Raw genomic sequence first — 144,179 nt, 5'->3', positions numbered from 1 at the left:
CAAAGCTAACTAGTTCCATTAAGCCTTGTGTTTGTTTGTCAATTAAGTGTTATTATTATTGCACTCGAAACTTTTAACTCTTGTTTCTCTCTCCACAGATGCTGCCAGGCCTGCTGAGTTTTTTTACCCCCAGCACTTTCTGTATGTTTTTTATTTATTTATTTCAGATCTCCAGCATCTGAAGTATTTTGCTGCCCATCCCTAATTGCCCTTGAGAAGGTGGTGGTTGGTGGTGGATGGTGGGTGGATGGTGGTGGGTGGTGGTGAGCCGCCTTCTTGAACCGCTGCTGTCCATGATTAATTTCCTGGACACCGCTGTGATCGAATATGGAAGAAGAAAAATAATCATCGGGGCATTTAAAAAAAAACATTTTTCCCCAATTTGTTTGAAGACATTTGTTTATTGATTTAAATAAGTGTTGGACATGAGGACCTCTGCCTTAGAAAGATGCCTTGGACTCTGCCTCAAACACTCCTTGCAGCAAAGCACTCCAATTATTTGACTGGTCTGGGTGGTTGGAGGAAGAAGATCATGTGATGTGGATTCCAGGAATATATCCAACCAAAGTTAGCAACTCAAGCCAGGGGGAAATTTAAAACTAATCCCACTGCCTCACACCCACACAACCTTCCTCTAGTTTCAAATATTTTATCCCATTTTCCCTTAGAAAGATGCCTTGGCCTCTACCTCATGCACCCCTTACAGCAAAACACTCCAACCAACTCTGAATAAATGCAATTCTCCTGACTCCTCTCCTCACTTTCAGTAACAGTTTCAAATTGATGACCCACCCCCACTCCCTCATTCTTAACAATAAAGACGTGTTCAAAAGCATTTGAGATTGAATATAACTCTTGAAAATTATAAATATAATTTTTGTCAACGCAAAAGCACAACAGTCAAAGGAAGGATTGTATTTATATAGCGCTTTTCACAAACACCAGAAGTCACAAAGCACTGAGCAGCCAACGAAGCACTTTTGAAGTGTAGACACTGCTGTCATGTATAAAACACCATAGCCAATTTATACTCACAAACAACAATGGGAATGGCCAGATAATCTGTTTTCATGATGCTGATTGAGGGATGTATATTGGTCAGGGCAGATTCCCCTGCTCCTGAAATAATACAATGAGATCTTTTACATCCATCTGCAAGGTCAGATGTGGTCTTAGTTTTACATCTCATCTGAGCAGCACAATGCAGTATCAGCTTTGATTTTTGCACTCAAGCCCTGACATGGGACTTGAACCCAGAGGCAAGAGTGCTACCAACTCAGCCACAGCTGACACTTAGGAATGAAAACATTGTGGCATCATATCACCTATCCTGTTTCTTCCATCTTTTTAACCATACAGTCAGTAATAGGACTTAGTAATTAGTCTGTGGTCTGTTTAATTTTTTTCACCACCATATAGCAGGATATGAAAATGTACTTTTTTTTTGGTAAACTAAGTGTCTGACATGGGCAAAAATCCATTCCTGTACTTCAGAGTCTCCAAAACAAGTTAAAGATACAACATTTCTGAATGCCCAATAGCCTACCACTTCCCATAATCAAATGCCCAACTTGCTGAAAATAACATTTAAGGGATCTTGTTCCTTTGGGTGAAGATGCCCATGTTCATCCTCTGGTTTATTGTGCACAGTTCCAGTGGGTACATAAGGCCCATTTGCACCCGGATGGTTCTGCTGCAAATAGGACAGGGTACCACAGAAGATTGAGTTTTGGACGAGTTTCTGGTTCAGGATTTTATTTCCTCTTCTTGCGTTTTCTCTCTGCCTCTGATATGCGCTTGCTTTCGAAGGAGGTGCACCGTTTTTTATTTGGTTGGGCCAGGTGCAGTCATCCTGGGTGGAATCTCCTCGGACTCAAAGTCAATAATCAATATTCCTAAGTGAAGCCTTCAGAGTGTCCTTGTTGCCCTTTCTTTGACCATCATGAGGGCACATCCCGGACTCAAGCTCTCCATAGAAGATTCATTTTGGTAAGCAAGTGTCACAAGACTACATGACTAACTCAACTCAACAGTTGTAACTGTCTCAATGTAATGTGGACGCTTGGCATGCCAGCTCAGGTGAGCACCTCGGTGTCTGGTATTTTGTCCTGCCATCTGATCTTCAGAAGCTTCCAAAGGCAGCCCAAGTGAAAGCGATTGAGCTTCTTGGCATGACACTGGTACAATCCAAGTCTCACATGTGTAGAGCAGAGTGGGCAAGACTATTGCTCTACAGACTTTCGGTTTGGTAGGCAGACTTATTACTCTTCTTTCCATGACTAATGTTCGAAGTCTGTCGAAGGCTACACATGCTTTGGCAGTTCTTGCACGTGTCTGATCATCAGTATGGACAGCTCAAGAGAGTGTGCTGCTGAAATAAGTGAACTTATCCACTGCTGACAGGTGGTCATGGACTGAAACCTTGGGCTTGAGATAGGGCTCTCCTGGGAGTGTACTGGGAAGTTACTTCAGTATTCTTTGCGCTAATCATAAAGCTAAAGTTGTCGCAGGCATTGGAGAACACGTCCATGCTACATTGCATGTCCACCTTGGAACTGGCAGCTAGTGCATGGTCATTGGCAATCAGAAAATCACCAAGTATGTCCTTGGTGTCTTTGGTCCTTGCCAGGCATCATCTCAGATTGTCGTCCATGCGATATTTGATTTTGGTGCCAGGATCACCATCATGGAGGGCATCAGAGAGAACTTGCTGAAGAGGGTTAGCACTTGCATGCAGCCTGGTTTAACTCCATTAGTTACCAGGAGTGGGTCAGAAGGCTCACCATCACCTGGGACAGGCATAAGCATGCTGCCATGGCACTGTCAAACCATTTTGATGGCTTCCCAGGGTAACTGAATTTCTCCATCACCAGGGAGGATTCCCCTGCTCTTAGGAAGAGAGGAACATAGAACTCAGGAGCAGGAGGAGACTATTTGGTCCTTCGAGCCTGCACCACCATCTTCTTTGAAATAGTGTCATGGGATCTTGTCATGGGTGGGGGGGGGGGTGCGCAGTGGGGGAAAGGGAGGGTGTCAATCCACTATAGACTGTAGTTGGAGGGATAAAAAATATAGGAAAAGATACAAAGCCAAAGGATAGAGTGGACCAATAATCCATGGAAGGATTTGAAGATGAGGATTTTAAACTTAATGTGTTGGGGGACCACAAGCCAAGACTTGCTTGACTCAGTCATCAGAATCTACCATAGAGAATCAACTCAGTTCTGTGCCCCATCATCAAACCCACCTCACCCACCCTCCTGGAAGAATAGGCAATGGTTGTTCATTAGACACTGACAAGTGAAGGTTTAAGCCCATTCTAGTTGGGCAATGGAGGGCTGGTTAGCTAAGTTAGCTAGATGGCTAGTGTGTGCTTGAGTATAATGCTAACAGTGGAGGTTCAATTCCTGCTCTTGCTGAGGGAGACTTGGGACTTGCTTCCTTACTGCTCCTGAGAGTGGAAGGCAATGGCAACCACTGACAAAAGGAAACAGTCAGGATGAAGCATCAGCAGACAATGAACAAAAGACCTGCCCTTTGGGCTGAGCTGACATGACATGGGCCATACTGGGAACTCCCCTCCACCCCATCTGTCAACATGATGAGCAATGAAACTCACTATAGAACATGTGAGTCCATTGCCATCATTCTCCTGACCACAGGCATGGAAACACTACCTACCAGTCTAGAGGTGTAGGGATTCAGCAAAGATTACTTGCCTTTTTGTAACCCAAAATCACCATAAACCATTTAAATATATATAGACATTCACTAAGAGTCTGGAAAGGGAAATTGATAAGTACTTCAAGAGGAAACCAATGCAGGGATATGGGCAAGCATTGGTAGGTGGAACTAACTGTATTGCTCTTCAGAAAAAGCTGGTGCAGACTCAATACGCTGTTGGCCTATTTCTGTGCAGTATGATTCTGATAACTGTTTACATATTAGATAATGATGGATTCTTCCATCACTTTGAAAGATGAGTGTTCAGCAAGGAGATCAATTGTTCACTGTTTACATTGGTGTCATCTCACATGTAGAACACAAGACATTAAGACACAGGAGTAGGCCATTAGGCCCATTGAGTCTGCTCTGCCATTCAATGAGATCATGGCTGATTTGATGATCCTCAGCTCCACTTTCCTGCCTTCTCCCCATAACCCTTAATTCCCTTCCTAATTAAAAACTTATCTCTGCCTTGAATATACTTAACGACCCAACTTCTACAGCCCTCTGTGGTAATGAATTCCACCGATTAACTATCCTCTGAGAAGAAATTCCTCCTCATCTCCATTTTAAATGGCCATACAGAATTGAGCATTGCTGAAAAAAGAGATATGCTATCAAAGCTTTGCGTCTTGCACGCATCAGGGTAGCTCCCAAGAATTTTTCAACAGTAGCAGGGCAACAACAATTTTTATTGTGAGATTGAGTGCTGATTAGTTGGCAAGTGAACTCTGATTGGTGGAGGCAGTGTCAGGGGGAATGCAGCATATAAGAGTTAACTGCCCAGCTTTGTTCAAATTCAAACTGGGCAGGTCGACTCTGATAGGTCAAGGCATTGCCCTGGGGAATGACTGTTCCCTAAGCTTTTGTTTAGTTGAGAAAAGGGACAATGTGTGGATATGTCCCTTTTGGCTTCTAGCATGCATAAGTGAGCCACACTACAAACTGACTGATAGTCTTAAATTGGTTTTCAGTGCAATTCTTAGCACAATCAGGATTGTTTAGCAGGTATGACAGCATCTGCGGAGAGCAATACAGTTAACATTTCGAGTCCGTATGACTCTTCATCCAGTTCTGATGAAGCCATACGGACTTGAAACATTAACTGTATTCCTCTCCACAGATGCTATCAGACCTGCTGAGTTTTTCCAGCTATTTTTATTTTTGTTTCAGATTTGCAGCATCTGCAATATTTTGCTTTTGTTTAGCAGGTGTTGTCCAATTGCAGAATCACATCTAATGTTGTACACTACGTTTTCAGTTTTGAAAGCACCGGCTGGTTGGGTATGTTCAGCACTTCGCCTGTTGTGAACAGCCAAAGGGATGTGCTGTTTGGTATGATCTGTCAATTGTTGTGATGTACAGCCTAGATACCTAGCATCACACTGACATTTAAATTCATATCTCCCATTACTCATTTGTGTGATTGGAGGAACATCTTTTTGGCTTGACAGCAGCATCCTGTCAGTGGAGAATGCTACTCTTGTTGCTACTGCAAAGCAACAGTGTGCAATGGCTGGCTTCACATATTACTCAAAGTTTTGAGACACCTTACCTTTCTAGAGTAATCGGAGGTAGATTGGGCACTTTTCAGGACTGAAAGTGGCAGCCTTCGGCCCATTCATGAGTATGCACGATATACAGTGAACAATGATCTGATTCGAGTAGCCATTATCCCACAGGATGGCTCTATTTCAGCATTGAGCTCGCATGGTGAGCAAATGGCTCGGGCCCCATTTAGGGTCTTGCCAATATGGCCAATCTTATAGAGTTTGGAACTGTAGGAATCCCAACACGTACATTGACTAGTGAAAGTAGGCTTGTGGTAGACAGTAGCAGAGAACCCAGTGGCAGATTTCTCAACTAGCACATCAAGGAAAAGGAGCTTATTTGACTGCTCCATTCGAAAGGTGAATTTGAACACAAGATGAAGGTGGGGAAAGTGAAGGCATCAGAATGGATGGGATCGATACGTGGGAAAACAACATGGGAGGTATGAATGGAAGATAGGATGCCATAGGAATAAGGTGTGAGATGGGCATGATATGAGAAGGATGAAAGGAATGGGATAGGTACAGTATGAGAGGGATGGCATAGGAAGAATTGAGTGGCATGGGATGAGGATTTAAAGAAATGTTACACGAAAGATACTAATTTCACCACAATTGTTTTGCAGGTTTCTACTAATTTATACCTACTGAAGGCAGTTTTGTAGATTTCTTTCCAGAAATTTGAAGCTGGTCAGCAAGTTATTACTTTAGTTTAACTTCTGGTTAGAAATATACTTGCTGAGTGAATATCTATAATGCATATTTCCAGGCTAACAATATTTTAATGAGGGATGAGAGGGTGGGGTGAAGGGAATGAATCATGTCTGGTCAGGTAGATAACTTAAGATGATTTTTAAATCCACGTTAGTGATTGTATTGTTGTTCAGCTGTTTTTTTCTCCCTCAGGTATCCAGTTGTCCCATCAGGGGTCATGCAAACAAGGCTCTCAAAGCTTGGCGTTGTCCCAAAAAGGACTAAATAGCTGATTTTAGAAAAACAGCATTAGGATTTTGAACCCAATGATGCAAAAAAGCCATATTGCACCATGAAAGGTACTTTTTTTGATAATCCTTTATTTTAGTTCACATTTCAAAACCAGGTCAGTGCAACTTTTGCATGCATCAAGGTTATTTAGATGATTTCATCAGTACATGAGTGACAAGTAGGGAATGCTATTACCTGATTTTACATCTAAATTTCAATGTATAGTCACTGATTCATGCCAAGTATCACTGTGGAAAAACTCAAGGACTTTGAAATATCTTTGTCGTTTCAGAACCTGGATTATAATTGTAAATTTTTCAATCCAGTGAAATCCTATATTTGCTTTGGCTTTTACTATTTCAAATTAATATAAACTTGATTTGTAACATAATATGAAGGTTCAAGTGTTATTTGCTCAATAGTGCAAGAGATCTTGTATATGTTTAAATACTTTACCATACCCTTATACAGGATAACTTCCACAGGAAACCTTATGCATCCTATGAGCTTCATAAGCAATTTCTCATTCATCATGAGTTAGGCCATTTTTCAGCTCATAGGATGCATAAGGTTTCCTGTGGAAGTTATCCTGTATAAGGGTATGGTAAAGTATTTAAACATATCCAAAAGTGTAAAACTGTTAATATATACTGTAAGTTTCAGATTATAAGTGATGCAAGGCTATTTATAAAAACTGCAAATTGCTATGAACATAAATGAAACAAAATGTGAGGTTGATTTCCAACTGTTTTCTAAAAACCCCAAATTTGAAATTTTGTACTTAATTGTTTTATACTTCAATATTCTATTGGTACCCTAAAACTGGACTTCTAAGATGTTTCAATTGCAATAATGTTCCATTAATAAAATGAGAGGGGCAAGAACTTAGAAACAATAACTCTCACCACCAATCATGTTTCTAGAGGTCAGACACATGTCCATGCTGGGATCTGTAGTCTGTTTATGCCTTGACAAATGGTCTTGGGTCTGGGAAGCCCGATGAACTCAAGGTTCTGACATCAGCAGAGGGCAGATGGACAATACTGACACTCTAAAAGTTTAATCATTTTGTTATGGCTGTTACCAGTGTTTCACTGCCAATGAGGTTGATCATTCACAGAGCATGCCAAAACTGGGAGCTGAAGGCCTACTGCCCTAGTTATTCTCTTCATCTAATAGGGGTAGGCCTGGGAACTTGCATGAACTCAAGGCTCAGCCTTCTCACACAAGCACAGGTGGAAAACGTGACATTTTAAAAAGAAAAAACTGCAGAACTGATGCAAACCTAGGGGGTCTCAGAAAAATTACATTCCAGAAATTTGCAATACCATACAGCCAATTCTTCTACTTAGAACAAAGCATTTATGCAGATTACTTATTTATAGGATTATGCTACATTTCTTGTAGTTGTAAATTTTAAGTTGTAAGAAAATGTCAAAATAGTGACTGGAACCAACGTTAAGATAAGAAACTGGAGCAGAGGACTATGTGGCCCATCGAGCCTGCTCCATCATTCAATATGATCATGGCTGATCTTCAGCTTCAACTCCACTTTCCTGCCTGCTCCTCTTTTCTCTTGAGTCACCAAAAATCTGTCTATCTCAGCCTTAAATATTTCCAATGATGAGGCATCCGCAACCCTCTGGAATAGAGAATTCCAAAGGTTTACACCCCTTTGAGCGAAGAAAGTTCTCACCTCATCCTAAATGGTTGCCTCCTTATCCTGAGATTGTGTCCCCCGTGTTCTAAATTCCCCAGCCAGGGGGAATAACCTCTCACTGTATATCCTGTCAAGCCCCTTCAAAATCTTGTATGTTTCAATGAGATCATCACTCATTGTTCTAAACTCCAGAGAATACAGATCCAATTTATTCAACTTCTCGTCATAGAACAACTCTCTTATCCCAGGGACCAATCCAGTGAACCTTCACTGTATTGCCTCCAATACAAGTATATTCTTCCTTAAATACGGAGACCAAAGCTGCATATAGTTTTCCAGGTATGGTCTCACCAAAGCCATGTACAATTGTGGCAACTGCTTTATTCTTGTCCTCCAATCCCCCCACAATAAAAGTCAAGATGCCATTTGCCTTCCTAATTGCTTGCCGTGCCTGCATGCTTTGTCTTCCTTGTATGAATACATCCAAGACATTCTGAACAACAACATTTACAAATTTCACACCTTTTAAAAAATATTTTCTATTCTTACGACCAAAGTGAATAACCTCACACTTCCCCATATTATGCTCCATCTGCCTTGTTGCCCCTCAATGTCCAAATCTCTTTGCAACCCGTGTCCTCCTCAAAACTCGCATTCCCAACTAGCTTTGTATCATCAGCAAGCTTAAGAGGTGACAGAGAATAACGTATCTAAGTCAGTAATAAAGATTGTAAATAGCCAAGGCCCCAGCATTAATCCTTATATACACCACCAGCCACAGTCTGCCAAGTTGAAAATGCCCCATTTATCCCAATCTTTGTTTCCTGTCCATTAACCAATCCTCTATCCGTGTTAATATATTACCCAAAACTCCATGAGCCCTTGCCTCTTGTATCAATTGCTTTTCAAAATATAAGTATACTACATCTACTGGTTCCCCTTTATCTACCCTACTAGTCACATCCTCAATAAACTTGTCTAATATGGTTTCCCTTTCATAAAACCATGTAGACTTTGTCTGATCATGCTATTATTAAGTGCATCAACCATCTCTTCACTGATATTATCAACTAAATCTGTTTTTGATTCATTCACATACAACTTAATTGGGTCTCATTGATAAGTAATAATTTCAACATTCACGAGTTTTTTTCCCCCCTCTGTCTGAACAAGTGATACTCTCAACTGACTCTTTTAGGTGTGATGAGTTTTTAAAGCATGACATATAATAAAAGCACAACTTAAACACAATGCACAGAGAGGTGCAGCACATTAGCTTTACTATGATTCCCCTCTACAAAAGGTATAGCAAGGGAAAGTTACTGGTCTGGTTTCTCACATAATCTAGTGATGAGTTACACAGCTGTAATAATGCAGAGTCTGACAAGCATTTCTTGCCCTTTGCACCATAATGGATGGGGTGTAAAATGGAAAACAAAAGTAGCTTTTCAAAAAGGAAATATCTCTTTGTAAAGATAGTTGGAAACAGCAAATGGAAATAACTGACCCAAATTATAAATTGTCCACACTCAAATATCTTAGGATAGAATCCTGCTTTTTAAAGTATCACTTTTTCCCTCTTTGCAATGGTGCTCTAACTGCAATTACACAACATAAATTCAATCCTATATCTTACGGTCTACTGCTGGTGGAAGGGAATGCATGATCATAGCAACAGATATGATGTTTTGACAAAATAGCTTGTCAGTATTGAATGTTTAGCTTGTGTGTATTAGGAACAGTACACATTTGTTAATTGTGACTGTGAACTGCTCCTGAAAAACATACAAGATGCATATTAAGGCAAAGTTCAATTAATATGCATCAGGGCATGAAAAAATATATGTGCGCTTATCAGTTATATCGAAAGGGGGATCAAACATTCATACCATTATTATAGGCTTATTGTTGATCTAGAGGTCAATGATGCAATTGCCAATTGTTTCATTATACTTTAGGTGGGGTGATAGGATTATTTTTTATGGTGTATTTTCTGTTTACAATTATTTGAATAAACCATTTTTGGTCTGATTCAGTCTTATTACACTATTTACAAATTTGTCCTTCGACAATAACAGAATTTTCTGGAAGAATACAATTTAAAAGCCAAAACATTTTTAAACTTGTATAGAACCTTGTTTAAACCACTCTTGTGCAATTCTGGTCTCATATTAATAAGGATATAGAGGTATTGGAGAAAGGGCAAAAGATTTACAAGCATACCAGAACGAAAAACTATAAACATCAGAAAGGACCCAGTAAACTAGGACTCCTCTCTGGAAAAGAAAGGGCTGAAGAGTACCCCAAAACATCTTTAAAATGATGAAGGGATTTAATGGAGAAGAAATGTTTCCACTTGTAGGAGAATCCAGAACAAGGGGTCCCAAACATGAGTCACTAATAAATTCAACATGGAATTCAGGAGAAACTTCTTTTATCCAGAGTAGTTAGCGTATGGAACTTTCTGCCACCTGGAGCAGTTGAGGCAAATAGCACAGATGCAATTAAGCAAAGCTAAATAAATACACAAGGGAGAAATAAATAAAGTTATGCTGGTATGGTCAGGTGAAGTAGCCTGGGAGGACACACACATGCAAGATAAACACTTAAATATGCTAGTTAGGCCAAGGTATATTTATACATTATCTGGTGCCATGTGATACTCTGCAGTAGCCAATGTACAGATAAAGGGTTCTCTTACAATCCTTGAGTTTTGCTTTCATTTACCTGTAATTTGAGCTGTTTCATACAGGACGCATGGTCCACTTATGCAAGTCACTGATGCTGCTGAACCAGAGAAAAAGCCCGAAAGCTAGGTTTTAATTAGAAACTATTGAGATTATTAGCCTGAAAGCTTCTTAGTAGTAAACTAGATAAAGGACTCCGAAATTACACTCATCTCCAGTTGACACATACAAGAAATAGTTATCTACCTTCTTTTATTAATTAAAATTAATTATGTATTACAAGGTCATTAGAGTTCAAATGACCACAGTACCACAATATGAACAAAGGCAGCTACAAGTAAACTGATAGTGCTGCTCTTCATGAAGCTAGCAAGCACAAAATTTGAAAAATAAGCATACTATATTTAAGAGTGAATATTGTGCTGTAAATGTGTAAGACAGACATAACCAAACTTCATCAACTCTTACAAAACATTTAGTACTGTGCAATGGCTTTATAAAACATAGAATTGAGAAAAAGTTTGAAGATATTGAACATTTTATTATAGCTCAAGATTGATAAATTCACTTACAAATGTTACACATCAGGTTGAAAGCTATCTTTCAGTACTCAAAATGGCACTTTTTTTTAAGACATTTAGCAAATTATAAGGGATAATTATTAAACATTCTATCCCATGTTTTGGAACAAAGTCAAACTGTTCTATCTGCCTGTTTCAAAGGTGAAAGCCAAAATTGCGATGCTGTTGTTATACAATTTGGGTCTGCTGCAGATGCTCTTGAATTTCATGGCACTCCCATAAGTGGTTGCCAGTGCAGATTCCCTCACTGCTGGACTAAAATGGTGGTTTAGATTAAGTGCACAAATCTTGAGGAATTTCACTGGTTGAGTCATAGTATTCTCACCTGAAAGTTGACAACTAATATCACTTACACACTTCAAAACTACTTAATTTGCTGTGAAGCCCTTTAGGGTGTCCTTATGTAACGAAAGGTGCTATGTAAATACAAACTCTTTCAGACTTATCTATATGGGAGTTAATTCTCACTGTTGTGCAGCTACTTGTATAACATAACCCAAGAACATAAGACTCCTTCTATGATAGAACAGGCCAAACATTTGGTGATGCAAGTCATTAAACTACTTTATTTTACACAAGATGAGCATAGTGTAATAATTATTATAGCACCAGTTTTATTAATAAAGGTTTGATTGAAATAAATGTAAACAAGTTAGGTTTCCCCGCAAGTCACAAAAATTCTGTTCTGCATTCTTGTCACAGCTCAGGGTTGAATCTACTGTCCTTTGCCCAAAAGGGTGCTCTTAAAAAATATTCTTCAAAGATTGAAGTTCTTCTTATCTAAATAAGAAGTGTTCACCCTCCCAAATACCTAGATGAGCTAATAAATTACCTTTCAACTTAGGGGCTTTTCTCCAAACTGAGAAAAGTTTTGCTTCTAAAAATTATTGAATGTAACTTTCAAATCCTTGCAGTCAGAATATCCTTGGATATTAGTCAAAATCTCCTTTGAAAAAAACATTACATAGCACCTTTCACAACCAGAGGACATCAAACTTTACTAGCAAAAAAACGTAATCACTATTGAAATGGAGACAGCACAGCCACTTCGCATACAGCAATGTGACAATAATCAGATAATATTTTTGTGATGTTAAGGAATAATGATGCTGAGGAATAAATATTGGCCAGGGCACTTGGGTAAACCCCTCGACCAAACACTCCCTTGAAGAAGTGTCACAGGATATTTGCCATCCGAAGCCTTTGTTTTAATACTTCACCCAAATGATAGCACCTCAGACGATGCAGCACTCACTTAATATCACTGGAGTGCCAGCTTTGATTTTCATGCTCAGGTCCTGGACTGGGACTTGAATCCACAAGCTTCAGACTCAAGAAGCCAGACTGCTCCTGGCCAATGATCCCACTACCTTGAACTTGTGTATTGGTGAATGAACGTAAAACGTATCTATATATTAATCTTCACTAAAGATCTTTCACCTTCAGAGTTTTGGCATCATTTAAATTTCTGTTGCAATATCTTTCTTCATAAATTCATATGTACACTTACACAATGAGCATGCCCACCCAACTATCATTTGAGTTTATTACTTACCCCAGGTGTAATTTTACAGCCCCTTCTGTTGGCTGGATTTTCCAGTCCGCCGAGGTCAGACTTCTGAACGGCTCGCCGAATTTTACGGCCCTGCACCTCCCCCCCCCCACCCCGCGACTTCTCTCGTCAGTTGACAAGGTTCTGTGTAAGTATCCAGGAAAAGTAAAAATATGTGGAAACGGAGGTAACCTTGTGCCGTGGTTTAGTAATTAATTGGACGGTAGGTGACAGAATACAGGAATAAAGGAAACGTGTTGTGAATGGCAGAATGTTACAAAGTGTTTCCGCAGGGATCTGTACTGGGGGCCTCCGATTTTTAACCGTATATACACTGATGATGAGGATGAAAGCAGAGTTATAAATCCAAGTTTACATGCAACACGAAGTTGGAGGCACAATTACGCGGTGTATACTGGAAATACTCAGGAGGTCAGGCAGCATCTGTGGAGAGAGTTAACATTCCAGGTCAAAGATCTTTTGTCAAAACTGCAAGTTGGAAATTTAGTTTTTAAACAAATAGACTAGGCAGGTTAGGTGGGGGGGGGGGGCAGGGGAAGAACAAAAGGAAAAGTCTCTGACACGATGGGAAACAAGACTGATAAATGAGCTGTGAATGACAACAGCAGGACCGTTACCAGCATCATCCCATCAAAAAGGGAGCAGTTATAATCTGTTGCTAAAATCAAAGCTGAGTCCAAAAGGTTGTGAAATGCCTGATTGAAAGATGAGATGCTTCCCCTGATCTTCAATGATCGTGTTGCAGGCGAATGAGAAAAAGATCAGAGCATGAGTGGAATTGGAAATTAAAATAGCAAGTGACTGGAAGCTCACTGTCACACTTGGGAATGAATGGAGGCGTTCAGCAAAGCGACCACCAAATCTTGTGTTTGGTCTCCCCAGTGAAAAGGTCACAAGCAGCAAATACAGTACACTAAAATTGAAAGAAGTAAATCGCTGTTTCATCTGGAAGGTACGATTCTTGCCCTGGTCGTAAACAGCAAATTTCCTAAAGTGGCCATTAATGAAGGCACCATCTTTTCAAAAGAAAAAGGAAGGAAAGTTAGAAAATTAACAATTATTAACTCTAATGGACCTATGAAAACTAATCCTGGATGACCAAAGCATGACCAATCTTACCCAAAGCAAACAGCACAAGAGTTTTCTTCCTCTTGCTCTCCTGTCCCCAACTTCACCCTTGCAAGTTATATTCGAAACATAAAAATTACATGTTTCATGATTGAATTTAAACTAGTTACAGCAGGCGTTTAGTTTACTGATTCTTTTTTGGCATTCTCACCCCCTCTAATCGACATTTTCCTTTCTGTCATGTGTTCATGTACCCATCAAGTTTTTTTCCCCACAATAAAAACACTAAATTGGAAGCTGTTTTTAGTTGAAGGTCTTAGTATCTTCCCAAACCCATAAATCTTGTACATGCTTGCAATCTGAGCATGAGCAGGTGCACAATTTCCTAGTTTGCTGCTGAGCATTTTGAGACATGCTGTTTTGATGCTAATTTACACATCTGTGACAGCTTTCATGTTTGAACTCCGTTTTTTCTCAAAATTGTTCTGTGCTTTTGAAAATTATGACAATTCAAGTAAACCACTAAATTAAAACTAGTTCACTTACTTTTAATTTCATAAAGCTGTCAAGCTGAAAGACTCCAGTGGTTTACATTTACGGTTCAAAAACAAATCATGTTTGTTCATTCATTCTGGAATTGAAAATAGCAGTGATGCAAGGTGTTTTTGTATAGCAATGCAAACCCTTATGTTCTTCTTTGGATTTTATCCAAAAAACATAATCTTATCTCTGGTGAAAGTTTTTTGATACATTTTCTGGGAGTGTTTCTGAGGAGGAAATAGTTGAGACAAATAGCATAGACGCATTCAAAGTGAAGCTAGAAGAACACAAGACAGGAGGGAAGAGAATATATTGATAGGGTTAGATGAGAGGGGTGCGAGGAAGCTTGTATGAAACATTTAGAGGTTGGAGGCTACAAGCTCTAGCCCTGAATCCAACATGGAAATTCATTTTAAAGAGCTGTGTGTTCATTTCCAATTTGATGGGGAAGAGATATGGCAAATTAAATCTGTTTAAGGAAGAGAGATTTTTTTTGGAACCAATCACAAGAATGGAAATAAATTAACCTGAGAATAGAAATTTACCAAACTGAGTTCTAACCCTAGTCTGCCAGACCCTTTGCACTCACCCACCTCAGAAAATCATCAATGACTAAACTCCATTCCTCAGATCTTCCAAGTTCACACTGGCAAAATACAGGACTTTCTCCCCAAAATGCCACCACTCTCTCCACCCCTACCAGTGCTGCCAAATCTCAGGACTTGACCCACTATCAAAACGTATGACTTACTCCTCTTTAGTGTCGCTAAGCATCAGGTACCCATCTCCAACTGACAGTTGGCTAAGTATCTTCAAAATATGATTTTGAAAAGCCCATTTTCTCCATGAATTGATTTCATTTTCACAAAAAATGCTAGTAATGGTGTAATATTAAGTTTTGTGTACAGCAGGCAGTGTGCTTATAATTTTGTGCCTGGTTGATTTTAGTGGTGAAGTTTAAATTTCCCACTTGGTTATCTTTTCAGTTCTCCTAGATTCGCAGATAGATGGCACTATTTTCCACAAAATCATCCTCTTTCACACTGATCACCTACAATGCTAGCCTGCAGCCCCAGACTAATCCCTATCCAACCCAGCCACCTGCAGCTTCAAAAGGTTAAACAGCTACTTGTTGGCCTACAAACATTTCCTCTGATATTAAATACAAAGCGGCCCTCCTCTTCACACCAGCAGCAATTGTACACACAGTACTTCATGGTGATGACATCTAATAAAAATGGCCACTAAAAAGCCGTGTTAACAAAACTGAATATCACTTTAATGTCTGTCATCTTCAAGACAGCTTATTTCCTTCAGAGTTAATTGCACATTGTCCAGCAATATTTTAACACTAAATAAATTTGAGCATTGTGGTTCACATTCTTCTCTCTCATTGCTGATTGGCAATTGCCCTTACAGCGGCAACCAGGGATTTTGACAAAAGTCACAATTGCATATCATAGAGCCTCAGGGGCCACAGCTAACATTTAAATCAATGTTCTCATTTATCTGCAAGTACTTATGCTTGCTGTGTTCAGATGCCAATTTATCTACAAATGACAGCCCTTTCAAAGGTCCCGAATTCAAAAAGGTCAAACCAGCAAGTGAACATGAGAACGAAGGCCTGTGTTTGAAGGCCTTTTGTCAGGGCTTAGAGACTGCAATTTGAACACTCATTTCCTACTAATGGAGAATGCTCAGCCAACTGCTCATTAAGTTCAAACTGCTTACAAACCACAAATCATCAATCCCCTTATTAACTGAGCTCGTCTAATATGGTTGATTAAAAGTGTGGGGAGATCCAGCACCTCTGGAATCAATCTACAGCAGATGTGTGTGTAGATTGTGTGTCTTGGGAACACAACTATCTTTTGTATTAGAATGAAAGAAATATGCACTGGAATGGAAGAGCAATGTTTAGTTATAAAACATTGTTATAATAGTAATGAAATATTTCATCACTATGCAGTTCAGAAATTAGGTTATACTGTAGAGGTATTGATACTTGTGACTTTCAATTTTCTTCACAGAAAACAAGCCACTGCATGAAACCTCATTTAGGAATTTTTTCATGCCAGTCTCAAGACAGCCAACTTCACTTGTGCAAGGTTCACAAATGAAAATCAAATTTGGCAAAACTGAGTTACTGGTACCCAAAGAAAACATACCACTGCCGTGAAATTGGGGCACAATGGAACTCAGTATCCACAGCTATCTGTCCATATTTGGGGCACCTCACCATACTTTGCTTAAAAAAATTGTATTTCTTGACCTGTTTACAATGCTAACTGCCACTTAACCAGCTCTTTCACCTACAGTGGAGAAACTAGTTTAATAAATCAGAATGGTTGAAAATCAGCTGAAATCATCAGGATTAAACATCCCCACTTTTGAACTCTTAACAGTGGGGAGTGTGCAAGTATCAAATGCTGTGACTAAAAATGATGGCCTCTTGCATCAATTTTTGAAACAATCATTGGCCTTTCCCAGGCAACTTTTGCAAATATGTCAGCTCCAGCAATTTTCCCTATGACTACTTTTGTACGATAAGTTTATAATGGAATATCTAGTTTGACTATCCGTTCAATGGATAGGGATAACCTCCTGGAAACATACAACTCAAAATTTAACAGATGTAACGAGTTATATTCTGCAATTAATCTCAGGGTTCAGTGTTCAAAAGCGTATACGTTATCTGAACCAAGAGATTATATATCAGGCTAACTCACTACTAGGTATCCATTCTAGATGTATGTGCTCCATTTCCTGGCAATCAATTGCTGATTATCACTCAAACTTGCAGTAATCACGTCACAATTGTTAATCCTTCAGTGTTGACGTCATCACGCATCAACTACATGGAGCATAAAGGCCATCACCATCCATGACACCTGCAAAAAAAGTCCCAAAACAGAATAAAACCACAGTATTATATACTAAAGTACCCATACTGGGACAATTCAAAGGCAAAAATCTCTAACTGAAGCCAATTATAAACCCTTCATTAAGATTACTGCATTATAATCACTGCCAGTTGTTCATTATTGACCTCATTTCCCATCTCCCAATTGTTCCATACTCACTTAATTGTGCCTCATGTCTAACAAATAAAGCATCTCCACCCGCAAAGATTTTTAATGGTGAACTCTATTTAGATAAAGCTAAAAGGTTCAAAACCCCCAAGGAGACTACTCGCTGATTTTATTTAAGCTACCATAAGGAATTAAATAAAGGACTTTTACTCCATCAGCTAAGTGCTAGGGCTGGAGAAACTATTAACCCACTGAAACAATCCCTTTATCACTGACATTTCAGATAATGGGGAAATGTTACACTGTAGTAAATAACAATCCCTAAATTAAGGCCCATGATTCTCTCCAATATGACTTAGAAACACAAAACAAAATTGCTTTAATAATTAGTTGTTCTTGCTCTGGAAACTTTCTACCCAAACACTAATTGTAGATCATCCTGAGTATGAATTGATTTAAGATCACATGGTGATTTTTTTTGTTCCACCCCACACTAAAGAATGGTGCCTTCCCACTGGTCAACAGGTCAGGAATGAGGGAACATTGATACAAGATTAAAAAGTCTGGCACATGTTAGGCATTTTTTTTTTACATGGTCTGTGAAATGCAGAAGCCATATTAAACTTTAAGAACAGAAGTGGTAGAACGTCAATACAGTTAAAAAATAATAAAGGGATATGGAAACTGCACACATGGGGTCAGGAATAGTTTGCGTAGAGCATAAGCACACAAATAGGCCAAAATCCCATAATTCCCCAGTATGGAAACAATATTGCCACAAAGACTAGTAACACTGCTGCCACCTAATACTAACTAGGAATAGGAAAGTGGAATGGAGGGCAACATTTCAAAGAGCAGAAGAATGGGGCCGGTGTTAATTTGGCAATAATGGACTTAAGAGATCACAAGTCCATTTCCCAGATGTTCACAATGCAGTAACACAAAAGTGCAGGATTTTAGATGCTTTACAGCAAGAATTTGAGTAAAGCAGTTGGGAAAGTTAATTCCTCAACTTCCATTCTAGGACAAGATTCCATGTACTTACATTCTAATTGCAAGTGTGTGGAATGCTTCAGGCAATCGTTAAGAGTTGAGACACTATCACTTCATAAGGGATGAGACAGTGGTCAGGTATTAAGTGGATGGTATATGCTAAGGAACTGAGTGAGGTACTTAGATTGCTAACTTTGCTGATATACAGTTGGTTGCAATAAATTTGAGTTCAACAGAATACATTCCAATACCTCATCTAAATGATTATATTCCAATGATCTACATTCATGATAATGTCCATTTTTCTGAGAATCATTTACTGTATGGACTTTTTCCACTAGATTGAACTACAATCCACTCTCCATGTCCAATACAGGAGATGCAGTAAATTTTCCATAAGTAGCAAAAGCAAAATATTGCAGATGCTTGACAATCTGGTATAGAGACTCATTTTGTGATTTGAATTTGAAGCATCGTTACATGCATCCCAAAAACCCCACAATTTTGAGTTAGTTATAGGAATCTACTCCCTATCATTATGATTTTGTTGCACCTGAGTCATATGGAGTCATATAATCTTGACAAAATCACTAAGATACCATCCATTACAACATGACCAAGAGCCCTTGCTGTTTGCATCACTGAGTCACTAGTTGTGCAAGGGTACAATGAGAGATCAGGAGTTAGGTCAGCAGACATCCTATAAACATAGAAATGCCCTCTTGCAATCAACTAGACATTAAGATTTTTACAGCACAGATAAATGCAGAGTCAAAAATTCACAAACATTTACTTTAAGCCAGCTAACTTTCCATCAGGTGACATGTTGGATTACTAATGTAACATTATCTAGCGTTTCCACAATTGAAGAGCAGCAGTGAAACCTAAAATTTATCTATGCTATGAAGTTCTAACTAGAGGGTGCCACCACCATAAACGGGAAAAATGAGAAATTAACCCTTCAGCACTTTAGATCATTAATGGGACATTGCATACCTAGGCTGTGCGATTTCATGTGAATTTTTGATTCCCAACCAATTGTGTGTATTCATTCAGGTCAGCATTTATTGCCCATCCCTAAGTGGCCTTGGGAAGGGGGGTGGTGAGCTGGATCTTGAAGCTAAATTAAACAGCAACCTTGTTGCTTGAGAAGTGGTGTAGCATAGCCCAGTTCTATTACTTGACTTTAAATTGGCACTTATTTTTGGTTATTACCAACCAGCTAGGTGAAACTGTTTATGCAGAACGCTAATTATAATTGCTTTGTGCATTGTCATGGATAAGTGTATGGCACAGGATGGAAACTTGTTTATAAATCATCTATTCTATTCACTTACCATAATATTGAGACTGCCAAAATCTGCTATGGAAATTAAATCACAGTTGGCAGGGATCAATGTGCAAACGTATTGTTTCAAACAGCAATGAAAGACCAAGATGCAGAGCAGAAGTTGTGAAGATACTGATCTCTAATAAGGAAATAATGTGCCGTTTTGCAATATTTGACATGGGAAATATGTAGATCAGCCAAGGTAGAAAATACTCCATTGCAATGAAATGTGAAAAAAAAACAGCAAAGGGTTTGTTGATCCTTTATTAAAATTCACAACATTCTTCGTCTCACTGTGTTTAGTCATTACACTCATCAGGTACGTGTTATCTAATGTCTCAGGGAGTGTTGGAAAAAATAGAAATGTATGCACTGCTGAACATATAAAGTATATCAAATGACGCTAATCACAAGATGTCTCTACACTACTTCTAGTGCGTGCTTTAGGAGCAACTACTGGCAACACCATGCTCTACTTTCCCTTCCTTTTTAAATGGAAAAAACCATTCCCTGGAGCAAAAAAATGAAAGCCCAACCCAGATGAATTCTAAAACTGTCATTCCTGTCTTTAGTTTTGGAAATCAACATCCATTTAGCAACAGATCTGTTTGTGAAAGTGGGAAATCTTGTGTCATGTTCTCATATACTTGGGGTAAACAGCATTTGTTTTTTTTTTGACTAAAGAGTAACAAATTAGCTGTGGAATTATACAACATTAATGTGAATTATCTTGATTTGTTCTGCTGTTAAATGTTCTACTTCAATTCTGTCGCTAACTAAAACGTCAGCCAGGAAACCACTGGTAAGACGCCAGCATGACAAAAGTTAAGACCAATACATCACCCTTGTTATTTACCTAACAAAAAATGATAGGAATTTGCAAAAGCAACATGGCAATGCAACTTGCAAATGAATGGGAATATATAAAATGCATATCATTCAGCATTTTGTTGTGAACAGTCTTAGGATTATTTAAGATTCCTGAAAATTATACAAAATGGAAGCCAAACACCTGTTCACAAAATCACAAACTCAAACATACAATTAGAAAAGAATTTATTGTAAAATGGAGGTTAAACATTTAAGCTATGAGTAGAAAGTAAGTCTTTTGGGCCAAAAATTAATCAATTTTATCTATTCCCTTAATTTTAGTATGCACAGCCAATTCAGACTTAATTTTTAACAAAATATCCCTTAATCATATTTACAAAAAGTTAAGATATCACCCTCCTTAAATTGTTACCAAATCCTGAATGCCGAATCCATCCAAGGAGATTGCTCCAGCGTACCTCTCCCGGTCCTGGCTTCACTCCGTTTACGAAAAAAAAAGGCAAAAAAAAGCCAATCCCACGGGGATCCATTGGACTCCAACTGACAAAAATCAAAGGGACAATATTTTGGAATAACCAATTGTGGGTACGGGGTAACAAAAAACAAAAAAGAGAACACAACAAAACAAAAACAAAAATAAAAAATCCACAAATACACGGTTTGATTGGGGCAGGAATCCACTCCTACAGCTCCTGGTAATATGATCCCGCTCCATGAATCCATGTTATGATCCTCCCTATCCTATCCTCACAATGAATTGAATCCATAGATCCAGCTCCAAGGATTGGGATCCAATGAGCCCTCTCCAATCCAAACCTTTAATAACCAGCAAAACCAAAAAAGGAGGCAAACGTTAGATACAACAAACAACAAAGCTTATATGGGGTGGGACAGTTATAGCTATCATCTGGCCAATATTTACAGATGTTTTGACAGATGAACAGCATAAACTGCATTCACACCCCCACAGTCAATGTGAACGTTGTTACATATTTTAACAAGAAACTTTATTCCACAATACCATTAAAAAATGACAACTTACTATTGTAGTTAAGTATTCACTAACCCAACATCATAGTAGTCCACTAATGGGCACACATGATAGAAGCCATACATTCAGCATACTTAACTACATTAAAGTATGTCCATAGATACTGCTTAGTTTATTTAGGATGTACATGAAAGAACAAGATGTTGGACTAGTGGATATCAATTTAAGCCCTGATAGTATTACTACTCACGTACTTCAGTTAGCACAAAATTTACTGGTGCAGTATTTACTTTCAATGACACCTTCATTTCTAGTTACCATGTGAAATCTAGTAATCGAGTTGTACTGTACATGTAATTCACCACTTAACTGCATTACAAACTAGATTGATGAATTTTTGATCCAGGTAACCAAACTGCTGAAAGACAGCCATTTTACTTTTTAATTCTTTAAGTTTTTTTAAAGTTTTAATCAATAGGACTTCTGTTCAAAATGGTGAAAACCAATGCCAGACTAGTCACACGGAACATGCAAGCTCAGCAGTATTGATGCCGCACAGAACTTCGTAACCCGGCACAGTAACACCATAGCTCATGGATTATACAACCATCTGTACAAGAGAAGCACAACTTCAATACTGCCAAGTTTAATTGTGACAATAGCACTTGGAGTCATACCATTGCCTCCATAAATGATCAGATTCCTCCTCCTCCTCCAATTAGACACGATTTGACATTCCTAATATGACTGAAATGAGCTCCACAATCCTTTAATCCAAAGAATGCTTAATCCATCCTCAGTTGAGATATGTCTATAGGAAAATACATGAAAAGGTAAGATAAGGTACAACACAAGGTTTTCACAAAAATGTTCACAACAGTCCTATCTACATAGCCTCCTACAATTCTCACATTAGGATTTATTCAATTGAAATCAACTATGAACGTTAACAAATTACTGCAACAGTTTACTGTTAATCAAAATCATGTTGACACCATTTTGAAAGCTTCCCAGACTCCAAACCTACTCTGTCTATACAATTATCAGACTTCAGTAATGACATAGGAGGGAATGTTAACAACGAAGAGAAGCAAACTTCTTTAATGGATTTCAATTTAAATTGTGTACTAAACTTGAATAAAACAAGTTAACGTGGATTTAAAAATAAAGAATCCGTTCTATTTAGGGAAAAGAGTGGTGGTGCACTACAAGGAATTCCATCAATGAATTTACGATCTAGCTACGCGAGCGTGATCTGCTATGACGGGGCGAGTAGCGGGGAGATCCTCTGCTTCGTCTGGGAGAGTAACTACGGCTTCTGCTGCGACTTCGGCTACGGCTTCTGGTTCGACTGCGGCTACGTGAACGAGATCTTCCATAGCTTGGACTTCTTGGACCATCAACTTTCACACGGATATATGCTGTTTCTCCCTATTGAATACGTGAAGAGAAATGTTCACTACTTTCAAACGTTATTCAGGAAAGCCACTGAGTAAGGCTAATACTACGTCAAGTTTCTTTTCTGCTGAAAGATTACCTCCTTAGGTTATTCAATGGCAAACTTTCAACCAAAATAGGCTCTTTCAATAAACAGCATATTGAAGATTTTTGGATTATTACAAGTCAGAAACTGTGGTTTAACTGTAAAATTCCAATACAGTATATTAACCCTTACAGTTAAAAATTTAAATGGACCGTTATCCACCCTTCAGATAAGGTCTTATGGTATTAGCCATTTACAGGAACCAATTTGCTTGAGCTATTCCTTTCTGTCAATTTCTTGACCACTGTCTTACCTGAAGCTCCAAATGAATAGTTAAGTTATGGCTCTTAGTCATCATCTCTAAGGTTTTCAGAATTAGGTCACATACCTCGTGAGATCGGAATTTTGTGTTATCCAGTTTTCGCACTGCATAGCTCATATCTTCTTTGCGAACAAACTCCACGACACCAGTTCCATCACGGAAAACATCAGCGTAACATACATCACCTGCTTCCCGCATGTGATCTTTCAAATCCTGCCAACTACCACTTGGAGGGAGCCCTGAAAAAAAATAATTATTAATAAGAACTTCAAGCCGCTAGGCAAAAATCGAAGTGTAAAGTAACCACGCACTTATTGCCTCACCTGAAACTACCACTCTATATTCAGAGCGCCTAGAGGGGGGCCCGTATCTTCCTCGGGGGGTCTGCCCGCCGCCTCCGCCACCGCCACCCCCTCTTCCAGTCCCCCGCCCACTCCTTGGAAATTCAACACGCAGACGGTAACCATCGTAATCGTAACCATCTCGACCGTATACAGCATCCTCTGCATCTCTGAAAAGCACAATAATATTAGAAATCCACGTGGTGCTTCAGGGAGCGGGTAGTGGTGATTTGAACCATTTCAAGTTGAGGGCAAGAATATTCCCAATATTGAAAATGTGAAACCTCGCAAAACAGGTTCCGCTATTAAGACGACCTTTATACACGTAGTGAAACCGAATTAGGGCTGCCATGTGTTGTATAACGTGTTCTGAGCTAGTCGAGGATCACAGCGACCGAAATACAAGATGCCAACAAATTGAACCCGCCCGCTGTCTCCGAACTGATGCAATTAAGAGTTTTTCCCCAAAAAAACATGCGCTGCTGCTCTGCTCTCCTGCTTACACGGATCTGCAGCAAAAACCCGCCAAACAAAGGGCTTGCGTGGCGTCCTTTGCTTCTGCAGCAAAATGGCGAACACATATAGATGCCTTCAATTCCATGCATAGGATCAGCTTGTAAATTCAAAAGAACTAAAAAAAAACACGACTGCACACGCCGCGAATTAAATTACACTGCACTGAAGCTGCGGTTGTTTAAACACTCCAAAAGCCTACCCCGAAATCCCAGACTTCCTACAACAATTAGATCGATTTCTCGCCCAAATCAGCCAGCGTGCAAGAGTAGGCAACGAACTTCTTAAAAAAATAATCTACAGTCCCCCCCAAAACTTACTTTAGATGCAATTCGCCACCTAAAAAAACCCCCAAATTTAAGCTGCACAAAAAGCAAGTCGCCAAAATTCAGCTGCACAAAAAGCAAGTCGCCAAAATTCAGCTGCACAAAAAGCAAGTCGCCAAAATTCAGCTGCACAAAAAGCAAGTCGCCAAAATTCAGCTGCACAAAAAGCAAGTCGCCAAAATTCAGCTGCACAAAAAGCAAGTCGCCAAAATTCAGCTGCACAAAAAGCAAGTCCCCAAAATTCAGCTGCACAAAAAGCAAGTCCCCAAAATTCAGCTGCACAAAAAGCAAGTCCCCAAAATTCAGCTGCACAAAAAGCAAGTCCCCAAAATTCAGCTGCACAAAAAGCAAGTCCCCAAAATTAAGTTGCACCAAAAGCAAAACGTTGCACCAGAAGCAAGTCCCCAAAAGTAAAAAGTTGCACCAAAAGCAATACCCCGCAAAAATTAAAAGTTGCACCAAAAGCAATCCCCCCCAAAAATTAAGTTGCACCAAAAGCAATCCCCCCCCAAAAATTAAGTTGCACCAAAAGCAATCCCCCCCAAAAATTAAGTTGCACCAAAAGCAATCCCCCCCAAAAATTAGAAGTTGCACCAAAAGCAATCCCACAAATTAAAAGTTGCACCAAAAGCATTCCCCCCCCAAAATTAAAAGTTGCACCAAAAGCAATCCCCCAAAATTAAAAAAGTTGCACCAAAAGGAATCCCCCAAAATTAAAAAAAGTTGCACCCAAAGGAATCCCCCAAAATTAAAAAAAGTTGCACCAAAAGGAATCCCCCAAAATTAAAAAAAGGTTGCACCAGAAACAATCCTCCCCCCCCCCCAAAAAAAAAGTTGCACCAAAGGCGAACTCCCCAAAATTAAAAACTCGCACCCAAAGCAATCCTCTCAAAATTTAAGGGGGGGGGGGGGGGGGGGGGCAAAAAAATAAGTTACAAAGGCAATCCTCCCAAAATTAAAAAAGTTGCACCAAAAGCAATGCTCCTTCAGAGAGAGGGGGGGGGGGGGAGCTGCACCCAATGCAATCTCAGCTCCACGCGGTACAAAGTGTGTGTGTGTGTGTGAGTGAAGCCTATGCAGGGGGAGGGGGGGGGGCAGATAAAGTGAGCCATGTCTTGTCTGTACCTCGGGTCTTCGAACTCGACGAAGGCGAACGGCGGGCCTCCGCGGCGGTTCTTCAGGTCGATGTCCCTGATGCTGCCGTACTTGTAGAAGACGTCCTCAATGTCCTTGGTGCGGATGTCGGGCGGCAGGTTCCCCACGTAGATCCGACAGTCGTTGTTGCCCGCCGGGCCCCGGATCACGCCGCTGTGGTTCTGCATCCCGTTCCCCTCCAGCCCGACGGTTGGTGCGACCCGGAGAAGAAGAAAAATAATAACCGAGGGGAGATGGTGGTGGTGGCGGCGGCGGCGGGGGGAGGTGGTGGAGGAGGGGGGAGATGGGGAGTTTGTTGGGGGGTCTGGGAGCAGGAGGGGGGAGAGGGTTTAGGGAGAGATTGGCGCGACTTTGGAGAGGGGGGGTGAAAAAAAACGCGAACGATTTTATTTTAAATAAAACAGGACTTTTTAAAAAAAGATTTTTTTTTTAAAAAAAAAACGCGGTTAGATCAATTATCTGAAGGGAGTACTCCGAGTCTGGTCAGCGAACAGCCTTCCACCCGTTTCCGAGAGCAGATTAAAATGGCGCCTGCTTCCCTCGCCTCATTCCAGGGAGGCCAACGGCACAAAGTAGTGCCGGCCACCGCGGATGACTTCACTGCCGACGAAAAGAGTTCCCCGCTTCCAGCCACTTTTTTTTTTCCCCCTCGACGCCGGAACCGGTTGCTTTCCCCTCCCGAAAGCGGCCCGAGGTCAATGTTCGTCTTCCGCCTCCGCCCTTTGACAATTCACCGACCCGACGCCGCCGCTCCCGTTGGGTGCCTTTACGTCAGCACGGGCCGGCGGAACGAGACGCCGGCTTCCGGGAGGCAATGCGGCGCTGACGTCACGGGGATTCGCGCGCTCCCGGCCCCTTTGCGCTTTTTTTTTAATGGTCTCTCTCTCTCTCTCTCTCTTTCCTCCCCCTCCTCTCCCCTCCCCCACTTCATGCTGTCTACCCGCTTACTCACTGGGCAGAGTGAAATTGAGCTAACAGTCGACGCTTGAAATGGCCCATGAGGCGCTGTGCTAAGTTTCCAAAGTGTACAATCCAGGCTGGATGTTTCCAGCAACATTTAATTTCGAACTAGGCAGAGCAGGAGCTGTCCAAAGTGAAAGCAATGCCACTCAAGAGTGAGATGTGTTCCCCAAACAAGTGAAACAGATCAAATTTGGGTTATTTTTTGTTTTAAACCCAACATAAGTACCTTTAAGTTTTTTTTTATAAGTACCTTTCAGTTGGCACTTGCTATCTTTAGTTTTTTGCACCAGCACTTTGCCAGGATTGAACAGTGTTTGCCAAACATTGCCAGGAGATGGTATTTTTTTGAGCAAGATTTTCACGTGCGATCAAAATGGGGCACCTTTGTCAAGTTTGGTCGCATTTTGTGAAGCCGCTTTGTTTCAGATGCTGAACGTTAAATCGTGTCAATCCTCAGCAATGTTTCCACGACTGCAGATCCTACTTCTGGGCAAGATACTGAAGGGCTGTAGCCACTCATTGGAGCTGTACCCCAGCGTGCCTTTTTGGTCAAACGATAAGACTCCCACTGACTTCCCCCAGCGCCATCAACAGAGAAACAAATGCACAAGTGCCCCTTCGTTGGAAGGCACGGCTAATATAATCCAAACAGACAGGGCAGAATTTTCCATTCTGGGACTAAGTCCCGTGGTGGGAGCGGGAATGGGGAGTGCTTCCCACCACGGAGGCCAGTGGGAGTTCGCACCATATTGCGTGATGCTGGCCTCATTGATTATGCAGTGGGGGCTTTTCCTGATGTTTTGCACAACCTGGTGGTCTGGATGGCTCCGGGCACCTTATTTAAAAGGCGCCTAGACATCAACTGACCTGCCATTGAAGATAGAAGATGGACCTCCTGGAAGTCCCTGAAGCTTGAAGATCACAGAACCACATTTTGTTACATTGTAGGAGAAGGCCATTCAGCCCATCATGTCTACACCGGCTCTCTGAGCATTTTAACTTAGTGCCAATCTCCTGCCTTTTCCCCGTAACCCTGCACATTGTTTCTATTTAAATAATCATCCAACACCCTCTTGAATGCCTCAGTTGAACCTGCCTCCACCACATTTCCAGGCAGTGCATTCCAACCCTTAACTACTCACTGTGTGAATAAGCTTTTTCTCACCTTCAAAAGAAGCATTTGCTTCTTTTGCAAAACACTTTAAGACTGTGCCCTTGGTTCTCAATCTGTTTATGAGTAGGAACAGTTTCTCTTTATCTACTCTGTAGACCCATCATGATTTTGAAAACTTCTATCAATCTCCTCTTAGCCTTCTCCTCTCCAAGGAAAACAGTCCCAACTTCTCCAATCTTTCCTCATAACTGAAGTGTCTCATCCCTGGAACCATTCTCGTAAACCTCTTCTGCACTCTCTACAATGCGTTCACATCCTTCCTATAGTGTGGTGCCCAGAACTGTACACAACACTCCAGCTGAGGTTTAACCAGTGTCTTATATAAGTTCGTCAAAACCTCCCTGCTCTTATACTCTATGCCCCTATTAATGAAGGCTAGAATACTGTATGCTTTAGAAACAGCTCTCTCTACCTGTCCTGCCATCTTTAATGACTTATGAACATATAGCCAGGTCTCTCTGCTCCTGCGCACCCTTTAGAATAGTATCCTTTATTTTATACTGTCTCTCCATATTCTTTGTACCAAAGTGTATCACCTCACACTTCTCCACATTGAGCTTCATCCGTCACCTATCTGCCCACTCCACCAATATGTCAATGTCCTTTTGAAGTTCTACACTGTCCTCCTCACAGTTTACAATTCTCCCAACTTTTGTGTCGTCCGCAAACTTTGAAATTGAAATTGTCCCCTGCACACCAAGATCTAGATCACTTAGATATATCAGAAAAAGCAAGGGTCCCAATACTGACCCTGGGGAACTCCACTACAAAACTTCTTCCAGCCTGAACAATACTCATTAACCATTAGTCTCTGTTTCCTATCCCTCAGCCAGCTTTGTATCCACGTTGTCCCTTTTATTCCATGACCTATAACTTTCCTCGCAAGTCTGTTGTGTGGCATGGTATCGAACATCTTTTGGAAGTCCATATACACCATATCAACGGCCTTGCCCTCATCAACAATCTCTGTTACCTGGTAGATGCCCCATCCACCCACTGCTGCATGTTCCAGGGTCCACAGTCGCTGAAGGCCTCCATCCCGATCTCTGCCCCAGGCCTTCTTCAGGTAAGTCCTAACATCTCCACACCACGTTGGTCCAGACATGTTTTGGACTGGCGTGATATCTCGCTGGAGGCGCAGTCAATCGGGTGGTGGTTGGTGGGGGGGCAGTGTCATGATTCCAGTTAGGCTTTCATCTGCATCCCAACTGCAAAACAGTTTCACACCAGCCTCTGGCAGGAATGGCGACCCGCCATGGTGGGCAGGAGCGTAAGTTCTCGCCGTCACTTTACACCGGCGGAAACCAAGTTCTCAGCTCCTGCTGCATTGTTCCCCCCCCCCAGCCTGCCATTAAACCCAGCACAGGGGAGACTGGAAAATTCTGCCTAAAGTCTAATTTGAACAAAACCAAAAGGAAGCAGGAAGCAGTCTAAATCACAATATTTTTATCCCTGTATATTGGGCATGCTATTCCCTGCAGTGCCCGCCTGTTGTAAAAGGCCCCAGGCTCCCTCCAATGCCAGTGGGCACAGACAAGGCTGCAGAAGAGAGGCAGGCAGCCACTCAACCCTCTCCACTGGATTCACCTGTACACCAAACACATGAGTAGAGAGGAAAGTTGGAAACCTAGCTGGACTTCAAGTGCAATCAGGGTTGAACTTGCATATACTGTTCTCCATGGTTAATAGCCTGTTGAAAACCAGCATGTAGAGTCACATGTAAAGAATGGACACAACCAAAGTCCCGCAGTTCCAACAGTAATAAGTCAATACCTTCAGGTGAGGAGAGGGTAAACTCCTTGGAGTTGCTTACTGCCGAATGCTATGGCTTGTTTTTGTGATAAGGACAGTAATGGCGTTTTTAACTTGGCAGAGTAAAGTTTGGAAATGATACAGGCTGATAGGATATATACATTAGAACATGGTATTCATTTGGATGGGAGGTCTTGTGGTGCAATGGTAATGTCCCTACCTCTGGTCCAGAAGCTCTGGGTTCAAGCCCTACTCCAGGACTTGATGGCCCAGGAAGGTGAGTTCATAATGTGGCCACACAGGTTGATTATCAACCTGGAAATCCTTCTAATAGGCTTGATGGCAGGAGGTAAGAGTGGGAGAGTTTCTTGGTCAGCCAATACTGTAGAAGGTAATGGCAAACCACTGCTGTACTTTGCCAAACATAATCATGGACAAATCCAATGGAAGTCCATGGTCACCAATGCCCTCTTAGGGCCTGGTACCTGAAAGAAGAGGAGGATTTGCATGGACTAGTGGTCACTGGTGGTCCTCAGCAAATGCAGCTCCATGTGACAAAGGGCATCTGTTCATAGCCTGACCATCTGTGAGTTGTTGATTGAGATAAGTGTTGATGCTGTTCACTCTTATTACTTCCATGCACTGCAGCAAATGAGAGGTCTCTGTTAAAATGGAAAGATCATAGAGCTATTAGTCATATTATTATATCCATCTCTTCCAGTGGGAATATGCCAGGTCTCCACTGCTAACCATGGCATTATTAGAATCAGGAGCTGTGTACTGGGAAATCACAGCTGCAGACACATATCCTTTCATTCCATGGCACAGTATGTTTGGACATTCTTCAGAGCGGCCCTCAACAAAAAGGTCATCAGTAACACTGCATAAATACAATGTTAAACTGAAAAGTTAACAGTGGTGTATAACTGGTACAATAATACCAGATAATGAGTGACAGCAAATTACAGAAAAAGAAAATCATATATAACCACTATTCACTACAAATCTTGGGATTATCCCAATATGTTAATGCTGGAGAGTTCACAGCTGTCATGTACTGCTTGTATTGCTTACGAGCTGCTACTGCTACTGCTACGTGTACCCAGCACCATCTGTCAGCCATTCATTTTTCTTTTTGTCGAGTGAGAAGGAGTGAACAGGGCAAGTAGGGAAACAAAACACACCACCCCTGGTCTTAATTACTGAAGTGATGACAGTATTTTATTTTTCATGGGGTGGTGGTGCTTTTTTGACATTTAGAGTCATAGAGGTCTACAGCACAGAAAAAGGCCCTTCAGCCCATCGAGTCTGTGCCGGTCAAACCTAACTATTCTAATCCCATTTTCCACACTAGGCTCATGGCTTTGTATGCCATGGCATCGCAAGTGCACATCCAAATACTTCTTAAATGTTATGAGGGTATCCACCTCTACCACCCTTTCAGGCAGTGAGTTCCATTTAAGGGGTCTTGCACACTAAACAAAACTTTTACATGAAGTAGTATCTCATAAATCAAAAAATAATGCTTTCAGTCACTAGTTTTCTCGATACTCTTCTTTAAAAAAAAATCTTTCATGGGATGTAGGTGTCACTGGCAAGGCCAGCATTTGTTGCCTATCCTATTTGCCCTAACTACTGCGTGGTTTGCCAGGACATTTCAGAGGGGAGTTAAGAGCCAACGACATTGCTGTGGTTCAGGAGTCACATGTAGGCCAGACCAGGTAAGGATGGCAGATTTCCTTCCCTAAAGGACATGTGAACCAGATGGTTTTTTACAACAATCGATGATTGTTTCATGGTCACCATTACTGAGACTAGCTTTCAATTCCACATTAATTGAATTGAATCTAAATTCCACCAGCTGCTGTGGTGGGATTTGAACTTGTGTCCCCAGAGCATTGGCCTGGGCCTCTGGATTATTCGTCCACTGACATTACCGCCTCCCCGTTCCTTCCTGAATTCTTTATTATCACTCTGTTAGCTCTCTTACCCAATCTGTCTCCCAAGATCCACACTGACCTTCACCAGTGTATACCTCGATACATCAACCGTCACACTCCAACTGAGAAAGGAATCTCAATAGTTTCCATGCCTTGTTTCACTCAATCCAAAATAACACGATTACTCCACTCCCTTACAACATATCCATAAGCTCAGCCTGACAGAACTTGCTGAACCTACTTAGTAATAATTATTTTTAAAAATATTGATCACAGTTTTTTTAAGAATCAGGAATTGGTGACGGAGAACAAAAGCAGCACTTGTATTGATTCTGATACAACTCTAATGTATTTGATGCACTTGACAAATGTGACTCCTGTGCTATTATGTTACTGTTCGTCTGTTTCCTCCTCCCTTTCAATGTGTACTGCCAGCAGCCAGTCAGGCTTAGCAAGCAAGCAAAAGTGTGTGGGTGTAGGGGATCTTTCCAACCTGGCCGGTTTTGTCCAGAGCTGCTGCTAGTGTGATTTGGCTCTCTTCATGATTATCTGCTTATGTTCTACTTACGTGGAAGATGAGCAGAGAGCACATAAGTACTTACAGGTGTCAAAGTGAGTTACTAGGGAAACATGCCAGTAAATTGAAGCCTATCCCATTGGTAGTCAGCAAGGTGGAAGTGTAGCTTCAGAGACAGTATTCAGAGGGTTTAAGAGGTGATATGTGGAGCAAGTGCTTTGCAAACTATATGGCTAATGTGGCAGCATGCTGTGTGGGTTGATGGAGCGATGTGAACATAGTATAAATGATCCCTTACTTTCAGTAGCTTTTTTTCACCTTTTTTGCCTTCCATCTTTTAGCCAGTCCTGGAGAATGTCTTTTCTCACGGGCTTCCATTAGTAATTCACAAAAGACACAGGGCGGAATTTAATGCCCCCCAGGGAGGCGGGACGGTCATGTCTTTTCAGGCCGGATCATGCCGGGTGAAAATCCCATCGCCATCCACCTCCCTCCGATTTTGTCCGGGGTGGGAAGGCTCAGGGATGGCCTTCCTGCCTGGAGCCCAGTTAAGACCAACTTAAAGACCTCATCCAACTGCCATTTAATTAACACTGGGCAGGGCCATGCCACGCAGGTCTACTGCCAGCAAAATTCTGGTGGGTGGGGCTGGTAGGGGGATCCCTCCTTGTTGGGCCTGACATTGGCAGCACTGCTGGAAATGGACGGACCCAGAGTAAGAAACCCCTGGACTTTTTAAATTGACCCCCCCCCTGTCTCCCCTTGCTGGGGCCTCCCTGCCTAGACCAGTGAATGTGCCCCACTCACCTTTTTCCTGGGGCTCCAGGGTCAGTCAATGGTATAGGTCACATGGCAGTATTGGTCACTGGTTGGTTGGCCACTCTGGGAGGCAGGATACCCTCCGTTTAACGGCATTTTTGGGTTGAATTCCCCCTCACATGATTCGGGAAGCCCTGCGCTGACCATGTTGTCGCACAATTAGCATTATCTCATCGGGCCTCCAGGAACTGGCCGCTGCCATTTCCAGTCAACAAGCCCTCCCCGACCGGAACCATTAAATCCTTCCCACGGTACTTATTCGATTGACTACCCTCTGCTCCAAAGATTGCCACTTTTCCCCAGGTTGACGTGATGCAAACAAACCTCCAGACACTGCTTAATGAACGGGACCATTCTGAAAGTTCCTTCAGCCATGTTGTGCAGTAATACTTAACTCCTAATGTTTTTAAAAGCCGCATCCCTTTAAGTGCAGCAGCCCTTTAACAGCTCCTGTAGTTCTACCACGCCAACTCATAGCCCACCCAGCTGAGAAAATACTCTCTGTGCATGTGTACAACATACAGGGAGAATGTGCAGATTATTTAAATGAGCGATCCCGCAGATGTCACTCTAGTTGTTATTTGGTGCAGGCCATTGTTTGGTTGCTGGGTACCAGTTCTTGTCTAAGTGGAAATTCTTCGGATCTGTGCCAAAGACAGTGACAGGCTATTCAATAATTGGGAACACTACAGCCAAGTCCAATTCTCTCTTTATCCAGTGTCAAATAAACACACTTTCCCGCTGGGGTGATGATAGTAATCAGGACCAGGAACATTGCTTGACATTTTTTTTCCGATTCCTTTCCTCGTGAATCTTGATGCCAACTGTCAAACCCCTACCATCACCACAGTTGAGGTCAGCACAAACTGGAGATCGAAGCTGAAGCTTCCTGCTCCAAGTGACTCAGTCCCATCCCATAATGGACTCAAATTAGCATACATTACAGAATCTAAATAATCAACCTATATATCTCATTAAAAATTTTACATCTACACACGCTCCCTGTCTGCACAACTTGGCTTCCCATTGTCATGTTTTTGCCAGAAATTACATGTCAACTTTTTTTTTTGTCAATTTAAATTCCTACGTCCACATTTACAAGGGCCTGACCTTCACGCTCCCCCCTGCCAGCAGGCTTTTAGGCAGGGGGGAAGCGTGAACTTGAAGAAACGGGGTTCCCGTCCGACCCAATCTCACAGCGATTTTAAGTTGGGGCGGGTCAGGCCTCAGATGGGTCAGCTGCCCTTGCCCCCATTTGAAGTGGCCACTTAAGGACCGTTTCCCACTCAGCCTCAATTTTTAGGCTGGCGGGAGGATTTACCTGGCGTGGCGGGGGGGAGCCCGAAAATGAACAGGTTTAGGCTTCGGGTGGGAAGGGAGGGGGCGGGCCTCCAACAGAAGCCCCCTTCTAACTTTGGGTGCCCCCCCCCCCACATCTTAAGGTCCGGTGGCCGCTAGACCTCCTCCCCTCCCAGCCTCTCCCCCAACACCCCAATCGCACCTCCCCCCCCCGCCCCCCAAGTGCCTCCCCACCCTGGGACCCCCAAAACTGATGTCCAACTCGGGACTTTGGCTCTGACATGTCGCTGCAGGGGTTAGAGAGCTGCCGGCCAATCTGATTGGCTGGCAGCTCTCTTAGGTGAGGCGTCCTCTCAAGTAAGTGGCAGAAGTCCGGCCTGCAGAGCCCACTGACACTCATTCGAGCGCGAAATGGCTGCGGGGCAGTCAGAGTTGCCCGGGATGTGTTCCCCGCCGACTCTTCGGATGGCGTGAAGGGGAAACCCCACCGTCCGAGATATTTAGGCCAATGGGTTTTTTCTCCTGTAAAACTCATCAGTGGACAATTTCTGGGTGTACAACCTCTGAAGAAGAGCCATATGGACTCGAACCGTTAACTCTGTTTCTCTCTCCACGGATGCTGTCAGGCCTGCTGACTTTTTCCCAGCATTTCGTGTTTTTATTTCAGGTTTCCAGCATCCACAGTATTTTGCTTTTACCTTCGTGTGAACTGTTTCTGGGTATTGCTATCTCACAAATTGCTTTCTGTTCATGATTCACTGAGCACAATGCAGTTTACTTGACTGGTACCCCCCCCACCCCACCCCCCACCCCTGCCATCAGCCTCAGTGTCTGCTCCTTCCACGACTGGCACATTGCAGCAGTTGGTGCAATTCACAGAGTGCGCCCACAGGCAAAACCACTGAGGACATAGCAACAGCATCTCCCTCCCTTGAAAGCTCTATTACTGAGAAGTGCAAAACCAATAACATTGTGGGAACATTACCACCTCCAAGATAACTTCCTGTCGTCATAATGTTTGAGTAACGTCTTTAAGTCAACTTTCCTATTAATATTTCATATGGAGCCCCAACTCTCACCTGATTCCTGCTATGTGAGTAATGTGGGCCATGTCGCAAGTGATTTACTAATATATTCTAATTGTTTGAGATCGTAATAGCCATCCCATGCCATATCATTTGCCTACTGAACAATTTGGAAGCTTATAAATAGATGTCAATCAATGGTTAATTCAGCAAATGCTGATTGCAGTGTTCAGAGCATAATAATACAAAAGTTACCCTGTGTTAGAATAATGTCTTCAGGCTTTTTATTCAGCAATCAGAACCTTGTCTAGATTGCTTCTGTAACAACTGGAGTCAAAAGTTCACCACTGCCACCCCACAATTGCAGTCATTATTCACGCATTATCAGCCACACATTATTCAAATATGTTTTATTTAAAACAATACTGACTTCTAATTCAAAAGCAATTGGGCTGTTTCGGGATGTTCCGAGCAAGTGCAAGACGCTTGAGCTGAAGGTGACGACGTGTTTCGGTGGGCGGGACTCGCGCCTGGAAATGGGCGGGTGACCGACTCCCGCCGCCGCCGTCAATCATCCGCCGTGTCATACGGCAACCACCCGACTGATGGCTCCACAGGCTGGGTCCACATCACTCGATTGTCACTCCCCCGAGCTGCCCGGTGGCCGAATTTGCAGACCGTGACCCAGGGGGAGGTCATGGGCACTGATTTTAAGGGGGTACCTGGCACGGGATAGTGCCAGGCGCCCCGGGCATTCACTGCAATTGAAAGCAAGAAGGAAGTTGGTGAATTTTGCAAGATTGATAAGCGTTGGCTGAATCAAGTTTCATTAAACTTAATAGCGTTTCAAATTCTGCAGCGTCAGAATGAAGTGCTTTTGGCAGGGAACACACGTGACCATGTGTCCTGATCACCTGCATAATGTTAAGATCTGAACATTGAGCAGCTGGATTATTATAAGTATTCCTCCAAGGGGAGAGAGAGGGTAGAAGATCCTGAATCGGCCCATGTTTCTTTCGATGATGACTCCCTCTGAGCCCCCCCTCCAGGCTGTGACCACCAGGCGTGAGGTTCTGATGCCAGGGGATGGGAAGAGGAGATCTTCTGCCATGAACCGAGCTGCCTGGATGGAGGTGGCCACAGAGGTCAGCAGCACTGGTGTGGTGACAGGAACCTGGAGGCAATGCTGAAAGAGGCTAAATGACCTTTTGAGATCTGCGAGGGTGAGTAAGTCTGTGCTCTGTCTATCAGTGTGCATGGAAGTACAGAGAAGGCTCGATAGGGCTCAAGCCTCGTCTGTACCTCAGATGCCCGAGGCAGCATTATGCACCAACGACACTGTTCTTGGACCCGATGCCTCTGTGGAGGTGTTGCTGTGGTTCCAGGGGGTGTTGGCCTTAGAGTCGAGGAAGGTTAGGTACACAACGTATTGGTTGCCAATCATTGTGTGGGCTATGCATTCCTCACAGATCTTGGATGCGTGTTGAAATGAATGCATCTGAGATTAAACATCATAGCAATGGAACAGCGGGCCTGCAAAGCCCAGGAGAGGAAAGCTGACTATCCTCATGCTGCTGGAGAAGGAGGTTCTGCTGTTGTCCTCCACGCAATGGAACCAGTCAATCGGCAGAGGCGAAATTGGAAGAAGGCCTTGGGATGGTGAGATTGCAAGGGGCTTTATCCAAACTTGAGGCAGAGGTGGGGAGAAGACTGGAGATGGTGAATGATGCCTGGCATAGTTACATGAATTGTAAATTTGTGATTTATACAGTCAAAGGCTGGAACGCTTCCTGGTGGAAACCTGTTAACTTGTTATAAGTGGTTTAATGGTTGCAAGGTGTCATATCTCATCATCCTTATAGTGCAATGGTGTTTAATCTTGTGTCCTTGCACACTGCATGAAGGCTGTGAAAAGCCAATTACCCCCCTTCCTTCTGTGTCTCCTGCACAGGTGAACCATTGTCTGCTGATCCCGCCAGCCCTAAGGGACTGACACTAGCCTCCAAGGGGGAAGAGGAAGACTCAGAGATACAGGATCACATCTTCTCCCTGCACCAAGCACCAGCACAGATATTGGCACCTCAACAGGATTAGCGCATTAGAACGAGGGCAGGCACAACCTGGTAAGGGCGCTTCACATTTGCCCGTGCAGCTGCCAGAGAGTGTGGAGGAGCAGGCCTCGGGCAGTCGGAGGAGTGTCCAAGGTGATCTAGAGACTGAGTCTGAGTTGGATGATGAGACTCTGGAGTCGTTTGTGAGGTAGCAGTTGCTGGATGTCCAGCATGAGGTTCATGGAGATGTGGTGAATATACCAGACGGGTTGCATGCTCTTGCCCAGACTGTGGAGATGTTCATCCAGGCCATGTGCAGTGCAATTACCCACTCTTCAGAGCGCCAAGCTTCCTCCATGGAGATTGTCCTGGAGGGGCAAACCCACCGTAGTGCAGAAGCAACTGTGGGGATGTGCTCTGACCTGCACACCATTGCCCTGGCTCTGAGCTCAGGGACCCAGAGCTAGGGTGACAGAGAGACCGGGAGGCTGGATGCAGCTCCTGGGGCCTCACAGGAAGACAGGGAGGCCCAATTGTCCCCCATGACAGAGGATGAGCAACACATGCCACCATCTGGAAGCACCTCTCAGGGCACTTCTGGTGGGGGCAGCCTCTCCTTCGCCCCAATGCCATTGGCACAGCCCACCTCGATTCCCGTGGCAACTGCAGGAGTCTCCAAATGTGGTGGGGCCCTCAAGGCCTCAACCGCACAGAGGATGCCTGCCAAAATTATCCAGGGCAAGGAGGCAAGCAGATCAGCAGCCTCTTTCCAGTGCAGCAGCAAGCGAGGGGGAGGGGACATACGCTACAATGCAGCACACAGAAAAAAATTAAGAACAATCCACAGTAATCACAAACAGCGTCACATGGGTGCGTTCCGAACATCTTTTCAGTAGATGGGCCATTGCCCATTTGTTAATAAACCTTCTTTCATTATCTCTAATTGACTTATGGAATGCCTGGAGAAAAGATTCATGCATTTTCATTAGTGGACGTTGGTCAAGATGCAACAATGCCTAAGGTATTGAGACGGTGAGTGTGCTGACAGGACTTTCTCAATGATATCACAGTGTAGAAGGAATAACGTTGAGACACAGGCAGTACACGCATCTCTGAGGTCAAGAATGCTTGACCTACTGGAACCTCTGCATTATTAAGGCCTCCCGTGTGTCATGTCCACCCATGCGCTCCTATGCAGGCCATTGCACCTCTCCGTTGGGATGTTCCCTCACCTCCACATTGACCCCATCATCAGAGGAATGACCGCTATCTTGCATCTGCTCTTTCTCCAGTTCATCCCCTCTCAGAATTATGAGGTTGTGCAGAGCGCAGCACACAATGACCATCAGTGAAACTGTGGATGGTGCATACTGCAGTGCTCCTCCTGACCTATCCAGGCATCGGTAGCTCATCTTTAGCAGCCCTATTGTCTAATTCTTGATGGTCCTGGTGGTGCTGTGGCTATCATTATAGCTCCTCTCTCTGCGTCTGTTCTAGGGGCCCTCACTGGCGTCATGAGCTATTTCTTTAAAGGATAGCCCTGGTCACCCAGAAGCCAACCATCCTGGGCATAAGGTCTATTAAACATGTCTGTCACCTGGGAGTTCTGGCTGCTACCTGAGTACCTAGTGCACACGGTGCATAATTCTTTGATCGTGGTCACACACCAACTGGAAATTTAAAGAGCGAAAGCCCTTCCTGTTGTTGGAGCCTTTATGGTGACCCTGAGGAAACCTATGATCACTGAAAAGCCTCTGGCTCGTTCAAGTGTACTGTGGTGGTCCATGGAAAATGCAATGTACTGACCTGTCCTTCAGAACATTGCATCAGTAAAGAGTAATGCAGTGGCAGGCAGCAGGCTGTGTAATGTCACTCTGAGGTCTCAACAAGTTGCCTGAAAGGTTGCAGTCACAAAGAAATTCAGCACTACAGTGACCTTGATGGCTACTGGCATTGGATGACCACTGGAGAGCCTGAGTCTGGTCCGGCACTGTGTCTCAGACATTTGAAGGTAACTCATTCTCTGCCTTTATACTCGATTGTGCACCTCCGTTGCTGCAGCATCCTGCCTTCAGCAGCTCCTTGCTCTGGCACAGGTCTGTCATCCTCATGCACCACCAGTGCATCCTGCCCCTGACCATCTCTCCTTCTCCCTCTCCTCCTCCTCCTCACTGGAAGATGTGTCTCCGATGGAGACCGCTACCCCTATGTTCTTACAACCAAGCAGGCTGAGGTGCAGATGTGGCGTGAGCTACACTTTTGTTCAGGCTCATTCAAGCCTTAAAACAGCAAAGATATACCCTGGAATCACAAGCTTCCACTAGCGAATGCTAACAGCAGCCGGAACTGCTGAGGTCAAACAGAGGACCCCAGCCGCTGACTTTTCACCTGTCCTTATAATCATTCAGTGCAAAAAGCGAGATCCCCTAACCTGACCTGCTGCACACTCGCTCTCTAAACGTTTTATTGCTCCCTACACGCATTATTCCAGTCAATTGCACCTTTATTTAGCTTAACAGTCCAATTTCAATCAATTTGAACAAGGTGGGCGGGCTCCCGATTTCTAGGGCGGGCCACCGTTACAGTATTATTGTGATCCAGCGTTATAGTGTCGGGAACGCAGCGCAGTGTCATTGTGCCTAATAATACGTCAGCGCTGGCACGGCACAGACCTTTTTTTTAATTGCATATTATTCAGCCTATTATCTCAATTAAATCCCTCTTTTTCAAAAAAAAATGTAGAAAGATAATGTGCATCGCAATATTGATTTTTGCCGGGATTGGGGTATTAAAGAGTTATGGGACTAAGACAGGTAAATGGCGTTAAGCTGACACAAACCATGATCTAATTGAATGATGAAACAGACTCAAGAGGCTCAATGTCCCATGCATGTTCCTGCTCCTATGAAGGGAGAAGATTGCTCCCATTTTGTGGGAGAAGAATCCCAGAGTAACATTTAATTGTTGTCGCAGTGATTATATGTGCCTGCTTTGTAATGGCATTTTTAAAACATTTCTTTGTGAATTGCATTCTGTGTTTACAGAAGAAAAACACTTGTTTAAAAACTAATGATAAGCCTGTTAGAACCATAATAAATGTACATTTAGAATCTAAATAATATTTTCTAATTGTTTATGACCATAATGGACATCATACGTTTAAAAATTTGGACAATGTGCTCCAATTTTTTTTCAAGTACTAATAATCATCCAGTTACAGCACTTTGCTGAAAATTACTTTTTAAAAATTCTATCTAAGAAAACAAATTCTATTTAAGAATCCTATATATGTTTATTTATTGGGTACCATTCTATCAGTAACATTTGCAGGAGTATAATCTTTTTAATATTTGTCTTTTTATGGGGCAAATATATTGCTTTGTAATATAAAACTCCATGCAAGACAGCAAATGACCGAATAACACACTGTCATTAACAATCTGCTCAAATGCGTTAAGCATCTGCCTAACACATAAATTCACAGTAATGCTATCACAAAGAGAAACCTAATGGTATCTCATCAGCGCTGTCATGCATCACAGATCTACAAATAATTATCTGCGCCACAGTGTTATATAGGGTAACAAGCAGCAAGGTGAAAGTTAAGGGGAGCCTCTTTACGGGGTAGACCCTGCCTTTGAGCTAGTTAAACCTTTTACAAATACAACGAATTACATTACTCTTAATATATGTACCTGCAGGCCACCTGTGCTACTGGGACCAGCTAGATAAAGCATAATGGTCTTTTCCAGTCCTGTATGTTCCCATGTAGCCTAAAAAAGCAACACATACGCTGTTGTTCTGTTAAATAAAAGCAAAATACTGTGGATGCTGGAAATCTGAAATAAAAACAGAAAATGCTGAAAAAGCACAGCAGCAGCTGTGGAGAGAGAAACAGAGTTAATGTTTCGTGTCCGTATGACTTTTCTTCACTTATTCTGCAATATACTTTGACAAAGTGTGTACATTCTGATAGAATTCAATAATAACTAAATAAAGTTATTTCTAAAAATAGGTTACAACAAGAACCCAAGCATGGAGTAAAACTATTTAAGGCCTCGATGACACAGCTTCCGGTGTCATCTAAGGATACCTCAATTCTGTTACAGTCATCCTGCGATGTTATAATTCAATGATAATACTCAGAAGCATTTACTTCCACTTTGTGTATGTCATGCTGGATGTACTAGCCACACTGCTGTGAGAGAGAGAAAGGTTGAGAGAAAGGTGTCTCATAAAATTTCCCGAAGGGTCCCCTAGAGCTTTGTAAGGGAACTTATCCTCTCCGCAGATGCTGTCAGACCTGCTGAGTTTTTCCAGCTATTTTTGTTTTTGTTTCAGATTTCCAGCATCCGCAGTATTTTGCTTTTATCTTAGTGTTTAATTGACTGCCACTCCTCTTCCAGGAATGCCTACCTTGAAGAAGTACTGCTCTTCTCTCCGACAGGATTTCCATTTGTCTCTTTTGCCCTGTTCACCTTCATTGCTTTCCATTTCTCTCTTGGTGTTTGACAAGGTGTTTACAAAAACTCGCTTTCACAGCCATATTTCCTTCCTCAGTGACTGTCTCCGTCTCTGACTTATCAATATCACCACCGTCAACACCCCTTTGTCCTTTTGTCTATGACATCTTTGGCAATCTCTTCTTTGCCTCCACCTATCACTGGCCCTCTATCCAGCTCTACCTGTCCCACCCCCCTCTACCAGCTTATATTTCACCTCATTTCTCTCTTTCCTTAGTTCTGATGAAGAGTCATACGGACTCAAAACATCAACTGTGTTCCTCTCCACAGATGCTGTCAGACCTGCTGAGTTTTTCCAGCTATTTTTGTTTTTGTTTCAGATTTCCAGCATCCGCAGTATTTTGCTTTTATCCTGTAAACTGTCTGAGGATGCCCATACAACATGGAGGTCAGCTGCTAAACTGAGCTTTGGCAAATAAATAGTTAATAATTAAAGAGGTTCTCTGGATTATTACATGACTCATGAGCAAATTAGCATCGGGTAAATCAGATTAGAGAGTTAAATGCATGGCTTAAAGGTTGGTGTGGGAAAGATAGGTTTCAATTCATGGGACACTGGCACCAGGACTGGGGAAAGTGGGAGCTGTACTGTTGGGACAGTCTTCAACTGAAACTTGCTGGGACCAGTGTTTTGGCGCGTCATGGCGGGATTCAAACCTAGGTCCTGAGAGTATTGCCCTGCGTCTCTGGATTACTAGCCCAACAATACCACTATGCCACTGCCTCCCCCTGTTACATACAGTCCTTTTGTTTTTCTGCATAGTATTTTCTTTATTCATTCATGGAATGGGGGGCGTCGCTGGCTAGGCCAGCATTTATTGCCAATCCCTAACTGCCCTTGAGAACTGGGTGGCTTGCTAAGCCATTTCAGAGGCCATGGCAGTGGAGGGTGTGCAGAGGAGATTCACCAGGATGTTGCCTGGGATGAAACATTTAAGTTATGAAGAGAGGTTGAATAGACTTGGGTTGTTCTTGTTGGAGCAGAGAAGACTGAGGGGCGACCTGATCGAGGCATACAAGATTATGAGGGGCATGCACAGGGTGGATAGGGAGCAGCTGTTCCCCTTAGTTGAAGGGTCAGTCACGAGGGGACATAAGTTCAAGGTGAGGGGCAGGAGGTTTAGAGGGGATGTGAGGAAAAACCTTTTTACCCAGAGGGTGGTGATGGCCTGGAATGCGCTGCCTGGGAGAGTGGTGGAGGCGGGTTGTCTCACATCCTTTAAAAAGTACTTAGATGAGCACTTGGCACATCATAACATTCAAGGCTATGGGCCAAGTGCTGGTCATTGGGATTAGGTAGGTAGGTCAGGTGTTTCTCACGTGTCAGTGCAGACTCGATGGACCAAAGGGCCTCTTCTGCACCCTGTGATTCTGTGATATAACTAGGGCGGTAGAGAGGGCTTTAAACTAAATAGTGGGGGCAAGGGATCATGTTTGGGAAGATGTGATAAATTAAATAGCGAAGACAAGGCAAAACAGCAAGTTAGTAATAAGGGAAAGAATGATCAGAGTGTGGCAGGAAGGGACAAAGTGTACAAACCTAAAAGTGCACCAGCAGATAAGGCTAGAGGTTACAAAAAAAGTAAAAAGACAGAACTAAAGGCTCTGTATCTGAATGCATGTAGCATTCGTAACAAAACAGATGAATTGACAGCACAAATAGAAATAATTATGTATGATATGATAGCCATTGCAAAGACTGGGACCTGATTATTCAAGGGTACATGACATTCAGGAAGGACAGGAGGCTAGGACAAGGTGGAGGCGTAGCTCTGTTAATTTCAAGTGACATTGGTATAATAGAGAGACGACCTTAGTTCTGGAGATCAAGACGTAGAATCAGTTTGGGTAGAGAGGAGAAATACTAAAGGTAAGAAGTCATTTGTGGCAGTGGCTTATAGGCCCCTTAACAGTAACCACGCTGTAGGACAGGGTATACAGGGGGAAATAATGGGGGCTTGTGAGAAAGGCACGGCAATAATCATGAGTGATTTTAATCCACATATAAATTGGACAAATCAAATTGACAAAGGTAGCCTGGATGATGAGCTCATAGAGTGTTTCCAGGACAGTTTCTTAAAGCAGCATATTTTAGCACCAACCAGAGAGTAGGCTACACTAGGTCTGGTAATATGTAATGAGACAGGATTAATTAATGTCCTCACAGTGAAGGCGCCTCTAGATAGCAATGATCGTAATAGGATGGAATTTCACATTCAGTTTGAGGGAGAGAGCAATGGATCTAAAACTAGTGTTTTAAACTTAAATAAGGGCAATTATGAGGGCATGAAATATAAACTGGCTAAAGAGAACTTGGAAATTAGTTAAGGGATAGGTCAGTGGAGATGCAGTAGCAGAGATTTAAGGAGATATTTCAGACTGCTCAGAAAAGATACAGTCCAGTGAGAAAGAAAGACTCTAGGGGAAGGACACACCATCGTGACTAACTGAAGAAGTTAAAGATAATATCAAATTGAAAGAAAAAGTTTATAATTCCGTAAAGATGAGTGGCAGTTAAGAAGATTGGGCAGAATGTAAAGAACAGCAAAAAATGACTAAAAGATTAATAAGGAGGGAGAAATTAGAGTATGAGAGAAAGCTAGCTAGAAATATAAAAATAGACAGTAGGGGTTTCCACAGGTATTTTAAAAAGGAAAAGAGTAAGTAAACTGAGAATGGGGAATTAATGATGGAAAATAAGAAATTAGCTGATGAATTGAACAGATATTTTGTCTGTCTTCACAATTGAGGATACAAGTAACATTTCAGAAATAATTATGAATCAGGAGGTGAAAGGGAGGGAGGAACTTAAAACAATTACAATCACTAGGGAAAGGGGACTGAGAAAATCATTAGGACTAAAAGCTGACAAGTCCCCAGGTCCTGATGGACCTCATCCTAGGGTCTTAAAAAACGGCTGCTGAGATAGTCGGCTCGTTGGTTTAATTTTACAGAATTCCCTAGATTCTGGAAAGGTCCCATCAGATTGGAAAATAGTGGCCGGAATTCTCCCATCCCGCCTGTGGCACGTGGGAACGGAGAATCCAGCGGGAGGCAAAAAGTAGGAAACCCGCTGTCGTAAAAACAGGTCACAATTCTCCCAACGGTGTTTCCGCGGTGGGTTGGTTACCCCGCCAACTAGCGGCATGAACGCCATTTGCATTCATTAGCATGTCATGAATGCTCATTAAAACAGCTGCTTGCCGTAATCCCGCCATGCCTTCTAATCTTCCTGGCGGGAAATTACGTTGGCGTCAAACTCATTTGTAAAGGGGTGGCGTGCACAAGTCGGACATCATTTCACTGGTAACTTCGAGGTGAGTGGGACATACTTGCACTGGTCTTGTTGCGATGAACCCCACTCTGCTGGGGCTGTAGGGTCAGACTGCTCCTTCTCTTTGCTTTCGTTGTCCCGAGGAACACCCCTGTGCTGTGGCACTCATGCAGGCCTCCACGTTCTGGAACTAGGACTTCAACTGAGGTTGTGCTATGAGGCGAGGGTCGGGTTGACGAACATGATGGGGGCAACTAGAAAGGACGGCTGTGGAATGGCAGTCAAGGGAAGGGCGAACATGAGGGGAGCAACAGGGAGGGAAGGCTGGGGAATGACAGTGAGAGGGAAAGGCAAACAGGATGGGGGCAATGGGGAGGGAAGGCTGGGGAATGACAGTGAGAGGGAAAGGCAAACAGGATGGGGGCAATGGGGAGGGAAGGCTGGGGAATGACAGTGAGAGGGAAAGGCAAACAGGATGGGGGCAATGGGGAGGGAAGGCTGGGGAATGACAGTGAGAGGGAAAGGCAAACAGGATGGGGGCAATGGGGAGGGAAGGCTGGGGAATGACAGTGAGAGGGAAAGGCAAACAGGATGGGGGCAACGGGGAGGGAAGACTGGGGAATGACAGTAAGAGGGAAGGCCGAACACGAAGGGGGCCTTTCCGGGGGTTGCCCTCTAACCTCTTGTTGCTGCCGGAGTGAACAGGTGTCTGCTTAGAAAGAAAGAAGCAAGATCTCCTTGCAATGAAAGCCACTTAAAGCCAATGGCTTTGTTAGCACTTTTAAAGGGCTACTCAGAGCTCAGTGGCTTCACATCACAGTTGCTTCATCTCAAGGATAACACATAGGAATGTAGAATTTGGGAATGCAGGCAATAGTGAGGGAGACACAGCAGTATCAAATATGGCATTTCATCAATGAAGGCCTGTCATGTGTTTACCGGATGTGACACTCCTAACTGGCCAAAGGGCATCCACTCATTGACCACGAGGAACTGATTGGTCATTAATATGCCACATCAGACATTGGAGTACAGAGCTAGGTTGGGTAAATCACCTCACTTAAACTTTAGCATCCCATGCAGGGCTCAACACATTACATATCTGTGGTGCCATCTTGGTCACCTCGATGTCTGTGCTGGTGTCTCAGGGACAAGATGGCATCAGCCAGCATGTAAGTAGGGCAGGAAAAGCGATGAACCCTTACAGTCTCCAAACGTGTCATCTTCTGAGCTTCGCTTTCTTGCCCCTTGAATCATTAATGTCTTCAATGTTTCCATTCAAAGAGAAGGCAAAAGCAGATATGGATCCAGGGCTCAATGCTGCCTGCGTCAGGGTCCAAATGCAATGGAGGAGGCGAAGGAGAGAGTGAGTAGACTCCACACGCAGCTCCAGCAGGAGGGACATGGTCAAGAGAAGCCACAGCATGAACAGGAGGGTCAGGGAGAGAGACCAGGACAACGGGGGTGATTCGCCAGACCTAGGGTATACCGTCCAAGAGTTTCCTATTTACAAATGAGTGAGAGACAATGCCGTGCACATCTGCGAGATCTTGTCCTGAGATCTGGTACATCACATATGCCACATCCTACGTGAAGACGTGGGTGAGATGCGTGTGTGGTGAGCCTTCCCCAGAAGGGCCAGAGGGAAGGAGTGTGAGCAACATGACAGATGGGATGGTAGTGATGTGAACGTCTCGGTGAGAGAATGAGTGTTGATATGTGTCCCCCACTAATGGTTGCGTGAAACCCCTGAAGGGAGTAGCCATTTGAATGCATGATGCCATGATGAGAGTTTGATATTGGAGGGTGTTGAATGATGATTTACCCCGGCAGAGCGGATGAGATCATTCATCCTCTTCCTGCACTGGGTGGCACTTTGGGCGTGGGTGTCAGCCGTGCTGACCTGCTCCACTACGGTGCCCCAGGGCTGAGAGGTGAGGTCGCACTGCTTCCTGCAGCCATCCATGGGGTAGAGCATGTGCCGTTGTTCCTGCATCCCTCTGACCAAGGCCTGGTGGGTGAAGCAGGGTGCAGACTTCATCCTGAGGCTCTCAGCCTTTCTCTTAGGGGGTTGCAGACATCTCTGGTGGGCTGGGGAGATTGAGATTGCGTGTTGGGCTGGCATTTAAATATGGCACCTGGATCTTCAAGCCCACCAGCTGACGGTGGGCGGAAGAATCAGCTCCTGACCCGCCAGGTGATTGGGAGCGAAACGTGCCTCTGCATAATTAACAAGGCTCCTAGCGCAGAATCGGGCAGCAGGCTGGGCGCAGCCAAAACTGTCCACCATCGCACTTAGTTTCATTTTGGGAGAGTTCTGCGCAGTGAATGTGACCCCTCTATTCAAGAAAGGAAGGATACTGGAATCAGGAAACTAGAGGCTTCTGTTTTTGTTTTGGATTTCCAGCATCCGCAGTTTTTTGTTTTTATCTCTGTGTTTAATTGACTGCCACTCCTCTTCAAGAAATGCCTACCTTGAAGAAGTTTTGTTCTACTCTCCGTCAGGATTTTCGAATCTCTCTTCCCAGCTTATATTTCACCCCTTTCCTATTTTTACTTAGTTCTGTTGAAGGGTCATGAGGACTCGAAACGTCAACTGTGCTCTTCTCCGCCGATGCTGCCAGACCTGCTGAGTTTTTCCAGGTATTTCTGTTTCTGTTTTTGTTTTGGATTTCCAGCATCCGCAGTCTTTTATTTTTACAACTAGAGGCTAGTTAGCTTAACATCTGAAATAGGGAAATTGCTGGAATCTATTATTAAGGAGGTTATAGTGGGGCACCAAGAAAATCTCAATGCAATCAAGCGGAATCAACATGATTTTTTGAAAGGGAAATCATGTTTGACTAATTTATTGGCTTTCTTTGAGGAAGTAACAAGCAACATACAAGGCATTTGACAAGGTGTCACATCAAAGGTTACTATGCAACATGTGAGCTCGTGGTGTAGGGCATAAGATACTAGCATGGATAGAGGATTGGTTAGCTAACAGGAAGCAGAGAGTAGGGATGAATGGGTCTTTTTTGGGTTGGCAAGATGCAACTATTTACAATTTATATCAACGAATGAAGGGACCAAATATATGCTTGCTAAATTTGCTGATGACACAAAGATAGGTAGGAAAGTAAGTTGTGAAGAGGATATAAGGAAGCTGCAAAGGGACATAGACAGGTTAAGTGAGTGGGCAAACATTTGGCAGATGGAGTATAATGTGGGAAAATGTGAATTTGTCCACTTTGGCAGGAAGAATAGAAAAACAGCATGGGAAGAATTTTCCGGTTGGCGAGCAGGGGCGGGGCCCGCTCGCCGACGCATAAAATGACGCGCGGTGATGTCAGGCGGGCGTCCTGATGTCACCGCGTGTCATTTAGATTTTCAGTTCGGCGGGCGCACAGCCAAGTCGGCTGCACCCCCGCCAAACTCTCAAAGGCCGATTAAAAACTAATTAAAACAGTTAAATGAGCTGCCTGTCCAAACCTTAAGGTTGGCGGGCGGGTGAATAGGCCAGGCGGCCTTTGCATTTTTCATGAAACCTCATCCACAGGCGGGATGAGGTTTTATGAAGTGTTTTAAAATTCAGTAAAAGTTATTAAAAAGATTCTTTGACATGTCCCAGCTCATGTGACACTGTCACATGAGGGGACATGTTTTAAAAGTTTTTTTTCCTTTATTTAAATTTTAAAACCGTAAACTGATCTCCCTGAGGCACATGCTCGAAAGAGTGCAGGCCCCGACTCAGGGATTTCCCTCCCCCGACTGCACAGGGAGCGCTCAGTGCTTCCGGGCGAGCGTCACGCTGAGTGGCCCTTAATTGGCCCGCCCATGTAAAATGGCGGTGCGGACCTGATCGGGGGCGCTGATCGGGTTCGTGCTCGCTCCTGCCCGCCACCACACAACGATGGAGGGAAAGTTCAGCCCCATATTTTTTGAATGCGGAGAGATTACAGAACTCTGAGATAGAGGGATCTGAGTGCCCTGGTACATGAATTACAAAAAGTCAGTATGCAGATACAATGAATGATTAGGAAGGCAAATGAAATGTTGTTGTTTATTACAAGGGGAATGGAATATAAAAGTAGGGATGTGTTTGCTACAGTTGCATAGGACATTGGTGCAACCACATCTAGAGTACTGTGCACAGTTTTGGTCTCCTTATTTAAGAAAAGATATAAATACATTAGAAGTAGTTCACAGAAAGTTCACTCGACTGATACCTAGGATGGCGGGGTTATCTTGCGAGGAAAGATTGGACAGGCTGAGCCTGTATCCATTGGAATTTAGAAGATTGACAGATGATCTTATTGAAACATATAAGATCCTGAGGGGACTTGACAGGGTGGATGCTGAAAGGATTGTCCCCTTGTGGTACAGACTAGAACGAGGGAACACAGTTTAAAAATAAAGGGCCACCCGCATAAGATGGAGTTGAGAAGAATTTTTTCCTCTCAGAGGGTTGTGAGTCTTTGGAACTCTCTTTCCCAAAGAGCGGTGGAGACAGGGTCAATGAAAATTTTTAAGACAGAGATAGATAGATAGATTCTTGACTAACAAATGAGTCAAAGGTTATCAGGAGCAGGCGGGATGTGGAGTTGAGACCATGATCAGATTAGCCATGATCTTATTGAATGGCGGAGCAGACTCAAAGGGCTGAATGGCCTGCACCTGCTCCTAATTCATATGTTTGTATGTATTACAGGCTTTTTCGCAATTAAGTAGTAAAGTCAATATGCTTGGGATAGGACTAGGGAAGAAGCTCTTATTAAGTCAGAAATAGGTCACAACCTTTCATATTTGGGAGGTTAGGAGAAGGGGGTTGTAACAATGGAGCCAACCTGTTTATTTTCATACTTCAGTCCTGACTTGGCAATGATCGATAGAAAAAAGGGCGAGCCAGACTGATACATGGGTCACTCATAAGCAGGGCATTTCTTTGTCTTTACTAGGAGTAATAAGAACATAAGAATATAAGAAATAGGAACAGGAGTAGACCATTCATCCTCTTGAGCCTGCTCCGCCGTTCAATAAGATCATGGCTGATCTTGTGTTTCGAATTCCACATTCCCATTTCCCCTCAATAACCTTCAATTCCCTTGCCTAACAAGAACCTAACTCCCTCTGCCCTGAAAATATTCAATGACCCCCACCTCCACCACCTCCTGAAGTCTCCTAGGCTGTTTGTTAATCAGAAGAATACTTTTATTTCTTCTATAATCTTGGATAAGAACTTTTATCCAACAGGTGAAAGAGATATTATTACCACCAGGGCATAATAAGGACAGATTATCAGAGGTTAGATGCTAAATTGTTGTTACACCAACTGGTAACAGATAGGGCTGAGTGTTATGTATTTAATTGTGACTAGTCTGAGATTGAGAAAGGTGAGAGGCAAGCCAGCTCAAATATTGTCACTTGTGCATAAGGTGGTTTCAGTCAGAACCGAAGAACCTAGTAAGAAATATATCCTTGTTCTAAAGGAATTCAGCAAATCAGCACACCAGCAGCCAACGCCTGTATTGAGGAAAGGATAGAGATTGATGTTCATGATGTTGAGATCATGTATGTTCTGAGTGTTATTAATCACACACTTAGGCTTGAGAAAGGTTGTCTGTTACCTTGTCAACAGTCTAAGGAATTACTTTTAAAGTAATCTCCTAAATAGATTGTGGTTACCACTATAGTTAATGCTCAGCGCAAGTTAATGCTCATTTATTGATTTTGTTAACAACTTGCATTTAAATAGTGCCTTTAGTGTAATAAAATGCCCCAAGATACTTCATAGAAATTGTAATCATTCAAATTTTGATGACAGTGTCAAAGAGGAGCAACTAGAACAGGTGACCAAAAGCTTGTTTTTGACCAGAAGCAGCATTTCACTTGCACTTCCCTCAATTTAGTCTACTGCATTCGTTGCTCCCAATGCGGTTTCCTCTACATTGGAGAGACCAAACGCAGACTGGGTGACCACTTTGCAGAACACCTTTGGTCTGTCCGCAAGCATAACCCAGACCTCCCTGTTGCTTGCCATTTCAACACTCCACCCTGCTCTCATGCCCACATGTCCGTCCTTGGCTTGCTGCATTGTTCCAGTGAAGCTCAACGCAAACTGGAGGAATAGCACCTCATCTTCCAACTAGGTACTTTACAGCCTTCCGGACTGAATATTGAGTTCAACAATTTTAGATCATGAACTCTTTCCTCCATCCCCACCCCCTTTCTGATTCTGCCCCCCCCCCTTTTTTTCCAATAATTTATATAGATTTTTCTTTTCCCACCTACTTCCATTGTTTTTAAATGTATTTCCATCCATTGTTTTATCTCTACCTTTTAGTCTTTTTTGATTCCTTCACCCCATCCCACCCCCACTAGGGCTATCTGTATCTTGCTTGTCCTGCTTTCTACCCTTAATTAGCACATTCCTCAGATAATATCACCACCTTCAACACCTCTTTGTCCTTTTGTCTGTGACATCTTTTGGTTATCTCCACCTATCACTGGCCCTCTTTCCAGCTCCACTTGTCCCACCCCCCCTCAAACCAGTTTATATTTCACCTCTCTTCTATTTTTACTTAGTTCTGTTAAAGGGTCATTCGGACTCGAAACGTTAACTGTGCTCCTCTCCGCAGATGCTGCCAGACCTGCTGAGTTTTTCCAGGTATTTTTGTTTTTGTTTTGGATTTCCAGCATCCGCAGTTTTTTGCTTTTATATTTGACCAAAAGTTTGGTTCAATCGGTAAGTTTTAAGCAGTCTTAACAAAAGCAAATTGCATTTTATAAGTAACTCTATCAAGTATTGATTAGCTTCTAAATGGCTATGTCATTTTGATTACATTCAGCAATGTCTATTAAACATTTGTATATCTGAGTTTAAGTTGTAATTTGGACCAATAAATTGTGTTTAGTGCATGTCTCGTCTGTCTTCTGGCTTGATGATTTGGCAAGAAACTCAGCAGCTCGAGGTTTATTTCAATCTAAGCTGGTTCACATGAGACGGTTCAGAAACTCATTCTGGACTGATGCTGGGAGGTGAAGCCCCAGACCCAAACCCCAATCAATTTGTCTGGTTCCTTAGCGTATAGTTGTCAGGATACTGAAACCCAGATTGCTTCCAACAGCCTTTTCTTTCCGATTTTCTCTCCTTCTCTCCTGAAAAGAAGAGAGAACAAGAAGAAATAACTTGCATTTATATCAATCTTTTAGTACTACCCCCCCCCCCCCCCCCCCCCCCCCCCAAGGATGTCCTATTTACAACCAATGAAGTATCCTCACTGCTGCATTATTGGGCAAGGTACTGACTCAGATAGGTGCATTTCTGGATATATTGAACACCTCTAGAATTCCATCCAACCGGGTGTTCTTCATTTGCGAATCTGAACAGATTGCCTGAATTTCATTTTTGTGTTGGAGCTAACAGCCTTAGTACATTAATGCACAGTGTTTATGTTTTACTAGTGACTGAGCATTTGCTGATTTTGTTCAGGTTCCTATAATTCCTTTGGGGTGTAATCTAGTGTCTTGTGACCTGGGCGTCCACAGACCCTTCCCAGAGGGACCACAAAGCAGTCGAGCTGTACCCATGTGAACGGAGGCTGAAGGCGGGCTTGGTGTGCAATGGAAGGTGGGAGCTGAGTTTGGCTGCTTCTTGTGCCATACAGAGTGGCCTGACTATCTCACCTCAGAGCAAGGCACACGAGGGCTGAGAGCAACAGGAAGATTGCTTTTCACAGTTACCAAGGCTGGTGTTGGGCACCAGGTGAGTTCAGACTTGTTTAAGAGAAGGAAGTTCTTTTCTACTTAAGCTCAAAGACCGAGCAGAAATACATGTTTGCCCAGGTATTGTATAGTATTACAATTTAGATGGGGCATCATTGATCACTAATTCATTTAAAGAGGGTCCCTCAAAGAAAAAGGTTTGGGAACCACTGATCTAGTTTAATGGATGTTAATTTTTGAGCCTGTTGTTAAGCTTCTTTGGTTTTTAAGCTCTAATCTAAACAAAATGTAGATCAGCCCACACTACACTAATGACACTAAATTTAAAGGTGATGTTAAGGCACCAGAAAGAGTCAGCACAGATTAAAGCTGTATAGATCTTTGGTCAGACCACACATTCAGTACTGTTTCCAGTTTTGAATTCTGAAACACAAGGGAAATTGTTCGGAGAAGATCCACGAAGGGAATCATAGAATGGTAATAGCACAGAAGGAGGCCTTTTGGCCCTTCACGTCTGTATCAGCTCTCTGCGAGCAACTCAGCCAGTTCCACTCCCCTGCCCTTTCCCCACAGCCTTGCGAATTTTTTCTTTTTAAATAATTATCCAATTCCCATTTGAAAGCCATGATTGAATCTGCCTCCAACACACTGGACTGTGACAAGTTACCTCAGCTGGGGCAGGGTGCACTATAATTGACATTGCTACCCCCAGGCATTCTTGGGCTGCGGGGGCGGGGGGCGGCTGGTGTTGTGGAGGGGGAGAATCAGCCAGGATCCCCTCTTGTTGGCTAGCCAGTGATGCCGTACTGCAAAGTGCACATTTGTGGACTTGATAAGGCTTGATTGTGATGCCTTCATTTTAAACAGCTTGTAATGCCATCACTTAAGGCTGCGCAAGACAAATAGCCAGTCGGACAATGATACTGCAGTGCTGCCATTGCCTGAACGATACCTGAGAACATCAATTAATGCCTGCAAGAGGAAAAGGAGAAAATGCACTGTCTTGTTTGAAAGATAGGAAGAACACCTGTGTGTTATTTTTGTTGCAATAACAGGCAGAACATGTGACAATGTTCTGCCCACATAACAACATGTTTGTACATTGTATGACACGTTGCACCAAAGTCTTTGTGCAAAGACAATGGGCTGGACTTCACGGAGGGGCTGTATTGCTCACTCCAAACCCCAGCCCACCCCCTACCCTTTGCAAGAGTCAGCAGACAGCTGACGCACCTGGAAGAAGCCATAGGCGATAAGGCACGAACGGTGGGCTAAACGCTCAGAGAGTGGGACTTCTGCCCCTCAGTGGGAGGAAGCCCTGCCCTCGAGAGCTGCCGGCCAACCTGACTGGCTGGCAGAGCTAGCAGCTCCATCAGCACCAGAACTCAGTAGTGGGCACTGCTGGGGCCTCCAAGGAGGCCCACTGATGAAGAGGACATGGATCCCGGAGAGAGGTAAATCGGGATATTGGATGGGGAGGGATCAGAGATTCCAGGGAGGGGACCAAGGTGTCGGGTGAGCGGGTTATCATCATGGGGATGTCCCCGATGCGCACAGGGCATCCCCCCCGCCAGCCAAAGGATGTAACCTTTCATTCAAGATCATATACACTTCAGTCAAGGCACCCCCCCAAAAAGATGTAACACTTCCTTCCTGCCTTTTAAGCAGGTTCCTTAAAAAAATGGTCTCATCACTCCCATCCGCATGCCCACGCCAAATGTTTTACAGTGTGGATAGCGTATTATTCTGGTCAATTGGCTGAGGGTAACAATTGATGGTTAGCTGTTTATCTAAAAATGGCGGGCGGGCGAACGATTTCAGCTCCCGCCTACACCTATCGTACAAACATGAACATATAAAATAGGAGCAGAAGTAGGCCATTCGGCCCTCAAGCCTGCTTCGCCATTCGATCATGGCTGATATGTTTGCGTTTCAAATTCCTCATTCCCATCTACCCCCGATTACCTTTGATTCCCTTGCCTAACAAGAATCTATCTACCTCTGCTTTAAAAATATTCAATGACCCCCGTCTCCCCTGAGGCAGAGGGTTCCAAAGTCGCACAACCCTCTGAGAGAAAAAATTTCTCATCTCTGTCCTAAAAGGGCGACCCCTAATTTTAAAACAGTGCCCCCTAGTTCTGGACTCACCCACAAGAGGAAACGTCCTTTCCACATCCACCTCATCAAGATCATTCAGGATCTTATATACTTCAATCAAGTCATCCCTCACTCTTCTAAACTCCAGTAGAAACAAGCCCAGTCTGTCCAACCTTCCCTCATAAGACAACCCGCTCATTCCAGGTATCAATCTAGTAAACTTCCTCTGAACCACCTCCAATGCATTTACATCCTTCCTTGAATAAGGAGACCAAAACCGCACACAATCGTGTTATGGAGGACAGCTTGGGGGTGGGCAGGAAGTGGTGCGTTGCCCAGCCCTCATATTTTACATGCCTAACCCTGCCCAGTGTTGGGGGTGGTGGTGGGGGGCGGGGAGACAATAAAATCCAGCCCATCATCCCTTTAATATAGTCATTTCTCAACTGGTGCATCCATTTCTTTGAACTTATTAATTCCTGCAAACTCATCCCAGTCATCTTGGTCAGAAGTTGGTGAAATTCAGATTGTAGTAATGCGAGTCCCTTCTGACACCAAGCCGTTTGATGTAAGCAGTATAATATCTTTTATAGTATATACTACTACACATTGCAAGTAGGCCATAATTACTGAGCATATCCAGAATAGACACTGGGGAGTTTTACCTGTGTTCCGGCCAACATTTATCCCTCAACCAATTTCCTAAAGCACATTATCTGCTTACTTAATCTGTTGTTGTTGTTGTTGTTTGTGGGAACTTCCCTGTGCACAAATTGGCTGCTGCATTTCTTACTTTATAACAGTGACTACACTTCACATGTGCTTAGTTCATTGTAAAGTGTTTTGGGATGTCCTGAGGTCCTGAAAAGTGCTGGATAAATGCAAGTCTTTTCTTTTCTCTTTAGGACTATGCCTGTTTTGCCATCATTCATCCAGGGATTCAGTAATGCGTTTTCACAGACGGGACGGAGTGCATCACATATGGCAGATGTTCTTAATCTGTCCTTCTTTTAATGTGTTACAAGTGGAGATTGGATGTGCTGTTTCACAGAAGGCTTCCCAGTTATCATTTTTAGAACATTTCTTTCTCAGGCTCTTTTTGCTACATTTGTATTTCCTGAATATGCTAGTTAAGATTGCATGTCTGCAGGAGAACATTTTCCCAAAGCCTGCTCTAATAATGTAACGTATAGGCTCCACCAATGGCTCAGCAAGTTTACAAATGACAGACTAGAAAGGCCCCAGTTATGTCAGCTGATCTCAGCAGGGGTGACAGGAGAGGCAATTGGCCTCAGCTTCTTTGGGTTAGGGAGAGGGGACGATCAGCCACAACTCTTGTTCCTAATTGTAGTTACCCTCCTGGTCGCTTCCTGTTGGAATTATATATGCATGGACAAGAAGTCAAAACAGATGGACCTCAGCCATAATGACCACATCATAGAACAAACAGCCTGCTGAACTTTAATGTCGAAGTCCATAGATGAAGAGAGGTGACTGTTAAAAAGTATTGAGGCTTCCTATGGAATCAGGATTCAACACATTCAGGAGGAGGGGAGTGAAGCTAAAAGTAAAATAATTTTAATAATAATCTAAAAAAGTTTTTTAAAATTAAGATAATTTAAAAAGAAACCACTGTTAAATTTAAAGTTGCTCCTCCTGAATTTTTACAATTTTTTGCCTGGGTTTCAAGATAAGATAACAATTTTTGATAAGTGTGTACATACAACGCAGTGTCAGTCAGTGGATACTTTTCTTATTCCCCTATTCAATAAATTGGAATAAATCCAATTTTAATTAGTACAGTGAATGACATCCGAAGTTAGTGAAAAGGTCATTAAACTGGGTAAACCTTTAAAAGCTATTGCCCATTTCTAATTGCCCTTAAGAAGGTGGTGGGGAACCACTGTCTTGAATACAACTGAGTGACTTGTTAGGTTATTGCAGAGGACAGTTAAGAGTCAACCACAGTTACTGTGGGGATGACAGGTTTCCTCCCCTATAGGACAATAGCGAACAGATAGGTTTTTATGAAAATCCTGTCATGTCATGGTCGCCACTACTGATACTAGCTTTTTATGAAAGATTTATTTAATTCATTCCACTTAAATTCCCCTAGATATCTAATTGCAATTTGAAAAAAAGATTCCAAACAAGCGCAATTGCAGCAAAACGTAAAGGGGAGGGGCCAGTATAATGGGAGGCGATGCATTTGGGAAGAGGAACTTGCAACCCAAATTCAACCACCTTTTAGGTTGCATACTTGTTTTGTGCGTGTCTCTGGGTGCCTATACCTGGGAAATTCAAGGCCACATTATGTCTTCAATACACCCAGAGCATTGTAGAACTCTTTCTCTGAGAAATGAATTTTCGGCTGATGTTACAGACACAACACAGTGGCCTTGAGAGTTTCTGGATATTGAAACACTTTCTGTTATGCATTTTCCATTTCAACTAGTTCATGCATGATCAGGTGAGCTCACAGCATGCTTAAAGACAGTAAAAAGCTCCCATTGCTATGCCACAATAGTGTGCCAATCTCAGAACAGTGGCTCGACCTGCATCTGTCTGACAAGTTTTCCTCGTTCACACCAGCTAGCCACCCTGTGGCTTAACATAGGGTCAGGTTTGGAGCAGTTGATGCCATGTCTTTGTCTGATAGGAACTGCATTGAAATTTTCCAAACTCATTTTCACACAGGACCTTGCAGCCAATACACAAAGGAGATTTTCATCTAATTTGGGATGGATTTGAAACAAAATAAAAACAGAATTACCTGGAAAAACTCAGCAAGTCTGGCAGCATCGGCGGAGAAGAAATCAGTCAACGTTTCGAGCCCTCATGGCCCTTCGGCAGAACTGAAGCATAGTTTCAACAAGGGAGAAATATAAATTGGTTTAAGGTGGGTGGGGGGGAAGAGACACATTGAGGGTGTGGTGTGAGCAGATAATCAAAAGATGTCAGAGACAAAAGGGTCAAAGAGGTGTTGAAGGTGGTGGTCTTTGTCTGAGAAAAGTGCTAATTAAGAATGGAAGACAGGATATTCAAAGTACAGCTCTAGTGGGGGTGGGGTGGAAAGACTAAAGGTTTTAGTTTTAGATTTAAAAATAATGGAAATAGGTGGGGAAAGAAGAATCTATATAAATTATTAAAAATAAAAGGCGGGTGGGGGGGGAAAAAGAAACGGGGTGGGGATGGGGGGAGGGGGAGTTTAAGATCTAAAGTTGTTGAATTCAATATTCAGCCCAGAAGGCTGTAAAGTGCCTAGTCGGAAGATGAGGTGCTGTTCCTCCAGTTTGCGTTGGGCTTCACTGGAACAATGCAGCAAGCCAAGGACAGACATGTGGGCAAGAGAACAGGGTGGAGTGTTAAAATGGCAAGCGACAGGGAGGTTTGGGTCTTTCTTGCGGACAGACCGCAGGTGTTCCGCAAAACGGTCGCCCAGTTTGCGTTTGGTCTCTCCAATGTAGAGGAGACCGCATTGGGAGCAACGAATGCAGTAGACTAAGTTAGGGGAAATGCAAGTGAAATGCTGCTTCACTTGAAAGGAGTGTTTGGATTTGAACTGGCGCGTGAAAGGCCAAAATCTAAACCACATACAATTTGATTCACATATGCCAGACTACCTGGAAATATTTTGTAATGCTTTAGTGTCTATCATATGGATGTATAATTTCAGGCCCTTTCTTTACATTATCATTTTTTTTTTAATCAATGCCCTCATGGCATCCACCACAGAATGATGTACGAATGAAATAATTATTCTATGATTTTTATGCCATAAACTCCAAGCAGTTATTAGGATGGTAACAATGTCAGGGTTCTGCTGACCTCCCTAAATGTCACAAACTTTGCTCCTATGATCTACAATATCATCAGGCTAAATTGCCTTGTTATTCATTGCCATATATCTGTTAATCTATTTATAATCATTTGCTTATTCTTAAGTATTTGTTGTTTCATATAAAAATTTTTTTTAAATCAAGGAAATTTTCTCCCCATATGGCTTAAATGGGTTTACAATTATGTCGGATGACATGAAAAGACCTGTCAAATTATCAGGTTATACCCACTAGATTACAAAGGTATCAATTACAGTATTATCCCTTTCACGTGCCCATGAAATAAAACAAAACAAAGTCTTGCACTTATACAATGCTTTTCATGACCTCGGGCTATCCTTATGTGCTTTACAGCCGATTAAGTAATTTTGTAATGTTTGTCACTGTTGTATTGTAGGAAACACAGTGGCCAATTTGCATACAGCAAGCTCCCACAAACAGCAACATAATGACAAGATTTTCTGTGTTAGTGACGTTGGTTGAAGTATAAATATTCACCAGGGCACTAAGGAGAACTCCCCTGTTCTTTTTCGAATAGTGCTCTGGTGTCATTTATGGCCACCTGAGATGGCTGATGGTTGTGGGGGGTGAGATAGAGAGTGGCAGAAGAATCCATGTAGCATATTGTGATATTCAACCATGATGTGCCAGGTGATTGTGAAATGCACAGTGGCTGCCAGATAACTCGAGTGAACTACAGGACAGCCATCTAATCCACTCAGAATCCACACACATTATACTAAATTTAAATTACACAATTGTTCCTATTTCAAATCCATCACATCATGGCAAAAGAACCAGCATCAAATATTTTGCATTTCAGTCATACACTAGAATTGAAAGCTTCTACAAAACCGTCGTAGGATTTCTTTTCTCAATCAGCTGAGTACCTTTATCCAGTGAGCAACTGACAGCACAGATCAAGAAGTCATACAGGTTTGATCCCAGGTGTTATCTGCTCTCAGGGGTGGGGACGGATGATGGTAGAGTTAGTACAATAGTCTTCAGCATCCCTGAGCTAGAGAGTCAAAACTAAGTCACTATCTGATGGCTGTTCTGGTAAGTAGACATGAATGGACATCAGAGGTAGATAGGATCAGGCTTGACTGATTTAGCTTCACATGGGAGAATGGTCAGAACATGAGTCAATGGACAAATAGCAGAAGGACTGGCCTGATTTTTACAAAACAGATTTAAAGGTAGCTACTCAGACTGGCAAAAGGTGGAAAGTGATGTTTCCGTCAGAGACTGGGTGATGGGTGCTAGGATCGGTGCTGGGTCACTATTATTCTCCATTGACATAAACGATTTGGACTCGGCACTAGGAAATACAATTCCAAAATTTGAGATGGCACCAAATTGTGAATGTAGCTAATACAGAGGAGCACTGTGACAACACTGGGGAAAAACATAAACATACCTTCAGAATTAGTTCATCATTGGCAAATGATGAGTGAGGTGTTACGTTTTTGTAGGAATGAATAAGGAGGCCGCATACTCCTTGGGAAATAAGTCTTTAAATGGGTAAGAGGAACAGAGAGAGGTACACAAATCATTAAAAGATGTAACACAGATTAATATGACCAGTTAAAGATAAAACAAACAAATGACTGGGGTTCATTTCTAGAAGGACAGAGCTGGAATGCAGAAAAGTTCTGTTAAATTTGTACAGAACTTTGATTAGACCACACATGGAATATTATGAAAAGGTCTGGTTTCCATATTATAAAAAGGAGGAGGTGCAAAAAAAATTACTAGAATGATACCAGAACTAGGAACATCGGAGCAGCAGTAGGCCATTCAGCCTGTTGAGCCTGCTCCACTATTCAATAAGATCATGTCTGATCATCTACCTCAATGCCATTTTCCTGCACTATCCACATATCCCTTGATGTCATGAGTATCCAGAAATCTCTTGATTTCTGTCTTGAACATACTCAATGAGCTTCTACAGCCCTCTGGGGTACAGAATTCTAAAGATTCACCACCCTCTGAGTGAAGAAATTTCTCCCCATCTCAGTCTTAAATGGCCTTCCCCTTATTCTGAGACTGTGTCCCCTGGTTCTAGACTCACCAGCCAGGGGAAAACATCTCATCTACATCTACCTTGTCATGGTTTGTAAGAATTCTGTAAGTTTCAATGAGATCACCTCTCATTCTTCGAAACTCTAGAGAATACAGGCCCAGTTTCCTCAATCTCTCCTCATAAGAAAAGCCCACCATCCCAGGAATTAGTTTGGTGAACCTCTATTGCACTGCCTCTATGGCAAGTATATCCTTCCTCAGATAAGCAGATCGAAACTGTACACAATACTCCAGGTGAGATCTCACCAAGGCTCTATCCAATTGCACAAGACATCTTTACTCCTTGCAAATCTCCTTGCAATGAAGGACAACATACCATTTGCCTTCCTAATTGCTAGCTTTTAGTGAGTAATGAACAAGGACACCTAGATCCCTTTGGGCATCAACACTTCCCAACCTCTCATCATTTAAAAAATACTCAGCCTTTCTGTTTTTTTCTACCAAAGTGGATAACTTCACATTTGTTCACATTATATTCCATCTGCCATATTGTTGCCCATTCACTTAGCCTGTCCTTGAAGCCTCCTTGCATCCTCCTCACAACTTACATTCCCACCTTGTTTTACGTCATCAACAAATTTGGAAATATTACATTTGGTCCCCGCATCCAAATCACATATATAGATTGTGAACAGCTGTGGCCCAAGCACTGATCCTTACGGTACCCCACTAGTAACAGCTTGCTATCCTGAGAATGAGCCATTTATTCCTACTCTCTGTTTTCTGTCCATTAACCAATTCTCAGTCCAAACCAGTAGATCACCCCCAATCCCATGCACTCTAATTTTGTTTACTACCTCTTGTGTGGGACCTTCTCAAAAGCCTTCTGAAAATCCAAATACACCACATCCACTGGTTCCCCTTAATCTATGCTACAAGTAATATCCTCAAAAAACTCCAACAGATTTCCCTTTCATAAATCCATGTTGACTCTGTCCAATCATATCATTATTTCCTAAGTGCCTTGTTATCGCATCCTTAGTAATAGATTCTAACATTTTCCCTACCAATGATGTCAAGCTAACAGGCCTGTAGTTGTCCGTTTCCTCTCTCCTTCCCTTCTTAAATACTGGGGTTACATTTTCAACCCCACTATTGAGAGTTTAGGGGTGGGGTTCTTTTCTCTAGAAAAGAGAAGACCAAGGGGTGACATAAGAGGTCATTAAATTTATGAAAGGGTTTGTCAGGGTTGACATAGAGAAGACGTTTCTACTTCTGGGTGAGACCAGAATGAAGAACCATAAACAAAAGATATTCACTATTAAATTCAATAGGGAATTCAGGAGAAATTTATTCACCCACAGAATGGTTAGAACTTGCTACCATAAGGAGTAGTTGGAGGGTATTCATAGCATTGACATGTTTAAGAAAAAGTCAGGGAGAAAAGAACAATATGTTGATTGGGGGTTGTTGAGGAAGGATGACATGTGAAGCATAAACACCTGCACAGAACTACTGGACCCAATGATTTGTTTCTGTCCTGTAAAACCATGTGCTGTATGTAAAAAGGCTGTCAAGATACACTGTCTACGCCCACAGAAGAGGGTGGTTCTCCTCAGTGTCCTGTTCAATATTTATCCTCAACCGGCACAACAGTGAGCACACTCCAAAAGTCCTTCATTGTCTGTGAGGTGTTCCGGCACACCCTGAAATTGTGAAAGGCATTACTGAAACATAGGTATTGAGTTTGGAAGAAGAGTCGAAACGTTAACTCGATTTCCCTCAACACAGATGCTGCCGGACCTTCTGAGCCTTTCCAGCACCTTTGTTTTTATTTCAGATTTCCAGCATCTGCGGCATTTCGCTTTTATTAAATTGAAACATAAGCCTCTTCCTCACCAAAAAAAAAATAATGACCATTTGAGTGAGGCAACAGAAGATGTTTGGTGTGTGTGTGTATGTACTCCAATGCCTTTAAGTCAGAATAGGTGAAAGGGGCGGTGGAATCTTGAATCTATTTCCTCCCCCACCCCCCCATATATAAATTGTTTTCTGGAAGGATAATGAAAGTTACAACACTGGCGAGTTGAATTTCATTACCTCACATTCAAGGGGAGACTGCGATTCAGCTGTTTCAAGTTCCACAAGGCGCCGCTCGCTGCCTCACGTCCAACAAACTGGCATTAACAAAACGATCACACCGTCCCCTCTCTGCAGAGCGCTTTAAACTACAGGAGCGCTGCTGTCACACGTCCACCCTCATCAGCTGATACATGGTTGTCACCAAGTATCATGTGTGTGTGTGTGTGTGTTGGCCCCCTCGCTGAGCGGCGCTTCCTTTCGCTCAGTCGAACGCCAGGCAACACAATAATTGAAGTTAGAGGTGGAAAGGAAGAAGGTCAGTTTAACAATATGTATATATATTAAAAAAAAGAAGTAAAATCACGCCTCAGCACCTTCTCTCCCTGTTGTTGTTGCTATGTCAGTTTCTCTGTGTGTCTGTATGTGTGTCTGTGTGTGTGTGTGTTATAACACTGGAGAGTAAATTTCGTGAGCAGTTTTTTCCCCCCTGATCTCATTGCATTGTGGGCTGAAATAGGATGTGGGAATACTCAGGCAAGGGGAAAATGCACAGGCGGCGAGCGCCGGCTGCTCTCAGCCAATGGACGAGGCAGGCGGCTCAGCCATTGCGGAGGGACGGGGCGGTATTTCAGCAAGGCAGCGAGGGGAGGGGCGGTCACACAACACAGCGGATCGCATCGCATCGAGGGGGAAAAAGCGGCTAACGGGAGGGGGGGAAAGAAAAAAAAAAATAAGAGACAGAAGACAGAGAGAAAGATAGGATAAAAATAAGAAGAGCTTTGCTGGAGCGATTTGGCAGATTAGCATCGGGAAGGTGAGAACATGTCCTGGCAAAGGCATATCTTGTGTGGTAATCTTTCTTTAATCGTCGCTGCTTTTTATTTTAAAAAGACATTTTCATTCTATTTAGCAACATCATGATTTTGGGTTACCTTAAAATGACCTAAGCTCTTTTTTTATTTAAAAGGAGCTGCGTTTCCAAGGTGTAATTGCTTAATGCACGTATTTACAGCAGCTTCGATTGGGGGGGAGGGGGAGAAAAACAACAAACTGCATATTATGTGCTGGAAGTCCCTTGAATTTATTTTAATTATAAGAAACATGTTTTACTTTTTACATGGGGGTGAACCTCCGGTACTTGATTTTTTTCCGGGTGGGGGGCTGGTGGGGGTTGGGGAGTGAAATGGTGAATAGTATAAATTCAAGAGGTTGATTCATTGGTACAAACTGTGTGGTGGTGGTTTCGTCAATTTGAAATGGATAATTTTAGGGTAGGACGTGACAGCGATTGTTTCAAGTTTTTTTTTTGGGGGGGGCAAAACACAAAAAGAGGGGGGGGGGGATGATTTGGGTTCTATGCAGAGATAAGAGGGCTCCACCTTCCAATCCAATAGCCTAATCTCTCAAGAATTCTGTCTCCGTTTAATCGAACCCGTGCACCTTTTGTTATTTATAGAGATAATGGTGACCCTGCTCGAGAGGAGCCAAGGATTATTGCAAGTAATCCTGAAATGCAATGCAGTACCTCCTTTTTTTTTAAAAAAACAGAAACAAGTCTTCTCTTTTGTCCCTTTTTTTTTATATCCAAAGTGATTATATCTCTTTCTTTCCCCCCCCCTCCTTTTGTGTGTGCATCCCCTTTCTCATCCCAAACATATAAAAATCTGCATTGAGGCACGGACTGACTGCATTTTACGCTCTCGTGCAATAACCTTGTCTGTTTAAGCTTGAAGCGCCAGGCTTTTTAGAAGTCCCAGAACTTAAAACATTTTCTCGCATGCCATTGTTGGCTTTTCTCTCTCTCTCTCTCCCTCACTGCAAATGGAGGTTCACTCGTCTCCTCTAGCGTGAATGATGATGATGATGATGATGAGAGGGCGCTGTTAACTCCCCGATGAATGAAGCTGCATCCGTGCCGAGTGCTTTTGCCTTCGCTTTTAAAAGCGGGAAGTTTGGAATGAATGTGTGCGCCTGGGTGTCACCTACGCCCAGGGTTAATATGGAAGTCCAGCAATGTTCAAACCTTTGTCGCTCCTAGATGTTTGTCTAGCTAGGTGTGTTTTAAAGGCTCACAGCCCGCAGTTCAATATTGTGCATGATCTGTATCTTTTTTATATGGAAGCACGGTGTCCTTTTTTCCCTCTTTTCCCTGTCCCCCCCGCCCCCTTGGCAGGCAGGCACGATGTCCGACAGAAAGGCTGTGATCAAAAATGCTGACATGTCCGAAGATATGCAGCAAGATGCAGTAGACTGTGCAACACAAGCGATGGAAAAATACAACATCGAAAAGGACATTGCTGCATTCATCAAAAAGGTACCTTGCTGTTCACTCTTACTCTATTTCTACAGGACAGTTTTTGATGGGTATGGTCGTCAAAGGTTCAGGATTGCTAAAACTAGATAGAAATGTGCAGGACTACCAGTGTCCAGTTCCTCATCAGACATTCAATTGTCCCATTGTATAAAGCACCAGGTGTTAACATTATAATACTTTTATTTTATAAGAAACAAATTATTGGAGCATGTTGTTTTAATTCAACAAGTGGGTCCTGGAAGACCTTTAAAAGGAAACATGATTTTGAATACCAAAATCAAAGATCAGACCAACTCCTGTTAACGCCACTACTGCAGTGTAGAAGAACCTTGCCTTGCTAATTTGGACTTTTACAAATATTGTTTTTGTAACTATAATAGCCTTTGCCTGACTAGACAGGGAGGGTAATAGTCTTGAGGTCTAAAGTGAGTTTTGGCACTCAAGTGACCTGATTGCAAACTGTGGTAATGCTGTCGTAATTCAGTGCCCACTTACTACTTAAGGAATGTGGAGTGCACACTCTAGGTTTTGGTTTATAACTTTTATAGTTTTAAAAAAAAAACTCACCTTTTTTTAAGTATGTGTTGTGTGATGCTTGGAGCAGAAACATGTCCAGAAACATGCCTGGAATGATTGGGAAGGGAGGAGACTCTCTTCATGATAATGGCTGCACATTCTCTGCTCTTTTTGTGTCTGTTAAAACCATTCTTCATGTCACCCAAGGTATGTTGTTAATTTCTCTCTGCTTCAACCCCCCCACCCCCAATTAGACCAAATAAGTATACCAAAGGCTGAGACTTGCTCACTCTCTCATGAAAATTCCATGCACTTTTATTCTAGCACCCCCCGCCCCCCCCAATTAAATCTGGAATATTGTGGACATTGCCTCTGCTAATTATTCAATAAATGTCTGTGTGCCTTCATACCATTGACTGTAAGCTTTTACTGCAGCCATTACATCACTGTACCACTGGATTGAGCTATATTGGTAGCCTGCATGTGTGGGGTGGTGGAGGAGGAGCAATTTAGTATAATGATAAATGTGATTGAGAGATCTTGTCATTTTTTTTTTTTCTCTTCTCTTGACAGGAGTTTGACAAGAAATACAATCCAACATGGCACTGCATTGTTGGCAGAAACTTCGGTAGTTACGTCACACATGAGACAAAACATTTCATCTATTTTTACCTGGGTCAGGTTGCAATTCTTCTATTCAAGTCTGGCTAAAAAAAAAAACGGAAGGGGTTAAAAATGAACTAATGCACTGACGGCTGGAGCCACAGTCCCTTTAATGGCTAAACAGCTGCATGGACTTTATCTTGTGTATATGTAGCAGTAAACTTGCTTTAGTTGCCCAAAAAGGCTTTTTTTCTTTTTGTATTGCACTGAAATGGATAAATGCTTAACAGTGGCCTTTAAAAGAATAAACTGGAATGGTTCTACTTGAAGACTGGATCACTGAACTTCTCTACAGAAGCAATTATTTTTGTTGTTCAGAAACCCAATCCTTTTTTTTTCCACATCAGTTCTCCCCTCTTGGAAGAGAGGGCATTTGTACTGCAGATGTTGGGTGTAAAATACTTATTGGCTTTCCTTAAGCTATTTCTTTTAATAGCAAAATTGCTATTGCAGTCAGTTCCATCAACAACTTTCCCTTTTTTTGTTAAAAGAAATTGGATCTGATTCACCACTGTTCTGATGAGGCTAAGTAAGACTTTATTTACACCAAAATCCGCTACATAGAAACATGAAAAGGCTGGCATTCCAGAATGTCATGAAGATGGTTTGATTGCACCTTAAGCAGGGCAAAGCAAATTGTTTTCCCCCTGTATTGTAATCTGCCAAGAGTGGGGAAACCTACAATACTTGTAATTCTGTGCGAGGTCATTATCAAACTAGCAACAGCCGAAGTTGCTCTAACTTGCTGTAAATGTACAGATGCTAAAGGCAGTTTGTATACTACACTAAGCAGTTTTTCTGTTTGCATGTTGTTCACCAAGGTGTCTGTGATGTATTTTGTCTTTCTCAAAAACCCTTCTCCTTGACACAGCTCATTTAAGATTATAAGCTGATCCTCTTTTTAATATAAGCAAACTATATACTTTATTAGAGGTGCTTATATTGATTTCTAGTCTTCCGTCTTCCCAAATTTATGTCTAAAACAAACTTCAACTGCTGATAACTTTTTTTTTTACCCCCCCCCATCCTGATATTTGTGTATGTACATAGACTACATAGCTTGTGATTAAAGCATGGAAAAGCTTCACTCCTGATTCATATCTGTCAATGAGCTAATTGTTAATGTAATTGCCAATAAATGGAAAGTGTCAGACCTCTGTCAGTTATGGGAGTTGTCTTGATGTCTCTTTTTTTTTCACTGTGGCTATCTTGACTGTGCAATCAAGGTTTGTTAGGACAATGCACTCTTTAAAAAGCCTAATTGCTGTTTTGCAAAACACTTGTAAAAGGGAGAGTGCAATTCTTTGGGATGACGATTGTGTAACTGGGTGACATTGTATGAATAAGCTCTCCTCAGACTGCTGAATTCTATGCGATGTAGCAACTTGAGTGTGCATCTGTATTTAAATTAACTTCAACCTAATATTAAATATATACACAATTATGATTGTGTATATGCAACATTTGATAAACTAATGCTTGATATATACACTCCTATGACCATTAAAGCTACTTATTGATTGAGTTCAGATTTCATAGCTTTTTTTTGTTGCATTAACCTATATGATTTGTTGATATCTGGCTTGACTTGAGCCATTATCAAGGCTCCTCACTTAGATGAGGGAAAGCAGTGGATGTAGGACTGCCCCCTGTGGAACTCTCCTAGTTGCTGCTCCCTGATGCATAGGTGTTTGTTTTTATAATAATTTTTCTCATTTCAACTTGTCAATACGAACTGTTATCTCTAAAAGCAGTCATTTGGGGTCTAATAAATATGCCCAGAAAAGCAAGCAGAGCACAAATTCTCCATAGCGTTAGGACAAGGTAACACAGTGAACACTATTCCCTCAACCCAAGCACTAACTCAAAACCTCCACAATAGGGAAGGAGGGGGGAAAAAAAAAAACAAGAAGCAAGCAAGTGTTTGTAGGAAGGAGAAAAGTGGCATTGGTAGATTTTTTCTCTGTTACTAGCTCAAACTGACTATGGTGCACCACTGATTATGAAACTGGAATGACTCTTCCCCTGCCCCCTCAAAATCTGAACAGGCCGTTCAAGGCTATTCCAAGTGTTGATCTGAAGTTAGAATTGGAGGTACAATGTTGGGATTCAGGAGAAGGTGCTTGACTAATGTAACTTAACATGTATGATATGGGTTTCTGTTAGTTCCTATTTATGAAAATTAAAGCCTAAATTATAACCAGTTAACAAATTAATCTTTGTTGCACTTTTCCTTATAATGATGCTTCTGCAACTACCCACAACACTAGCTGAGCACAGTGGTTGGTGGATTGTTTGAGGAAAAATAAAAATGGAGCTAGGCTGTTTAGGAGGTGAAATCAGGAAGCACTTGTACCACAGAATTTAAGAATTAGGAGCTGGAGTAGGCCATTTGGCCCTTCAAACCTGCAAAGATCTTGGCTAACCTCAACTCTATCTTCTGGCATTATCATCATACTTAATTCCTTAACCCAAGCACCAGCATTGTAGAAAGCTGGAATTATCACCCCCAAAAGGCTGAAGTTGCTGGGACCTATGGATGTTTTTCAGGATAGCTTGCTTTTTCTGGGTGGTAGGTAAGGCTATCTAGCAATATCTATCCATGTAGAAAGTATTCTTCCATGCTGAGGAAATCAAGGTAACAAAAAAAGTACACTAGATGGGGATTTCAATATTCACCAAGTGTGGTTCAGTGGCATCACTGCTGGTCAAATCTTGGAGAGGATTCCATTTGCATGATGTGCTGAAGGAATAAAGGAGAGTAATATATCCAGCATGAGGCCATGGTCTGGTCCACTTTGTACAATGGAGAAAGTCCAGATCTTATAATCCAAAACTGACCCCTCAGGTGTGGTGGATGATCACATAAACTGTATACCACCACAAATTTTATCATGGCCTAGCACATCCCTGATCCTGTTTCTCTCCAAGACAGGAGACCAAGCTTAGTTCAGTGTAGAAGGGCATATCAACCAGTACCAGATATAATGAGAATGATCTAACAGTCTTGTAAAGAGCTATTTGCCCACTATCCACTAAAAGTAGCATGCTATAAGCACAGTTATATTTATCCTGCAGCCTAAAAGATCAGAGTAAAATTCTTTGGCCTAATATCTACTGAGAATGCCAGTGGGGACTCGGGCATGAAGCAGGACACCCGTGAAAATTCAAAGCCTCAACCAATGTGGAACCCAAAGTGAGTGTGCAAAAGACGAGGCTGAAGTGATCACAACCGTCTTTAACCAGGTATGATCCCTTTTGTCCTCGCCCCAAGGACCCACGTCATAAATGCCAATGTGCAGCATGTTGGGGAGGTGATGGCATAGTGGTGTCACTAGACTGGTGATGCAGAGACTCAGGGTAATGCTCTGGGGGCCCAAGTTCAAATTCCACAATGGTGGAATTTGAATTCAATAAAAATCTGGAATTAAAAGTCTAATGATGACCATGAAACCATTGTTGTAAAGACCCATCTGGTTCACTATTGTCTTTTAGAGAAAGAAATCTGCTGTCCTCACCTGGTCTGGCCTTTATGTGAATTAAGATGCGCAATAATGTGGTTGACTCTTAAACGTCCTCTGAAATGGCTGAGCAAGCAAATCAGTTGTATCAAACCAAAAAGCCAATAAAGAGGAATGAAACTGGATAGAAACGACAACAGCCAACCTAGCTCTGTTGATGCTGCAAAGTCCTCCTTACTAACATCTGAGGGCTTGTGCCAAAATTGGGAGAGCTGTCTTACAGAATAGTCAAGCAACAGCCTGACATAGTCATACTCACGGAATCATGCCTTACCAATCCAGTTCCAGACACCAGCATCACCACCCTTGGGTATGTCCTGTCCCACTGGCAGGACAGACCCAGCAGAGGTAGGGCACGGTGTTATACAGTCGGGAGGGACGTGGGCCCCCATGAAGTCTCATGGCATCGGGTCAAATATGGGCAAAGAAACCTTCTGACCACATACCACCCCCACACCCACTCCCCCTCCCCCCAGCTGATGAATCAGTACTCCTCCATGTTGAACACCACTTGGAGGAAGCACTGAGGGTGTCAAGGGTGCAGAATGTACTCTGGGTGGGGGACTTCAATGTCCATCACCAAGAGTGGCTCGGAAGCACCACTACTGACCGAGCTGACCGAGTCCTAAAGAACATAGCTGCTAGACTGGGCCTGCGGCAGGTGGTGTGGGAACCAACAAGAGGGGAAAACATACTTGACCTCATCCTCACCAACCTGCCTGCTGCATTTGCATCTGTCCATGACAGTATTGGTAGGAGTGACCACGGTATACTCCTTGTGGAGAAGAAGTCCTGTCTTCACCGTGAGGACACCCTCCATCATGTTTTGTGGCACTACCACTGTGCTAAATGGGATAGATTTTGAACAGAGCTAGCAACTCAAGATTGGGCATCGATGAGGCGTTGTGGGCCATCAGCAGCAGAATTGTCCTCAAATACAATCTGTAACCTCATGGCCCAGCATATCCCCCATTCTATCATTACCAGCCAACTCCCATGTGACATTAAGAAGCGATTGCGTGCAGCAGACACTACAAAGATTATAGCAACATCCTGCTTTCAATGTTGACACTCTGTTCAGAACTAGCCACTCTCTAGCTAAACTGTTCTGGTACAGCTATGACACTGGCATTTTAATGATGATGTGGAAAATTGCCTGGCTATATCCTATTCACAAAATCCAAGATCAACCTAACCTAGTCAATTACTGCTCTTTCAACCTCCTCCCAATCATCGGTGAAGTAGGGAAAGGAGTCATCAATAACCTGGCTTACCAATGGCGAAATCAGATTCCACAAGAACTGCTCAATCTCGACTTCATCGCAGCCTTGAGCTAGATCTGGACATGAGCTGAATGCCAGTAGAGAGGTGAGAGTCGCTACCCTTCACATCAAGGCAAGATTCAACCAAACATGGCACCAAGCAGCCATAGCAAAATAGGCCAAAATGTGGGTCGAATCCTCCAATGGCTGGAATCAGACCTGTCAAAAAACAGGATGGTGGCCTTGATTGTTGGATGCCAGTTATTGCCGCCTCAGACCAACACTGCAGGCTTTCCTCAGGAAAATGTCCTCTACCCAGCTATAAGGTCAGGAGAGGTGCTACTTGCTGACAATTCCACAGTGTTGAGCTGCATTCACAACTCCTCCAATAACGAAGCAACCCCTGTGAGACTACAGCACGATGGGGATAATGTGTTAAGCAAAATAATTCCCAGCTATTTACCCATGACCTTCAACGACACCACCATTGCTGAGACCTCCACTATCAACAGCTCAGGGATTGCCAGAAGCTGGGTACACTCAATAATTGATTCACCTTCTGACATCTGCAAAGGCTCAAAACACCCTCCTGGATGGGTGCAGCAGCAATTAGGTTAAGAAGCACAAACACCATTCAGTTCATTTGATTGTGCCCCTGTCACCGTCATCAATATCCATCTCTCTCATCACTTGATGTACTGTGGCTATAGTTCTTTAGATTGGCAAGATACACTGCTGTAACACAAGTTCCTTTGACAGCATCTTCCTCCCCTGCAGCCCCGACCTATTGAGAAGGACAGGGGCAGCAATGCCATGGGAACATTCATAAGCTCCGAGCTTCCCTTCAAGTCACTTGCTATCCGAAAATGGCAACATATCCTGCTCCTGAAATTTTCTACCTAACACCATTTTGGGAGCATCATCACCAAAAGGATTCCAGTAGTTTGAGAAGAAGGCCCCGTGTGCAACCTCACCCCCACCCCCCAGCTTCTTAGGATAACTTAGGAAGAGCGTTAAATGCAACCTCGCCATTGTCATTCGGATACCAAGAAAAATAAAATTGGATATTATTCAGGAACTGCCTGATGCTTTAGTGCATAACTATAGCTAGTTTAGTGTATAACTAGTGTATAACTATACCACCAATAGAGACCAGGTAGGGCAAAAGCAAAATACTTGGGTCGCTGAAAATCTGAAATCAAAACAGAAAATGCTGGCAATGTTCAGCAGGCCCAGCAGCATCTGTGGAGAGAGTAACAGAATTAACATTTCAGGTTGATGACCTTTGGTCCGAACCAGACCAGGCTATGTTCTAGGTTCAATCATCATTCTTTGGTGAGTTATCTGTTCTCAGTTGGAGAGGAAACAGGAGTGCTAATTGCTAATTGGCTTCAGCATCCCTGAGCTTTGGAGTGGGGAGAGAAAAAAACAAGTAGTCAGGCTTTCTCATAGCCATTCAATGATCCTTGTTGAAAAACTTGGACAATGAAGAAGGACAAGTTTGAGCTCATTCGAACTTATTTAATTTACTACTTAGTTCACCAATGTCCTTTAAAGAATGAAATTTGCCGTCCTGACCCATTCTGGCCTATATGTGACTCCAGACCCACAACAATGTGATTGTCTCAGAGGGCAGTTAAGAGACAATCTAGCAAGCCATTCAGTTGTATAGAGGTGGGTAATAGCAGCTGGGTTTCCCAGTAACACACGCATCCTGTAAATGAATTAAAAAAAGCAAATGGCTCATGCCAATAGAACCATATCCCAGCGAGATTAAAGATGTTTAGATCAGGACAGTTGAAAAGGGAAGAAAATTGTGCTTTTCTATGCTAATTTTTTCCATTAATATTTTTCCCTTTTTGCAGGTATTGGTGCACTGATGGGCTGAAGTGCACGGGGAGCAGATTACCCTATAGTATTTAACTCAAATTTCTGTTCTTCAAAATGTGAGCACTGATAATGAGTGCCAATGGCAATCAGCAGGATGGTCAACCATGAAAGCATCACAGCCAAAGCAGATTCTGTTCTAATTCAATGTACACAGCTATATACTTCCAAGAATGGATTCTTGGATAGCAATAAGGAGCAAAAGCTCTAGTCACTCTAGCCAGTTGTTCACAACCAGGTGTGATCAGCTGTAGCAGAGACCAGGGATCAATATTGGACTGTACGACTCAATTGCTCAGTGGATAACCTTGCTGAGCCACTGGTGAGCCAGTCGGGATACTATTTCACATAAAATGATATTATTAATAATACTATTTTGCACAAGATGATACTGTAAAATCTGTACAGCCTCTTCGAATTATCAAGATCTCCGGTACTGGAACCACATTAGGCTATTTGAACTCAACAACTTTCATGTGTTTCCAGCAGCATACACCAATATGGTGATGTGAAATGTCTTTGTTTCTGTGCTCCACATCTCACAGATACAGGTATCTAACCTACACCTGGAGTCAACGCAAATGTAAATGCATAGCAGGCCACAGATGTCCATTAATACAGAAAAATGAATGGAATCATGTAATCCCAATACACTGATAAAAATCCTGGAATCCCATGCAATAAAATGGAATTTGACTCATTCAAGTGCCATAAATCAACGGTCTGGATTATAAATTCATGTCTACATATTAAAATTGTACTATTCTGGGGTAAAACAATAACATTACTCAAGTGCTGACAAAACCCTTTGCTCCCTTGATTGTCTCATTTCAGTGCTCCTTTCTGAAGGAGGTGACACATTCTGGGATACAGTTCCATAGTTGCCAGCAGCAGTCCAATCTTTACCACACAAAATAAGAGCTCATGGTCTAGCAAGTTACATGTTAGCATGGACAGAGGGTTGGTTGGCTAACAGGAAGCAGAGTAGGGATAAATGGGTCATTTTTGGGTTGGCAAGCTCTTTTTATTGGAGTGCCATAGGGATCAATACTGGGGTCTTAACTACTTACAATCCATATCAATGACTTCGATGAAGGGACTGAATATATATTTGCTAAGTTTGCTGATGACACAAAGATAGATAGGAAAGTGGGTTGCCAAGAGGACATAAAGAGTTGACAAAGGGATTGAGATAGGTTATGTGAAAGAGCACAAGTTTGGCAGGTGAAGTATAATGTGGGAAAATGTGAACTTGTCCACCTTGGCAGGAAGAATAGAAAAGCAGTATACTATTTGAATGGAGAGAGACTGCAGAACTCTACAGTACTGAGGGATCTGGGTATCCTGGTACACGAGTCACAGAAAGTTACTATTCAGGTACAGCAAGTGATGAGGAAGGTCAATAGAATGTTGGCATTTATTGCAATGGGAATTGAGTATAAAAGTAAGGAAGTGTTGCTATAGCAGTACAAGGCCTTAGTTAGATCGCATTTGGAGTGCTTTGTACAGTTTTGGCCTCCTGACTTAAGAAGGGATATAATTCCAATAGAAACAGTTCAGAGAAGATTCATTTGACTGATTCATGGGATGAAGGGGTTATCTTATGAGGAAAGTTTGAGCATGTTGGGCCTATACCTGTTGAAGTTTAGAAGAATGAGAGGTGATCTTATTGGAACATATCGGATCCTGAGGGGACTTGACAGGGCGGATGCTGAGAAGATGTTTCCCCTTGTGGGGGAGTCTAGAACTAGGGGACATGGTTTAAAATTAGGGGGTTTCTCATTTAAGACTGAGATGAGAAGAATTTTTTTCTCTCAGAGGGTCGTTAGTCTATGAAATTCTCTTCCCCAGAGAGCAGTGGAGGCAGGGTCATTGAATATATTCAAGGTTGAGCTAAATACAAGAAAGTCAAGGGTTATGGGGGCAGACAGGAAAGTGGCGTTGAGGCCACAATCAGATCAGCCATGATCTTATCGAATGGTGGAACAGGCTTGAGGGGCTGAATGGCTGACTCCTGCTTATAATTCTTATGTTGTGTTCTTAAGTCAAAATGGTTATTCTGCATGAGAACATACTCGGTGAATGTCACTTAACTATATGGGATGTCACAGTTAAACTCAATTCTGTTCTTATCCATTGCCCATATATAAAGGGGTACTTGTTGGCATTCAAGAGTGGCACCACATTCCCTCTCCCTACAGGTGTTAAGGGGAGATAATGAGTAAACTGAAGTTTACTCATTAATATCCTAGCTGAGGAAAATTACTTTGATGCCTGAATGGAAGTTTTGCCAAGATAATTGGTAAAAACATACCTGTTTTAATTTACAAAAACATTCCATTGGGATGCGGGTGATTCTGGCAAGGCACTTCTAATTGAACTGATGAAGTCCTGTTTTATTCATTCATGGGATGTGGATGTCACTGGCGAGGTGAGCATTTATTGCCCACCCCTGATTGCCCTTGAGAACCACAGTAGTCCATGTAGTGTAGGTACTCCCACAATGTTATTAGGTGGTGAGTTTCAGGACCTTAACTCAGCAATAATGAAGGAATGGTGAAACATTTCCATATCAGGATGGTGTGTAGCTTGGAGGGGAACTTGCAGGTAATGGTGTTTCCCTGGGCTTGCTGCCCTTGTTCTTCTAGGTGGCAGAGGTTACTGGTTTGGGAGATGCTGTCAAAGAGGTCTTGTTGAGTTGGTACAGGGCATTTTGTATATGGTACACACTACTGCCATGTGGTGGAGGCAGTGAATGTTTAAGGTGGTGCATGAGGTGTCAATCAAGTGGGCTGCTTTGTCCTGGTTGGTGTTGAGTTTTTTGAATGTTGATGGAGCTGCACTCATCCAGGCAAGTGGAGAGTATTCCATCACATTCCTGACTTGTGCCTTGTAGATGGTGGACAGGCTTTAGGAATCAGGAGGTGAGTTACTTGCCACAGAATTCTCAGCATCTGACTGGCTGTAGTAGCCACAGTGTTACGGATGTTCCAGTTAACTTTCTGGTCAATGGTGTCCCTCAAGATATTGACGGTGGAGGATTCAACAATAGTAATGCTGTTGCATGTCCAGAGGAGGTAGTTAGACTCTCTCTTGTTAGAGATGGTCATTGTCTAGCATTTGTGTGGCATGAATGTTATTTGCCAGTTATTAGTACAAGCCTGAATGCTGTCCAGGTCTTGCTGCATGTGGGCAGGGACTGCTTTATTATCTGAGGAGCTGTAAATGAAACTGAACAACGTGTAAACATGAGCAAATAATGAAGGGAAGGCCATTGATGAAATGACTGAAGATGGTTGTACCTAGGACACTGTCCTATGGAACTCCTGTAGTAATTTCAAGGACAGAGATGAATAGCCCCCAACAATCACAACCATCTTCCTTTGTTCTAGCCAGTGGAAAGTTTTCACCTGATTCCTACTGATCCTTTAACTCCTTGATTCACACTCAGTCAAATGCTGTCTTGATGTTGAGGGCAGTAATTCTCACCTCACCACTGGAATTCAGTTCTTTTGTCCCGTTTTGGCCCAAGGCTGTAATTGGTTTGGGGCCAAGTGGTCTTGATACAATCCAAACTGAGCTTTGGTGAGCAGCTTATTGGCAAGTAAAATGTTGCTTGATAACACTGTAGATTACACCTTCCCTCACTTTGCTGATAATTGAGAGTAGGCTCATGAGGTGGTAATTAACCATTTTAGATCTTTCCTACTATTTTGTGGACATGATGTACCTGGAAAATTTTCCACTTTTTCAGATAGATGGTTGTGTACCTGTAGAACAACTTGGCTAGGGGTGCAGCTAGTGCTGGAGCACAAGTCTTCAGCACTGCATCCAGGATATTGTTGGGGCCCATAGCCTTTGCTGCATCCAGTGTGCTGTGCTGTTTCTTAATGTCACATAGTTTGAACTGATTTGGCTGGAGATGGGCATTTGTGATGGTGGAGTCCTCAGGAGGAGGCCGAGATGGATCATCCACTTGGCACTTCTGGCTAAAGGTGGTTGCAAATGTTTCAGCCTTAACTTTTGCACCCATATGATGGCCTCACCATTATTAAGCGTGGGGATGTGCATGGAGGCTCCTCCTCCCATTAGTTCATTAATTGTCCAGCACTGTTCATGACCGGATGTGGCAGGACAGAGCTTTGATCTGCTCCATTGTTGTGGGATTGCTCTGTCTATATTTTGACTGTTTAGCATGTTTGTCGTCCAGAGTTGTAGCTTCACCACTTTGGTAGCTCATGTTTTGGTACACCTAGTGCTGCTCCTGGCGTGATCTCCTTTTTTTTATTTGTTCACAGGATGTGGGTGTTGCTGGCTAAGTCAACATTTATTCCCCATCCCTGATTGTCGTTGAGAAGGTGGTGGTGAGCTGCCTTATAGAACCACTGCAGTTCATGTGGTGTAGGTACACCCACAGTGCTGTTAAGGAGGCAGTTCCACGATTTTGACCCAGCCACAATGAAGGAATGGTGATTTATTTCCAAGTCAGGACAGTGAATGGCTTAGAGAGGAACCTCCAGGAGGCGGTGTTCTCATGTGTCTGCTGCCCTTGTCCTTCTAGATGGAAGGTGCTGTCTAAGGCGGTTTGGTGAGTTCCTGCAGTGCATCTTGTGGATGGTACACCACTGCTGCCATTGCGTGTTGGCGTGGAGGGAGTGAATGTTTGTGGATGGGGGGCCAATCAAGTGGGTTGCATTGTTCTCAATGGTGTCAAGTTTCTTGAGTGTTGTTGGAGTTGCATCCAGGCAAGTGCAGAGTATTCCATCACATTCCTGACTTGTGCCTTGTAGATGGCGGACAGGCTTTGGGGAGTCAGGAGGTGAGTTATTTACCACAGGATTCCTAGCCTCTAACCTGCTCTTGTAGCCACAGTATTTATATGGCTAGTCCAGCTCAGTTTCTGGTCAATGGTAATCCCCAGGATGTTGATAGTGGGGGATTCAGCGATGGTAACGCCATTGAATGTCAAGGGATGATGGTTGGATTCTCTCTTGTTGGAAATGGTCATTGCTTGGCACTTGTGTGACATGCATGTTGTTTGCCACTTATCAGCCCAAGCCTGAACGTTGCCCAGGTCTTGCTGCATTTGGACATGCTCTGTTTCAGTATTTGAGGAGACGCGAATGGTGCTGAATATTGTGCAATCATCAGCGCACATCCCCACTTCTGACCTTACATGGAAGGAAGGTCATTGATGAAGCAGCTGAAGATGGTTGGGCCCAGGACACCACCCTGAGGAACTCCTGCAGTGATGTCGTGGAGCTGAGATGATCGACCTCCAACAACCACAACCATCTTTCCATCTCCAACCAGGGGAGAGTTATCCCCCTGATTCCCACTGACTCCAGTTTTGCTTCCTTGATGCCACACTTGATCAAATGCTGCCTTGAAGGGCAGTCACTCTCACCTCATCTCTGAAGTTCAGCTCTTATGTCCATGTTTGAACCAAGGCAGTAATGAGGTCAGGAGCTGAGTGGCCCTGACAGAACAAAAACTGAGCTTCGGTGAGCAGGTTATTGCTAAGCAAGTGCTGCTTGATAGCACTGTTAATGTCCCCTTCCATCATGTTACTGATGATTGAAAGTAGATTGAGGGGGGCGGTAATTGGCTGGGTTAGATTTGTCCTGCTTTTTGTCTACAGGATTTCCTGGGCAATTTTCCACATTGCTGGGTAGATGTCAGTTTTGTAGCTGTACTGGAACAGCTTGGCTAGGTGTGCCGCAAGATCTGGAGCACATGTCTTCAGTACTATGGCTGGAATGTTGTCAGGGCCCATAGCCTTTGCAGTATCCAGTGCCTTCAGCCGTTTCTTGATATCAAGTGGAGTGAATCGAATTGACTGAAGACCATTATCTGTGTATCCTACCGTATTCATTGAAATAGAATTGTTCCAATGGCTTGATGGTAATGTTAGAGTTAGGTATATGCTAGACCATGAAGCTAACAGATTCTGGAGGAATACAATCCCGTTGCTGCTGATGGCCCACAGCACCTCATGAATGTCCAGTTTTGAACCAATGGTGTCCTTGTGCTGATGGTGTTCGCATGATGGCATTAGGTTGGTAATTCCAGGATGTTGCCCCAGCAATGGATGAAGGAATGACAGCATATCTCCAAGTTAGGATGATGAAACCTCATATACTAGTATCATTAATGAGAGATAGGCTGACAAAAAGGGGAAAAAGCTCAAATTTCTGGTGATTTGAAACAACTGAAAATGCTGAAAATACCCAGCTGATCTGTCGGCATTTTTCAAGGTGAGAGACATGTTAACATTTTGGGTATACATCTTTGCCAGAATTGAAAACTGAAAAGTAAGGAAGCTCCTTAGAAGACAATATGAATTTGCAATGTGGATGAAGGCAGAATAGCCAAATCCGTGAAAACCATGCACTTTCCAATGCTGAGCTGGGCCAATTATTCAAAATCAGGCCTTTCCAGTGTACTAGCAATGGCTTGTTGACGCATCAATTTATTAATATGAATCACTTGCCAAGCACCTAGGCACACTCCATCTCAAGTGCTACAGAGTAACAGTCAGAGCCTAGGCAGCATTAGCTAAATCTACCAGGTCTGGTACAATGTAACAGTGAGCGAGCACAAGAACACAGTAACACCACCATCTCCACCTGGAGTACCCAGAATCATCCACAACCCCAGCTACCCCATAAAGCTTACTCGCTATCTTTATGTATCATATGCAAATGGTGTACACTATGAATGTAATGTTGTAACCAGAGTATCAGTTGGAATTATACAAGACAATATATATTTGTGGACCTAAAACTTGAATGAGTTAAAAAAAAAGTTTTTCACGTTCACACTAAAGCTTGGGGCAGCCGCCGCAAAGGCGCAATGGGGAAGGGTTGCTGCCTAAGACCTTTCTGCCACAGTGCTCCGAGGGACTGGGAATTGTTTAAATCCCCTCGGGCTGTACAGCTCAAAATGAATGTCTGCAAATGATTGTAATATTCATTTATTGTATTGATGCATTTCGTGATACACGTTGTAAAAGTTGAAAAAAACAAAAAACTACTGCGGATGCTGGAAATCCAAAACAAAAACAGAATTACCTGGAAAAACTCAGCAGGTCTGGCAGCATCGGTGGAGAAGAAAAGAGTCGACGTTTCGAGTCCACATGACCCTTCAACAGAACTGGTGTTGTTCTGTTGAAGAGTCATGTGGACTCGAAACGTCGACTCTTTTCTTCTCCACCGATGCTGCCAGACCTGCTGAGTTTTTCCAGGTAATTCTGTTTTTGTTTTGTAAAAGTTGAACCTGATTGTATTTTTGTGATGGTGATTTTGAAATGGCTTGAAATGTTGTTGAAGATATTTTGTGAATAAAGTATATTTTTGCAAAAAAAAAAAAAGTTTTTCACATTCAACTGAGAACAGTGTTGATTATAAATTAATAACCTTTCTCACTGGCTTCCAACCAGAGAGAGAGAGAAAAAAACCTGTCCCTATTCACACTCAAAAAACCCCTCACAATCTTAAAAAAAAATGCTTAAAAGCAAAGAACTGCGGATGCTGGAAATCCAAAACAAAAACAGAAACAGAAATACCTGGAAAAACTCAGCAGGTCTGTGCACAAAAACAGAACAGGAATAGCTGGAAAAACTCAGCAGGTCTGTGCACAAAAACAGAACAGGAATATCTGGAAAAACTCAGCAGGTCTGTGCACAAAAACAGAACAGGAATAGCTGGAAAAACTCAGCAGGTCTGTGCACAAAAACAGAACAGGAATAGCTGGGAAAAACTCAGCAGGTCTGTGCAGAAAAACAGAACAGGAATAGCTGGGAAAAACTCAGCAGGTCTGTGCACAAAAACAGAACAGGAATAGCTGGGGAAAAACTCAGCAGGTCTGTGCACAAAAACAGAACAGGAATAGCTGGGAAAAACTCAGCAGGTCTGTGCACAAAAACAGAACAGGAATAGCTGGAAAAACTCAGCAGGTCTGTGCACAAAAACAGAACAGGAATAGCTGGGAAAAACTCAGCAGGTCTGTGCACAAAAACAGAACAGGAATAGCTGGGGAAAAACTCAGCAGGTCTGTGCACAAAAACAGAACAGGAATAGCTGGGAAAAACTCAGCAGGTCTGTGCACAAAAACAGAACAGGAATAGCTGGGGAAAAACTCAGCAGGTCTGTGCACAAAAACAGAACAGGAATAGCTGGGAAAAACTCAGCAGGTCTGTGCACAAAAACAGAACAGGAATAGCTGGGAAAAACTCAGCAGGTCTGTGCACAAAAACAGAACAGGAATAGCTGGGAAAAACTCAGCAGGTCTGTGCACAAAAACAGAACAGGAATAGCTGGGAAAAACTCAGCAGGTCTGTGCACAAAAACAGAACAGGAATAGCTGGAAAAACTCAGCAGGTCTGTGCACAAAAACAGAACAGGAATAGCTGGGAAAAACTCAGCAGGTCTGTGCACAAAAACAGAACAGGAATAGCTGGGAAAAACTCAGCAGGTCTGTGCACAAAAACAGAACAGGAATAGCTGGAAAAAATCAGCAGGTCTGGCAGATGCTGCCAGACCTGCTGAGTTTTTCCAGCTATTCCTGTTCTGTTTTTGTTTTTTAAAAAAAAAGCTTCTTTTAAATCCTCTTTCTCGCAGTAAAAATGTTTCAAATCTTATTTCCTCCATCAGACAATCTCAGTTGGTACTCCATCCTCCCAAAGCAAAAGGATTGAATCCTCCCTCTCTCCCTCTTGACCCAGGCAGAGAAGAATGCAACAGGAGAGTGAGACCTGAGCGAGCCAATTGTTGTTGTAGACGCGCCCTTTAACCCGGAGGGAGTTGGGGGGGGGGGGGGGGAAGGGAGGTTGCGTGGAGCGTTACCATAGCGAGGGAGCCTCAGGTTGAAGGAAGTGAGTCAATGGGGGAAGAGCCATGGCTGCCGAGGAAGGGCAGAGGGAGAGGGAGCGAGCGGCCACTTACCCCGGCCCGGACTGCGACTTCCACCGCTTCTACAGCAAACTCTTCACCATCAGGGCGGCGGACGACGAGAACTTCAAAACCGAGGTCAACCTGGTGTTCGACCAGCTCATCTCGGAGAATTACCTCGACGGTTCCAGCATAAGCCGCGAGGTAAGGGAGGGAGCCTGGGGGCTGGGGGCGGCTGCAGGTCACCCATCTTGGTCTAGAAGTGGCTGGTCACTCGCCCCCCCGCCCCAGTCACCAGATAGACTAGGTCATACCCGCCACCGCTGTCCTTCACTGGTTAAAATGATGCATGGACGGTAACAAACATTGCCCACCAGCACCAAAAGGTATCTCTCTCTCTCTCTCTCTCTGTGTGTGTCTTGGCTGGTCTATTTAAAGGGGCCACAGCCTCCTGGTCCTCCCCAACCTCAAGACAAGTTGAAGGTGGGCTTTCTTGCCCAGCTCGTGGTCCAAACCTGATTGAATTTGACATAAGAGTGACTACATTTCAGAAATTACTTCGCGGGTTGTGGTGCCCTTCAGGACAACCCTGGGGCACTGTACAGAGGCCATTATTTCTCAGACAGTGAGTGTTGTCAGAATATTTGGACGTTGAGAGCGTCAACTCTCTGCAAGCGCGCACATTTTTGAAACAAGGTCTGCTGTGTGATGATTCGGGGTGGGATCCTTGGTAAATATTTCCTCCCCTTCCTCCCTACAACCAGGTAAAGAGTCCATACTGTCAAGCTGAATGCAGTATAACCTAGAGATTGACCCTTGGGGCTGCCTTGGTTATGTAATTCAGCACTGCATTATGTAGCACATTTACCCATTGCCAGTTTTTTGTTTGTTCATTTGGAAAAGCAGATAGTGCTACAGTGAAGCTTCTGTTCCTCTGTCAAAAAATGCCAATTTGCTTAGTGGATAAGTGATAAGTGGACAACACGCTTGCTAAATAAATGAAATGAATAATGATAACTAAGGCAAGCTATTGGAGAGTAGCCAGCAGCCAAGGAATTGTACCTTAGCATCTTTTAAGGGATATAGGTAGTGAATTATACATCCTCATTTTGAATCCTGGAGCTGGTCAGATGGATCAAATTTACCTTTTTTTAGTCCTGCATGGATATAGGTTGTTCTATTTGCCTCCATAATGATTTAATTTTTAAAATTAATTTATGGGATGTGGGCGTCACTGGCTAGGCCAGCATTTATTGTCTATCCCTAATTGCTCTTCAGAAGGTGGTGGTGAGCTGCCTTCTTGAACCGCTGCAGTCCATGTGGTGTAGGTACACCCGCAGTGCTGTTAGTGAGGAAGTTCCAGGATTTTGACCCAGCGACAGTGAAGGATCGGCGATATATTTCCAAGTCAAGATGGTGAGTGGCTTGGAGGGGAACTCCCAGGTGGCAGTGTTCCCATATACCTGCTGCCCTTGAACTTCTAGATGGTAGCAGTAGTGGGTTTGGAAAGTGTTGCCTATAACATGGAACTGTGTGATAGCTGCAGCCAATTGTATAGTGCTTTTAACATAGGAAAATGTCTCACAGCACTGTAACTCGTTGGGTGTGAAGAGACTTAGGTGCTTAGAATATGAAAAGCCACAATATAAATGCAAGCTAGTTCATTTATTCCATGTTTCTTCAGGACAGATGGGGAGAAAATAGTGGTGAGTCACTGTGACACACATGATGTGCAGCTGCTTTATTCTCCTCATTCATTGACTTCCTTCAAAATTAGTGCTGTATTAATGAAGTCTTTTAAAGGGGTTGTACAATTATTTGGTTAGAAATGAGACTGAAGGTTATAGGTATATCGGTGAGTTAACAGATGATCACTAAGAAGCAAATACTTCAGGACTGCGATTATTTGGAGCAAATCTTGAAGTCTTCATTCTGTTTGGCCACTGCCCTCAAAAAATTTTAATAGGAGGCTATGGCAGTGCAGTTTGCAGGAAATAGTTTTGACAGGCCCAATGGGCTTGCCCTGTTTTACGTTTAGTGTTCTTAACTGAAGAAAAAATGGTGCCCATTCAAATGTTTCTAATTTCAACCTTCAAAGGAGGTTCTGATTATAAATATTCCATTGCTTTTTTGAAAGGGAATTTCTTCGATCTAGCACAATGGGAAAACCATTGCAGGAAATATCCAATAGTTTCTAACACTTCAAGGCTATATTTACGCAATGGTTGTACAATGCCTTCGGTTAAGCTGTGTGAAATGGGACTGTTGTGCTTGTGTGCGTCAGTCTACTGGAGAACTTGCAACAAAATATGACTGGGAAAGAATAACTGATCTTTGTCTGACTGGGTTGCTTTATGTTTTCCACGCTTTCTTCAGTCAACTGTGTACTTCTGTCAGTCTCCCTCTTTTTTTTCATTTTGACACTTCCTCCTGTGTTGTAGTGTAGATTCTTTGAGTTAATGCTGTAGTCCCTTGAAACAAGGAGGGTGCTTGCCAAGGAGTGCAGCCTGTGGCAAAAATCTGCCGTGTGGAGTCTTTTAATATGGGAGGCTGTTGTGCTGCAGCTGCCACACAGTCCTGGCTGGCCAGGAGGCTCTCATGCCTTTACCACTAGTCACGGGCATATTGGAAGGATTTGCAAGATTTGGCCAGGTCACAAACACACCTTGCGTGGCCATCAAGTCCTGGCGTGGGACTTGAACCTGGAGCTTCTAGCTTAGAGGCAGGGACACTACTCACTGCGCCACAAGACCTCCTAATGTTAACGTTTACTGCTCCAGGAACTAATCACCCGAGTTAGCTAGTAACTGGTTATTTAAAAGTGACTGCTCTCCATCCACCCTCCAACCAAAATGCGACCAAGATAATCATTGAAAATCATCATGGCAAATTGCAAAAATACAGAATCTCGAATCAGCATTGCTTTTTTTTTTAAAAAGAAGGACGACAATTTGTTGAGCGCCACAGATTTGCAGGAGATACACGAAGAAGCTTAAAATGGTGACAAGGGAGAAAATTAAATTAAATTCTCAAAGATCCAAAGGCTCTGAGGTACCTTTTATATTAAAAAAAATCATAAGGAACCAGCTGAGCTGTTCAAATACTTCCTGAGGGAAAGAGGGAGCTTATCACTGCTGTCCTGCCTGCTTGGTAAGTGTGTGATATTGTTGTTTTCTGCATAATCTCCCCATGCGACGTAAATTACTGGAAAATACTGTGCATGTCTACCCAGATCAGTACCCTAACACTGTTGCATTTTCTTTTTAAAAAAAAAATATAATGTTGGGATGCAGACTTCACTGCCAAGGCTAGCATTTATTGCCTGTCCCTGACGGCCCTGGGAAGTTTAAGATACCTGGGTGGTTTTCTATGTCACTACAGAGAGGTCAGTTAAGAATCAGTCATACTGATCAAGTCACTTTTGTTTTTGCAAAAATATACTTTATTCATAAAATATCTGAAAGAACATTACAAAACATTTCAAAATGGCCATCACAAAAAGTAAGTGCAATAATATTCAAGTTTTCCACATAGATCGTGTTGCACCCTGAGGTGCTTCAATACAATCAAACAAACATTACAGACATTTCAAAATGGTCATACAGTCAGACAGTGCAATGGTACTTAAGTTGGCTACATAGATCATGTCACACACTGAGGTGTTTCAATACAACTGTGATACATGTAATATTCACTGCATACATTCAATGTGAGTCATACAGCCCAAGGAGTCTGTACAATTCCCAGCCCCTCGGTGCACTATGGCTGAAAGGTTTTAGACAGCGACCTTTCCCCATTGCACCTTTGCAGCGGCTGCCCCAAGCTTTAGTGCGTCCCTCAGCACGTAGTCCTGGACCTTGGAATGTGCCAGTCTGCAACACTTGGTTGGGGACAACTCTTTGCACTGGAAGACCAACAAATTTCGGGCAGACCAAAGAGCGTCTTTCACCAAGTTGATGATCCTCCAGCTGCAGTTGATGTTTGTCTCAGTGTATGTCCCTGGGAACAGCACGTAGAGCGCAGAGTCCTGTGTCACAGAACTGCTCGGGATGAAGGCCAGGTGAGGCTGATGGGTTTCCATCCCTAGCAGACATGAGTGAGCCAGTTGGGTTTTTACAACAGCACCACAAATTTATGGTCACTTTTACCGACGCCAAATTTTCGTTTTTAGATTTTTCAAACTGAATTCATATTCTTGAACTTCCATTCTCTGGACTATTAGTCCAAGCCTCATAATTGCTAGTCCGGTAACATAACTACAACATCAACTTCCCCAAATACTGAAAATACCTAACGCAGATGTAGGGAGTCCCTTGTGAATATACGACAACTTCATTTGACTTGCATATACTTTTCTCTGGCAATCGCAGCAGTTTTCCTCCATGTACGATCTCAAGACATAAATTGCTGCTTCTCACTGCAGGTGAGATTTTATCATCCAGCCCATAATTATCTCAAAGAAAGTGCCAGCACACAGTGGCAAGGGTGGGGGTGGTGTTAGTGGTGGAGGGGTTGGGGGTGGGGGGTGGGAGGGGTTGCAGAAATGGTCTCTGACACTTCTCATTGGGAAGGAATAGCCAAATTCTGGTGCTGAGCATCAGGGAGACTCACTGCTTGTCACCGGGTCCATCACAGGCCTTTCTTAACATATATGAGGGTCTGCAGCAATTAACTGCTTGCAGATGTTGTCCCCTCCCCTTCCCCACATTCATCACCATCTGGAGTCTTGCAGAGGAGTGTTTGTTTTGCATAATCTGGCCAATGGCAGTGTTGATGCCAGCACACAGCCCAGGAACACCCAGAAACACACTGACACTGTTAGACTGCATAATATTGGAATGGGCACAATTAACAGGGCTAGTTGGCGTTCCAGACAATTGGAACACTGGTGAAAACTGACAACCTGGCTCCATGATATCCTTCTTGATCTTCCTTCAACCTAACCATTGGACCATCACCATTCCATCTTGTGATGGAGGTGGTTCCAGTCCACAACATCACCCAGTGAAACATCCCTTAAATACATAGATTCTACCAGAGTTTGGCAGCTGGTTTTTTTAATGCATTCACAACATATGGGTGCCAGTGGTTAGGCCAATGTTTATTTCCCATCCCTAATTGTCCTTGCGAAGGTGGTGTTGAGCTACCCTCTTGAACCACTGCAGTCTGTGTGATGAAGCTATTCCAGCAGTGCTGTTAAGATAGAAGCTCCAAAATCTTGACCTAGCGATGATGAAGGAACAGAAGTACATTTCCATGTCAGGATGGTGAGTGACTTGGAGGGAAACTTGCAGGTGGTGGTGTTCCCATGCATCTGCTGCCCTTGTTCTTCTAGGTGGTAGAGTTCACAGGTTTCAGAGGTGATGTTGAAGAAGCCCTGGTAAGTTGCTGCAGTGCACCTTGTTGATGGTCCACACTATAGACACAGCGGCCTGGTGGTGGGGGGAGTGAATATTTAAGGTGGTGGATGAGATGTCATGTGGGTTGCTTTGTTCTGGATGATTTCGAACTTCTTGAGTGTTGTGGGAGCTGCACTCATCCAAGCAAGTGGAGAGTATTCCATCGCACTCCTGATCTGTACCTTGATGATGGTGGACAGGCTTTGGGGAGTCAGGAAGGGTGTTACCTGCCTCAGAATTCCCAGCCTCTGACCTGGTCTTGTAGCCACGATATTTATGGAGCTGGTCCAGTTAAGCTACTGGCCAGTGGTGACTCCAAGGATGTTGGTGGTGTGTGATGGTAATGCCATGGAATGTCAAAGGGAAGTGGTTAGATTCTCTCTTGTTGGAGATAGTATGACTTCCATCCTGGTCCAGTTGTGAACTATAACTCTAATAGAGCATGATAATACAACCATTTGGAATTGGCTATATGGCTAATTGCCTATACCCCAGAATAATTGGTTCAATTGATACTTTTAGCCACTCAGATTTACTGCCATGGTTAATCCCTAATGGCTTTTTTGAATGGATGTAGACATTGCCAAGGAGCCACTACTTCTGTATGGCAATAAATCAGCTTTAAAGTTAGGTTACCATTAGGTAGAATATCATTACTCTGTCATTATTTCTGTAAGAACTCTGTACTAATTTGTACTGTCCTCATAGATTACCTAGCATGACAGAAGGCCTTATTTAAATTTCACTGAGTCAGTGCAGTGCTGGGTCTTATGTAGTTTATCATATTGTCCCATACTTGCTGGTTTATACATTTAATTCAGCTTACAGGTGCAAAAACAGGATATCATTTTGTGGAGAATACCATCTGGTATTTGCATAACAATAGTGCATTAAATTTGCAGCTTTGCAAATGTATTTTTCAAAAAAACTTAACTATATTATCTAGTAACTCCTGCATGTCAGCCTCAGCTAATTATAGCCAATTGAGGAATGATCTGCAAACTTGATGTTGCTTTTTTTACTTTCTCTAATTTCGTCCCTCCCCCTTGTCCTCCTGAAGGTGCTTCTGTGCCTTGAGATGTGGACAAGTGAGTTTTTAAGGATCTCAGATAATTTTCAACATTAGCAAAATAAGCATTAGAATTGAAGTCACTAATCCAACCCCCATCCCTTCCCCTTTGCGCCACCTGTGCTATCCCTCTATTCTATCCCTTTAACTCCTACTGTGCTTTAGCTTTAGCTAAAGGCGAAATCTTTAAGCAAGAGTACTGATAAACAGATGGTGGCAAGCTGGGTGATTGCTCAGAGGGAAGCCTTGCGATCAGCATATGATTCAAGGCTTCTTATTGTTTGCTTCAGTGCACTACAGTACTGAGATTTTTACCATGCAGTCAGTCTGATATGATTGTAGGTATCGTTATAAATGTCTGATAAATTATAAAGAAAAATAATTTTGGTTTGTTCTTGCTTGTCTTCCTTTTACACCCTTCAAGATTACATTTGGACTGCAACCAATACACAATTATATGATTTGACCATCAGTGACCTCTGGTATATGACCTCACATAATTGAGGGATAAACACTACTATAGTGCAGGTAAAACTATATATCTTGGGTTTTCCTTTCATTAGAACCTGTCCTTTAATGCTTGCTGGAATGGCCCAATGTTTTTGGAGAAGGTGTTTAATTTTCACAGTATTTTTTTTTTGTTGGTATGTGTGTATTTAAAAAAATTTTCCCTTTTATTTCTAACATCTGGAGCTCTCCTCATATGACACATCTCCCCCATGGAGAGGGCGGGCTGGAGACCCATTTGCAGGTCCCAGCCAAGACCTCTGTTTATCCAGTGGTCTCTACTCAGCATCTTCCCCATTATCATGTTGTTGCCATCAAGAGCTACTGGGCGTAGATTCTCAGACATAAACCTGAGCCTTATCACTTGGCAATGTTGTGTTGCTGCTTCAGTTCACTGCCAGCTTCCTAATATTAGTCTTTTATGTCCTGATATCTTACACTTTAGCTTAGCATTCATTTTTTGATCTCGCTTTTTTAAAACACCTTGGCAGATTTTTCTACATTAAAGGCCAAATAAATGCAGGCAGTTGTCATTACTGTTGAACATTGTTTTGCTGTAATGGGAAGATGATGATCTCCCATCACTGCAAATTTTTGATAACTCTAATCCAGTATTATCTGTACCTGACCCGCAGCCTTTATGTTATCAGTTCCACCTCACAAGACATCCAATCACTGGAGGACTCATTGGAGCGTTAGGGTCCAATCCAGTATTCTAGTCCAAGGGTGTGAATTTGCCCTGGGGGAAAGTCGGGGTGCACTGCAGGAAGCAGGCTTGCATCCTGCCCTACTTAGCTTTAACTTTCACCTCTTCACAAGCTTACATTTATGGGCCTTTTAAAAATTCTGTCATGGGATGTGGGTGTTGCTGACGAGCACTTGTTGCCCATTCCTTATTCCCCATGAACTGTGTTGCTTGCTAGCCCCTTTCAGAGGGCAGTTGAGAGTCAATCACATTGTTGTGGGTCTGGACCCACGTGTAGGCTAGACCAGGTAAGGATGGCAGGTTTCTTTCCCAAATGACTTTAGAGATGGGGTTTTTATGATAATTGATGATAGTTTCTTGGTCACCATTAGTGAGACTGGTTTTCAGTTATAGATTTATTCATTAATTGAATTCCACCAGCTGCCATGGTGGGATTTGAACCCATGTCCCCAGAGCATTTAGCCTGGGCCTCTGGATTATGAGTCCAGTTACTAGTCCAGTGACACTACCACTATACCACCATCTTCCCTTTCTATCTCTTCACTTTTCTAACACTCAAACTGAAACCTTAGAGCTTTCATTTCATAGATGTTACTGCGTTATGGAGCCGGGTGATTCGATTCTAATAACAATACTTGCATTTATGTAATGCCTTTCATGCCAAAATATCTCAAAGAGCTTTGTACAACAATTATGTTTAGGCAAAGATGGAAACCACAACTGAACCACCTGGCAGACTGCCATGAGATGAATGAATGACTTGGTTTTTGTGCTGATCACCAGTGCTGCTCTTTAGGACTAATTCTGCTTCCCTCTGGTGTCAGACTGGGGGCCCTGATTCGAGACTCAGGTTGCACTTGCATTTTATCTGCAGCTTTAATGTGAAGCAAAACCATGACCAGATACTTGCTCCATGGGGAATGACCTACCGTGTTAGCACAACACGTTGGTGCGCTTGTACCTTACTCATTTATTCCTTGTACCCAAAAAGCAGGAGGTACATCACTAATAAGTTCAGAATTGTGGAAAATCCATTGTCAACACTGTAGGATATCGGTTTTAAAACTGGACTCTGGGATTTCTGAGGATTTCACAGGGTCACCAGATTTGGGATTGAATATATTACAAGGGGGAAGCATTGTGTCTTGCAAGTTCCACATTCTATAGTTTTTTTTCTGTACTTCTTAACCTATTAGTGATTTCTGTTGCTGCATGCTGATTATACATGTGAAAAAAGCATTTTCTGCACCATAAATGCAATTTCTCCTTGGAACAAGGTTTGCAGGCTCTCTCCCATATAGTAAATTAGGTTTAAGCTGAAATTAAAATAGTTGTGTCAGGGGTCCTTTTTTCTCTAGTTTTCCAAAGAAAAAGTTTCATACATATTCCATGTACTTATCATCATGACAAAAATATCTGTGAGGTTCTAGTTTTCATTAATATACAGTGCTTGGATCCAGTGCTAATTAATTCATAACTGCCTCATTATTAAACTCATGTGCAATGTCATAGAAGTCAAGGCAACATGGTACAGGTAGAGTACCCCAAATCTGGCAACCCGAAAACTGGCAGTGTCCGAAAACTGGACATCCCTTTCCTGCGCTCCGGCGGACCTTGACCTCACCCCACCCAGCTTGGAAAAGTTCGGGGAGTTGCCGAATACTGATTGGCTCCGCGCACCTGACGTTTCCTGTCCTTCAGCAAACCTTGACCACATCCAACATAGTGCAGATGTGGCAGAGATAGTTGAATTCACCTAGGAAGACCAAAAGACTTGCAGAATCCAATCAGGTAGAATATTTAGCTATGTTTTGTACTTGGGATCAGGACATATACCTATTCTTTCTACAGCACAGGGTACCTGCATTGAGTTTTGATGCCATTAAAGCCATCCAAATAGATGCTCACAGGATTAAATTCAAACATTGCACTTGATTCCCCCAAAACCTTTAAGTTTCATGGGCACTGGATGACTTCTTGCAGCTGGCCCAAGTCAGTTCAAAGAATTATTAAAGAGGACTGTACAATCTTGTGTGAATAAAAAAGCAAATAGTTTTCTGTTTTCAGTCACAGCTGCAGGGTATTTTTAATATAATTTCAGTTTGATTAATCTTTTCTAATTTTAAACAGGGCGCTGATGTAGAGAAATGGGGGAGGCATGAAAGAGTTATTAAATCCAATGCGTGAAAAATGAATTAATATCAGCAGCGACATGCCCATTAACCTAAAGTGCTTTGCAATCATATAAGTTAGTTTTCTGCCCCCCTGTTCACTGAATTAAGGCATTCTGATTTGAATTTAAGACGTTCCATTTATTTTTCCAAAATCCAGCATGGACTGTTACAGGATTTGAGGTATTCTACCTGTATTAGAGTTAAGCTAAGTAGAGAGGCCAACACTTTATTTATAAGAGCAGGATTATTATTAGGACTATTCAGCCATATATTAGTGACAATGACATAGTGAAGCAAACCTCCATCCCAACATAAGCACGCTGAGACACTGAACTCAGGGCAATTAGAAGGCCAATGCTGGGAACATGGATGTTTTCACTGGGATTTCAGTAAAGTGGAGTGGTGAGCAAATGAAATCTTTATGCTACTCCTTTCAATTGTGGAAAAAAATACGGCCGTACAGTTTCTGTGAATACCTTTATACAGTGACGTGCTGCAGGCTAGGTGATCCCACTTCTATATTTAACTGGGTTTTGAGAGACTGATGCCAGACCTTCATTTGTGAGTCACTGTCCTTCCTTATCTGATCCCAGTGTCTCACTGTAGACTGGTCAGAGGTGGTCAATTTGGAAAATGTAAATCTAATCTTGTACACATACACTGCCTAATTATTGTCTAATCCATAGGGGCATGTATTGTACAGAGTCCTTGAACATATACTGTCCAGTGCCACTGTTCTGCTGTAGGAGGATGCTGATTTAGAAAATGGAAAGTCAACCTTCTGTGCACATTTGCAAACCAGATCTCTGTTCTTCAAATTGACCTCTAATTGCCCTATACTGAACCATCGGAAGCACTTACTGGGATATCCCTCTTCTGTTGTAGCGGAAAGTAAATATTTCTTGCATTTAAAAAAAAAATCCCTGACCTGGAGAGGGAACATGCACTTTCATGATGATGCAAACCTCCATCCCAACATAAGCACACCAGGTCACTGGATGAGTTCAGGGCAGCTAGAAGGCTGGTGGGTGGGTGGATGTGGGTATCCATTGGCAGACCTGGAGACTCCGCAGAAGGTGGGTTGTCACTGCTGCTAAATGGAAGCCAGTAAATTTTACATTCCAAATGTCACTGCACTACAAGATCTGCATGTCAAAGGAGGTGATTAAGAGGGTACCTTTGGAAGTATTTAAGATAATACCTGATATGGAAGAGTAAAAAAAATCAGAAAACTGCCATTTAAATTATGACCCTAGGGGCATAGGTGCAAGCTGCTGAAAGGCAAATAATGTGAATCATCTCAATATGCTATCGATAAAGTATAATCTGAAGGTGCAAGGAGCCCTTTACTGCAGGACTGATGCACAGGCCTGTTTAATCAGGCCTTATCTCTGTTCAATAAGTTTCTGAATCTGTATCAGTGCAACTTATAAATGAGCCATCAACTGTGAGAATGAATGAATTGAAAGCCCCATTAGCTGAACGATGAGCTTTGAGAATTCTCAGTGATCTCATCTTTCTCTCGTCTCCTTTCCAATTGCAGCATGTGTGTTCCTTACTCGTCCAAGCCTGTCGGCTTGTCCAGTTGAACCAGGAGCACCTCGTAAGCAAAATGTGTCAACTAATCCACCATCTGCTCAACCGCCTACAGGTATCGACTTAACTAAAACCAGTCACTGCTATTTCCAACGTACTGTAATCCTAACGCCCCTTTTTTGTGTTTAACTGTTTAATAACCCCCTGCCGACCACCCACTTCTCAGTTACCGATAGTCAGATATATTGTTAAACTGACTGAAGACAAACCAAAAAAATCTGGTCATTTCGGTAGGGACCCAGTAAATGTCAATATTATTCATTTCATAGGAGTGAATGGAATGGGTATTTACCCAAGAGTATAAAGTGATATTGAACCAAGGCGGGTGGATGGAGTTGGGATACGGATCTTGTTGAATGCCAGAACAGGCTCAAGGGACTGAATGACCTACTCCTTTTCCATCGATAGGAAATAGAGATAGAGGGCTACCATGATGGGTTAGTTGGTAAATAGACAGCACAGTGGAACTGAGCCATCCTGACACACAAAGTCAAAGATTCAATCCCCACTGTGTTGAATTGGCTGGTTTCTACCACAGTGACAGTAGAAGTTATGATTAGACCCTGGAAGTGGAAGTGGGGGGGGAATGAAATCTGCTCCTGTAAACCATGTTGGGAAGTGTGCGTGAATGTCAGGTAGGACATAATGGGGTTTTGCTGTGGTGCTGTTTGCCTGCTGCACCCCCCCCTCCACCCCACCAGCTTGTGCTTGAAGTGTGGCTAATAATTAGAAGAATCTAGGAGGAGGGTATCTGCAGGGCCATATTCCAGCACAAGTTAGTGCTTTCAGGAGGGAGATGTTCAACACTTGAACCGGAATTTTTCAGGCGGTTGGTGGGAGTGGGCTGGGTTGGTCGTGGAGCCAGTCGCCGCCCGCGATTGGCTCCGCGCCGCCATTTTACGCGGGCCGGTCAATTAAGGCCCGCCCAACGTAAGACGCGAGCCGTAACGCTCAGCGCTACCTGTGCGGGCGGTGGGGGGGAGGAGGGAGAGTTGGGGCCAGCGCTCTTTCGCGCATGCTAGCGAAAGAACGCTTCGAGTCTCCCTGAGGCATGGAACGAAACGTTGTGAGATAGCGTGATGACGTTCGGACGCACGCCCGACGTCATCGCGCGTCATTTTACGCGTCGGCTTGTCGGGCCTGCCCCCGCGTGCCGACTGAAAAATCCTGCCCCTGGAGGTGCTGGAGAAAGGGTTTATAAAGGAAACTGGGAAAAAACTACTGCAGTTGGACAAATCTGTCTCACCATTCGATTGGATCATAGCTGACCTTTATTTCAATGCCACCCACCTGCCTTGCTTTTATATCCATTAATATCCGGTTATGCTGCAGAAAGCCATTTGGGGAAGGATTTACACATTTTAAAGGCACTTATTTATAGAATTACACATTACAAGCATGCATCGCCTAACCTAACAACCATGGTTTCAGTCTATTTATAGGGGCACAAGCGAATCTCTAGTTAATGCTACCACTTGCATACAATTAAATACAATTATTATATAATTAAAGCAAAAATACTGCAGATGCTTAACATCTGAACCTAAAAGCAAGAAGTGCTGGAAATACTCAGCCAGCCTGGCAGCATCTGTGGAGAGAGAAACAGAGTTAAGTTTTGAGTTGAATATGACTGAAGTTCTGAAGAAGAGTTATATTTGACACAAAGCGTTAACTCTGTTTCTCTCTCCACAGATGCTGCCTGGCCTGCTGAGCATTTCCGGCACTTTCTGTTTTTATACTATATAATTAACATACCCATGCCTAACAAAAATCTGTCTGTCTCAATTTTGAAATTTTCAATTGACCCCTGGCCTCAGCATCACTTTTTGGGGGAATAAAGTTCCAGATTTCCACCACCCTTTGTGTGAAAAAATGCTTTCTGACGTCACCCTTGAATGATCAAACACTAATTTTAAGGTTATGTCTCTTTGTTCCGGATCCCCCAAACATAGGGAATACTTCCTCCCTATTAAATCATCTTAAATGCCTTAGTTAGATTACCCCTTAATTTTCTATGCTCAAGGAAATATGAGCCTAGTCTGTATAACTGTCTTCCTAATTTAACCCCTTTAGCTACATTATTATTCTGCTGAATCTGTGCAGTACTGCCAGTAGGTCCTTCCCGAGGTGTGGTGCCCAGAATTGAAAACAATACTTCAAATGAAGTCTATCCAGAACTTTATACAACTGTAGCGCAGTATCCATGTCTTTGTATTCTAGCCCCTTGAGATAAAGGCTAATATTCCATTAGCCTATTTAATCACATTCTGTACCTGCCCAATAGTCTTTAGTGCTTTCTCTACATTGATCCCTAAATCTCTCTGCTCCTCCACAGTTCCTAGTTGCTCACGATTTAGAAAATACTCTGACCTATCTTTCTTAGATCCAAAGTGAATAACCTCTCACTTCCCCTCACTGAGCTCCATCTGTCACAGTTTTATCCACTCAATTAATCTGTCAATTAATCTTTCTGCTTCATCTACACCATTTACTGTGCCCCCTAAGTTAGTGTCGTTAGCAAACTTAGATGTACGGTTCTCTATCCCTTTATTTAAGTCACTGATAAAAACGGTGACAGGCTCAGGCTCCAGTGCAGAACTCAGGGCAACAGAAGTCACACTCTGCCAATTGGATACATACTCATTATCCCTTCTCTCAGTTTCCTACCTCCTAAACAATTCTCTACCCATGACAATAGGCTGCCTCCAATGCCATGTGCTTTCATTTTTGCAAACATTGCTTGTTTGGAGTCTTATCGAATGTCTTCTGGAAATCAATATAAGTAACGTCCAAGGCCACTCCCTTATCAAAAAATTCAACTAAGTCAGTTAGATATGACTATCTGTGATATGGCTTTCTCTGAAGCGTTCATATTTGTCCATGTGATAATGGTAATTAGAGAACATCAGTTCAGGGTCTTCACTAAAGGGGAGAAGCTAGAAGAATTATTTTTTTCTTTAATTGGCTGTTAAGGTATGCAATGCCCTAATAGAAACAGTGGTGGAAGAATACTCCTTAATACCTTTTAAAAGGTAAGTGGAGAAGTATTTCAGATTTTTCTCTTTCAAGGTACAGAGCGGGGATTAAGTGACTAGTTCTTCTAGAGAGCCGCCATGCGTGTGATGGGTGGCTAGCCAATCTGTTTTCGGAGCAATTGTTTGAGGGAGGAACGTTGGCCAAGATACTTGGCGAACTCATTAGTTTTGCTGTGCCCCAAGGTGACAGTGGACGAGCAGAGTTTGGATCATCTTCTCTCCTACTGCATCCGAGCACTGCAACAGTGCAACTCCTGGACTCATGTTGAAATACTGCAGGCGGTGGCTGCTCTTGTCTATGGTAATGGACCACGGTGCCAGAAGGTACGTTTGGATCTTTTTTTTTGTTTAAGGGAAACGTCATGTTGCAGACCTCCTCTGCTGGCTTAGACAGTGTGGAGCAGAACCATGCAGACTAGGCGAATAACAGGTTTGATTCCTGATCTGTGTCAAGTGAGTCAAAGAGGGGCAATGACCTTGAACAGTGAGTTGTTAGGATCTGGCTGCCCTGCCTAAAAGGACGGAGGAAGAAGATTAAGTAGTAATATTCAAAAGGTAGTTGGATATATAATTAAAAAGGATAAAAATTGCAGAGTTATGAGCGGGACGGGGTGGGAGTGGGGCGTCGGCGTGATTAATCAGATAACTCTTTCAAAGAGCTGGCACTGGCAGGTTGGGCCCAATGGCCACCTTCTGTGTTGTATGATTCTTTGAACGCAGTTAGGAGAAGAGGAGTGGGGAGAAATTTGACAAAATATTTTTAAAAAAACTTGGATGCTGAGATGTTGGCTTTCCTGGTCATGTTAATAATGAATGTTGCTGAACTCCTGTTCAGCCAGCTTTTTGTGTTACCATGGAAATGGAAAATGCTAAAAATCTGCAATAAAGCCAGAAAATGCTGGAAATACAGCAGATCTATCAGCATCTGAAAAAAAAAAGGTCAGATTAATGTTTTGGGAAGAGGCCGTTTAATTGAAATGGGCCTAATCATAGATGCCCAAAGATCTCATGACCTGGTCGTGCAGCATGAAGTGAGGTGGGGTGAAACCTCCGTCCACTGCTAAATTTCAATGGGTGACATTGTTCCAAGTCCTGGGGGGTGTTGTTATTCAGCTAAAAAGGGCAGGTTCCTGGGTCTCTAGCCCTGTGAAGGCAGCAGAAATTCAGAGCAACATTCTGGTACTCTGAGATGGACATTAGGACTGGGTCAATAAGATTTCTTTCGCATTTTTCCCCTGAAGACACAGGACAGTTGAGAAATGGTGTGATACTGGAGCCTTCAGCAGGCATCCTGTGGCTGGGCCTTATCAAAAGGTGATCTTGGTAGCACTCACAGAGAAGTGCAGCAGTTCTGGACACTCCCAAAACTGCTGCCAGCGCATGAGGGGGGACAGGGGAAGAAATACTCGCGCCCTAAATTTGGATTTTCTGTACAAACTAAATGGAGTGGGAACTCATTGGAACTGGATGCCTCAAATTCTGCCACAAGTCTTGGCAGAGTTGCTTGCCTCACACCCCTCAGGGGTCACCTTTTGTACCTAGGTGTCTGACTAAAACGGCAACCTGACCTTTCTCCTTGCAAACGCTGATAGGCCAGCTGCCCATTTCCAGTTTTATGCCTCCATTTACTCTAGTTTGATGTACTTTTTTTCCCTGACTTTTTAACATGGTGCTGAGAGGTATGCAGATCTGTAACTTGATTCAGTGAAGGGTGCTGACAGATTCGAGATGCGGTTTCTATTTTGTATTTTCTTCCAGTTCCTTCCAGACCTGCTGGGGAAAAAAGGAATCTTGCTGCAGCTTAGTGCACCGACACAGCCAGACGTGGACCTGCGGAGGGCTGCTGTGTACTGCATGGCCAATCTCTGTCTTGGGTAGGCTTTCAAATCTTGAGTAATTTGGCGCAGGTTAATTTGTAATCTGGCAAATATTGAACCCTTAAATCACCCATTTTCTTCGCTGGCCTGTGCTATTTTAGGCAGCAGAAGATTAAAGGGACGGAGGGACAGGATTTAAAGGAGCTCTTCTCCTAAGACACCAAGACATCTCCCTGTATGGCTGACGGGAGATGAGTTTGTAGCAGAATGAAACAGTCTGTTTACCACAGAGATGCACTGTTCTGTCCTACCAAAGTGCAACTTCCCATCTAGTGGTCAAGCTGGAGAATTGTTTGATGACAAAATTATGGCAGGTTTTGTAGTTTTTTGGCATGCTGGTGCAGCTTTGTATTTTTCATTTAATTATTAATTCACATCATCTGGGTGTCTTATTACCAATCCCCGTTTGCCCTTGAGACAGTGGTGGTGAGTCACCTTCTTGAACCGCTGCAGCTCATATGGTGAAGATACTCCCACAGTGCTGTTAGGGAGGGAGCTCCAGGATTTTCACCCACTGGCGATAAAGGAATAGTGATATATCTCCAAGCCAGGATGGTGTGTGACTTGGAGGGAAATTTGGAGAAGTGGTGGTGTTCCTGTGCGCTTGCTGCTCTTGTTCTTCAAGGTGGTAGAGGTCACGGGTTCTGGAGGTGCTGTTGAAGAAGCCTTGGTGAGTTGCTGCAGTGCATCTTGTAGATGGTGCACACTGCTGCCATGTTGAGCTATGGTGGAAGGAGGTTTCACCGATATGCTTTGTGTTGACAGGATTAGAAGATCCACTCATTGCAATCAATTCTGATCATCATTCCTTAAAAGTTCAGTTCAATTTTATATATGTAGTGGGATGAAGACCAGGCAGAGCACAGTCTTGCCCTATATTCCAACCCCACAGACCCTCAATCGCCTGCCACCATCACTACCTGATACACAATAGAAATACCCTTCAAGGCTGAGGAACCTTGGGCCTGGCTGTCCATGGCAGCTGGCCATAGCAAATTTGGCAGATTTATCTTTGCTGTCAATGCCAGCTACATGGGAACATAGGAAATAGGAGCGGGAGTAGGCCATTCGGCCCCTTGAGCCTGCTCCGCGATTCAACTGAAGCATGACTAACCTTCCACCTCAATGCCATTTTCCTGCACCATCCTCATGTCCCTTATTGTACTTAATATGTAGAAATCTATCACTCTCTGTCTTGAACATACTCAGTGACTGAGCTTCCACAGCCCTCTGGGGTAGAGAATTGTAAAGATTCACCACCCTCTGAGTGAAAGAATTCCTCCTCATCTCAGTCCTAAATGGTCTAACCTTTACTCTGAGACAGTGTCCCCTTGTTCTAGACCCCCAAGCCAGGGGAAACGTCCTTCCTCCATCTACTCTGTCGAGTCCTGTAAGAATTTTGCGTGTTTTAATGAGATCACCCCTCATTCTTCTGAACTCTAGAGAATACAGGCTCAGTCTCCTCAATCTCTCCTCATAGGACAATCCTGCCATCCCAGGAATCAACCTGGTGAACCTTCGTTGCTCTCCCTCTATGGCACATAGACCTCGTGCCTAAGTTTTCAGCAGCACGAGCATAATATAGAAGTACTTTAAACCATTCTCCTACTTTAGGAAGGGAGGGATAAATTCACACCTCGCAGACTGAAGTAGGTTTATTATAAACTGAGAACGTATATCCGTGATACATGCCAGCTGTTAATGCACATAATGCACTAATAATCTTTATGAAATGCTTCCATTTCTTGCTGATAGTATACCTGGACAGCCTTACCTGGAGGAACAGTATAAAACTGTGTCTCTGCAGACCTTTCTAATTGTGATGAGGAACCCAAAGTCTCCTGATGTCGATGATGTTACGGTTTGTAAGGTAAATAGCCAGTATGTTTCCAAGGGCACTGTTACACATTTATTTTTAATCACAATGCAGTTTGGCTCCTGCCACTGAATAACTAATTCCTGGGAAATGTATTTAAACAGCCAGGGTAACCTGCCCTTTGACCTTTCTGGTAGGGATGTGCCTGGCCCCCGCTTAGCATGACAGCAAGCTTGTGGCCGTGAAGCCCTGCTTCAGAGACTTGAACACAAAATTCAAGCTGACACGCCCAGTGCAGCGCTGAGGAAGTGCTGCACTGTTGGAGGTGCTGTCTTTCTGATGAAACATAAACGGAGTCCTTGATTGTGCGCTTGGATTAAAGTAAAAGATTTCATGGCATGATTCAAATAGCAAAAGAGTTCTTCCTTCCTAACATTTATCCCTTAACAAGTAAAACAGATGACCTGGTCACGTATTTTATTACCGTTTGTGGGATTTTGCTGTGTGCAGCTGGCTGCTGCACTTCCTGCATTACAACAATAAGTAGACTTCAAAAGTACTTTATTAGTTGTAAAGTACTTTCAGATGCCCTGAGGGTGTGAAAGGCACTATGTATATATGTGCAAGTCTTTCTTTTATCCTTATGCCAGAGATAATGAGCTCTCCATGTGGAAACTAACAGGCATGGGCCAGCAATGAGTGTGAAAGTTCATGTCTGTGCTTTCAGGACATTCACAATTTAGTGGCAAGAAACAGAGCTCATGGTGCCCAGATTATGATTCATAATCAGGGACAGCCTGCTTTATAACATGGGTGTTGCTAGCTGTGAATTGTATTCTGCATCTATCACTCTCAGGCAAGTAGCACAGCATAAATAGTTCAGCTTCTTATTATAATTTTTAAAAATATATAAAAATAATTACATTATTTGTTAACCCAGCTTTCTTAGCACTCTCTCAGTGCCAGAACCTGCCCATAGACCACTGAGACAGACCAGGCAGCTGTCTGCTGGGAGGTGGCTGGATCTTTGTTCCAGTGGGGATGTTACCTGACCTCTGCTCATTGCTTCTCCATGACAGCTTTGCTAAGACTGAGCTCACCACGTGACAATGCAGTGTCTCAGATTTGCTGTCTCAGCAGGAAGCATGTTTCTAAGTTAACTCCCTTGGTTTGTATTCACTTCTACTCAAAATCAGGTCACAATGTTTCTGTTCCTATAGATTGAGGGAAGTGCCCGTGATGTGATGAAAAGCCTCTAGTCTACAATAATGTTCCAAAGTGTATCATGTGGATGCTGATATCCACAAGGACTCAAACGACGGAATTTGTTATTAAACAAAGTTATGCTGTATGGGCTGACAGAAAAAGTAACTTTTTCGAGGAGTGAGCAAGACCTTACAAGGCAAAAAGTCCAGACTGGGTTAAGTTGTTCCTCTACCAATTGAATTGCAAACTGTCAATGCCTTCTGGAGAGGAGCAGAGAAAGGGCAGAGCAGAGCTGATGATGGCTTTCAGTAACCCCAATATTCTTCACAAACTTTGATCTGAATTTCCTGTGTATGATAAGGAAATTGAAAGAGATAAAAATGGAGTCTCTAGTTCACGCCATTTTGACCTTCTTAAAGGAGTAGTGGTTATCAAAGGTTGTGAGAGTCTGATCCTCTCCTTGTCCAACGACCACAATATGTGCATTTTCCAAAAGGGGCCATTGGGGAGCGATCAGGAGCTGAAAACATGGTTTCTTTGTGGTTGCCTCTCCCTAGTCTGTGTTTATATTGACCGGTGCGACACCATATGATGCATCCATCCATTGTGCCACTGAAGAGACCCTGAAAGGACTTCTACTGCGATGTTTTAAGCAGGAAAATTTTGTGAATTTGCCTCACGTTTTCTGCCTTGGGTCTCTGACATTTCCCGGAGATTGGTGGCTTGGTGATTTTTGCTCTGATTTTTCACTCCCCTCAGTGGAGTGGCCTTTCACAATACCATAGCTAAGATTTGGAATGTAGCACTGTTGGAACTGACTATATGTTTCTCAGTGCCCTGACACTTTGTGCGTTGGTGGTCCAACTCACCATACCACTGTATTCCACCTCTCATATCTAAGCGAAGATTCTGAACCCTATATATTCTTTGCTGGACATATGATTTGGTTGTAATTCTTGTTTCAGTTGTTGCAAAATGCATTGAAGGGCATCCATTCCATTCTGAATGCAGGGAGAATTAATCTGACACAAACCGATCAACTGGGGACTCTCCTGGCAGTTTTAAAGGTAATTGGATGTAAATTAACAACAGTATAACATTGTTTTCATGGTTTAACAACTACTTTGTTATCAAAGAAGATAAATCTAGAGTAGAAGCATTGCCAACCAGCACTTATCCACGTACCATATCCCTCGTTTAATTACATGATTTAAACCCTGTATCCATGGTGGAGCTGACATATTGGAGTGATCCAGGGTAAGGTGGATCCCTGCAGTCTGTCTACTTGGAAGCGTTGGAGGGTGCAGTCTGCTGGGAGACTGTGAAAATTGAGCAACCGACCTTACCTTGAAACTCTATTGAACGTTAGCAAAATGAATTTTAACTTGATGTGCATTCTGCAGTTAATCTCCCAGTCAAGTGTCTTATTTTTCTTGTGTTTATTTCTTCCCAGACATACATGTTCTATGGTTTTCCAGGTGTGAACATTGAAGTTCCTGCTGTCCTTTACCCAGCCCCTCTGCCCCAGTATGAAGGTAGCTCACCCACGAAGGAGCCAACAGGAGGTGCTACAAACTCTTCAAAGCAAGTGGGGGTAATAACATATTCTCAGTAATATGATTAAGGGTGAAAGATGTTGCAACTTTTGAGATATCTTTGTTCATCTAAGTAAGTGGCATCTGCTACACTGGAGCTCTATGTTGTAAAGCAACAACACATCAAGAGTGATCATTTTAGCTGCAGGTAATGGTGTATAATGGACGATGTTGAATTTGTTGCCTATTATAAACGCATGCCAATTTTCTCTTCCTTGTCCTTCAATGGAGAGGAGAACTGGTTGCCATGTGTAATGGGTAGTTAAAATGATCTGACTCCTTTTACACCATCACTGAGAGTTAAGATTACAGCCAAAGTGTTCAGATGATGTCCTAATCCACAGGGGTGAAGCCTGAAACATGAAAAAAGATCGAATGGTTCATAACTTTAGCGCTGATTATCGGATCTCACTGTGTGCAAAACGGCTGCTGCTGTGTGCCTACATAATTGGGCACTGCACTTTAAAGTTGTGCGTTGTATGTGAAGCACGCTGAGGCTTTTCTGAGAAACATGATAAGGCGCTACATAAATATCAGTGTTTCTTTTCTCTGGAATGGCATTTCCTGGACCCCGAGTGTGTTGTGTGGAATCTGTGGTAGAAGGATGTTTTAAGGGTGTCATGGTGCCCCTAAATGGAGAGCAGCATCCAGCAACTCAAGCCTGCATTTTCAACCAATGTCATGTCTGGTTTTACTTTGTTGGGGAGCAGCTTCCCCTATGCCAGTGCCAGTGTTGCTAAATTGAAAGGCCACAGGTGGCTGCCAAGGACACGGTCGGGAGAATCATCAAGAACTAGAAGAGTGAGATCAAATAGACCCAAGAACATTCTTTATCCAAACCCGCCTTTTGAGGTGAAGCAAGTGACCCGAGCCCATGGGGCAGAATTTTATGCCCCGTGGGCGGGCGCACGGCCGACCCGATCGGGCATAAAGTAGCGCGAGATGACTTTGGGCGAGCGTTCCGACATCATTGCGCACTCGCATGATGTTTCACTCAGCGGGCACGCGCAGAAGTCGGATACGCGCCCCGCCCACAATTAAGAGGACAATTAAGCCCATTAATGGCGCAATTGTCTGTGATTTTCCATGGCCCGCCCTACCTTACGGTTGGCGGACGGGTGAATCGGCCAGGCGGCCTTAACGTTTTTCATCAAACCTCATCCAAGGGCAGGATGAGATCTCCGTTAGGAAGTAAAATAAAAATAAATATCCGTGGACAGCATTTTTATGAGGTATGCTTTCAGGTGCTTGATTGTGATGCCTCGACATTTTTCTGCAGCTTTTTACTGCTTTATTTCATTATTTGCAGGCCTGCAGCTCCCTGAGGCAGCTGCCTGCCTTCAGCGAGCTCTCTTGCAGCGTTCACCATGTGTGCCTGCGGTGGCGTCGCTGCCCGCCTTCTTCCCCTCCCACCCCGACAGCGCTAAATGGCCAGCCAGCGTGAAGTCGCGGGTCAGGGGTCTGTTTCCCGGCCCACCGATATAATGCGCCCGAGGACCTAAAAATTCAAGCATATGTTAAGAGTATCAGTGCTATCTACTTTGTAGTGTTGTATTCCAACAGGGAGTTATCCTCAGTTTCCTTGCAGGTAGAATTAAATTGGGCCACTTTACTTATACCATCCATCAGTTTTCATTGTGCAAACGACTGGAAGGATTTTAAGCTGTCAGTTTCGATTTTCTCCCTCAATTGTTTGACTTCTTGACGGGTGAAGGATAACTGAACTGACAGCCACTGCGTCTACTATTTAGGATGTCTGTTGGAAGTTGTACGAAATGAAAATTGATTAAATTAGAACAGCATGTTTAAACTTACGCAAAAGAATCCATACAGAGTTGTAGCTGAAGTTGTCATCGAGTAATTCTGCCCATAGAGTAAGTAATTCTGATCATAGAGTCCCCACAATGACTCATTGGGCAAATGCACCACTAATGCTCAACTGAGCGCTACAGAGCAGGTTGATCCCAGGTGTGTGTTGAATTAGCTGATATTGACCCAAAGCTGTTGATAAGGGCATGAGAATGACTTTGAAAGACCCGGGCAAGAGCGAGGAGGAAAATCAGCATGGGATCTCACTCAGGCTGCGGTTCAACAACAACAGCAACAAACAGAACAACAACTTATATTTATATAACTTCTTAAGGTAATGAAACATCCTAAGGTGCTTCACAGGAGCGCTATGAAACAAAATATGACACCGAGCCACAGAAGGAGATATTAGGTCAGATGACCAAAAGCTTAATTAGATGTAGGTATTAAGGAGGTCTCAAAGGAGGAAAGCAAGGTGGGAGGTGTAGGGAGGTTAGGGCATGGGGAATTGAAAACATGGTCACCAATGGTGGAGCGATTACCATCAGGGATTCTATAAATTCCATAGTTGAGCAGGCCCCTGATGTCTCATAAATGAAGAATGGTCTCTCAGAGGATTGGTTGTGCCCAGGAAACCATTTCCCAACCGCCAAGAAAGACAAATAAGGCAAAAAAACACAGCTGGATTTTACAGTCCGGCTGAAAAATAGTGTTCTGATTGGGAAATGTGTTTAAGGGAGGGAGGTTGATCAGGGTTGATCAAGTGTTGCTTTTTTCAAAAGTATACATTTTTAATTTTCTGTTCTTAAAAAAAGCATAAAAAAAAGAAATCCCGATCCAAAAACAAGAAGGAACAATCGGAGGACCAACATGAAGACTGGAGAGAGACAGCACAGCCAGAACCGCTCCATGGGGTGGAGAGTGGGAGGCAGAGAGAAGGTGACTCAACTTTCAGCCTTCTCCAGGAACCAAAGAACTATTCTGACAAGACAGTTTCTTCTCTCGATGGAAAAGATCCTTCACATTCCTTCTATCCTGGCTGGAAAAAAATAAATAGTTCTGACTCTGAGTATTCAGACACTGAGGGAGGAATCCAGAGCAAACTCAGGTGAGTTTTTCATTCATATATTTGCATTGATTTAAAATCTAAAACTCGGGGAGACGGTAGCATAGTGATAATGTCACTGATCTAGTAACCCAGAGACCTAGGCTAATGCTCTGGGGTCATGGGTTCAAATCCCACCACAGCAGCTAGTGGAATAAATGTGGAATTGAAAGCTACTCTCAGTAATGGTGGTCATTTTTTTTGTTGTAAAAATCCACCTGGTTCACTCATGCCCTTTAGGGAAGGAAATCTGCCTTCCTTACCTGGCCTGACCTACTTGTGACTCCAGACCTACAGCAATGTGGTTGACTCTTAACTGCCCTCTGAAATGACCTAGCAAGTCACTCCGTTCAAGGGCAATTAGGGACGGGCAACAAATGCCGGCTTTGCCAGCCTTGCCCATATCCCGAGAAAGAATAGAGGAAAATCTAAAATGTTCTTGTGCTGAATGCCCTTTGTTTTCAACATGCAAATAAGTCTGATGCTGCTGTATAAAAGATCTGTAAGGTTTCTGGGACTAAACATTAGGAAGAATTAGAAGTGTACAAAGTGCTATCATGTGCAGTCTATGGCATCTTTGTAATATTGCGTATTTAGCATAAGAATGCTCTGCAGTGTTGTGCCCAATCAGAGACAGGCAGTGGCCTTGCCCTGGAGCCTTGATTACTGAGTGGTGGTTGCTGAATTTGTTGTGCTGCTTTAAGCTAATGATTAAGACCAATGGGACCATTTTTTAGCTTTGCCTTCCTGACGAGGAGCCATGCCAGCTGAAACAATTTACTGCCTTGTGCGTCTGAATGCCCAGCATGCGCTCAATGGACATAGAGAGGAGGTAGTGTAGGGGGAAATTACAGAAGGGAGGAGGAAATAAAAAGTATATTACTACAATTTTCCTTTCTAATTATAGGTCACTTCAAGCGAAAGTCCGTCAGGGGGCCTTGGCCTGCTTCCTTTCAACTATAAAATCAATAGAGAAGAAAGTTCTGTATGGCTACTGGTCATCTTTCATTGCAGATGCGCCTGGCATCGGAAGTCCACAAGCTGTGTCTTTAATGACCATTGCTTTGAAAGATCCATCACCAAAGGTAAGGGATCTGCATGTCCTTCTGTTGGACAGCAATATCATATGTTTTGGAATTATTTTTTATTTTCTGTTTTGCCTTTAAATCCTGTTGTTTGAATCAACCTCAAGTTAGATTCCAAGGTCTAAAGAACAATGGGGGAGTAATCCACCTTGCTGTGTTGGCCTGAGGGTCAAGCCAGGGATCGCTGGATAATGATCAAGATTGGGAACTTTGACTGATTTTCTCATCTAGTGAAAGGCATGCCACTATAGCCACTGAGGTCAATTAATTCAAGACAAACCAACAATCGATCCTGGTACCTTGCTGATCTGCCTGATTCATGCAGACCATTCATCTACAATGTCAGATTTCCAGTTTGTGTCCCCTGAACCCTTGTAATCAGGCCCTCACAAAGTCCTATTTGTACTTGCTGTTTTTTATTACTTTCTCACTTGCTAGTTTGTCCTCTTTGAATGTTGTGTATCTGGAAATTTGAGATCAGTTAATTTAGCACTGCTACCATTGGACAAATCCTGAATCGGAATATCAAAGCCTGTTCATATCAACAATGTCATATAGATTCAAATTGATGGAAATGCCGATTCTACACACCATCTTGACTTGGAAATATATCGCCATTCCTTTCACAGCCGCTGGGTCAAAATCCTGGAACTCTCTTCCTAACAGCACTGTGGGTGTACCTGCACCACATGGACTGCAGTGGTTCAAGAAGGCGGCTCACCACCACCTTCTCAAGGGCCATTATGGATGAGCAACAAATCCTGGCCTTGCCAGCGATTCTCACATCCCATGAAAGACAAAAATGAAAATTAAATGTTATATGTGGGCCTAGGGGTACATGTTACAATTCTACAATTCCAGCAGGTAAAAGCTTGGGACACCGCAGAACCATGTATGAGCTACTGCAGCGCTGTTTTTGTGTGTGTCAGGTCCGTGCTGGTGCACTCCAAGTCTTATCGGCCATCTTGGAAGGATCTAAACAGTTCCTATCTGTCGCAGAGGACACCAACGATCATCGGAGAGCTTTCACTCCTTTCTCCGCAACCTTGGCTTCCAGCATCCGGGAGCTTCATAGATGCCTGCTGATTGCCCTAGTGGCAGAATCCTCCCCACAGACACTTACACAGATCATCAAGGTAAATCAGATCTATTCCCACTACAATCAGGAGCTCTTAGTCGTTAGTTATCTTTCAGCACTTGACTTCACAAATCCCCAAATTGCTGGAGATGTCAACTTTAACTTGAAATGTTGAGTTGAGGCCCTTATCATTCAGTTTAATGATCTCCATTTTTTTTTCTATGTTTGAATCAGTGCCTTGCTAACCTGGTAACCAATGTGCCATACAATCGCCTCAAACCAGGACTCCTTACCCGTGTTTGGAACCAGATTAAACCATACAACCGTCGCAAAGGTTTGTGTATCCATTTATTAATTTGCTTACTAGTAGACCTGTGGTGTTGCTTGAGAGCCAAGAAGAAGTGGCATTGAGGCAAGTAGGAATGATGGGCTGAAGCAGAAAAGGAAGAAAGAACTATTGATTATATAGCACTTTTCACAAGCTCAGGATGTCAAAAAGTGCTTTACAGCCACTGAAATACTTCTGAAGTTCAGTCACTTTTGTAACGTAGGAGAGGCAGACGGGAGCTGCGCAGGTTGAGAAGGAGAGGTAGAAAATGAAAAAACTAACGGATCAGATGTGGAATGAAGAGGACCTTTAGCTTATGTCGGTGTTTTTCTATGTTCCCTGGGTGTAAGTGGGAATTCTTATGATGGCTGGAAGGGAATTCCGAAGTTTTTTTTATCCTTTGGTATTTGGTTGTTTTACCTGGTTGTTTAGTAGCAACAGCGAGACAATCAGAAAACTGGGACATGAACCAGCCATTTCGGACACAGGAAAATGGGATTACATAAACAGGCAAAAGAAATAAATGTAGACCCCCTCTTCCAGCGCATCACCACAAATTATCATATGTATTTCTTGCTGGCTTTTTGGATTTTTTCCTTGTTATCCATCTCGCTATCTTAATGCTTTTCATAATTCCCTGGTTGAGATAACGGGCAGGTGATTTACTCCCAGTCCCCTACCAATTTTACCCTCTAACTGACTGCTGGAATTTGACAGCATCTTTGAGTCAGTTTCCATTTTTAATCTCCCTCTCTGTCCTTCGTAAAGTTTGCGTTCTGAGTTTGAAAAGGGCACTAAGTTGGCATTTGCATATGCAAGGCACCTGTTTCAGGAAGGGGCATTGGATGTCTCAGGTTCTGCCTTTACAAATATGGTGGAGGCAGGGCTTTGCACTTTTAACACATAATGAGCACGTCTTCCACCACATCGGATACTTAGGTACTCATTTTGCACTTGGAAAAAAAACTCTTGAATGCTGCCAGCTTTGAAGGGTGAGAGGTGATCTCATTGAAGCTTACAAAATTATTACAGGGTGTGACAGGGTAGATGTGGATGGGATGTTTCCCCTATCTGGTTAGTCTAGAACCAGGGGACACAGTCTCAGAATAAAGGGCAGGCCAAGAGAGGAGGAGGAATTTCTTCACTCAGAGGGTGGTGAATCTTTGGAATTCTCTGTCCCAGAGGGCTGTGGGAGCTCAATCATTGAGCACGTTCAAAACAGAAATGGATAGATTTCTAGATACTAATGGCATCAAGGGAAACGGGGATATTGGGGAAAAATGGCATAGAGGTGGATGATCAGCCATGACCTGTTTGAATGGCGGAGCAGGCTTGACGGGTCGAATGGCCTACTCCTGCTCCTATGTTCCTATGCCTTTGAATTTCTAGGCTCCTGACTCTTGCCATGGTATGATTCTGTGGCCACCAGGTGACCTATCTGACCATTTTTCATGTGAATCTAGGCACTTAGAGTGAGCAGCTAATTTGATTGCGGGGAGCTTCACAGATACATTTCTCACTTTCCCGAACATTTCCCATCTCGAATCTCGGGATAGTGATTAGAATGTGAACCCCGGCGGATTTTTGTTTTCATCTTAGGTCCTCCCTAGTTGAGGTGTACAAACAGCAAATGCCCCCACCACCTGAACTGGACCCAGTATAAACCAGCCAGGATTTCTGCTAGTCTCCCCCCTATCTAATGACTCCTACTGGGACACAGTCAGGCTTGGCTGAGAAATATCCCTTGTCAAAAGGCAAAATATCCAGGCTCTCACAATGTCAATGGCCTCTTATATGAGGTACTAGAGATTTGATCTGAAACCTGCAGAAGGGTGTTCTTTTACTTGCTGAACTATGATAGGACTGGTACTGCACAAGGTACCATTCATATACCAGAAAAATGTAGTTTTACAGTCAGCCATAAACCTTGATTCTGCCTCTAACTTTAGGAAAGCTGATTGATTGTCAGTATTTTAAATTTCAAGAACTACTGTGCTTTTTTTTTAAACTTCAGATGTCAATGTGCGTGTGTGCAGCCTGACTCTGTTTGGGGCAATCATTTCAGTCCAGGCTCCTCTCCCTGAGGTACAGCTACTCTTGCAGCAGCCCAGCTCCACAGGTCACTCGAACAGCGGTTCAGGGACACCGCACCGTCTCAGCGATTCAGAGTCCTGGCGAAAGCCCCAACCAACAGGAAACCGGGATGGAGAAAAGGAGAACTGGGAGAGTCCACAGTGCGAGCTCGGCTGGCTGATTCAGTTGTGTATTTCCATCGTTACCTTACCAAAGCAGGAGCCGTATTCAGACAGTGACACCAATACAGGGGCAGCAAATAGCTTGTATGAGCCCTCTCCTGTGCGAGTAGAAGCACTACAGGTGAGGCCTTACCTCTTGGTTTGTTGTTTACAGAACTGGCTTTTATTTTTTATTCTAAGCTCTTTATAATGTATTTAGCCTTTGTTGGCATTCTCCCAATGTCCCTTGCTATATTATCTCTGGGTCATTGACTTTCTGTGAAAGGGGCAGACTGAAGATCTGCTCCTAAGCCTTCACTGGCATCTCCCAACCGCAAGTCCCAAACTTGAGTTCTCGGAGGATATCTTGATGCCTCATGCATGCTGGAGTCTTGAGGAGGCTGCACTCCAGTCCTCTTTTAAGATTACTGATCTGGGCACTTCATTGTTTTAACTATGTTGCTGTTAAAGGCTAGGAGTGCCAACAATTGGCTCGTCAATGTATTTAGTGTCTCCATTAAATACCAGAGCTATGGCAGGTTATTCACTAGTTGGGGGGGGGGGTGGTGTCACTTTGTGACATATTTAATTCCTTAATTTAAATAAGTGAATGCTTCATTGAATTGAATGCAGTTGCTTTGTTAATCTGTTCCACAATGAATCCACTTTGTGACTGAAAACATATGGGACAGAATTTTTCGTGCTGCGCTTGACCTGAGCGGGAGTGAAATAGTGCGTGAAGACATTGGGTGAGCACCCCGACGTCATCGCGCACCCTCACGATCTTCCGGTTGGCGGGCACGTTCGAGAGGCGGCAGGGCGCCCGCCAACAATTAAGGGGCCTATTAGGGCCCTTAAGTAATTAATTGAGTTGCATTTTTCACTGCCCGCTCAACCGTTTGGCTGGCGGGCGGGCTAATAGGCCAAGGCGGCCTTTGCATTTTTAACGAAACCTCATCCACGGGCGGGATGAGGTTTCTAACGTTTAACTAAAAAAAAATTTTTTAAAAACATCCTCTTTTTACATATCCCTCTTCATGTGACTGAGTCACATGTGGGGACATGTTTATATCACATGTAAAAAGTTTATTTTTCATCTTAAAATCTGTCAGCTCTCTGAGGCAGCTCTGTGCCTTCAGGCAGCTGTCCAGGGGCTCCCCCAGTGCACGCGCACACCTCAATGCTCGCGCTCCTCCTCCCCCCCCCCACCCCGGCAGCGCTGAGGCTCTTAGCGCACCTTTCATGCTGGCTGGGCCGTTAATTGTCCAGCCAGCGTGAAATCGCGGTCGGAGCCCCGTTTGGTCTTGCCGGGCCCGCACACCCGACGAGGGGGAAATCCTCCCCATGATTTCAGTCACATGAATATTTTAAGAGAACAAATTTTTTGACATGAGTTAAGTCATCTTTTGGTAAAAGATTAGCAACAACCCGAAATCTTTTTGAGAATGGAATGGCAGCAGAGCCTAAAATGCTTTCCGACAGAGGTAACGGTGTCTTTGTTGTTTCTGCAACGTGACTGAGTACATTCGGTCCTCTCTGAGGCTCCATTAGTTGGAAACGTGAATGGGGTTTGACTGCTTTTTCTCTGCTTCTTTGTCCTGTAGGTATTGGCGCTGCTTGTCAAAGGGTACTTCACAATGGCGCAAATCAGCTTGTTGGAGCTGGGTGAAGTAGCTTGTAAATGTATGGAGGAACCGGACCCATCTATTCAACTGCATGGAGCCAGGGTAAGGAGAACATTAAAGCTAGTTTTGCCCACTTTTTTGGGAGCTTTTCCTCCTTAACGAGGAAATGAACCACTTGTCTGGAATTTCTGTAGGAGTTTTCCCAACCTACCTCTGTAATTTTGGCAAAAACTTCAGCGCCAAACAACTTGAAAAATAAATGGCCGTTTGCATTGTTTCTCCATATGCTTTGCCGATCTGCCACAGACGATCAGGAAAACCTCCATGAAAATTCAGCGTCGCTTTCTTTTCAGGAACAGGCATTAGTATTATGTATTACTGAGTCACTTGTCCCAACAATGTGCCTTCACTCCAGGTTCGTATTCCCAACGCCAAACCTCTTGTGGCCTCTTTGCACGAGATCGCCAGATTTAGTGGTTCTTTTGAGCAGTACCCTTGCCTACTACAAACTGCTCGAAAGATGGTTAAATTCTCATTTCACGTCGGATCCTTACGGACAGCAAATGGCTTTCATTCCAGTAGTTTTTACTGCTGTTCAGCTCCACGCCTTATTTGTACTGAGACTCCATCCAGACTTGAAATTGGAGCCTGAATGGAGCTATCCTATTTTGAACACTTCTCCTGTCCCATTTCCTCCTTTTCCTTCCTGTCCGCAGGGCACTAATCCACTTTCTAATGTTAGTACCTCACACAGTGGCTGCTGCTTCTGAGTGATCCTAGCTGGTGGACCGTCTGACCATGAGGAAACCACTGATAAATCTGATCTTGTCTTCATCCGTCATATTTTCTAGCTGAAGTCCATGAGGAGTCGGGCCACTGCCTGATTTATTTCATTGTTTTGTTCCTAGACCAGAGTTTCTGCTGCCAGTTGTAATGCTCCTCTTGATGTTTTGGGTGAGATCAATTAAGCACAGATTAACGTTGGAACTTCGTACCTTCCTGCCCTTATGTTAGTCAATTTTCCACAACATTGGCTTTGAAGACGGTACCTCTCTCTTTAAATCTTTAGATACAGAAGTCTTGCATCTATCACGTGTCCTTCATACTTCAGATGTCAAAGTGTCAAATGTATTTAAAAAAAAGAGTACGGCAGTCTTTTCATGCTCGTTTCTTTTGACTTGGAGTATGAATTTAAAAGCAGCTGTCAATGTACAAAGTTCTCTCTCACTGACGCCAATTTGGAATTGTGTCTATTTACCGCTATTAGGAAAGTTAATGTAATTCTACCCCCGGCGCAGAATGCGTGTTATGTAGTTAAAATGTTCATGTTGTTATGAAACAGTCCATCATTTTACTTGCCAGGAGCAATAAAGCAGATCTGCTTGTGTTCCATAGGGTTTCTGTCAGCATGACGCATACATTTATGCACCAGGCATTGCTGGAATTTAAAAAGAAAAACTTGAAGCAGATGGAGCATTGCAGTGGTGTGAGGGGGTGCAGAATGGGAGGAATTCAGCCTTGATTTGATCTTTAGCAGGTGAGATTGAATCAGCCTGAAACTTGCCTGCACGTTGGGCCTGGACTAAAAATGGACTGGCAGGGAGGCCTCAGGTCTGCCGCCTGGTCTGTGCTGCATTGGCTGGGCCAATGATTTTTAAATTGGCCACAGTGCCCTGGATTAGGGAAGAGGAAATGGACTAAAATTCTGGTTGCTATGCAGTGACTCCTCTCCTGGAAGGGCAGGGTCAGGCTTAACAATGATATCCCCCTTAGCCAGATATCCCATCAAGACTAGCCGTTGAGGATCGCCAATGAACATGGCGAAGCACTGGAAAGTGACCACTGCTCATGCACTGTACCTCAACGAGGAACCAACATCTTCAGAACTGCAGAAAGAAGATTAGAGAGTAAGAAGACCACACCGGAGAGACACAATGCACCCTTTCCCCAAAGTGTGTCCGCATCTTCTTCTCTCTGACCCTGCCTCTCTCAGCCTATGCACCTTCTACTGCAGAGATAGCCACAGCCAATCCTGCTCTTGGTTGCCTTACGGGAACATGAAACTCTGTGATAAATATGTTTTGTGTTTTCAGCTGCTGGAGGAGATAGGTTCAGGGATTGTCCAACAACATAAACTGGACTCGCCCACACCCCTCAGTCAAAGAGTACCTGTCAGCCAGGTAGGTTGTTATTCTTTCTCCCGCTGCCGCTGTTATTGTCATGGATAAGTCTGTCCATTTCGTAATTGATATAATTTACTGCTCGTTAAATAGCTGTTGCTATGAGGCAACATTTTGCCTTGGTAATTTGCTGTGACAAAATGTAACAGAGAATTCTATAAGGGGTAAATTGAAACCAGCTAAAATGTCTTTTTCCCCATTGAACATTTTTTCTTCTTTATAATATTGCTAAGCTGCCCCTGAGTTTTCTGAACTCATTGTCTCCTCAACCACCCCTCATTGTACTGACTTCCTTTCATGGGGGAAAGGTCCATGGGATCCAAATCCTCCAGATTAGCATATGCTGAGTTTTATTCATATGAAAGCCTTGAGAGTTGCAGGGCTGTTTGACTGTTCATGGTCCTGTTTCACCTGACACCCGCAAAAATGGTCACCTCCATTCAAAATTCATCAGGATTGGGGATTCTGGCTGATTTTCCTTTTTCTAAATTGCTCCTGCGAATTATAGCATCTCTACAGCTATCTCAGATCAACGAGCTCAGCATCAACCATGGATCGAACCAAATGGTATTTATCTTTGAACAGCCCCTGTGAAGTGTGCAAGATTAGCTTGGGATAAGTCTGCCTCTGGTGCCGTCACTCTTTGTTAGAGTGGGGCAGTGTCCTTTTTCTAAAATGCTCTAAAATGGTATGGCTGAAATCACTGTCTGGCACAGGGTGACTGAGAACGAAACAGGGACATTATTATTGTCTGGCCTGTTTTTAAAAAAAAAGCAAGAGAGAGCGCAACATAATTGGGCCCTAAACCAAATTTGCATCACACAACGTATGATCAGAGATATCTGAGGATCAAAACTCTTCATTCAGAGTTTTTACCTCAGGTAAAACGTGCTCATTAATTGCGGGTTTTCCAACTCCGCCATATTTATCAGAATGTTCAGCATAAGCTTATGCTGTCCAGAGTCTATTTTGTCATACTGAGATGGGATACTTTCTCCCCATGCAGGTCGTGACCTTTTGGTCTAGGATGTTGATTGGTCCTTTGCCAGGGGCATTACAGAATGATGAGCATCCTACACTCCAGACCAGCACCTGTGATGCAGTTTCCTCAATTTTACCAGAGGCTTTTAACAGTCTTCCGGTAAGAATGGCTGGGAAATACAAACAGCTACATTTCCTTTCTTGATGTGTTTAGTCATTGTTATGTTGGGGTAAAGGCTTATTGTGTCCCCTATTAAAAAAAGAAAAATCACATGGAATTTATATTGTCAACACATCTCTCCAAAATGTAAATTGATCTGAAGTACAGAGACTAATGCTGTGGAGGTAAATATAGTAGCTATTTTACACAGAGCAGGAGATGAATTGATGTGTTAATGTGTACTTGGTGGTGTTGGTTGAGGGGAGAATGTTGGCCAGGGAGAATTGGGAGAACTGACTGCTCATCTTAAACCTGAACCAGCAACACCAACATTGGTTTAAGGTCACATTTAAAGGATTTGTCTATGACCATGTGGCACTCTCTCAGGCCTGCACTGGAGTACCAGTCCAGGTTACGAGTTCAAGCCCTGGAAAGGGACATAAACTGACAGCCTTGATAACGAGGGCAAGACTATTACCATCCATGCCCTTCTGCCTTCCTAAATCACAGAATCACAGAGTGCAGAAGAGGCCCTTCAGCCCATCGAGTCTGCACCGACACGTGAGAAACGCCTGACCTACCTACCTAATCCCATTTACCAGCACTTGGCCCATAGCCTTGAATGTTATGACGTGCTCAACCAGGTACTTTTTAAAGGATATGAGGCAACCCGTCTCCACCACCCTCCCAGGCAGCGCATTCCAGACCGTCACCACCCTCTGGGTAAAAAGGTTTTTCCTCACATTCCTCCTAAACCTCCTGCCCCTCACCTTGAACTTATGTCCCCTCGTGACTGACCCTTCAACTAAGGGGAACAGCTGCTCCCTATCCCCTCATAATGGCCCAGTGCTCCAAGCCCCTCATAATCTTGTACACCTCGATCAGGTCGCCCCTCAGTCTTCTCCAACGAAAACAATCCAAGTCTATCCAACCTTTCTTCATAACTTAAATGTTTCATCCCAGGCAACATTCTGGTGAATCCCCTCTGCGCCCCCTCCAGTGCAATCACATTCTTCCTATAATGTGGCGACCAGAACTGTGCACAGTACTCCAGCTGTGGCCTCACCAAGGTTCTATACAACTCCAACATGACCCCCCCTACTTTTGTAATCTATGCCTCGATTGATAAAGGCAAATGTCCCATATGCCTTTTTCACCACCCCACTAACATGCCCCTCCGCCTTCAGAGATCTATGGACACACACGCCAAGGTCCCTTTGTTCCTCAGAACTTCCTAGTGCCATGCCGTTCATTGAATACTTCCTTGTCAAATTACTCCTTCCAAAGTGTATCACCTCACACTTTTCAGGGTTAAATTCCATCTGCCACTTATCTGCCCATTTGACCATCCCGTCTATCATCCTGTAGCCCAAGACACTCAACCTCACTGTTAACCACCTGGCCACAAACGAGCAACAAACATTTTTTTTTTTAGCTCCAGTAGAAACAAGGCTGGGTGAGCTGTAGGTGGTTTAGATGATTGCTCAGTTTCCCCTTACCTTCGCCCACTTAACTAAGCTTCAAACGAAATGGGCAAAGTATGAAAAGCGGCAAGTGCAAAGTTACGAAATTTCATGTTTTGGAAAAATTCACTCAAATTGCCCAGGACTGCTGCTCTGTATTTGGGTTACCAGTAATCACACACATTTTTAGTGTCTTATTTCCAGAATCATATAGCAACAATCTGAGGGTATTTCACTCACCTGCCCTGGTGTGCAGCACAGAGGAACTTGAAAAAAGAGGCGGGACTATGACTATAGCTATGGGTACTCGCAATGCTAGCAACATCCACCTGCAAAAGGACCAACATGGTTACGTAGCTGGACAACAGAATGAATTATAAATGAGTACTGTTCAGTTTTCCATTACAGTATGCACCTGAGAGAAACCAGTTTTACACTTGGACTGTTTACTATCCAAATTGACAGCACTATATTGGGCACACCACAATTGGCCATTGTGCCCATGCACCAGAGAGGAAAGCTAACAGCTCCCATTCCTGGTCACTCTCTATTGATCTGTACTTAAAAGTGTATGGAGGGAAGCCAGATTTATCTTCACTTGAGAAGTCCCCTGTGGTTGAAGAACCTTTTGGAACTGACGTCTAGACTCACACACGTGGAACGACCGCTTAGGTAAGGTGTTAGAGGGCTGTCAGTTTCTATGGAACTTTACCCCAGCATGACCCAATAGCTTTAGGGAAGAGAACATTGGCAAACGTACACTGAAAGAAGAGGAGAAAGGCGGTCTTCTGGTAGTGAAAGGAATTAGTGAAGAAATGCAGGGTTTATAGACGAGTGCGGGCATTTGTAACTGAGTGAGCTGCTCAGCTGCGAATTTTAACATTGATGTATTGGAATTGCTTTGTTAGAATGAGAAGCAGATTCTGTGCATAACTATGCTGCTCGGACTCAATCATAGTGAGCATCCCCTGGTCAAGGCGGCTGCCGTACGAGCTTTGGGCGTTTACATCCTCTTCCCCTCGCTCCGACAGGTCAGTACATCCTACAGTTACTCAGTTAGATGCACAGTCTGCTGTTCTAGCCATAGAGAATTCTTCTTTACAGGATGATAGGCTATGTGTCCATGTGGCACCAAAAGGTGTCAAATCAACTCTGCTGATATTTGGTGCTTCAAATGAACTGGTGTACAGGCGTGAACTGGTGCGCTGGCATGTGTGGGTACACAGGCAAGAGCCTGAGAAGAAAAACTGAAAATGCTGATCACACAGCTATTGAGGCGCTCATGTTAATGTGTAATAACTGCACGGGTTAGCACTGGGGGGAGACTGCTGCTTATGAAACTTCAGGAAAAAGGGGGGAAAATTAGGGGCAGAGAGATTTTTAAAAAAGCCCCAGTACCTGACAAATAAACAGAAATGTTATGGACCAGGAACATTACAGGGATTCTACATAAAATACCTGCTGGTGCATGGCCATTTGTGATCAACTTCAAACCCCCTGGACTAATAATAGATTTCTGCTATGCATTCCCTGCAAGTTATGCATTCCACGTCCCTCGCAGCACACATTTGCTAGACTTTGAAATGTGTTTTTGTATGTCCAGTATGAATCCCACAGTGTTTCTGACACACACGTACAGATATTGTAATGGGAATTAATGAGAGCTACACTTGCTTTTTGGAAGTACGGATACTGTTTTACTGTCTTTCTTGTTCATAATATATCTCTAATTACTAAGTTATGGCCTGGTAAATTTTCTACATTTGATCTTTTCCTTGCTCCTGTATAATGCAGTGTCTATTATGATTCTGCAGGGTGCAGTAATTCATCAAAGCTGAAATTAAACCGATAATCTGTACACTTGACTGTAATGTCCTTGGCCTGTGAATTCATCTTTGACCCATATAAGCTTAACTGAGATTCTCACTGCCTTTTGTCTCATAAATCCTTCCCCCCACCATTCTTGTTGAAGTCTTGCCTGTGGACCCTTCTGCCCAGCTTGATCTTTTCTGTGGAAACTCCCTGATCAGTGGGCAAAGCACTATTCCACATGGCTGCCCTTGGTAGGTGCGGTGGTGGTCTGTACAGTATTGCACAAGATTGCAGTAATACGTTTTGAATAACTTGAGCTGAAAGTCTGCTGTCAGAAGTGATTAAAGGGGACAAATGGCACAGTAGGTTAGATACTGTCCTTTTACCTCTGTGTTCTCGGTTTGGATGAGATAAAAGTCTGCCTTCTCTGCAGGAAGTGAGTTTGAGCATCCTAACCCCAATTCCTAGTAGGTTTGACTCGATAGCAAATAAAGAAAGAACTTGCATTTATGCAGCACCATTCGCAATCTCAGAACGTTCCAGAGCGAGTTACAGCCAACTAAGCACTTTTGAAGTGTAGCGACAGTTGGAGGAAACACAGCAGCCTATTTGTGCACAGCAAGATCCCACAATGGCACTATGATAATAACCAGTAAACCCCTGTTTTAGTCTTGTTGGTTGAGGGATAAATATTGGCCAGGATGTCGGGGAGAACTCTTCAGCTATTCTTCAGAATAGTGCTGTGAGGTCTTCCCTTTCAAATGAGTGTAAAAGATGGAGCCTCTGTTTAACATCTCATGCAAGACACGGGCTCTCCAACAACGTAGCACTCCCTCAGTACTGCCCTGGTTCAGCCTAAATTTTGTGCTCATGTGACTTAAACCCATGACCTTCTGACTCAGAGGAGAGAGTGCTACAAACTGAGTCATGGCTATTACCCCGTATAAATCTACCCATAGACGCAAATTGACATACAATGGCAGCCTCACTAACAGAAGAAATAAAACTAGGTGGGTCGGTAAGGGACGTGCAAGGAGACAGGCGAGGAGACAGCTTAAGTGAGACAGAGACCATGTGAGTAGCAAATTAGGTTCACATGGGAATTTGGTGCACGAGGGAAAGAGGTGTGGTATACATAGGAATTATTCTAAGTTAATTAAGAAAGTAATTAAATTAAGCCAACTAAATGACATTAGAGAGCCCATAAAGTAGCAGGAGTTGAGAGAGAGAGAGAACCCATAAAGCAGCGAGAGAGAGAGACGGGAGTTTACAGATAAAATCAAAAAGCGACATCACAGGAGTTCCCGTAAATTGATTGATAAATATAGGCTTTTCTGGACTCGGCATGGAGGAGACAATTGATGAGTGACAGGTGAGTTATTATATTACACCATACTGTAGTGAACAATTTATATAAAGTTTAAGGTATGTCCGGCAACTTGGCCATGTGGAATGTGCATCCTGCGGGGTGTGGGAAGTTGTGCAGACACAAAGTGCCCTCGATGACTATACCTGCAGGAAGTGTTACCAGCTGCAGAAACTTGAGCTCTGGGTTGCGGAATTTGAGCAACGGCTGGAGTCACTGTGGTGCATCCACAAGGCTGAGGATTACATGGGTAGCACGTTTAGAGGGTTGGTCACATCGCAGCTAAGAAGTGCACAGGCAGAGGGGGAATGGGTGACCGCCAGAGTATCTAAGAGAAACAGGAATCCCCTGAGGCTACCTTGCTCTCTAACTGTTTTTCCATTTTGGACACTGGTGAGCGAGGTGGTTCATCAGAGGATTGTAGCAAGAGCCAAGTTCATTGTACCGCAAGTAGCTCAGCTGCACAGGAGGGGAGGAGGAAGAGTGGAAGTGCTATAGTGGTAGGGGATTCCATAGTTAGGGGATCAGAGAGGTGTTTCTGTGGCCATAGACATGATTCCAGGATGGTATGTTGCCTCCCTGGTGCCAGGGTCAAGGATGTTACAGAGTGGCTGCAGGACATTCTTTTGGGGTAGAGTGAACAGCCAAAGGTTGTGGTCCACATTGGGGCCAATGACATAGGTAGGAAAAGGGATGAGGTCCTGACAGCAGATTTTAGGGAATTAGGAAGGGAATTAAAAAACAGGGCCTCAAGCACAGTAATCTCAGGATTACTCCCAGTGCCACTTGCTAGTGAGCATAAGAAAAGGAAAATTGAGCAGTTCAACATGTGGCTGGAGAAATGGAGTAGGAGGGAGGGCTTTACATTTCTGAGGCCTTGGGACTGGTTCTGGGGCAGGTGGGATCTGTTCAAGAAGGATGCATTACACCTTAACAGGACTGGGACTAATGTCTTTGCAGGGAGGTTTGCTAATGTTGTTGGGGAGGGTTTAAACTAAATTGGCAGGGCGATGGGAACCTGAGGGGAAATTCAGAGTGCCGAGGAGAAAAACTGGTAATGGGAAGTAGAGAAGTATCAACTGATTAGGAGGATATATCAGAGACTAGTATCAAGGTAGATAGAATACTTGGGACTTTGATAGAATTAGAGTAGGCGATAGTAAGTCATTAGATGGGGTCAGAATAAGGGGGAAAGTAAAAAAGACTAAATCAGGGCTAATATGTGTGTATGTGAATGCATGGAGTGTGGTTAATAAGATTGGTGAACTACAGGCACAGGTTGACAAATGGAATTATGATATTATTGCTATAACAGAGACCTGGCTCAAAGAAGGGCAGGACTGGGCATTAAATATTTCTGGTTACAAGATGTTTAGGAGAGACAGAAAAGGAAGAAAAGGGGTGGGGAAATCATGATTAAAGATGGCATTACAGTACTGGAGAGAGAGGATGTTCCAGAGGGGTCAAGGATGGAATCTCCCTGGCTAGAGGTAAGGAATGAAAAAGGGGCAATAACATTGATCGATGTAGTTTGTAGACCACCAATTAGTGGAAGGGATGTAGAGAAACAAATCTGCAAAGAAATTACAGAGAGGTGCAAGAATTATAGAGTAATTATAATGGGGGACTTCAATTCTCCAAATATAGTGCAAAGAGACAAGAGGGGAGAGAGCTCCTGAAATGTGTTCAAGATCATTTTCTGCAGCAGTATGTTTCCGCTCCAACGAGAGGGAAGGCATTGTTGGACCTGGTTCTGGGGAATGAGTTGGCCCAAGTGGATCAAATATCGGTGGGAGAGTATTTAGGGGGGGACAGTGACCATTGTATCATAAGGTTTAGGTTGGCCATGGAGAAGGACAGGGACAATCCAGAGCAGGGATAGTTAATTGAGGGAAAGTCAACTTCAATGGGATGAGAATGCATCCGAGTCTTGTGAGTTGGAGTCAAATGTTGGCAGAAGAGGTAGTGGCTGAACAATGGGCTACCTTCAAAGAAAAAGCATTGCAGGCAATGTCAAGGTATATTCCCTTGAAGGGGAAAGGCAGGACAAATAAACCCAGAGCGCCCTGGATGACAAGAGAGATAGAGGTAAAGATGAAAAGGAAGAAGTGTGCATACGACAGATGTCAGGCAGAATCATGGAGAATCAGGCTGAGTATAGAAGGACTAGAAGGGAAGTGAAAAAACTAAAAAGAAAAGCAAGGAGAGAGCATGAAAAGAGGCTGGCAGTGAACATAAAAGGGAATCCCAAGGTCTCCAATAAGCACATAAATAATAAAAGGGTGGTAAAAGAAAGAGTAGGAGGGCCGATTTGGGATTGCACATGGAGGCAAGAGAAATAGCGGAGGTATCAAATGAGTGCTTTGCATCTGTCTTTGCAAAGGAAGATGATGTTACCCAGGCTGAGATCAGAAGGAAGGTAACTGGCATGCTCGAATAATTTACAATTGAGAAGGAGGAGGTTTCAGAAAGGCTATCTTTACTTAAAATTGTTAACGTACCAGGACCAGATGAGATGCATCTGAGGGTACTGAGGGAAGTGAGAGTGGAAATTGAAAGGCACTAATGATAATCTTCCAGTCTTCCTTAGACACAGGTGGTGCCAGAGGACTGGAGAATTGCAAATGTTACACCCTTGTTCCAGAATGGGTGCAAGGATAAAGCTGGCAACTACAGACCAGTCAGTTCAGTGGTTGGGAAACTTCTGGAAACTATAGTTTGGGACAAAATCAATTGTCACTTAGACAAGTGCAGGATAACTAAGGAAAGCCAGCATGGATTCATTAAGGGAAAATCACGTTTAATGAACTTGCTCGCATTTTTTGAGGAGGCAACAGAGAAGGTTGATAAGGGCAGTGCTGTTGATGTGGTGTATATGGATTTTCAAAAGGCATTTGATACAGCGCCACACAATAGATTTGTCAGCAAAATTCTAGCTCATGGAATAAAAGGGAAAGTAGGCACTTGGATAAGAAATTAGTTGAGTGACAGGAAACAAAGAGTAGTGGTTAATGAATGTTTTTCAGATTGGAGGAAGGTTTATAGTGGAGTTCCCCAGGGGTCAATGTTGGGATCCTTGCTCTTCTTGATATACAATAATGACCTAGACAGTGGTGTCCAGGGCATGATTTCAAAATTTGCAGATGATACAAATATTGGAAACATTGTCAACTGTGATGAGGATAGTCTTGAACTTCAAAAGGATGTAAACATGTCGGTGGATTGGGCTGACAAATAGCAGATGAAGTTCAATGCAGAGAAGTGTGATGTGATTCATTTTGGCAGGATGAATATGCAGAGACAGTATAAAAGAAAGGGAGAAACTCTAAAAGGAGGTGCAGGAACAGAGGGACCTCAGTATATATGTACATAAGTTATAGAAGATGGCAGGGCATGTTGAGAGAGCAGTTAATAAAGCATATGGTATCTTAGGCTTTATTAATAGGGGCATTGAGTGCAAGAGTAAGGAGGTCATGTTGTACTTGTATAAGACACTATTCAGGCCTCATCTGGAGTACTGTGTCCAGTTCTGGGCGCCATACTTGAGGAAGGATGTGAAGTCATTGGAGATAATACAGAGGAGATTCACAAGAATGATTTCAGGGATGAAGAAATCTAGCTATGAGGATAGATTGGAGAGGTTGGGACTGTTTTCTTAGGAGAAAAGAAGGCTGAGAGGAAACTTGATAGAGGCATTTAAAACCCTGAGAGGTATAGACAGGGTAAGTAGTGAGAAACTGTTCCTACTCAAGAGAACATCAAGAACTAGAAGGCACAGATTCAAAATAATTAACAAAGGAGTAAAAGTGATGTGAGGAAAAAAATTTTCACCGGGCGGTGGAGGCAGGTTCGATCGAGGCATTCAAAAAGGAATTGGATTGCTACCTGAAAAGAAAGAAGGTGTGAGCTTATGGGGATAAGGCAGGGGCATGGGACTAGGTAGAATGCTCTTTCAGAGAGCCAGTGCAGACTCAGTGGGCTGAATGGCCTCCTTCTGCACTGTAAAGATTCTGAGATTCTAGCTAGTAAAATTTGTACAGGCATGCTTTCTGAGTTAGGAAATAACAGCAGCGCAGGAGGAGCTTCACTCTGCAAATTCAATAAAGCAGTGGATTCCTCCTTAAAATGAACCGGTTGCATTTTTACTTATACAGGCTCAATAGCTGGAATTTCCTCCAGATTTACTTTAAGGAGTACTGATCTTTTACTTTCTTTCTTCACGTAACAGGATGTGATGTTTGTGGCTGACACTGCGAATGCCATCCTGACTTCCTTGGATGACAAGTCTCTAAACGTCCGTACCAAGGCAGCCTGGTCACTGGGCAATCTCACAGACACCTTAATTGCTAACATGTATGTATCTGCTGCTTACATTCGGTAACCGTCCCAAACTGGCCTGAGTTGCTGAGATTTGTTGATGAATCAAAATTGATCCAGTGCGTTGGAGCTGCCAATAGATAACGACAACAACTTATATAGCGCCTTTAACGTAATAAAACTTCCCAAGGTGCTTCACCGGGTCATTATAAAACAAAATATGACACCGAGCCACATGAGGAGATGTTAGGTCGGATAACTGCCATTTTGTTCAAAGCGATAGGTTTTAAAGGAGGGAAGCGAGGTAGAGAGACGGAGAGGTGTTGAGTATTCCAGAGATTAGGGCCACCAATTAGGCAGCCACCAATGTTGGAATAATTAAAAGATGCCATGCTATGGATGTGGATTCACTCCAGCGATGCCCTATCAGTGAGTACTGATTTAAGCAATGATTGTCATGTGAAGTTAAGAAAAACCTGAGACTCTGGGATGTAGAGTGGAACCTTTATTACCTACCTGGTAGATAATGGATATTTGTGGATAATCGGCAGTTGCCAGTATTAGGTGATACGTGTAGGATCCAGTAAGACCCTAGATATGGAAATTAAGACAAATATATAATACAAGTAACAAAAAATGTTGTTTTATTTGTCGAAGAAAGGAGATTGAAATACAAATAGCAAAACAAACAGTGAAGTGAGGCTACAACTTCCACAAGGCTTTGAATTGTAAACTATTTGGCAGATAGCAAGTAGATGGATATTTAAGGTTCTGATCTATTGGTCAATGATTCACGTGTTACCTTTTGTCCTCTCAGGGAGTCCATGGGCCTAGGCTTCCAGGAGGAGTTCTCAGATGTTCTGCTACTCAAGATGTTGAAATCAGCCACACATGCGTCCAATGATAAAGATAAGGTGAGAGACTGATCCACGATAGTATTCCACTCTTTTTGCATTTTTCTCTCTCTCTCTCTCTCTCTATCTTTCCCTCTGCTTCTTCCTCTCTCTGTTTCTCTAGCTATCTCTTGTAAGAAAATCTAATGTATAGTGTGCACTTCCTGCAAGTCTCTCACTTACTTTCAGCATTGCACTCTTGATATCATCCTGATTGTTATAAAACAACACTTCGTCCAGCTCACCATGATCTATGCCATGGGAAATCTGCCAGCGATGCATTAAAATTGATTTGCCAGGGTGCTCAGAGGTAATACTGCAGATGCCATACAGTACCTTGTTATAGATACAAAGTAACCTTAAAATGCTGTGTGATTCTCAGCTGCTGCCTGTAACTAACAAGAGCGTTACACATTAGCAAAATTTCTGATCAAACAACAGCTAAACTCAGAATGAGCTGAGGCTCTATTTACCTAAGCATTAGACTTTGTTGCCTCTTACCAGCAAGATTTACTATGACAACTCTGTCTTAGAGTTGTCTAATTAATTTTAATTGTCTAATTAAATCTAATTGCCTGATTTTATTTATTCTTTCTTGGGATGTGGGCGTCACTGGCAGTGCCAGCATTTGTTGTCCATCCCTAATTGCCCTTGAACTGAGTGGCTTGCTAGGCCATTTCAGAGGGCAGTTAAGAGTCAACCACATTACTGTGGGCCTGGAGTTGCATGTAGGGCAGGCCAGGTAAGGACGGCAGATTTCCTTTGTGAACCAGATGGGTTTTTTTGATGATTGATGATAGTTTCATGGTCTCCCATTACTGAGACTAGGAGCTGCATCTTCTGGTCAGCGAGCAGGCCCCGCCCCCCCTCCAACCCGCTCGACGACGCATAAAATGACTCAGGGTGACATTGGGCATGCGTCCCTATGGGCTGCGTGCCTGCCGAACTGTCAAAGGCCTATTAAGGCCATTAAAAAAAGTAATTTAAATGATTAATGGACCTGCCCGTCCAACTTTAAGGTTGGCGGGCAGGCGAAGAGCCCAGGCGGCCTTCAGAAAAAAAACATGAAACCTCATCCACGGGCGGGATGAGGTTTCATGAGGGTATTAAAATATGTATAAAATGTTTAAAATAAAAGAAATTGACATGTCCCAGCTCATGTGACAGTGTCACATGAGGGGACACGTCAGGAATATTTTTTCCTGCCTTTAATGAAAGTTTGAATCTTGAGCCGATCTCCCTGAGGCAGCACTTTACCTCAGGGAGATCGCACTACCAGCTCAGGGAATCTACCCTCGCCCACCTGCCCGCACAGGGAGCGCATAGCGCTTCCGGACGGATGTTACGTAAAATAGCACCGTGCCACCGACTGGGAACCCGCCCGCTCCCCTGACGGAGGGGGAACATGCTGCCCTAGCTTTCAATTCAAGATTTTATGAATTGAATTTAAATTCCACCAGCTGCCATGGTGAGATTTGAACCTGTGTCCCCAGAGCCTCTGGATTTCTAACCTAGTGATATTACCGCTACACCCCACCATCTTCCCCCATCAGGTTTTGCTTGAAACAATGCCCCGGAGATCTGGTAGACTATATATCCATCATCAATAAATTAAAAATTTCACATCTGCGTATACTTCCAATATAGCCCCTTGTCCGTGTTTATAATGGAAACTGCCTATGTAAATTTGTCACACTGTAATTACTCCCTCTTGCCAGTAGTAGTGCTGTAGCATGTTGCTTTTGTATCTAATGACAATGTGACAAGTTCACATAGCTTTTTGCCAATGTAAATATGGACAAAGAAATTTATCATGGAAATATTTACAAATAAAGCTAAAACGTATGACTTAAAATGAGAACTGCATGATATATTTGCATGTGCTGATCCAAATATTCAAACCCGCTTCTTCTGAAGATTATACTCGATGTTGATTCTGTGTATGAAATGCCAAAGGAGATTGACTAGTAAACTCATGTAAAAGTCTTGCACCATCAAAGTGTCAAAGTACTAGAAAAAGTGTAAGGCAGTAATTTGCTACTTTTCTTCTGGTCTTGGGAACCTGGCTTCACCTCATGCATAAAAAAGATTTACACGTGCCCAGCAACCTACAGAAACCTTTCTCAGTAATGAACTGAGTTAGCGGTGGGATATGTCTAGTCAAACCCCCTCTCACTGGAAGATTGGTGGTCTTAAAGGGACAGGCCAGACTAAACATAACTAAACACCACAACTGAGTCCTATACGACCTGTAAACAATGGTCCTGACTGGTTTTATTTGATGAATAACATTTATTTTATAGTCAGTATTGTAATCAAACTGATGCCCACTCCAACATCATAATGTCAGTGGCATAAAGTGCGATACAGTTATTCCATATGACTTCATCCAAAGGCTTATAATTTTACCCCAGCCATGCAAACCAATTAGAAGGTGAGCATAAGATCCAGTTCATTCCTCTCCAGCAATAGCTGCTGTACGGGGATGCACTGCCAAAGCAACAGCACAAGAGGGAATCTTGTCTTCTGGAAAAGTATCCTGTATCGCACCACAGGTTTAAAAGAATTGTCATGTTCCAGTTTATTATGGACTTTCAGTCAATACTTTATATCTCTAAAAAATCACAAAAGGATGTCTGCCCGAAGGTCACCTGGTTTCTCTTGTGGACTGAAGCGTTCCCCTGTTTCAGGAGGGAATAATGTAATTGCTGTCACAGAGACATGGTTGAGAGAGGAGCAGGATTGGCAGCTCATATTCCAGGATATAGGGTTTTCAGGTGAGACCAAGGGAAGGAGGTAAAAGAGGAGGGGGTATCGCAATATTGATCAAGGAATCAATTACAGCAGTAAGGAGGGATGACATCTTAGAAGGCTCCTCAAATGAAGCCATATGGGCAGAACTCAAAAACAAAAAAGGAGCAATCACATTGCTGGGAGTGTACGATAGGCCCCTCAAACAGTCAGAAAGAAATAGAAGAGCAGATATGTGGGCAAATTTCAGAGAAGTGTAAAAATAATAGGGTAGTAATAGTGGGGGATTTCAGCTTCCCCAACATTAACTGGGTTAGTCATACTGTGATAGGTTTAGAGGGAGTGGAATTCTTAAAATGCATCCAGGAGAGCTTTTTAAGCCAGTATGTAGAAGGTCCTACAAGAGAGGGGGTGGCCCTGGACTAAATTTTAGGGAATAAAGCTGGGCAAGTGGTAGAGGTATCAGTGGGGGAGCATTTTGCAAATAGTGATCATGACTCCGTTAAATTCAAGGTTGTTATGAAAATGGACAAGGATGGGCCCGGAATCAGAGTTCTAAATTGGGGGGAGGCCGATTTTTAGTAAGATCAGATATGATTTGGCCAGAGTGGACTGGGAGTAGCTACTTTTAGGTAAATCTGCGCCAGAGCAGTGGGACTCATTCAAGAAGGAAATAGGGAGAGTACAGGGCCAACATATTCCAGTAAAGACAGAGTGGGACCAACAAATCCATGGAACTCTAGATGTCGAGGGATATACAGGATTTGATAAAGAGAAAAAGGGAGGCTTATGGCAGATACCGAGGGCTCAAAACATCAGAAGCCCTAGGGGAGTATAGAATGTATAGGGGGAAATTAAAGAGGAAATTAGGAGAGCAAAAAGGAGGCATGAAATAACATTGGCAGGTAAAATAAAGGAAAATCCAAAGTTATTTTACAAGTACATTAAGAGTAAGAGGATAACTAGGGAAAGAGTGGGGCCCATTAAGGACGATAGTGGTAATTTGTGTGTGGAGCTGGAAGACGTAGGTAGGGCTCTAAATGAATACTTTGTGTCGGTGTTCACAACTGAGAGGGACGACATGGGTATGGAAATCAAGTAGAAGGACTGTGATATAATTTTTAAAATTAGCATAGAAAGGGAGGAGGTTCTAAGTGGTCTGGCAGGCTTAAAAGTAGATAAATCTCCAGGCCCGGATGAAATGTGCCCCAGGCTGTTGAGTGAGGCAAGGGAGGAGATAGCAGGGGCACTGGCAATAATTTTCAATACCTCTCTGGCCACAGGAGAGGTGCCAGAGGACTGGAGGACAGCCAATGTGGTACCGTTATTCAAGAAGGGAGGAAGGGATAAACCAGGGAACTACAGGCCAGTCAGTCTAACCTCAGTGGTGGGGAAACTATTGGAAGCAATTCTGAGGGACGGAATTAATCTACACTTGGAGAGGCAGGGATTAATCAAGGACAGTCAGCATGGTTTTGTTAAGGGGAGGTCATGTCTGACCAATTTGATTGAACTTTTCGAAGAGGTGACCAGGTGTGTAGATGAGGGCAATGCATTTGACGTAGTCTACTTGGACTTCAGCAAGGCTTTTGATAAGGTCCCGCATGGGAGACTGATAATGAAGGTAAGAGTCCATGGGACCCAAGGCAATTTGGCAAATTGGACCCAGAATTGGCTGAGTGGCAGGAAGCAGAGGGCTGGTCAAATGGGCTGATCAGTGGCAAATGGAATTCAATCCGGATAAGTGTGAGGTGATGCACTTGGCAGGACAAACAAGGCACAGGAATACACGACGAATGGTAGGACCCTGGGAAGTACCGAGGATTAGAGGGACCTTGGTGTGCATGTCCACCGGTCCCTTAAGGTAGCGGGACAGGTAGATAAGGTGGTTAAGAAGGCATATGGGATACTTGCCTTTATTAGCTGAGGCATAGAATATAAGAGCAGGGCACTGGTTAGGCCACAGCTAGAATATTGCATGCAGTTCTGGAATCTGCATTATAGGAAGGATGTGATTGCACTAAAGAGAATGCAGAGGAGGTTTAGCAGGATGTTGCCTGGGCTGGAGAGTTTTAGTTATGAGGAGAGATTGGATAGACTGTGGTTATTTTCCTTGGAAAAGAGGAGATTGAGTTGGGACAAGATTGAGGTGTATAAAATTATGAGGGATATAGATAGGGTAGACAGGAAGGAACTTTTCCCCTTGGTGGAGGGATCAATAACCAGGGGGCATAGATTTAAGGTAAAGGGCAGGAGGTTTAGAGGGGATGTAAGGAAGAATTTTTTCACCAAGAGGGTGGTGGGAATCTGGAACTCACTGCCTGAAAGGGTGGTAGAGGCAGAAACCCTCATAACATTTAAGAAGTATTTGGATGTGCACTTGCGATGCCATGGTATACAAGGCTATGGGCCTGGTGCTGGAAAATGGGATTAGAATAGGTAGGTACTTGTTTGACTGGTGCAGGCTCGATGGGCCGAAGGGTCTTTTTCTGTGCTGTAGACCTCTATGATTCAACGACTCTATAACAAAAGGAATTTACCTGACTGATATTGACTCAATGGCTTATCCCCGAAACTAATTTGAAAGGGTAATTTCAAATTGAATGGCTCATTCAGATGCAAAGACACTAGCTGTCTCAAACATTCAAGATGTGAAAGTCATCACACAGGGTGTTTAATAGACCTAGCCACCCCCCCTTATTTGGAAAAGGACTTTGGACTTGTAATAGGTCACATGGTAAGACAGCCATGTTTGTTGCCTGCTTTTAAAACAGCAAGAAGCTGTTCTGCAGACAGAGAAATCCATCAAACAGTTGTAACAGAATAAGGAATCAAATGTAGCCATCTGAACATCTCTGGTCACTGTTTATTATGTTTCTCTGATGTTTGGCTCATGAATATAGACATGTTTTGAATATGGACAACTATAATGAGGACCTTAGTCTAGATACTCAGGGCATCTGTTTATAACATGAGATGAAGTGGGAAATTTCAGCGCTGCTTTACTTGTAACTAACATTCTGAGATGCAGCTATGGATTAAAATGCTGAAAGGGAGTGCGGGAACAGAGAGGCTCACATGCACCAATCTTTGAAAGTGGTGGGACAAGTTGATAAGGCTGTTTTTAAAAAAAAAAGCATACCTGATTCTGGGCTTTATGCATAGAAGCATTGAACACAGAAGCAAGGACGTTATGGTAAATGACTAGTTAGGCCTCAGCTGGGATATTGTGTCCACTCCTGGACGCCACACTTTAAGAAGAATGTCAAGCCTTGGAGCGGCTTCAGAGGAGATTTGCTAGAATGGTTCCAGGGATGAGGGGCTTAAGTTATGTGGAGAGACTAGAGAAGCTGGGATTGTTCTCCTTGGAGCAGAGAAGGCTAAGTGGAAATTTAATAAAGCTGTTTAAAATCACAAAGGGTTTTGATAGAGTAGATAGGGAGAAACTGTTTCCACTGGCAGGAGAGTTGATAGCCAGAGGAGACAGATTTAATACAATTAGCAAAAGAACCAGGGGGAGATGAGAATTTGTTTTCTGCAGCAGAATTTGTTTTTTCTGTTATGACCTGGAATGCAGTGTCTGTAAGAGTGTGCTAACAGATTCAATAATAATTTTGGAAAGGAAATTAGATATACATTTGAAAGGGAAAATGTACAGGGCTATGAGGGAACAGCAAAGGAGTGGGGCTAATTGGATAGCTATTCAAAGAGCTGGTACAGGGATGATAACCTGAATGGCCTCCTTCTGTGTCTGCTGTTCTATGATTCTAAGAGGCAGGAGGGTGGGAGGGAAAAGTCTAGGATTCCAAAGTGAGAACTCTGAAGTTGAACCTCTGAAGTGACTGGAAGAAAACTCAGCAGCAATTTACAATAAATATCTGTACAATGACAGGAATATTCACAGAAATAAAGGAATTGTGCTCTTTTGAAAAACATCTCTTCAGGTTTCCATGCAGATTACTTCACAGGAGATTAATTTTTATGATTGCCATCGATGCTGCAGAGACTATTTGACTATTGAACTGCATTTGTCGCTTCAGAACAGGTCATTTAGAATTAATGTGACAGAAATGGGAGTCGTGAGTCACCATTTTCTACTGTTCCTCCTCACTGTTCAGCTCTCAGCCATTCCAAAAAAGGCTTTTTACCAATTAAATACATGTTTTTTTTTAAAGGGATGAGTTTTTGTGACCATGGCGACACCCTGAAATTGGCAAGTTTTATTTTCGATGGCTGCCTCCAGGCTTGTTGCTGAACTCAGCTTCTCACCCTGGTGCAATCCCGAATGGACTCTACAGTTTTCCAGAGGCCTGTATGGAATTCTCTCCTTTCCTGTAGGGCTTCACTGTGTGGTGCATGGCTGGCAAGGTGGGATTTGCCATGAGGTGACCTCCTACGAATTTCTACACCGACTGTGTGAAGCGTGATTTGCTGCCCAAGTCCTACCGTTCTGCAAAAATAAAAGCTTTCCGGTGTATCCGAATGATTAATAAATCAATTGCCCTGTGCTTGACTGCAGTTAACCTCTGCTTCAAGATACCTATCAAGGCTGCTGTGACACTGGGTGCCAGGAATGTGAGAGAATGGCGAGGAGAATGAATTTTTCTTCAATATTCTTCCCATCTCAGTTTTTTTTTGTGAAGAGCTTTGATCGGTGTCTCCACACTCCCAAAGCTCCATCCTACCACTCTATGGCATGGGGCACAGATTTCAAAGTACTCTGTCCCTCCATGCCCAGTTTGGTTAAGTCTGCTCCCAGTTGGCGTTTTAGTCATACTGAATATCTTTCTGCCTCTATATCGCAGGTGAAGAGCAATGCAGTGCGAGCTCTGGGAAACCTGCTCCACTTTCTGCAGCCTCACCACATCTCCAAGCCACAGTTCAAGCCAAGAATCGAAGAGTCAATCCAAGCCTTAATCCGCACTGTTCAGAGTGAGGCAACCATGAAAGTGCGGTGGAATGCATGCTACGCACTGGGAAATATGTTCAAAAACCCAGCTATTCCACTCGGTATGTACTCATTCTGACCTTTGTCAGCTTTTGGGTCCATTAACTTGACCCACGGACCTCTTAATCTGTTTTAACTCTTTACACCTGAGAATTTCTTGTGTTGTTTTCAGTGGGATTTGCTTGCTAGGCTTTGGTTTGCCTCTTGCAGCAGGGGCATGTGTTAGTGGTCTTCTGTGGAGCAAATAGACTCATGTATAGAACGATATAGCACAGAAGGGGCCATTCGGCCCTTCATGCTTGTACCAACATTTCTCCAAATGTTTCCCTTGTTTCCCTTCAAGCAATTATCCAATTCCCTTTTTGAGAGTTGCTGCCAAATCTGCTTCCACCGCCCTTTCACGCAGTGCATTCTGGGTCTTAACACTGTGAAGAGAAAACAACTACCCAAGTGGCATTCTTCATAAAAAGAAGCTTGAGCAGTGAGTATTTGCAACATAGGAACATAGGACTTAGGAGCAGGAGTAGGCCATTCAGCCCTTCAAACCTGCTCCCCCATTCAATCAGATCATGGCTGATCTGGTTGTGGTCTCAACTCCACTTTGCTGTCTGCCCTGAATAAAACCTTGACCCCTTTGTCTATCAAAAATCTGTCTAACTCTGCCTTGAATAAATTCAATGAGATCCAGCCTCCACTGCTTTCTGGGGAAGAGAATTCCACAGACTAATGACACTTTGCGACTAAAAATTCCTCATCTCTGTCTTAAATGGTAGACCTCTTGTTCTTAAACTGTGTCCCCTGGTTCTAAATTCGGCCACAAATGGAAACATCCTCCTGGTATCTACCCTATCAAATCCCCTCAGGATCGTATATGCTTCAATAAAATCACCTCTCATTCTTCTAAATTCCAGTGGGTATAGGCCCAATCTGTTCAACCATTCTTCATAAGATAAGTCTCTCATCCCAGAAATGAGTTGAGTGAATCTCCTCTGAACTGCTTCTAACACAATTATATCCTTTTTCAAATAAAGAGGCCAAAACTGTACACAGTACTCCAGATGTGGCCTCACCAATATCTTATACAGCTGCAGTAATACTTTCCTTTTTTATATTCCATTCATTCATAACAATAACTGCCAACATTCCATTTCTCTTCCTAATTGCTTGCTGTATCTGCATACTAATTTTTTGTGATTCATGCACTAGGACATCCAGATCCCTCTGTACCACAGAGTTCTGCAATCTCCCTCCATTTAAACAGTTAAATGCTTTTCTATTCTTCCTGCCAAAGTGGACAAGTTCACGTTTTTCCACATTATACTCCAATAGCCAAATTTTTGCCCACTCACTTAATCCCTTTGCGGGTTCTCTATCTCCTCTTGACAACTTACTTTCCTAACTATCTTGGTGCCATCGGCAAATTTGGCTACCATACATTCAGCCCTTTCATCAAAATCATTGATGTAGGTTGAAAGTAATTGCGGCCCCAACACTGATCCCTGTGGCAGTCCACTTGTCATGTCTTGCCAAATTGAAAAAGGCACATTTATCTGTACTCGGCTTCCTGTTAGCTTGCCAACCCTTTATCCATGCTAATATGTTACACACACACACACACACACACACACACACACTTCATGTAGTAACCGATGTGGCACCTTGCAGGTGGTTTGACTGTGGAGGGGATGAGACCTGGCTTTTGTCCTGCCCTATCCAGGCACACCCCCCCACCCCCTCTGTCCACACACACACACACACACACACACACATACACATACACACACACACTCATTCTATCAGGGCCTCACTTAACCATGTTTATCCCCATCATTGGTCGAGAACACTTGAGGCCGATTTGATGTATTCCATCACTGGCTTGATTGGGCTTTACAAACTCTGAACAGATTCGGGGTTAAACCTGGAATCTTCCTAGTCTTTTTTTAGACCCTCTCAGGCCCAGCATCTATTGCTCAACCCTAGAATATCAGACCATTTGCTGACTGAACCATTGAAGGCAGCAGAAATAAATGTTTCGTTTTAAAATCATTATTCGGTCCTTTCAAGTTAATTTTCTCCTTTTTTATAATTTTTTTTTTTAAGGTCAGGTTGCAAACGTAGGGCCTTCAGATTCAGAGTGGCCCCCAGGCGGGCTTCAGGCAGCCTCGAACTGCAATATTCCACCTCACTCGAACTGATTTTACGCTTTACATGCCACATTCATGTTCCTCTTGCATTGAGCATCAGTTTGGTTGGTAGCACTCTTTCCCCTGAGTCAGATAGTCCTGGGCTCAAGCGCTACTCCGGGATTTGAGTACATAATGTAACCTGACCACTTAAGATCAGTAGTGAGCTACACTGTCAGAGGTGACAACCTTTGGATGAGACATGAATCAAACACCCCTCTTCTGGTGGGTCAGATGGATACTAATGATTCGATGGACAGGGGTTACTGCCCAATTTTCTTGCCAGCACGGGCAGCACGTCCTCCTCCTGTGCTGTAACCATTCTGTAATCCAATGGCATCCCCGGCTCAACCACCGCCACTCATGATATTAACTTTAATCTCATAGGTGTTTGTGGAACGCTGCCATGTGCAAAAACGCTACAGAATGAGAGTGACCTGATTCCAGTGAGATTTGTTGCGCCTGAAGGAGTTTGGTGGCTGTCTGAGAGATTTGGAATGTGCTGCAGAAATTAAATGTGCTCTCTTTCCCTGCTCGGAGTTGGCAAGCACGGGCTGCGCCACCTAGTGGCACACTCTCAAATATCAACAGGCTTTCCTGTTCGAAGTGGCAATTCTAAACGATAGACCCGCATGCGGGAAATGCTGGTCAGTGGATCTCCAGCTAGGCTTCCACACACAAGGGACAGTGGCCCCACAGGATTGCCTTTTCCTGACACTCCAGTTAAATTAGGCATTAGAATGCCCAGCCAGCAACTACGGGGAAATTAAAAGCAGCCTGTTAAAAACAGAGGGCTCGTAGTTTTCAGAAACTCATACACTCTCATATGTTTTCCCTTCTGTCAAGTACCATGTTTGTGTCAGCAACTGCCCGTAGATGCAGGATTGAACCAAGCATCTATGGGGAATGGTGGCTGCAGATCCACATGTCATCACTCTGTGTTCCAGCAAGTTTGGGCTTTGCTGAGAGGGTGCCTTGGTATTATGACTTTTAATAAAAAGTCAAGAGGCTGGGGTTAAAGCCCAGAGTCCTGCAGTTATGGATTCCACTCCAGACTCTGGATTGCCCAAAGGTATCTGTTACTAAATGTTTCCCTCTGAAATTAAAGATGTGACGTGTTGGTGTAGCTTCATGTGTCTCATTGTGATGGTCCTTTACAGACTCGGCTCCCTGGGCAGCACAGGCTTTCAGCGCCTTGACCTCGGTGGTGAAGACCTGCAAGAACTTCAAAGTGCGCATCAAATCGGCCACGGCGCTTTCGATCCCGAGCAGCCGCGAGCGCTACGGGGACAGTAAACAGTTCGGTGAGATCTGGTGTGCGCTGGTGCTAGCCCTGGAAAAGAGCGAAGAGACGGAGGACTTCCTGGAGTTCAAATACTGCGCCAGCTTGAGGACTCAGATCTGCAAGACGCTGCTGCACCTCCTCCGTCTCGTCACGGCCGAGGACCACTCCTGCATCAGCAGAACCATTTCCGAGAAAGGCGACTTGATCCGAGCCTTTGTTCAGCGCTTTCTGACTTCAGGGGTGGAGGCTGATGAAACGGCGACCCAGATGGGCCCCCAGGACAGGGTCAGGATGCTGCAAAAGGCCTTTCAGCACGTGGACAGCCTGCAGGGGGTGCCAGTGGATGAGAAAGAGCTGGTTGTCAAATATCTGGACGAAATCTTGAAACATTGCGCAGAATCCACAGATACACAGAGTGGACTGAAAGACACTCAGGAGTGAAGAGTTGTGTTGTGACGGGGCATACCTGTTTCTGCAGGTCTTACGCTTATGAACATTTTGACAGCTCTTGCCTGTTTTGCTCATTACTGCTTATTTTAAGATGGCAGGGTGCCCTGGCGACCGAGTGTTTCCATGCTTTAGATACTTCCCTTCTGCCTCTGAGGCTTTGGGATCGCATTCAGTGCAAGCTGATTGTTTGAAAGCCCCATCTGTCCACGGGCACTAAGGGGCCCTATAGCCTGTGCCATTTCAACCCGGGTTCCGGCGGGCATGGGCCCTTATCACGTGAAAACTGCCCCGAAATGTGCCACTAATATCGTTGAGAGAGGCCGGTGTGAGGAAATCGAAAAGTTGTCCCGCTGGCGCAGTTAGGAGGTGTTCTCCTGGAGTTATACACAGAGTACAGGGAGTGTCACTTTGTGTCTAACCTGGCGTGGGAGTGCCCAAGGGTAACACAGGGTGCCTGAGATATAAATGGCATTGTCCGTCAGCGCTAACATCCTCTATTTGACAAATGTTTTTTTGTTAAAATGTGGGTGGAATATTGAATAAACTGAAATGCCATAGAGATACCACAGTATATTCAGCACAAGTGGGTGGCAGTGCTGTGGAGTGGAATATTTTCATTATGTTTCTAATGACTGTACTGATTACTCTCAGGCTGTAAGTCAGTTAAGCATTTCTATTTGTAATCTTTTTTGAACCTTGTAGCACCAACACAGCGCTTACACTCCCCCTTCTTCAACAGCATAATCTCAGTGTTACAGAAAGCTAGAGTCATTGCGTTTTTCAGAGAGTTCTGTGATATTGATTGGATGCACAGGGAGTTGGAATAAGACTACTCCACAAAGGGAACTGAGCGTGAACTGCCCTTAAGTTTACAGACGCATGCAGAGAGCTCATTTGCCCTGGCATGCCACTTCTGCTCCGGAGATGTTACTCAGAAGCACATTTTCAGCTCCTCTCGTGTTCCTGACATCAGCAGGTTAAAGTCACGAATGCTGTGCGTTTAAGCAGGCTTCAGCGAAAGCATCTGATCTCCTAAAGACTTGATTGACACTATGCAATGGGATTTGCGCTTTCTCACAGGAACCCCACAGCTACTGAAGGTTTCACTTTTTGATTCTGCATGTGTGGTTGATTGCTGATCCCATTTCACATTTGCAGACCAACATTAGCATTGCAAAGGTTGGAATATTAACACCTGTCATAAACCACGGGCAGTTCCTCTCAATGATTGATCAATCCCAATCTTTGACTTCTAGCAGCCACTCAAAAGCATTCTTGAGGTTTACAAGCCACAGAGAGTTGAGGGACAGGAAGATTTTTCACAGGTATACCGTTGCTGGACAAGATGGATAAATCCTTTTACCCATCTGTATAAAATCTACATGCCCTGTTATTCCCACCTGAGAACCAGGAGGAGCAAAAAATGGAGCAATTTTCTGGCACTTCCTCTGAATTGGCAGAATGTGGTTTTTCTTGTAAAAGTTTTGTAATTTTCCCTATTTCCTGCCTCAAAGCTGCTTACCACTACACACAGAGTCTGAGATAATGTTACTTCATAAAAATTCCACAGGACAGCAGTCCCCCCCCCCCAATATCAAAAAAACCTGTTTGGTTGGGTAAAGCTCTGCAAGTGCCAGGTTATGGTCACACCCTATTAAATGATAGCCCTGATTTTGCGGGTGCTAATGACGGTGAACCTGCCACAGTTTGCCGTCGTTACTCCACTGCAAGTGACAGCAACTTTGGGAGTCTGCACGTGCACAGGATAATATGGAGATCCAAAAGTTTCTGTCAGTGATTCTGCACTTCTCCAGAGGGTGTGCTGCGGAGTGCAACCCCTACCCTAAGCAATCAGTGACTTGATGAGGACTTCCACCCTTACCCACACTTTTAGTCTCACTGTAAAAATGCTTGAAAAAGTTGCACCTTGTTGAATGAGGTGCAACTGGATTTTAAACTGCGTACTAACCTCATAATTACTGCCAAACACCCTCTCTGGCCCGAAAGGCTAATTTTATATTTGTGGAATGCCAAATGCCTCTGCTGTGATAAATTTCACATTTTAGAAATAATTCTTTAAAGTTTGCTTATGATATTTTAGCTTCTGTCTTAACCCATTCATAATTTATTTCACTGAAAATTTAAATTAAAAGTGAAGGATAATCAGTGCTTTTAATGTCCTGCTTATCTGTTCGTGGGAATGCATCAATGTGATTGGCTGCTTACCCTGCTTGCTGATAGCACTTTTGCTGGATGCCTGAAGACCCCCCTTCGCTTAGCACCAGACTCAACCTGATGTCGAGAAAGGGGAAGTCTGTGCCACAGAGATAACTAGAGCTATTTGGGCAGCTTACTTCGAGGTCAGCAGCGAGTGTACTTGCTTCACCGCTGACAGCAATATCCAGTCCAAGGCCCCTCCCTTGAGAGAACGCTAATGTGGGCAGTCCTGTGCCAGTACTGCTGTCTGATTGGATGGAGCACTAGCACTGCAAAATTCAACTCCTTAAGGCCTGGTTTTTTGGTGCTTCAGGTGCCATTGTGGCTCCAAGATGGCGTCCATGGCTCGCATGCGCACGCACTTCTGGTGAAAGCCACGCTGGCGCCATTTCGGTAACGGATTTAGCGGGCGCAGAAAATGCCTGCCAGACGCATGCAGCGTAGGTAGATTGTGATGTCAAATCAGCACGTAACATCGATTTGACATCAGCGCTGCCATTTTGGGACTCAACACTCCAGCTAACACTGCCTCTTAAAAACACACAGCTGAACACAGGTTCAGCAACAGGAATGACGTCCACCAGCGCGACATAGAGGGACCGAGTGGATTGATTGCTAGTGTCTCTTGCTGCAATTGTAGATGTGTGGTGGTTTCAAGAGACTTTAAAGTTGCTAAAGTCTACAAGGAGTGGGTGGACTGGAAGGCATTCCCCTTGACTACAACATGAGCAGCTGTGACAGAAGGACAAGCTGCTAAAGAGGGAGGAGCAGGGCTCTCAGCAGAAGGTCATACCGCCCCAGGGTGTTCAAGGGGTAACTCTCCTAATGGCGCCTCAGTGAGGAACAATGCGTGAGGCACCAGCGTTTCAATAAGGATGTTCTCATTGAAATCCACCACCAGCAGCAGGCGCAACTGCAAACCCAGAGCAGAGCCTTGTCAGTGGCTGTGAAGGTGGCTGTGGCAATAAGCTTTTATGCGTCTGGTTCCTTCCAGACTGGAGCATTTGGTATTTACAACACCTCCCTAGTTCCCATCCACTGCTGTAGAGGGAGGTCACTGAGGATGCATATTCCGAAAAATCTGAAACATTTCATTCTCTTTCGCCAGAGTGAAGCAGGTGCAGCAACCATGTGGCCTTTACTAGGATTACAGGCTTCCCCATGGTGCAGGGTGCCATTGACTGCATGCACATCACTTTGAGGGCGCCACGTATCAATTCTTAAGACGTATTGCAACCGACAGGGGCTCAACTCTCTCGAGGTTCAGTTGGTATGTGACCATACGCGTCACATTATGCAGGTTAAAACCCAGTATCTCGGAGCAGTCCCGAAACCTTCATTCTGCGGCAGTCTGCAATGCCAACTGCAGCAAACCAGGTGGTGGGTGCTGAGTGAAAGGGCTGTCTGCTGGTGACATAACTCAGGACTCCAGTCCACAATCCACGCACGCATGGGCAGCAGGCAATACAACAAAACACCATGGCGCCATATGAAACGTGATAGAGCAGATTATTGGGATGCTGAGACAATGCTTAAGCTGTCTGGATTGCTCTGGAGGAGCTCAGCAATAGCCGGCAGAGTATGTGCGAAGACTCATGGTGGCCTGCTGTATTCTGCACAGCCTTCATCAGTAGGGCTCAGCTGAGGAGGGGGAAGGGGAAGGTTTAGGCAAACAACACAGCCCCTTTCTGGCCAGGCTGTCTGTGATCAACCCATCCAACTGCTATACCTGTAAACCCAATTTGCTATTTGCCTACAGACCCATGCTTTTCCTTCCCTCTATCACTGACCATTATAGCGTTCACTTGGCCACAATGCTAAAATAAAAGGCAACACAAAGTAAACATTCCAAACCAAACTTACAAATCAAACACTGCCATCTTGCATACAAACATCAACTAATCACTCTGCACAAAGCTTGGTGTAACATTGAGTGCACTCCCTTAACGCCTGTCTTTGATGTGCAAGGACGCCTGTCCTAGTGCTCCTACACAGTTACTACCCGAGTGGCAGCAGCATGGCTGATGGAAGGCTGCTGACCTTTAGTGGGGGAGACTGCAGATGGCTTTACAGGACAACCTCGAGCAGACCCGGCTTCAAGCTGCACCTCGTTGTCACGGGCAGCAGCAGTATGGGGTGGCTGCTTGATGGGCAATGGTGAGAGCACTGGTAGAGCGGCAGTAGAGGAAGGACGAATGTTGTCAGGAGGACAGCAGGCTCGTGCTCCACAGAGTCACTGCCACTCCCCCCTGGAGTGGCACCTCACCAATCCTGGGAACCTGTTGGAGGACTGCTGTGAGTCCCTGCAAGCCCCTTTGAGCACCACTATTCACAGACTTGACGGCGGCAGTCTGATCTTGCATGGTAGCAAACTGACTTTGCAAGAAAGAAGTCTAAGCTTCCACTGTAGCACTGAGACATTGGCTGGTTTCTGCTTGTACTTCAGCGGAAGCTGAGACACGAGCCATCGGACGCTGCATCATGGTTGGGTCCACAAATGTGCTAACAGGGTTGGTCGCCGCCTGCACACTGGAAAGGTTGGGCTCCAAGCTCTGCACCAAGCCCTGTGCAACATTGGAGCCAGACTCCTCTATGCTCCTTGACATTTTATTGCACATATCGATCGGCCTTATTCTATAGTCTCTCTTGTTGACATGTGCGTCTGAGTTCTCTGCAGTGGAACTCAAGTGTGACCATGCCCTGCTGTGAACGGGCATTTGTGCTGCTCTGTCCAGGCTCCTGGCTCCAGCCTTAAGAGGAGCAGGCTGATTTTAAGTCGTGCAGGCTAGCTTTAAACCGTGCTAGCATCACATGAACTTGGGCTTCCTGTTGAAGAATACAGTCACTCGACAATGGGTTCAGTGATGGCTGCCCGGAACAATCCTGCAAATTAGCAGGTGGCACAAGTTTGACGCGCTGTCTGCATTGGAAGCAGCGAGCACGGGTTAATCTCGTAGTGCGGTCCCCGCACCCATTTTCGGGATAGTCTATCTCCCTAGATTTTTTTTGTGCTTTGATTTAACTTCCCTCAAATAAGGTCTGTGGTTTTTTGCTTCCTGCCTCCCATGAGGAATCTTGGTTCCCAAGCAGCATTCTACAATACAGAGCCTCTGAGACAATGCTTACTTTAGAGGACGCCATCAAGTGGTCCAACAACATCAATTTCAATCATTCTGAGCTGAATTTAGCATTTTTAGCTAATTCCAACTGCTGTGCTGTTCTGTTCTCTGGATTCCATGGTGGGCACTATGCAGCTTCCTGACCGAATGCAATGGCAGCCCCCAACCAGAAATTTAGGGAATGCAACTGATTATTTTCAATTTGCTGCTGTATTTTGAAGGATTTGCGTGATATGCACCAAAAGACCCATAGTTATCGATTACTGTGCATAGATACATAGGCAACAGGTTGCAGAAGATACAGCAGAAGACACCATTTGGCCTATCAAACCCGCACCTTGCAGGTTCCATCTCCTCTTCATTTTGGATTCTTCCTTTTCAAATACTTAACCAATTTCTTTGAAATGATGTGTTAAAGTATTAATAACCCACCATGTGGAAAGAACAGTTTTAACATCCTGTGTTTTTCTGGTATTAATGCTGAGTCTATGGCACCTTGTTACCAATTTGTCAACCAGTCAAACCCTTCCATAGTTCACCTAATCTCTATTAGATCCTGCACTTCTGTGAGAAAGCCCCACTTTTATATGCCACAATGGATGCTGGAGTTCCCCCAGGCATTATCAAGTCATGACAGCAACAGTTCTAATTATTGACTGTATTCTGAGTTACATCACCATCGTTTTGTAATCACTGCTGGCGTTTACAATAATGTAACTGTTGCAGAACACATGATTGTATCTCTGTGTATGCAACATGCATGTATAATTTAGGCTTGAGGAAGAGTCTCAGACTGTGAGGCTGCTCTGTGCAATTTATAATATCATTTGTGGTTTTAGTAGGCTTCGTCGATCATTGTCCCGGCCAATATTTTTCCCAATTTAAAAACCCTAAAATAAATTACCTGGTCATTATCACATTGTTGTTTGTGGGGTCTTGCTGTGGGCATATTGGTTGCCGCGTTTCCTACATTACAACAGTACAATACTTACAAAATACTTCATTGTGACTGTAAAGCATCTTGTGATGTCCTGAGCTTGATGTCCTCACCTCTGGCTGAAGATGGTTGCAAATGCTTCAGCCATGTCTTTTGCACTGGTGTGCTGGGCACCCCGATCAATAGGGATGGGGATACTTGTGGAGCCGCCTCCTCCAATGAGTTGTTTAATTGAGCATCACCATTCATGACTGGATGTGGCAGTACTGCAGAGCTTTGATTCGATCCATTAGTTGTGGTATCGCTTAGCTCTGTCTGTAACACGCTGCTTCCGCTGTTTGGTGCGCAAGCAGCCCCGTGTTGTTGCTTCACCAGTGACATTTCATTTTTAGATACCCCTGGTTGCTGCTCCTGGCGTGCCCTCTCTGCACTCTTCACTGAACCAGGGTTGATCCCCTGGCTTGATGGTAATGGTAGAGTGGGGGGTATGTCGGGTCATGAAGTTACAGGTTGTGTTCGAGTACAATTCTGCTGCTGCTGGTGTCTCACAGCGCCTCATGGATGCCCAGTCTTGAGTTGCTAGATCTGTTTGAAATCTATCCCATGTAGCACGGTGGTAGTGCCACACAACACGATGGAGGGTATCCTCAATGTGAAGGCTGGACTTTGGTATTTCACTCAGATGCTGTTGTGTGCTAGGGAATGGCCAACATGATCTATTCTGGGGGGTTTTAGCACTGTATACAGTTCTATACAGTACTGTCCTCGATGGATTCTGCTCGACCTGTTTATAGATTTATGCTGGTTAAACAAATGTCTCAGCCCCTTTTTAATTTTAATTCTATTTTTACGTGACTAATTAAAAAAATGTTTTCAATTCTTTCAATAAAGGACTCATTTTTCTTACTAATTTTTCAAAGTCGTCTAGCTTTTCTTAAAAAAAAATCCAAACTCAGCATGGGCTGTCATTCCAACAGAGGACGTCGCAGTGCGTTGAGTGAAGGTGCAGAACGAGGTTGGCGCTGGGATTGAAAAATTACTGAGGG

At 43.4% G+C, this 144,179-nt stretch overlaps 3 protein-coding genes and 1 long non-coding RNA gene across 6 annotated transcripts; 2 read left to right on the top strand and 2 right to left on the bottom strand.

The window, feature by feature from the left end:
• Window positions 1-19,974: 19,974 nt before the first annotated feature.
• Window positions 19,975-25,923, bottom strand: srsf1b (serine and arginine rich splicing factor 1b). Its single transcript, XM_078548055.1, is given in 6 exon segments — window positions 19,975-22,357; window positions 22,780-22,901; window positions 22,903-22,977; window positions 23,418-23,590; window positions 23,675-23,862; window positions 25,657-25,923. Coding segments are annotated over 6 exon segments (828 nt in total). The 5' UTR covers window positions 25,854-25,923; the 3' UTR covers window positions 19,975-22,284.
• A 26,040-nt stretch (window positions 25,924-51,963) lies between these two features.
• LOC144684156 (uncharacterized) lies at window positions 51,964-62,976 on the bottom strand. Its single transcript, XR_013577417.1, has 2 exons — window positions 62,792-62,976; window positions 51,964-52,163 (listed from the first exon to the last, which is right to left on the bottom strand). It is a non-coding gene; the product is annotated as an uncharacterized LOC144684156 (long non-coding RNA).
• Window positions 62,977-63,497: 521 nt separating this feature from the next.
• LOC144684366 (dynein light chain 2, cytoplasmic) lies at window positions 63,498-67,432 on the top strand. The gene is made up of 3 exons (XM_078548053.1): window positions 63,498-63,586; window positions 64,945-65,087; window positions 66,177-67,432. The coding sequence occupies exons 2-3, from the start codon at window positions 64,956-64,958 to the stop codon at window positions 66,312-66,314; spliced, it is 270 nt and encodes an 89-aa protein (XP_078404179.1). The 5' UTR covers window positions 63,498-63,586; window positions 64,945-64,955; the 3' UTR covers window positions 66,315-67,432.
• A 14,365-nt stretch (window positions 67,433-81,797) lies between these two features.
• heatr6 (HEAT repeat containing 6) lies at window positions 81,798-139,028 on the top strand. Of its 3 annotated transcripts, none has more exons than XM_078548050.1 (20): window positions 81,798-82,031; window positions 93,226-93,333; window positions 96,497-96,637; window positions 98,072-98,187; window positions 99,946-100,060; window positions 102,178-102,279; window positions 102,666-102,806; window positions 105,432-105,724; window positions 106,629-106,806; window positions 107,736-107,942; window positions 108,119-108,218; window positions 110,227-110,588; window positions 112,051-112,173; window positions 114,165-114,251; window positions 115,258-115,392; window positions 117,764-117,886; window positions 124,262-124,386; window positions 125,168-125,264; window positions 132,800-133,004; window positions 136,286-139,028. In XM_078548050.1, the coding sequence occupies exons 1-20, from the start codon at window positions 81,834-81,836 to the stop codon at window positions 136,849-136,851; spliced, it is 3,522 nt and encodes a 1,173-aa protein (XP_078404176.1). In that variant the 5' UTR covers window positions 81,798-81,833; the 3' UTR covers window positions 136,852-139,028. The 3 variants fall into 3 exon arrangements, with proteins under 3 accessions (XP_078404176.1, XP_078404178.1, XP_078404177.1); XM_078548052.1 differs by lacking the exon at window positions 81,798-82,031 and adding an exon at window positions 82,536-82,557; XM_078548051.1 differs by lacking the exon at window positions 81,798-82,031 and adding an exon at window positions 88,767-88,823.
• The last annotated feature ends 5,151 nt before the right edge of the window (window positions 139,029-144,179 follow it).

Source organism: Cetorhinus maximus, chromosome 9 (assembly GCF_964194155.1).
Source record: "Cetorhinus maximus chromosome 9, sCetMax3.hap1.1, whole genome shotgun sequence".
Lineage (NCBI taxonomy): Eukaryota > Metazoa > Chordata > Chondrichthyes > Lamniformes > Cetorhinidae > Cetorhinus > Cetorhinus maximus.
The sequence above is the reverse complement of the archived record's forward strand: the minus strand, read 5'-3'. Positions and strand labels throughout refer to the sequence as shown.

Bases quoted from the DNA above. Each gene is read 5' to 3' on its own strand.
- heatr6 (XM_078548050.1), top strand. From the start codon at position 81,834: ATGGCTGCCGAGGAAGGGCAGAGGGAGAGGGAGCGAGCGGCCACTTAC. The intron at 114,252-115,257 runs GTAGGTTGTTAT...CTCCCCATGCAG, and splicing joins AAAGAGTACCTGTCAGCCAG to GTCGTGACCTTTTGGTCTAG. The intron at 124,387-125,167 runs GTATGTATCTGC...TTGTCCTCTCAG, and splicing joins GACACCTTAATTGCTAACAT to GGAGTCCATGGGCCTAGGCT.
- LOC144684366 (XM_078548053.1), top strand. From the start codon at position 64,956: ATGTCCGACAGAAAGGCTGTGATCAAAAATGCTGACATGTCCGAAGAT. The intron at 65,088-66,176 runs GTACCTTGCTGT...TTCTCTTGACAG, and splicing joins TTGCTGCATTCATCAAAAAG to GAGTTTGACAAGAAATACAA.